Raw genomic sequence first — 143882 nt, 5'->3', positions numbered from 1 at the left:
CCCCGCTCCGCCGGCTAACATGGAGCGGTCGGTGCCGAGTCACCGCACTACGGGCACACGCGCCACCTACACCTGTTCATCGGGCTTCGAGTGAGTGGTCGCACCGGAAATACCACCGGAAACGGGGGGGAGTGTCACTCAGCCTCACTGAGTCTCGATTGGACTGACGGTTTCATCGGACGACGAATAACAAATTCACATAGTAACCAGTGAGATGACTTATAGGTATTATTCTCGCCACGTATGACTTCGAAGTTCGTTAAGTCCTGCGAGTTATCAATCACCGCGGATATCTAAACTTCCTGCAGCCTTTTCACGGCATTCGATTCCACTCCATGGTGTTGGCAGCGTCGTACTGGTATAGGTGCGAAGTTAGCATAAATAATATCGATATTTGGTAATGTTACCCCGACAGTATTACAAAGCGATCTTACGATTTTATCCTCGTTTAGTTCACTTCCGTTATTATTCCTACTCGTCACCCTTCTTCCTTGCATTATCCGTTATTCAAGGCCACTTCCCATAATTATTTTGCTTCTTTCTCTGGTCTTATCTTCCCTCGCTTACTTCTCCTCTTCTTTCTTTCCTTCCTTGTCATATTTGGCTCTGTTCAGCCATTCATTTGCATTATGTCATTCATTCATTCATTCATTCATTGTAAGATCCATTCCTTTTGGCTGCTGGCAGGTACCCTGACGGAAAGGCCTCCGAAGTGCTGACATGCGACCATGTGACCCGCACCTGGGGCAACGTGACCCAACTTTGCGAGCGCCCGCGCACCACCACCACTGTGAGTGGTGAACGCACCACTGCCAGCACCACAACGGCGGCACCACCGGTCACCACCGAGGAGCCGGAGCTCGACTACCTGACCGTGGTTACCGTCCCAGCCACGGCCGGTGAGTGCCCGACACAGGGGGCTATGAAACGTTTGAAATACACTTTTTAATATTGAAAGGCAACCGTTTAGTCTCATGAGATAACATGCTCGTGCATAGCACACTTTCCAGTCGCTTGCGCTATAATTGCGCTTTTGATGTATTGTGTTGCCGTAATGCCGTGTTAAAAGTTTTCAAACCACGATTGAACACAGAGCAACCCTTATATGTAAATCCCGTTTGTTTCAGGCCTGGTGATCTTTTTCTTCCTTCTGATCTGGTGCGTTTCCACGAAGGGGCCGATCTGCTCTCTGATCACAGACAAGGAGAAGAAGAAAAACTCCCAAATCCCTTAGATAAAACAGTACTTGTGTACAATAAACATTCAGGGAGAACGCAATCACAGCAACTGTGCAATAAAAACCGCGTTTCAACTTTTCAGCTTTAATCATATTACTGACAACTTCACTCTCACCTAGCTTTCTGTTTCTGTGACGGCTATAAATAGCGATGCTCTTGACGAGATGTTTGTTCAATGTTCACTAAACATTTTTTTTTTCTCTCGGCGCTATAACCTGTTGTGAAATAAACGTAGCTTTGACACTCACCGCATCGTTTTTAATGCTGATCTGAGGAGTGAGGACATGACATGGAAATGTAAACTCCCAGTCTAGTCACCATTACGAAAATATATAATCCATATAAATTTGTTATGTAAGCACCCGTCTGTTTAAGGACATCTGTGCAGACTTCCTGACTTCCCAAATGTCTTTTCCCGCAAGTGGGTTACGAGTCTATAATCAGCCTAATTTGTGGGAAATGTAGAACACTATCCCAACCACTTCACCAGTACCGCGCATTTACACCTTTCTAGAAACAATAACTCGGACCGGGTATCGGTGGTTCAGCCGTTTCTCGGGCCGACGCTGACCTCGCCTCCGTCGCCGGGCCTCTGGGCACTCTCAGACATCACGCGAGCCTGCAGACCGTCCGGGGTGCCCCCCGTTAGCTACCCCAGTGACTCAGTGGTCGAGTGTGACTCGCCGGGTGACCCACTCACACGCTGAGCGTCCCCAGTGCCCTCTACCGCCTCCGCGCAGCTCCCCACAGAGCTGCCGAGCTCCCCGCACAGCCGAGCTGCCGAGCCCCAGCCCTGTCGCGGCGCCACGCTGACTGCTCCCGCCGCCCCTGACCTAAATGGGCCTCCACCGGGCACCAATGGCGTGGCTGGTCTCAGACGGGCCGATACTCAGTCAGCCAGTCAGCAGAGACACTGCCGCCGCCCCGCCGTCCACTCAGTCAAGGCTGGTTGCCGCCGCCGGCGCCAGCCCCGCCTGGGGTGGTGCCAACTAGAGGTGGCAAAATGTGGACCCGAGGACCCGGTCCAAAGAACCAGTCTGTACCCATATGGGTCCAGACCGGTTCCTGGAAACTTTCTGACGGGTCCAACCGGGTCCTACCATAAACTATAGATCTTGCACACTACACATTATTGCAAAATATGAAGTGAATTAAATGAATGTTTCTTTGGACACAGTACTTAGCTCATGAGTATTCCCAATTGGAAATAGGCTGTTTTACATGATGCAACTAATGATACCTATAAGTAGTTTGCATTAATTGACTTTTGGAGAACGGGTCCAAATGGTTCCGATTCCAACTAAGACCGGGTCCGACTGGTTCCAGAAATGTCCAGCCGGGTCTGGTTCGAGTCTGGTTCCCAAAATTTTCATCTTTTGCCACCTCTAGTGCCAACGCCCCCTGGACCAGCGGCACCAGGGGGCGCTGCGTGGTGCCGCTACTGCTGCTGCGGCTGACTGGCCGCGTCGCCCGCTCGCGCTGACCAGAAGCTGTCGGGACTGGAGTAGCTCGATGGGGTATTTCCGGTTCTCAGTGAGCGGATGCTGGCTTGGTGCGCTCGACAGACCTTTGGGCTCGGCTATGGAACTGCCGGGCCCGCACCCCGCGCGTGCCTTGTAGACAGCCGTGCGCACGGGCTTCCGCAAAGAGCATGGGGAACTTCAACCTGAATTAGTCATGCTTCCGACCAACACATTGTATGCATAATGCGTGGTTTATGTTGGATGCATGATGCATTTCTTATGAGGCCATCTCAGAAACCTTGGAACTCCCGCTTGTTGACGAGCTAGTGAGACAAAAAGTGAGCAAATATGTGCATGACAAGAATTTGGCCGGGTCTATTTCCTTGTAAGTACCCACCCTAATTCAGTTATTACAAAAACAGTTGACGTTCTAATCCATGCGGCGCTAGGCCAGTGGTTTCCACCTTTGTTTTTTGTTTCAACAGGGAATCCTTCATATATTTTCTTAGGTAATGTTTTCCTTTTTAATTAATAGCGGCAATGATACCACTCAGGTCACAAAGGTCACTAATGTTAGCATTGGACACAGCGCAGTGAATCCTGGAGACTGAGATAGAGGTGCGTCGCGCGATGTCCGAGGCTCCTCCACTGAACTCAGAAGAACAAGAGGGATAGTCACAAATATTATCTGACTTCTCTGCGGGAACTGCTGTAAAAGAAAGCGAGTACCACTGGGTCAGAAGGGTATGTCGGAGTTTCCGTGTATAGGCGGGACGGGGAGATAAAACAGGCAGCCGGTACAGTCATGACACACAGTTAATCCTACTCGGGTGTCGCGTCCGTAAACGGTGACCGGTCTTAGTGGAGACTAGGCGGGAGTTTGACGCTGATGCGTGATATCCCACCTGCATCCTGAAAAAAACATCCCAACTTCATGGCTGTCACCTCTGTTCAACTAACGGACGCAGAACGCGAGCTCCCTGGCCATCGAATATAAAAATTTATTCGAGTGAAACACATTCTACCCTGGGAAACACATATCCTAAATATATTATATATTTCCCCTATTCAGAACAGATAACAATATTTTTGTGTATACCATTTACATTTTTTTCTTCAATATATAGCTTCTACCTTAATCAATGACATCTTAATGCTTAACCCGCGCACCGACGGGGGTCTGCGCCAACTTAGTACCGACGGGGGGGGGCGGATGACCGCCCCCCCCTGAGATCTCGAGAACGAAGCAAGATAGCGACAAGCGGTAAACGGCATCGGATACGCACGGTCAAGATCTACAATTTTTACTAAGGTCATTTTCAGGTCAGGTCAAAGATGACGTCACAGGGGTCGAAAAAGTCAAAATGGCGGCGCTAAATATGGAGAGAGTTTTTCTCGAATAACTTTCGAATTAGTCAAGATAGGAACAAACTAAGGGCATCATCGTGATCCTCTCGTCAATCCGCATCGAATGATATATATGTTGACCTCGAAAGGTCAAGGTCAAAGGTTGACCTCAGGTCACGTGACCTCGAGGTCATCATGTATATCATTCGATGCGTCTTGACGAGTTGAACACAATGAGACCATCCACGCGTCTGTATCTTGTTCCTGTACGGAGTTATTGGCCAAAAACCTTTGGTGACCTTTGATGACGTCACATGACCTCACAGCTGCCCAACAGCAAAACAGACCTCAAGGTAGTGAAGGTTGATGGTATATGAAGTCATGTATGGTATATGGGGCCATTCCGACCCGTTTTAGTGGTAAAAACAGGGAGTTGATTTTTCCCCCATTGACTTATAATGGGGAGGTCGCGAAATTGACCTGACCTTAGGTCACCGATATCAAAATTCCGAGATAAACAAATTGTAGCTACTAATGACCTAATAACATCCTGCGACTTTCAAAGGCCTCCGACATCTACTGTAGCTCTGGCACGGTGACAAAGTTGCAAAAAAGTGACTTGAGGTTGGGTCATTCAAAGTGACCTGGTGACCTGACCTTGAAAAGTAGGAGGTTCAAACTTGCACACCATGTGTAAAATTGATAAGGGAATAGTCATACCAAATTTCGCGGCGCTACGCGCCGCGGTTTTCCCGCTATTCGCGAAAAACCTCAGGGGGGGGGCGGATATCCGCCCCCCCCCCGTCGGTGCGCGGGTTAAGTATGCTCGTCCTCCATGACCTCATAAAAAGGTTGGAAAAAAATATGATAGGTATAGGCAGGATGAACTGATTTATGTAAGGCAAACAATCTATATGTTTGATATTTAACACATATGGGTAAATTATTCCATTGTTCGCCAACAGCGCATTTGCTTGTTTTCCCTTCCTTTATAACGTTTTGCATTAACCGGGACAATTAAAGGGACCCTCCCACCTTCAAAAAAGTTAATGAATTGGCATGAAAGTGATGTCCCTTGGTTCAGAAAGAGCGAAAACGAATATCTACCAAATTTCACCGAAAAATATTCACTGGTTTTCAAGATATTAGGCTTTTACTTTTGTTTACTTTTCGGGATTTCCGCTGTTCCTAGCGACTTTATTTGAAAGTGCGGCATTTGTTGCGCGCAAAGCAGCATATACCACCGCGTGCTACCAAACGTTTTAGTAAAAGATTTAAAATCGTTAGATCTCCGCTGACGTCACAAATTCTAAGGGGGCATACCAATGCATTAGCCCCTTAGAATCCGAAAACTGCAAGTTTGAAATTCGATATCTCCGAATTAAAGCATTTTTCGATGTTGTGAGTGCCCAAACCGGTATTTTCAGGCCATGGCCACCAATTTGGCTATCTCAACTCAAATCTAATGTTAAGGTGGGAGGGTCCCTTTAACGCAGATTCATAGCTGCGTTTAGGCTTGTCTCAACCGTGGGTCCATGGAAAGGGTACGAAATTGATTTTGGAACTGTGTTTTACCCATGAAGACATTGGCTGTCACGTACCATACCATGTGTTGGTGTGAGAAGAATGAAAACATTTCCGTATAGAAATCCACTTAAATATTTCCACTCGCGAGCGTTCCCAGATTATCCCAGGCCACCCGGTTGTCCGATCACGACGCCTTTGATTGCACTTCCTCGTCGCGGCGTTAACGGGAACTCGTGTTTCCTCAGTCCCTATCCTCTCCCTCTCCCTTCCACCCCGACCGTGACCTTCGAGCGCGAGAGAACTCGATCAGCGGGTCAGCGTGACAACAAACTCGTCACAGCGCCTTACATAACGCAACAATTACTCCGCGCGATGGCCTTTTTATAGTTCTGGGGCGCCCGCGGGGACAGCCGTTACGTAACCGGCAACAGGCGGGGATAGGGTTCAGCGGGTGCGCCCAGTGCGGAAGTAAGCACACACTGCGTGGGAGCTGCCCCGAGGCGCACGGGGGGCGGGCCAGAGTGACAACTCCATTTTCTGACCGGCACGCTTCTGAAATCTGAAGGCCCAAAGTTTGCCACCTCGCCACTTCGGAAGAAAGGGAAACTTGAGACACTTGTGTGCTTTCGTCATCGATGCATAACTTTGTATTCAGGTGTCGAATGAATCTATCGAGCATTGCATGTGATAAACCTGGCAAATGGTCCTTAAATATGTGTTCTTTCGCGTCAGAACAAAATGGGCTGAACCGGACCCGTAAGCATCGGAGGCAAACGAGCACATTGTATGTACAAGTAACTGAGTGTCACTGAGATCGCCCGCTTACACCTATTCGTGGCAGTCGCCGAGTCCCAGTTCCGCTGGGCTCCGTCGCCGGCGTCTGACCGATGGATTTACGGTGACGGAGCGCGGCCTCGTCCTCGCGGGGCCGGTGTTTAGGGTTTTACCCGCTCACCCGAACCCAATGGCGGCGTAATGGGAGCCAATAGCCGTGTACCGCTAATAATGGCACAATCAATCACAGAGGATTGTGGGATTCAATCAACTCGTCACCAAACCCCAGCCTTAACACACGTTCACGATCGAAGTTAAGTTGAAGGACTATGAGTGAAGCCAGTTCAATTGCTATCGGTGCACACTGCACAATTCACATTGTTGTAAGACGTATGAGTGTATTGTTTTGCATAGTGTTGTATCGTATTGCATAAAGAAGAGTTAATGGGGTTATTTCACAAGCGCCTTTGCTGAGCTCTACTCTCTAGACACTAGACAGTATAGACACAGAGGTGATGCACAGAATATGCAGAACAAACAAGCACGTCACTTCTGAACTTTTGCCGACCAATAAAAATCTTATTGATCTAAGTGCACCTCCTGGCGGCAACCTACATACAATGGAAGTTTCACAGAGGCCAGTTTTACAAACAGAAAAATAGCCGCCTGTCGGATTTTTTTGCTTAAAGACCGCTTCACATACGGAACGTAAACGCGATGGGCACGTAAGCGGACGGGGCTTTACCGTTTACGCTCCGTATGTGAAGCGGTCTTTAGGCAAAAATTTCCGACAGACGGCTATTTTGCTGTCGGTAAAACTGGCCTCTGAGTGCGTTTTGTTGATATGCGTTGATGTCTGTTGTTTCCTTATTTTTCCTGTCGGCACTGGTGCCTCGGCAGTTTGCTGGCATGTCCGAGGATGGCTTCGGGCCTTCCAACAAAAAAGTCTCGGTGGGACACTTGGAGTCGTATACTCGGGGTCAGCCAGGCGGAACAAACAGCGCCATCTCCTGCCATTATCCAGTGCGGTTACAGTTCGGAAGTGGGTGCGCGCGCGGCCCGGGCCACCCAGTGCTCGGCATGTCCGGCCGGCCCGCGCCTCGGCATGGGACATCGGGACCCTCCTCCCCACCCACCACCAAGGCCAGGGTCACACCGCGGCGGACCGCTCCAGAGCCGCTGTGACGTCACCAGGTCTGGTCACGAACCGGAAACTGCCCGGGGCGACGGGAGGGGGGGGGGGCGGGGGTCCGACTCCCACGCCGCTCCTTACCTATAGCCCGCCGCGCCGCAGAGTCGCCTGCGTTCGAGCGAGGTTCGCAGAGGCTGCGCTCTCGGGCACCGTGTCGAAGTTCCGAGCCTTTGTGTCCAAGGGCGCCGCTCCTGGGTTACGGTTGTCAATCGGAGGGGTTTTCCGGTACTGTTGTCCAGCTAGTAAACGGGTCAATGAGATGGCTTTTCCACAGTGTAAGGGGAGACCGCTGTTTCACCCTATGGTGACGTCATCGGTCTTGCCGCTAAAATGTGCCTATAGGTATACTCGTAACTCGAGCTGTTTAATGCGCTTTTCTGGGGCGCTGAAGCTCTAATAACTTCCAAGTTTTGCGCCGGTTTGTTTAAAATTGTCGACATTTAACCTGAAAATGGGCAAAATGTGGCCTTCGGTGACCTCTGGTGACCTGACCTTTGATCTGACCTTAAAGAGGTTGAATTAACTTCTTCATTATTATTGACGCTCTTTCGAACGCCGCTTACTGCGTATCGCTATGCGTCCGAGGATCTAGGTTAGAAGGGGTGTACACCCCCTCCCCCAGCAGGGCGTGGAAATCCAGGACCCCCAGCAGGCCCCAGGTTAAGGTGTAAGTCATCATCTAGTTAGCAAGAACACATGCACATAACAAGCAAAATGTGATCCATAGACCACATTCCCCAGTTTCATCCATACTCTAAATGGGACGCAAATCAGCGCTGTGGGTGTCTCCGTGAGAAAGAGTACAGGAAAGTTGGAACATTGATAATCTGTTACGTTTAAATAGGCTGGCAGAAGCGGCGTGTTTCTTACGGTTGATGCTCGCACAGTGACGCCGGACACGGAGCGCCAGGTCAGCCCGACTCTGAGTGCTGGAACTGGGCCATGACGATGATGTAGGTGACGATGGTGGAGGTGACACTGAGCATGGTGGAGCGGCGTGCCGAGAACAGGCCCAGGTCGCCGAGCGTCTCCAGGTCGCGCGAAACGGAGCGCAGCAGCAGCTGGCACGGCCCGGCCAGCCGCGGCTGCTGCCACTCCAGCTGCAGCAGCAGGTCGCGGCAGTCGCCCAGCCGGCTCAGCAGCTGCTGGCAGGTCTCACACAGGCCGGCCAGCGCGACCAGGGCGGCGGACAGCGGCAGCAACAGGCGCATCAGCGAGCCGGCCTCCAGGCTGGGCAGGTTGATGACCGTCAGGGCGAGGACGATCTCGACCAGGATGCCGTAGGACATGACCAGGACCAGCTCCGAGGTCATGTCAGAGGTCAGCCGGGTGAATATGTCAGATAGCCTTCTCTGCAGACGGCCGAGGCGGTGTAGGTAAGCGTCCTCGCAGCCGCTCGACGCCAACGCCTCCAACTCTCTGTTGATAGCCGAAAAGCCGGAATTTACCAGCAGGCCAACGAAAGCGAACTTCATCACCAGAAGCTCAAGAGCGAGAAAGTTATAGCCATACAGCACCGTTTCACCTAGCTTGTAGGCGCAAAGAAGTGCTGATTTCTCGCGGCACACGGGTGCAGCCGAGAGACCACCCTGAATCGCGTAAGTCGTCGTCAGCAGAAGAACCGCAGCCCACATGTACTCTCCGGCACGGTGTGCCCTTTTGCCCTTGTCGGCGACGGTCGGCAGCTTCTCGATGTCGGTGAGAGCTGAGAAGATATCGCGAAGTACCGCGTCGTACCGCCTTCGTCCCCAGAGGAAGCCGACGGTCAGCGCGAGCCACTGCAGCAGGTTCGGAGCCGCCACGTACCGGCTCTTGAACAGGGCCTGGAACAGCGGAGTGCCGGCCGTTCGGAGTGAGGTGAACACCTGCAGGGACAGGCGCAGCAGTCTGTAGGTCATACCCGTCTGCAGGGCGTACAGGAGGCCGGACCACAGGTGGCCGGGCCACCCGGGGAGCGCGCACAGGCCGGTCACCCTCAGCAGGGTGACGAAGGCGCGGCTCGGCAGCCGCTCACGGTGCGGGACGTCCTCGGAACCGTTGCGAGACATCTCCTCCTTCGGAACGTACTCAGCAGCGGGGAGAGAAACAGAGATCTGCATGGACTTCTGTATGCTGCTCATTCCATTGCCGCTTACTCACTGCTTCAAAAATGCGATGGTGGCCTTTTTCGGCTGGTCGGTTCAGCACCCTCGACCGTTTCTTTCTGACCGTGGCGGACGACTGTCGTAGAATCAGCAATGGCCTCACAGTTGGCATAGTACCCCACATTGGGGGGGGGGGGGGGGTAAAACAGAAAACACTGTCACTGGCGTGCCCGGTCGTCCAGTGTTTGCCGTCGACAGAGCATTCAGTGCCCGGCGAAAAGCCAGGCATCTGAAAGCGCTATCGATTTGTGTGCAACCACACCGCCATTGCCAAAATGTTTGCCCTCGCTTCACAGAGGCTGCGCACAGAGTATGCAGAGACTGTTCAATAATCAACAAAGACTTTCAGCATGTCGCCGGTGTTGACGACGATAAATAAGCTATTGTACGATGAGCATTCCATCGAAGATCAATTATAACAAATGCCTACATATAGGTATGTACAGTGGATCTTATTAGGATCTCCAGACGTAACTAGATGGCGTTGAGCCTTAGTCGAGTCCATGTCAAATTCAAGGAGAGGTCACTACCGAGCTGGGCCCGATTGGGAGGTGGGCGGGGAGGGGGGGGGGGTGGCGAGGTCACGGTGCGGGTGACCTGTCAAACAGCCCCGGCGCGGTGGGGCACTGCCGTAGGCAATGGCGCACTCCAGCGTTGTTCCATATCGCGGTGGTGGGCCGGGCGGCCGGTTAGCTTGGCAGCTTGGAAGGAAAGGATAATGAGGCATGGTTTTGCTGTGGCCGGTTCACCTATTGTTACTTATGATGCACCCAAAGTAATGCAAATGTGGCGTTGATAATGCAGCTGGCAATGGAATGCTAGCGAATGCTCCGAGCGCCTATAGCTATAAGGATTAAGATTATTTATGTCTCCTGAAATTTTCATTGAATATAATTCAAGCACTAAAAAGATCGTATTCGTTCGCCAGTTTTTCTGACCGGCTGGCGTTTCTTGCGTAGAGCGCCCTTGGGCAAATATTTAGGTATAACGCAGGTGATTTTTTTGCCGGTAAGACGCCTTTAGGGTCAAATCAAGCAGTGGCGGCGGAACACCTTCAATGAAGTGGGGGCACTGCCGACTTTTGGTCCCATTCTTTCCATGCAACGCCCATGGGCTAATGTTAAAATGCCAAAATCAAACGGGGGCACGGTGCCCCGATGCCCCCCCCCTCCCGTTCCGCCGCCACATGAAATCAAGTCACTAAGAGACGATGAGGAAAAGTGGACGAACGCTACATTTTTGTGCATGAAGTCTCGAGTTAAAAAAGCTAAAAGTTATTATATATACGTGTAAGCTAAAAAACAATAAGATCAGTTAATAAAAATACTTTGACCGGAAATTAACTTCTGTTTTGTCTGATCATGATTGCATATATGACCCCGGTCCAGCCTGGTTCAACTCGGGCCCAACCTGGTTCGGCTCCCCCTTTTTTAATATAAATTTGGCCGGAACCTTTTGGATGGAAGGAATCACAAGGACAGAGTCCCCGCTAAGCTGAGCTTATTAAGTGTTGACCCTGCCATCCACCCTCCGATCAAGCAATTCCTGGTCTATTGCAGACTATGGTTTTGAGGTTTAGTCTATGGCAAAATGGTCTATGGTTTCATTTAGAGTCCAAATTTTAACGTGCGCACATAGCCGCGCACGGCCGGTCCCGTCAGGCCCTCGACTTCGCCTTGCAGCGGCCTGCCACCAACCACAACCATACCCGTCAGGAGGCTAAAAAACGTCAAGCACACGTCGTGTTTCGAACCCGGACTTTTGCAACCGGGACGTGCGCCTTCACCACATGGCACATGGAGTCCAACGCTCTACCGACCGAGCTACCGGGACGGACATTTACCTTGGGGTTTCGCCTCGTGACATTAACCCGGTTTACATAGGGTTTGTTGCAAGCTTATATCTCCGTCCGTGATGTTGCAAATGATGCCAATGGTGCTGAACAATTTACAAAATGATCCCCTCTAAATATTTGAAGACCACTGCATCGAAATTATCGCCAAATTAACGAGCTAGAGCCTCGTCAAATATGCTATGTAAACCGGGTTATTGACAGACGTCAGACACTTTGGCCGAACTTTAGCCGAAACACTGAGCAAGCTGCGCAGGGCGATAGGTGCTCGTAGCGTTGAGGTTGGGTAACCTGTGAGCTGAACGCGATGTCGTGAGTTCGAGTCCCACTCCCGGGTCTGGTTTTATCTAGACACAACCAAAATATTTCCTTCTACTGCAACACAGCTAAGCAAGATGACATCTTTCCCCAATATCTTTGCCCAATATCCTCACCAAAAGTCAAAATTATCGCTTATAAACGTTTAGCTAAGTTACTTTTTTAGAATTTTTTTTTAGAAAATATTTTCTGTCATTTGACTGGAGCCATTTCAACTCTTTTTTTCTTTTCTGATTTTTTTTCGACCCGATAAAACCCATGCCAAAACTGAACGTGCCAAATGAAAAATATCTAACTCAAATAACAGTTTAGAAAAGCCTCATCATGCATCATGAAAAGCATCATGCAACCACGGAATACATGTATATAGTCTACGACATATATGTCTACTAGGGTGTTTCACATTTTCAAAGTGTCATATTGCGAGTCATATCGATGTTCCCCTCAAATGTCATCTGCTCACAAGTTTCTGTGTAAAATTTCACTTCATTCTGATGATGTTTAGAGGTCGCACATTTCTGCGACTTTTCATCTCTGATTTTGTTTCTGGCCGTAACATGAGTAGTCTTCCTGCGAACTGATTTGGTTGAGAAAGCCAGGCAGTGGCGGCGGAATAGGGGGTGCAGGGGGTGCAGCTGCACCCCCATCGAAAAACATGGGGGTGCAAACATATCTTTTTTGCACCCCCAAAATCCATACAAGGGGCCCGTCGCACCATCCAATACATTTTCTCCTGAAAACCAGTGATCGGGAAACGAACACTGATGTGGAATCATCCGGGGTGTCTACTTATTGTCAGGAGCGCCCCATGCTAGTCGGGGCCTCCACACTGGCTAGAAGTGTCCCGAGCCGCGTTTGGTGCTCCACACGGCATCTGAGGGCCCCCACGACGGCCTCAGAGGGCCCTTTTATGATGATCTCTGAGGGCTCCCACCTGAGGGCTTTGTCCCCTGGGGCCCTACAACGGCCACTAAGGGCCCTCGTGACGACCGCTGAGGGTCCCACAGAGACTCCAGGGGCCACGCTGGCCTCTGAGGGCCCCTATGACGGCCTCTGAGGGCCCTTACGATGATCTCTGTGGGCTCTCACGACGAACTCTGTCCCCTGGGGCCCTATAACGACCACTAAGGGCCCTCATGACGACCGCTGAGGGTCACACAGGACTCCAGGGGCCCCACTGACCCCTGAGGGTCTCTACGACGGTCTCTGAGGGCCCTCGTGACGGCCCTAGACCCAACTCAAGTCTGAGGGCCCATTTGGCTTCAGGCGGCCCAGCGACGGCCTCTGAGGGCCCCAACACAACCAGGCTGCGGGGGCTATGCTGGCATCTGAGGGCTCTGCAACGGTCTATTGAGGGCGGCAGGGCCCTAAAAACGATGGCCTGCGAGTCGTGGAACTCAACCGGAAGGCGCTGCCCAAGCGCACCAAGGAAGGATGTGCCCCATTCTCTGTGTAACGAGTTTTGGTGGGAAAAGTGTGCGACCCCTAAATATACTTAAATTTGGGTTTCAAGCGTATCAATCGATTCAGTTTTACGGGTAGAGTTGGGGCAAAGTCGATATGGCTGAGTTTTGAACCAACATTATTTTACCATAGTGTAATGAAACACCCTAATGTCTACGGAATATATAGTCTGTCGTATACTATATATTCCGTGATGCAACTATCGACTGAAAAGTTGCATGCTATGAATACGTCCTAGATTTCATTTATCATTGTTCAACATTTTGGCTGGAACTGACGCTGCCTCTGGCTTGCCCGTTTGTTTGAGATAGTGATTCCCTTCAGTCGCATTCTTGCCGGTTCCACATGAACAGGATGCCACCATACCGGAGTGAACGCGACCGCAACCATCATCCCCTCCCCTCAGCCTCGGCGCAGTGGCGGGCGGCCCTGGGCGGCCCACTCCCGGCGCTACGCACGCCCCATGCGGCGTGATACCGCCTCACTCCCCCTCCCTCCTTCCCCCACAATGACCGGTGACCTCACTTCCCTCGGGATTTGGACTCGCCCTACCCCGACCGTAGCGCCACGTGGTGGCTCTGGAGATCTTAAATAGACCCACTGTACATACACCGCTCGACGTTTGCTGTTTTTGGTCCTTCGGTCAAATAAATTTCAGAACAACTATGACGACTCGAGTGTCGTAGACATTTGTGCTCATATGCCTTTATCGGTCAAAGGAGCGCGGCCAGTGGGCATCGTGCATCATTTATGTTTATAAGATTATTTCATGAAGAAGTTGCCCGGGCGAGGGTGACCCGTCCCCGCTGCCGCGGGCACATCGGTCTGGATCTGCGCAGTCGGCGGCGCGCCCCGCCCCCAATCACTTCCGCTGGCCGTTATCAGAGCACCTGGCGACGCGCGGGTGGGACGGTCTATGATGACGCCCCGCCGCGAGGGCCGGCGATGACGTCTCAGACTCGAGATCGGAGTTCGAGGACAGAGCAGCGTTCACGGCCAAGGCCTGTCCCCGCTGTACATTCACCACTCCTGCTTCACATTTGCTGGTGATTTATGCTGAGAAGGTTGAACTGATCGTGACTCGATGCACAGAACCTGGGCGGATTTCTCAGCTCGAGCGTCTCTAATAAGCGGTAATGTTTGAGGAGGTGCCGGACGGAGCTGCATCCGGTGACGTCTCGGCAGGTAATAAATCGACAGACTATGAGTTATGAAACCAAACATGATCATGCTAGTGAGCAAAGCGTGACTCATATTGATCCCCGGGCGCACTAAGCATCAGCTGACTTGAATACTTATAGTCGGATCAAATTTATCTACGTTATGTAATTCCACCGGAACCCTAAAAATTATTCGTAAGAGTTATATTGCAAATATACCAAGCCCTTCCCTTTGTCTTATAATTGAGCGGATCACATCGTAAATTCATCGAGTTCCTACTATTAGAGGGATCATCCCTGGCATAAAACTGAAACACAATATTGAAGACTGAAGGGTCAGCGGGAACGAATCCCTGACAGCGGTTGTTATGAAATCTTGGATCACTTATTTCTCAGGCCTGCCGACTAGATATTCAAGTGGCTCATTTTTTTTTTTTTTTTTGCTTACTTTGGGCATATCATTTTTATTTAAGATTTTAAGAATATGTTCGGAAAGTGCACATGTAGGTATACAACAGTCAACAGCTATAACAACAGCTCATAACTATGCTCATTATTTTCTCGAAATTGGAACAGCTTAACTTTATTCCCACCCACGTCTACAACTAGGTATATTTTCACGCTTCATTCTTTCCTAACTGTTGTCTTATTTCAAAGCAATCTTATTGCGGCGACACCGGTCCCTGTTACTGACGCTGTTCTACGCACTGTTCACAAGAGCCTCAATGGCGGCCGGGTGGGGCTGGCACTGATTGCATGGGTTTCCCAGAGCGGTTCTGCACTAACCCAGTGTTCACCATTGACAGCATGGCGGCGAGTGAGAGGACGGGCCCCGGGAGCCCCGCGCTCCGCCGACGACGTGAGCGGAAACACGGATAAAAGCGCGGACAGTATTCATGGTGGGATGTTGCGAGAAACGTTAATAGTCCCCGTCATACTGACGTGCATGGGACTATATGTATATTGTATATAGGTACACACTACACACATTATAGGTACACATAGGTACACATTACAGAAAGGCTTCCTCCGTAAATGGAGGCGATTTCTGGCATGGTATATATGGACACATGCTTGAAAAGAACGCGCAAATGTGCATTCTCCTTTCTCATCATGCCTGCCACAACGCCTGTCATCAATCATATCAGCCTATCGACTCGTCAGTATTCCCAATCACCAGTTATCCAATAACCATGCCATACCAATAATTGTACGCTAGCGCTGCAGATTTAGTGTGGTCATTCATTGCAAATTCATTGTTGTATCAGTATGTAATCACTTTTCCACTTTCCAGACGGAGAACGCAAACAAACGGAAAAATTGCCTTTTCGACTCTATTTAGTATGTACTATAGCACAGACTTCTATATATATATATATATATATATATATATATATATATATATATATATATATATATATATATATATATATATATATATATATATATATATATATATATATATATATATATATATATATATATATATATATATATATATATATATATATATTATATATATATATATATATATATATATATATATATATATATATATATATATATATGTTACAGGGAGTATGAGAAATCAGTTAGTTTGCAAACTACCTAGGGAGTTTGCAAACTCCCTGAACGATCAGGTAGTTTGCAAACTCCCTAGGTAGTTTGCAAAGTACCTGGTCGGACAGGTAATTTGCAAACTCCCTAGGTAGTTTGCAAAGTCCCTAGTTAGTTTGCAAACTCCCTAGGGTTGTTGCAAACTACCTATAGGTAAAATGAAAAAACGACGAAACAACAGCCATATACGAGTACATATGTATGTAGATAAGACGCGATGAATTGGTTCATAGCTCAGAATGAAGCTTGGCAGCAATGGTGCATAACGAGACGATGTGGTGTTTTGATGACGCTCTTTCGCAGCTAACTATTTATTTTTGTCTTGCTCGCAAATATCACCTTACAGATTAATGTCTGCCTTTTTCTTCTAGTCGACAACAACATGCTACGTTGCCATCCATCTCCTACCCTCGGACGTCAGCGGCCTCTCCTCACCCGGTCTGGCGTCCATCTAAAAGCGGATGACGTCGCCATGTTCGGTGTCTTCCACGACTCGAGAGTTATTGCCGCTCAGCGCTTCCTCCCACTCCCGGAACCTCTGATCGAACAGTTCGTGAGACATCCCCACAGAACCACAGAGCAACCACAGAACAGAAATTGCGATCACTATGCTGCCTCTCCACACTCCGCTCAGCACTGATCCGCCTGCACTGAGCACCATTCACCAGCCGTGACCCGACAGCGCCTTTCATCCGTATCCCGCAGGCACACACTGACCTGACCTATCAAGCTCAGGGCAGTCAACTGCTGGCTACCAGGATCGGGTGGAAGCGGGGTGTTGGGTTGACTGGTAGGTACTATCATACATTTTCCGTTTTTTCGAAACTTAAAAAAACTTTTTTGATTTTAGGGTAATATATCCAATTTCATTTTTCATTTTTGGGGGTCAAAAATCAAAAATTTTAAAAATCCGAGATTGCAGATTTGTAGCCCTGTTGATTTCACACCTTTTATGTCTTGATCATTTTTCTTTATCTTCAAAGCTGTAGGTCTGACAGCTCTTCTCGCGAAGCACTTTTTTCGGTCGAAAATGGCAGAACATTACGTCATTCTGACGTCATTTATGGCCAACCTATCAAAGCCTCTGGAAAATTTTGGTTAAAATGTGTAAAATTGATGCCCGGAGAAGTCCTGAAAGTTTGATGGCGATAGCTGCAGTCGTTTAGGAGATATAGCGGCCCTGGTGGCGCAGTCGGTTAAAGGAAGGGTGCCACCTTTTGGACACAACGCAGTTTTTACAAGATTAGCCTCACATGAACCTAAAAACCGGCTTCACTTACCTATGCTCGAGACGGTCAGCATTGAATCCGCACGTGAAGTTATCATTTGCGAGTTTTGCTGCCAGCATTCGGGCAGGCAAAAATCTTCAGCACTATTTCCTCGTCGTGTTAAAGGAAGGGTGCCACCTTCCGAAATTTTTGTTCTATGAATCTATTTTACTTATTTGAATTTTTAGACGTGGTTAGCGCGTCCACAATATAGAAAAAACCGAAACATTGCATTTAATACATTGGCCAAAAAAAAAAGATCGTTGTTTATATCACCACTACAACTCAAGGTCGTTTGATGTGGCAGCTAGGACGGCTGGCATATCCTGTTGTCATGGCAACATATCATTCTGCCATTTGCATTGATGGCGCAACTGAGACAAAAAGATGAACAAATAAAAAGAAAGAAGATAACATGATTTGAACTAAAGGTTTCATCAAAAGAACATCAGAAAGAACATCAGAAAAGAACATCAAATAAGTCGAGTAAAGGTTTTTCCTTTACAATGCTTAAGAGATCTATGGAACCCTTCACCCTTCATGCAACTTACTAGAAAAACTACCCAATTAAAATTTTAAAACTTAAGTGTATACCATAAAGAAAAAATATACCCTTTCAAAATGATAAAACATGCTTCAAAAGTATAACTTTTATACATACCTTTGCTGATTTCATGTTTTATAAAATACCCTTAACCCGCGCCCTGCTGGGGGTCCTGGATTTCCACGCCCTGCTGGGGGGGGGGGGGTGTTTGAACACCCCCCCTTGTAACTCGGCTCCTGGGCCACGTAGCGATACGCGGAAGGCGGCGTTCGAAAGAGCGTCAAAAATAATGACGAAATCACTTCGGTCAATTTTTTGGTCAGGTCAAAGGTCAGGTCACCAGAGGTCATTGAAGGCAAAATTTCGCCGATTTCCAGGTCGAATGTCGAAAATTTTCAAGAAGCCAACGCATAACTCGGGAACCAATAGAGCTACAGCGCCGCGGAAAAGCGCATTCGATAGCCCTATTAACGCCCTTTCTGAGTAATTCTCTCAGATTTGAACTAACGTCAACGGTTTTGCCTGCAGGGGGCAAAAACTGCAAAAATAGCCGATTTTTTTCGAAAACAGTTTTTCTGCAATAACTTTTGACCCAAGCCTTGTACGAGCTTACTTTTACCGGCATCGTGTTCCTCTCGTTAAGACGCATCGAATGAACTATAACTTGACCTTGAAAGGTCAACTTGAAAATTTGACCTCAGGTCAAGGTCATGACCTGACCGGAAAAGGTCATGTTGCATATCAGTCGATCCGTATCGTCGAGCTGAACACATCTAAGGCGTTTTCATCGCTCTAGCATGCCTCTATCAAAATTTATTTGCGAAAAACTGTTAGATACCATTCGTGACCTAAGATGACCTCAGGGCATAAACAAGGGTCACGGACACCATTTTCAAGTTCAGTGTGTCTAAACCACATGTAATTCGGTGTTTGGGAGTGTTTATAATGTCTTTCATCCAAAAGAGGCGCATTTCAATTTTCTCCCATTGACTTATAATGGGGAGGTCGCAAAATTGACCTGACCTTAGGTCATCGATATCAAAATTCTGAGATATACATTTTGTACATGCTATTGCTCTTAGCAATCGCTGAAAGTTTCAAAGCGATCGGTCACTCGGTGTAGCTATGACAGACATTGAAAGTTTTTATGAGGTGAGGTCACTTCAAGTGACCTGGTGACCTGACCTTGAATGACCTTGGTCTGAAATTTTCACAACATGTGTAGAATTGATGTATGATAAGGTGTACCAAAAACGGCGGCGCTCCGCGCCGCCGTTTTTGAGATATTCGCGAAAAACCACAAGGGGGGGTGTTCAAACACCCCCCCCCCCAGCAGGGCGCGGGTTAACACGACGAGGAAATAGTGCTGAAGATTTTTGCCTGCCCAAATGCTGGCAGCAAAACTGGCAAATGATAACTTCACGTGCGGATTCAATGCTGACCGTCTCGAGCATAGGTAAGTGAAGCCGGTTTTTAGGTTCATGTGAGGCTAATCTTGTAAAAACTGCGTTGTGTCCAAAAGGTGGCACCCTTCCTTTAAGGGTATTTTATAAAACATGAAATCAGCAAAGGTATGTATAAAAGTTATACTTTTGAAGCATGTTTTATCATTTTGAAAGGGTATATTTTTTCTTTATGGTATACACTTAAGTTTTAAAATTTTAATTGGGAAGTTTTTCTAGTAAGTTGCATGAAGGGTGAAGGGTTCCATAGATCTCTTAAGCATTGTAAAGGAAAAACCTTTACTCGACTTATTTGATGTTCTTTAACTGTTGGCAAATATGGCCAACAGTTACCTACTTGGTTACCTACAACTTAGTTCAAATCATGTTATCTTCTTCCTTTTTATTTGTTCATCTTTTTGTCTCAGTTGCGCCATCAATGCAAATGGCAGAATGATATGTTGCCATGACAACAGGATATGCCAGCCGTCCTAGCTGCCACATCAAACGACCTTGAGTTGTAGTGGTGATCAGTGATGCCATCCACATTTTTGCTCCATCCCAAGATCTCGACCAGAATTTCCCAAGATTCTCGTCTCAAATCCCAAGACATCCCATCGAATATCCTTAGGAGTACCCCAAGTAAATCCATAGCTTATTTTGGACATATTAGTGTGTTTAGTATTCAACTTTCTCTTCTTCGGGTCCACCCTTGTCCTTATTGGCGTATTTACAGCAGCTAATGTACCTAGAGGCCGGGGGGAGGGGAGTTGGAGGGGGTCGATCGGACTCCTACAGCTGATCGGTTCCTGACCGAGTATAAGAGCTTCACGAAAAATGAAGATGCTGGCCTAGACAACATGAAGCCGATGGTATCTGATATTATGGTCAGGTCATTCGTCGACCGTCAATGGTGGGTCAAGGACTTAAAACACAGTCCGAATCTGTTAGAACTTCTTGGAAACGAAGTCTGTGGCATTTTGGATTTATTTCAAAATTTGTCTCGTGACACATTTGGAGAAGCTAGGGTCAGGTGAGGTCAGGCTGATTTTAAGTGTTTTCCACCACTGAGTTTTGAAATATGGGCTCCAAAACAAGCTCTTAAAAGCTTATGTGAATCCTGAAATCGAAAAGCCTATGCTGTGAATCTGCGCGTAAGCCAGTGCCCGCTGGGGCCCATGAATTTTCAAGCCGGCGATGGCGAGGGGGTCTAAACGAGGACCTAACTCGTCCCCTGGACTATATAGTTACAAGACGTCAGCAGTGTTGTGAAGGTCGCAATGTTACGCTTTGATTATTTTTGGTCCAGCAGAGCCCAGAGGTCAGGTGACCAGACACTTTTCCGAGGTCAAAGACAAATTGCCCTTATTTTGGTTCGCGGTCAACGGATAAGCCTCCATAGAGCAAAACCGTAAAATGAAACGCTTTGTGCGGGAGCCGCTTTCTGAAATGTTTTTTAGGCATAATGTTTGTAAAAGCTTTTCATAGCCACCCAACATCATGGACGCCGGTGAAACAGGGCGCCGGAGGGCATATTAGTCACGTGACATTTGTAGCTTCTCCCCCTTCGTGTGCCTTCTACAATCTACATGCTAAACGTCACGTGTAAATTTCACGAACCTTGATCAAATCGCCCCAGGCGCCCTGTTTTCACCGTCGTCCATCATGCCGCCAAACCACCCATCCCCGTTGATCGGTAGTTGCGGTAGTTGGAAATTAAACAAATGAGCGCCAGTTGCGAACAGCGACTGAAAGCTGCTACTATACCCATAACAAGTAATGGTACAAAAATAATCCTGCGATCTCGGGAAGATAATGCCGGCTAGAAACATCGCAAGCTTCGTCCGTTACTTCAATATGTTTGATTAACCGTCCGTAGTGCAAATCCATCCTAAATCTATTATCGACCAAGGAAAAAGCATTCGACAGCATGAGAAGACAAAGTGAAATCAGCTTCTGCCAGATCCCAAGATATGCAGTGCAACTCACAAGATCCCAATGTTAATGTATAAATCCCAAGATCTTGGGACAAATCCCAAGGAATGGCATCGCTGGTGGTGATATAAACAACGATCTTTCTTTTTGGCCAATGTATTAAATGCAATGTTTCGGTTTTTTGTATATTGTGGACGCGCTAACCACGTCTAAAAATTCAAATAAGTAAAATAGATTCATAGAACAAAAATTTCGGAAGGTGGCACCCTTCCTTTAAGGCGTCGACCCGCGGTGCGGGCGGTGCCGGGTTTCGGGTTCGATTCCCGGTTCCGCCCGTTCCGCGGGCGTCGTCCCCGGCTGTGTCACCAGGTGTGGGGTAGGCTCCCACTTCAGCCGTAGCCTGGGGGGTGGGGGGAACAAGGGCCAGGAGGAGGAGGAGCCCTCCTGTAATTGGGCCACAAGTGCCCGTTGGAGGGAGGCCTGAATAATAAAAAAATATTGACGGAAAAGGACAGGGGGCCGTTTCGGCCCCGCCCCCCCCCCCCCTACGGGGCGCGTGTTAGAAATCAGGATGTCATCTTTAGTCAACCCAACGCCCCGCTTCCACCCGATCCTGGTAGCCAGCAGTCGACTGCCCTGAGCTAGTCGACTGCCCTGAGCTTGACAGGTCAGGTCAGTGTGTGCCTGCGGGATACGGATGAAAGGCGCTGTCGGGTCACGGCTGGTGAACGGTGCTCAGTGCAGGCGGATCAGTGCTGAGCGGAGTGTGAAAAGACAGCATAGTGATCGCAGTTTCTGTTTTCTGGTTGCTCTGCGGTTCTGTGGGGATCTCTCACGAACTGTTCGATCAGAGGTTCCGGGAGTGGGAGGAAGCGCTGAGCGGCAGTAACTCTCGAGTCGTGGAAGACACCGAACATGGCGACGTCATCCGCTTTCTGATGGACGCCAGACCGGGTGAGGAGAGGCCGCTGACGTCCGAGGATAGGAGGTGGATGGCAACGTAGCATGTTGTTGTCGACTAGAAGAAAAAAGCAGACATTAAAATAGTAAGCTGCGAAAGAGCGTCATCAAAACACCACGTCTCATTATGCACCATTGCTGTCAAGCTTCATTCTGAGCTCTAAACCAATTCATCGCGTCTTATCTACATATGTACTCGTATATGGCTGTTGTTTCGTCGTTTTCGCATTTTACCTAGGTAGTTTGCAACAACCCTAGGGAGTTTGCAAACTAACTAGGGACTTTGCAAACTACCTAGGGAGTTTGCAAACTACCTGTTCGACCAGGTACTTTGCAAACTACCTAGGGAGTTTGCAAACTACCTGATCGTTCAGGGAGTTTGCAAACTCCCTAGGTAGTTTGCAAACTAACTGATTTCTCATACTCCCTGTAACATATATATATATATATATATATATATATATATATAGAAGTCTGTGACTATAGGGATTCCGATCCACTCTTTCTGCCTTATGGCTGCCTCCATTGCAGTGGTGGATGGTCCATAACCGAGGGCTGCTTTTGCTGCCTGGCTGCATGGTGACTGAAGAACGCGCTTCAAGTTTAAAAGATGGAATTTCCCAGGCAGCCGGTGAGAGGCTCAGATCATCGTGTTTATGAGCTTTTCACACATTTCGACTCCAGTTTTCCCTCTGTTATTACATTATATTAGGTACATGAAAGCAGATCCTGGTTGTGATGCTACACGTCGTTAGGAATCCGAAACAGCTGCCGGACCGGCAATCAAAATCGAACGAGGCCAATATAAAAAAGTCATATTTTTACATTGACCTATAATAAGTACTTATTATACTTATAAGTACTTATTATAGGTCAATGTATTTTTATCGCTTATAGACCGGTTAGGTGGAACTTGCGATTCATGCGTTTTGAGGAATGTGGTAACCAGTTGAAGGCGCCGTGTTTCTGCGTGCATATCAAAGCCCAAAGGAACCTCTACCAGGAATTCCCAGGTATTAAGGAAGCAAGTGTCCTGTTCTTACCGAAAGTTTGCAGATGTGACATTGCCCTGAAAGCCGTGCATAAGACGAGATTTGTGTGCGGCCTCAAAAGGCGCCGCAGCGGGGCCTCACACTGGCCAGTGGGTGCGAGACTGGGGGCTGATCCGTACCGTTAGTCAGAAACCCCTGCGCTGATCGCAACCGGACACCAAGTGGCGCGGGGACGAGCGGGTTGGGCCCTACTTACAGGCGCGGCTGGACAATGGACATTGCTGGAGGAATTAATGCCCGGCTCATATGGATGGGAGCACGGGAGCGGCGGCTGATTGACTCGCTCTTATGTTGCAAAGTGAATGTATTTGATGATAAATGGCACCTTTGAGTTTATCAAAATGCATATTTTTATGTTTGTTTCTCAGCCTTTTGTCCAAGAGTAACAAAGCCCAAAGCAAAACGTAGGCAAGCGTTTTCAGCGCCGAAACGGCTCGAACAAGGCTCTCATAATCAGCAATCAATCAGGCTAAAATAATTGCATGACTTAATTATCACATAGCTTTCTTGACAACATTTCGAAGATTAAAAAAAAATCAAAACAGAATTAAGTGCTGTACCGCGCGCGCGTATATGCTATACCCTCTTGCATTGAAAGGCAAAGGCCTAGCAGCCATTAAAGCTAACAAGCGTTGGTGACTGGGATTTAATATGAAAGTGCATAAAATTAAACTAGATGAAGAAAATGAACGAACCTAGATTCTATCCACAATCTGTACCTATTTAGGGTAGGTATGACAACTGACTACTGAGGAAGATGCAAGCAATAAATAAAAGCAGCTGATTTCAATAATACGACAAAAATGCATAAGATACCTTTACCTTGGAAAGGGGACGTGATGGCAGCATAATAATTTTGCAATTTGTTTTGCGACGATGTGCTTAAAAGCTATTTGCTATTCAGGCTATTAAAACTGCTACCACACTCACCATGTGGTATTCGGAACCGCTTTGGCTCGGTGATGGGGTGGAGCTGGGAATGAGTAGCTCCTTCCCCGAGGTGGGAACACCTTCGTCCAGTGAGACTGAGAGTTGGTCAATGGTCTGAGTCATATGACCTGCCCTCCCCGCTCGACCCGGCCCGGCCCGCCCGGCCCAGCCCGCCCGGCGGGTGGGTGCAGAGGACGGGGCGGCTGGCTGCGTCCCTTGGTCCGGGCGCCAGCCGCGGCGGCGATCAGTCTTCACCCAGTGGCTGTGCCGTTCAGAGTTGACCGCCACGCTCCGCTCCTGGTCGCCGTTCACGCGCCTCCCCGGGCCTTATAGGCCGAGCACGACACTCGCCTCTCTGCAGGACAGGAGCCGACACAGCTCGCAGCCGAGCTGGACTCGCATTGAAACGAGACGCAAACAACTGGACGATATAAGCGCGAGACACTCGGGATCACTCGCAAAAGAGTCATCATCAAAAGAGTCAGTAAGCTTTCAAGTAAAGATTATTATTGACATTTTCTTAAAAAGCCTAGTTAATTCATACCCCAAGCAAATCTACCAGCATCAGTCGTCTACCGACAACCTCCCGTGTTGTCGGTCTGCAACCGTCTTCCGTCTGCCCTCCGGACGTGAGTCGGGCGGTAGAATTCGACCAGAATACCAGCACACCGGCAGACATGGTGGCTCCAGAGAAAGTACGAAAAATCAAGAAGCTGATGGCCGCCGAACATCCCCTCCACGGTAAGTTGACAAACCGCTGATGTGCTGATCAACTGGTCCACTGAATAATCAGAAATCTGAATGCTGCCGCAGCTCATTGTCATTTTCTGCATGCCAAAGTGCTCGAGTACCTTCATGGACCTGCTCATAGTAATTTTACATTGTCAATGCATCCAACAAGAGTCTGCATGATAAAAGTCTATAAAGCTAATATTATGGTTTATGTTATCATGACATTTTGACCAGATACATTGCTGATATAAAGCCCACACTGAAAACTAAAATGATTCCGGGGGGGTGATATTAGGAGAATGGTCTAAAACGAAACCCCAATTATTCCCGTAATATACTTCAAGTAGCACCTTTTTGGCCTTAGATACCCCAATATCCCAACATTATTACCCTAATATGCCTGTTGGATGGCTACGTGGAATCAAAATGATTATGTGGTTATGCCTCCATTATTCTTACGAAATGCCTGGTGTATTCCCCCTGATTCTCCTCTATGCCCCTTTGATGCCCCTAGCATAGTTCGGATGCTCCGTCTAAACCCAATCTATGCTCCTTTGATGCTATCTATGTATATAGGGTGAATAGGTCAAAAACGCCCCCATTAAGCGCGAAACCTTCTGACACTCAACCCAACACAGATCACTCAAACCTTTGGGCACCATCATGTAGCTCATTCTTTTTACTACGCTTTGAGACCAAGAAAAGACACCTGCGTGTGGTATTTAACCCCCCAAAAAGGTTTTCGCATACCCTTACAAAAGGGCGTTTTGCCCCATACCCTGGGTAATACGCCCACACCCATGTGCAAAGCGCCCCCACCCCATCCATCAACAGAAAATGATAAACATGGCAGAACTTGACGTCATTCTGACGTCATTTGTGGTCAACCTATCATAGCCTTTGGAATAAAATTGTGTTGCAATGTGTAAAATGGATGCCCGGAGGAGTCCTGAAAGTTTGGTGACGATATCTGCAGTCGTTTAGGATATATCAGCAAAAAAGGACAGGGAGAGGCCTTTTCGGCACCCACCTACAGGGCGCTACCCTGCACTCTCACCACCGTGCAAAACGCCCCCCTTTCAGAAAACTGGGGGCGTCTTGCCCCATGCATCGAGTAGGCGTCTTTCCCCATCCACTCCATTTCCGGTCAACAAAATATTGACAAAAAACGCGCCACTAACGCCGCAGCATGATAAATTCAACAGAATGGCAATAAAACGCAGTTTTTAGTGATGTGCACAATAGCAAGTTTTGTGATATAAAGAGGGCATCAAAATCTTAGGAATCTTCTGTAAAAACAACAAAAACAACACCCAAAACCAACATCAGCACCTACCCACGCTGCTCCTCAAGACGCAGAACCGGAAATAGAGACCTACGTAAACAAGCAGCTGACTGTTCTGAAAGACAGGATAAAACACCTATCCGTCGATAAGAAATACGATTTTTTTAGGGGAGGCGTTTAACCCAGGGGTGCGTTTTCCCCACAGTTACCCTACCCCATTGATGCTCCTTTGATGCTTTCTATAAACCCCATTGATGCTCCTTTGATGCTCTCTATATACCCCATTGATGCTCCTTTGGTGCTCTCTACATACCCCATTGATGCTCTCTATATACCCCATTGATGCTGATTTGATGCTCTCTATACACCACATTGATGCTCCTTTGATGCTCTTTATATACCCCATTGATGCTTCGTTCCGCAGTGGCGGATCAAGGGATGGGCTCGCGGGGTCATGCTATTCCTCGTGAGATCCCCATGAGATACCTAGCGCACTGATTTCTTTACCCACACAAAGGTAAGAGACGCCATTTATGTAACCACCTTCGCCCTTCCTCTGAATTTCCTGGATCCGCCCATGCCATCGACGCTCAGCCACACCAACAGCAACCACGATACGCTTGTGTGTATAAGAAAAACGTACTGTATTGATTGGAAAGACAACTGTCTCTGCATTCATTTCAAAATCACAGCTTCCTAGTTGCCAAGAGACATTCAGTTTGTACTATCCATATTAACCCTCGCCCGCACATGCCATTTTCCCATCCTAGAACGCACATGGGGGGGGGGGGTGGTTGCCACCCCCCCCCCGCGCCATTTCGTTCCTGTTGGAGATAGAGCTTAGCAGTAAAGACCAAAAAGATTCTTTGGGAAGAGACGAATCCAATGATACCCAGTGTTACCTTCTCAGGTCAGTCATTGACCTTCCAGGTCAGGTCAAACTAAAAAATGTTGCTGTTTTGGGTCACCGTTGGATATCAAGTGCGCTGCTTATCAAATACCGATGACGATGCTGTTTTCTGGTGCCAAGCCAGCTAGAACGTCTTTGTCACACTATCTGACCAGAATTTTGCTGCTGAGGTCATTTCAGGTCAAGTTAGGTCAAGGTCAATTATATGTGTTTGTATGTCTGTGTGTGTCTGTGTGTATACTGATGTGTGCACCGATTGTTTTTGGGTCCATATCACATGAAATCATGATCTGAGAAGCTTTTACCAAAAATGCAGTCAAAAAAACTTCACAAAAAGTAAATTCAGCTTGCCTAAAACGCAATTATCTTAGATGACCTAGGTTGACCTTGACCCTGACCTGGACCCCTGTACATCGTCGAACAACATGTTCCATGATAGGTTGGAGGTAAGACTGGCAAAAAAGGCCGAAATCAGGGTGTCAAAAGCTCACAAGGCCCATGGCAAACGCAAGATGTTGAGAATTGGCCATTTGGGTCATGACATGACCTTAAAAACAAGGTCATATCTCCGAAACAAAAAATCACAGAAACTTGAAATTTTCAGTGGACATCAAGAAAGGATAGACGAGCAGCTATACGAAAAATCAGCCTTCTAGCTCTAAAAATGTTGAGTGCAGAGCAGAAAGACTGCCTGGGGGGGGGGGGTGGCAACCACCCCCCCCCCCCCATGTGCGGGCGAGGGTTAACCCGCGCACCGACGGGGGGGCGGATATCCGCCCCCCCCCCTGAGGTTTTTCGCAAATAGCGGGAAAACCGCGGCGCGTAGCGCCGCGAAATTTGGTATGACTATGCCCTTATCAATTTTACACATGGTGTGCAAGTTTGAACCTCCTACCTTTCAAGGTCAGGTCACCAGGTCACTTTGAATGACCCAACCTCAAGTCACTTTTTTGCAACTTTGTCACCGTGCCAGAGCTACAGTAGATGTCGGAGGCCTTTGAAAGTCGCAGGATGTTATTAGGTCATTAGTAGCTACAAGTTGTATATCTCGGAATTTTGATATCGGTGACCTAAGGTCAGGTCAATTTCGCGACCTCCCCATTATAAGTCAATGGGGGAAAAATCAACTCCCTGTTTTTACCACTAAAACGGGTCGGAATGGCCCCATATACCATACATGACTTCATATACGATCAACCTTCACTACCTTGAGGTCTGTTTTGCTGTTGGGCAGCTGTGAGGTCATGTGACGTCATCAAAGGTCACCAAAGGTTTTTGGCCAATAACTCCGTACAGGAACAAGATACAGACGCGTGGATGGTCTCATTGTGTTCAGCTCGTCAAGACGCATCGAATGATATACATGATGACCTCGAGGTCACGTGACCTGAGGTCAACCTTTGACCTTGACCTTTCGAGGTCAACATATATATCATTCGATGCGGATTGACGAGAGGATCACGATGATGCCCTTAGTTTGTTCCTATCTTGACTAATTCGAAAGTTATTCGAGAAAAACTCTCTCCATATTTAGCGCCGCCATTTTGACTTTTTCGACCCCTGTGACGTCATCTTTGACCTGACCTGAAAATGACCTTAGTAAAAATTGTAGATCTTGACCGTGCGTATCCGATGCCGTTTACCGCTTGTCGCTATCTTGCTTCGTTCTCGAGATCTCAGGGGGGGCGGTCATCCGCCCCCCCCCCCGTCGGTACTAAGTTGGCGCAGACCCCCGTCGGTGCGCGGGTTAAACATACGTCACGCACACGCCTCATATAACAAATGCCATATCACATGTTGAGATCCAGGCTGTAAAAAACACATGACACACGAGAAGCGCCGCTGGCTCTTCTACGATGACCGTTCCCTCTTACGAAGGAGTCGCAAAACAACCGGTGCCCCTTCAAATGGCGTGGTTTTTCCCACCTTTGCTTCACAACGAAAGTTGAGCGTGTGGCTCCTACGAGTTCCCCCTCCCTGACCTCAAGAAAGTCCGACAACGTAGCCCAGGGGCTGCCACAGGATGTCAACAGGCCCTGGCCCGTTGACCCCTTTCCCTGTGGGGCGGGCCATCACGTCCGTCTCCATCATCTCCGTCCATCACTCCGTCTCCACTCCGCCCCTGGGCTTACCTCACTGCGCGGACACACTATGCTGTCAGCACCGACAGATTTTTCAGCGCGTCCACCGTCGCTGTTGACTCTGTCGGCAGCCCCATGATGTCGTGGACGATGAACCACATCGTGGAGCGCGATGCACGGGACACTTTCTGGTTGAAGACGTAGTGGGCGATCCCGAAGAGAAGGAGTGCCTCTTCAAGGCACTGGGCGCTGGCCACCACTGTTTCTTCGACCACGATGTCGAAACTCGTCTCCCGTCATATATTTCATCGTCATATGAGTTCCTGCTAAGGATGGTACTCACCCTCAATAAGCCTCAATTCCAGCCTAAAAATGGCACCACTCGCAACCACACAGCACCCAACACCGCTCTTCACTGATCACCGGAAATGGCGGAGAAAAATGGCGGACCTTTGGCGCGTTCCTGATGCTTCCAACGAAGAATCATTGAGGAATAATATGGTTCTACTCGGGTGATATCAAGAGTATTTTGAAAGAATCAGGCAAAGGAAGCATAACAGAAGAATATGAAAGCATCTCAAGGGAATATGAGCCTCCCTGTGATTCCGTCAAGATACCCTCTGGGCAATGAAAGGGTATATTGCAAGAATAGATAGAGAATCATAAAGGCATAACTATCAGCGACTGGGGTATCAACAGCATCTTATACGCACGGAATCATGCAGAATCATTTGGGGTATTAATGGCATAATATGGTTCTCACAGGGTGATATCAAGAGCTTATTAAGAGAATCAATAATTCATGGAGGACGAGGGAATATCATGGGAATATGAAGCCAATAGCGATTCCATGAATATACCCCATAGGTATAATGAAGAGATCAAAAGGGAACAATTGGGGTATAGACTTCAATGATCAGGGCATCAGGAGATTCATTTTGGTTTTCAGTGCAGAAGATGCAATCTTCTGAAGGTTGTGTTTGTTTGGCCTGTACTATTATTGCGTGACTAAACACCATGTTACCTGTATGCCCAATGCGCGTCAATCTCAGGGTAGGCCAGAACTTCTTAAAGCTGGCAAAATCCCGCCGAAGGGTCACATTGCGACACCTGAACAGTCGCTAAGCGGCTCTGTTGTTCTGAGTCGGGATGATGTCGGGTGCATGACTGCAGATTTAGGTGGGAAAGACACGCATCGGAGCAGATCTAGCTGTGAGAACGAGCACAGCCTGTGCGGCAGATTACACGATGGGACACGCGGGCGTTGGGCCACCGGGTGGGATGAATTGCACGCTCGGCACGTGCGCCAGTTAGCCGCGATTTATGTGTAACGTCGCCGTCTCATGGCATGTCGCTGACACAACAGGTATCGTACCCGGTGGGGTAACACAATGACTGGCTATTGAGCTCGCCGGGGCTACCGGCACTTTTTGTCAGTTCATCCCATCGCCGAGGGCCGCATGGATCATTTTGTCATCGATAGGATGTGTCAAGCGTTATTGCATCAGTCATTACTCTTATCGCTAAACATAGGTAGGCGCTTAAAAGAATGCATGTCTGAGGCGTACGATGTTGCTTTGGAGAGGACCATCGCAACCAATTGTAACGTCTGTTTCGCTGTATACACTAGATTCGCAAAGTGGATAGGTACACATTACGCGCAACACGCTTCCTAGTAAGTTAGTCCATAAAGAATCGATAAAAAACGCAAAAATTATAGCTGTAGGTTCTACCAAGCATGACAAGGTCGTCTCCTGTCATGCACCATGGGCCTTGCCTGCTGCCTAATATGGCAAAAAATACGATACACAATACATGTTCAACTCTAACTGTTTTAGAATCAGCTGACTATCTATGGTCAATTAAAAATCTGTAGGCAAAAATCTCGCAGCGCATTGTTCATAGCCGGTGTGTGCGCTAATTCACTCGCTCATGTAAGCCTTACGCCTCCTGGAATAACCTATGCCGGACCATAAATGACTTTTGAAATATCTTCGTTCGATAAAAATGACAAGGACGTTACCGCGGACGGTCAAATCGTAACGTTCGTCCGCCACCCCAAACGGCATAGGTCACGTTCTTCGTTATGAAGAATAGCGTGACTTCAGCTCGTTTCACACGCGACAACCCGTTCAGTTAGGGTGTGCTTCGCCCCGGCTAAGTGTCACTTCATAAACTGTCCACGCAGGCAGCCCGCAAATGAGCCATTAAAACGGCTGAGTGTGAGCGAACAGCCAGGAAAACCGCGACAACAGGAAGAACTGCCGCAAAAATGGACGGGGATCAGAGTTAACAGCGCTACATGTTGCTCAATACTCGGGTGTGTCGTGTTTGATTTGACTAATGATTACGATAGAATCAGCGACAATTGTTGTCGGTGAAGTATAGTGTTTGATATGTATTCTATCCAAAGAAGATGTTTCATATGTTTCATCCTGGAAGTTTGAACATAGCACCATTGCTAGGTGAACCTGTCAATTCTCGATAAGCTACTCGACAACACTTCATTCTGTCGTCTGGTTCCTTATCAACGGTTGATCATCTTTTTTTCTGGTTCTTGGTCAGCTGGCCGTCATGTTTTCTTCCGGAGTTCTTGCATCGCCCTGATCGTGTGGTTCTCGATCAGCTGATCGCTCGACGCCCAGCATTCTTTCGCAGCTGGTTTAGCCGTCCGCCGGACTGCCGTTCTGTCGGATCCCTCGATGGACGTCAATGGGCGGCGTCCGGCTGTTGTGAGCCTCCAGGCACCGTGACCTTAACCGGCACGTCAGTTACTGGGCAGATGGCGACCTGGCGGGCTCCCTGGTTCGTAGGGACGGGCTAGGGCTTAGCTCACTGTCTCAGCTCGCGTGGCTCAGTTCACGGGCCTCCTCACTATTTGTCTTAGCTTAGAGCTGCAGCTCAGCAGACTCTCCTTATTTGCCGTGGTCGCTTGTTGAGGTTCACCGTTTAACATGAATTCAACATCAGAATGATGTTTGGCAAGTATCCTGAGCGCATTTTTTTTCATAGGTCACATTTCGATTTAAACCGTTAGACAGAGAGGGATTTGTTTATCGACTCTTAAACGTCCCACGTATTGTTGACGCACGTACCATTTCGGAACATCACAGCTCGAAGACAATAGCGCAACACCGCGCTGGCACAGCCGGAAAAGGGTGTCTGCTGAGCTGTCGTCCATCAATGGAGCGGTGAAAGGAGAACACCCGGCGAGGGGCCGCACGGCATTGCTCACCCTGACCGGTCATATCATTACCAAACTGATCTGAAGCAGCTGCAGCGGCAACCGGTGTGTCCCAACTCTTCATGACGCCCGTGGTGACTCCGTATGGCGCCGTGCCGTCACCTCACCTCTGGCCGACCCATTGACGACGTCAGGGGGTCGATGGTCACTGCGGTCACTGGGGACCGATCACCCCTCCGGTGACCGATCAGCCCCCCCCCCCTCCCGTCCCCCGGCGTGGCCTATATAGCGCGCTGTTTACGGCACTCCCAGACGGTGGCGCCGGCCGCCGCGGCACGGCAAATTGCCATCGGACCAATCAAGGACACGGCTCCGACCACAGGGGGCAGTGAGGCGAACAGCTCGCCGCCGGCACTGCCGCACGTTGGCGTGGGAACCCGCCGCTGGGAGGACGTCTGGGCGCTAGACTGGGCTGTTTTACGCTCTGAGTTGCAGAAAACGTGTCAGATAGATAGTTTGCTACTGACTACGTTGTGTGTTTTATGCAAAGCTGTAAAACTGAATCAAATTCTTAAAACAAACGTAAGGTAACGCGGCAGTCCTGATATACGAAGACATCAATGGTAATTGGCGATATTGCTGCTAATTAGGTGCCACTGCGCCGTAAATTTAGGCATATACTCACGTCTCACATATACCTTTTCATATGGCATGGGAATAATAAGATTACAACCTGGTAAATGTCATCAGTGTTACTACCGACATAATCGGTACCTAACGTTTCACAAAGGATAATGTGCAAAGGAGTTGTTCGATACACAATGAACGATTTTTATTAAATTGTACTAGTCATTGCGCATTGTTTCGGTGGATCAATTACCTACTTGTTTACAAGCTGATGTCATTTACGATACGATATCACTTCTTAGGAAAAGGAGCAAGCTTAGGTATATTACCATGGGAGTGTGCAATCTCAAAAGAAAAGACGTGACGCGACATCTACCCATACAAACAAGGCGACCAAATAAAAGAGTGGCATTTCGCAGTGTTAGCCCCAGCATGGGCATAAGAAACCGGATAGACTGCAATAAGCAATGAGTGGCGTAAGGCGTTGCTGGTGCACCTTCCAACGACGCCAGGAGGCCGCGATGTTGTTTTGTCCGCCGACCCGACCTGGCTGGCACGCCCGATGGCCCGCAGCTATTTTAAGGGCCGGCAGAGGTATCTGTACGTGGCGTGTCTGGCGTGAGGCGAGCCAAACGGTCCGCGTGTTACGCTGGCGGTCAGCTGCCGCGAGGGTCATCGTGCCCTCAGCAGTGTCAGCACATGGTCCCCACGTGTTCAATCAATCTTCATGTATTCATGCAGCGTTACTAAATTATCAGAGCGCCAGCAAATCTAATCAGTTTATCATTGTGAACGTGGATACAGTAAATGCTGCTTACAAAGTATCGCTCTGTAGGTACAGGTCTCGCGGGTTTTAGCGGTAGGTTTTGCACCTAGAACCTACAAAATTTAGTGTACTTAGGCTATATCTTCGTCGTCTTAAGCTTTTAAGTGTTGAAGATGCGATCGACTTGTTGGTCCACAAGCCGGCCATGATCGTGTAAAATGGCTTCATCGTAGATCGATTAGTTTCTGAGATTTACTGTATGCCTGGCCTATTCAAATACATTAGCCAGAGGGGTGTGGTAATAACTGGTGTAAGCAAATTGACCACGGTCAAAAATGCATTACCAGAATGCACTTAAGCGAACATTTTGGGATGGTCTCGTTCCTAAGTCGGCTAAGAGCTTCGGTCCAGAAAATAAATTTATCGTTGGCATACAGTAAAATACATACCAAACTCGGCCGGTGATAAATTTTCAAGACCTCAGTCCTTACTGATTTTTGAACTCGGCCTTCGGCCTCGTTCAAAAATCCAGTAAGGACCTCGGTCTTGAAAATTTATTTACACCGGCCTCGTTCAGTATTATATATAACCGGAAATGTGAAAGTGCAAAACCTACCGCTTAATCTCGCGAGAGTCGTACCTATTATCACGTAATTCGGCCTAGAATTGTTTGGGATAAACATGGGTGAGGCCCGGCGGGCCCAATAATTACCAAAAAATGAAACTCATAGCAATGGGAAACGATTCGCCGCAGCTCTTCGCACGAAATTTTCACATCCATGGGACTTGATATCAAATCGGGTAAAAAGTAAGCTCGACGCGAACAAATAGGTACCTATACTGCCAGGCCCTGTCAGTGTCTCATACATTACCGATGTTGGACGATTGTCCATCTTATATCAAGAGCAATAAAGCTACCCGATGACATACACGAATGTACCCAATATTTGTCTCAACCTTCGGTGACGACATACAAAAGAGCATCTGATCCATTCTGTCAATGTTTATTGTTTACATCCATCACCTCCACACATGGCCATCTGACCCATGAACCTGTGTTCTAACCCGTGTGCGTCCGTTGCAGGCTGCTGGCAGCTGCTGACCACGCAGAAGCCGTACAGCCTGTACCTGCTGGCCATCCTGCTAGCCACCTACCTGCTCTCGCAGATCAACCAGTACGTGATGGCCGTGGTGGCCCGGCCCATGGCGCAGGTGAGACGATGGCGCGGCAGCGGGAGACGTTGACGGTAAACAGGACTGATAGTTGATACACAAATTGCCATTGTAAACATACCTGATAGAGACTGAGATATGTGTTGTTACACTTACAAATTTTTGCTATCGGTGGTAGGATATAAAATGGCATGTAATTCACTGACATTGCAAACTGACGTTCACCCTCGTCCTTTCTTCCAGGAAATAAAATTTGGAGAACGGTCATGTTTCGTCAACGAGACGATTTGCAATGGTGCAAGGTAAGTTTGCCTATGGGCTATGGCTATAGTCCCTCAAAATATAAATACCTATTAACATTTCATTGGCCATTTATACGATTATCAAACTAAGAAATATCACAAGCGAACTATTTTAAACATTTACCTTGAAGGCACCCAACCCCTGTCGCTCATTTCGAATAACTCGCTATTTCCGTTCCAGCTGTGCGGCAAACGCCTCGCACCCCGCCTTTCCCATCTCCGTCGGCAACGAGTCGCTGGCGCAGGTGATGGAGGAGATGAACAACATCACCCTCCTCTCCTCCACCCGCTCCAACTCCAACTCCAGCTCCAGCGGCGCCGACTGTGAGCGGTGGGAGTACCGGCCGGCCGGCTACCAGTACACGGTCCTCATAGGACCGGCCTTCTTCCTCTTCTTCACTGCGACGGGCATCCCGCTGGGCATCCTGGCCGACGTCTACAGCAGGAAGGTGGGTCTACGGGGACGGCAATGGTGCTGTAAGGGAAGGAATGATTGAGTGGTTTCGGGGTCTAGCTACATTGAACCTTCTGTTAGATAGCGAATTCTTCCAGCACTTTTTTTGCACAGCTTAAATTGCGAGCAAAGCAAAACATGCCATCAGCCGTCGCTGTACAGCGTGTCTGTGCAATCCTGATAAAGACAGACCATCTCTGGCCCAATAATGCTCCATCTGATGCCGCTGATGACTGTCTCCGCGCGATGTCCACCTGGAAGATGTCACTCGTGTCCCGTATGGACCCTTATACTGTCCCATGTGGACCCGGTCACTGGTGCTCTGCGCCCCGTATGAACCGTGTCATCGATGCACCAGTGTTGCAGCTGTGACCTGTTTTGTGGTAGTCCTGAAGTAATGCAAAACAATGTAAAAGCCTTTAACCATCTCTCATCAAACTAAACGAATGAACAAATAGTCGGACAAACACACAAACCACCTGACTTGATCTGACCGGTGACCTGTGCACCCCCAGGCGATCCTGGGTGTGTGTCTGCTGCTGTGGTCAGCGTGCACGACCTGCACCGGCTTCGTGACCGGCTACTGGCAGCTGCTGCTTCTCAGGATCGGAGTGGCTGTCGGGTGAGTACGGAACGGCGCTCGAGCGAAACTCAGAACACTGCGAGACTCGTGAATCGTGATATAACTGAGGCAGGAGTTGCGCTTGAACGGATCCGTACCGATTTATGCGGTAACAAAATTTCGTATGACTCCCCAAACCATTACATTTCCATGATAATAAAACGGCCTTTTTTTCGTAGAGATATGACTACCGTATAATAGGTATTTACGACAACACGACACCTGGGCCCAATCTTACCGATGCCGTAAATAGGATTTGGCAGCACTGGCCGGAGTTGACGACACTGATATCAAAGATAGGTACCCTTTTTGTTTACACCCAGCTAATCTTGTCTAATGATTTTGGTAGCGTTAATGATTATGAATATTGCCTGAACGAATGAATAAGTGAATGTGGAATAGTTCTGAATGTTACCAAATGCCGTGAATGCGCATTCACGGCATTTGGTAAGATTGGGCCCAGGATTAAGAACAAATTCCATAGCAAATAAGCACATCATTACCTTATTCATTACCTTATTTGCATCCATAGCATTTGTCTGAAACTGGCACAACCAGTGAACCAACCGTATTTCGGCGATCATCATTGGGAATGTTCGAAAAAACCTCACTGGTCACAACATTATTCGATTCTCATTCAGTAAGCCACTAATCACAACCCTTACCAGGTGTTCTTTGGGCTGAAGTCCGGAGCCATGTAATCCGTGCATTTCTAAATGAGCCAAATTGCTGTGTCACTGTGCTTATCCCCGCTCATTGTTGCGCTGCACTATGAGCCACTCCTCTCTTCGCTGAATCACGAGCCCAAACCTTCACACACCGTGTGCCCCCCCAGTCCCCCCACCTATATCCACAGATCGAGGGTCGCTTCCCCATCCCCACCCTCACGGACCATGGAGTCGCTCCACTCTTACCAGCGCCTTCGTGAACCAGAACCCCTCCCCAGTCCCCCCACCCTCATAGACAATGCACCGCTGCCCCTCCCCACCCTCATAGACAATGCACCGCTGCCCCTCCCCACCCTCATAGACAATGCACCGCTGCCCCTCCCCACCCTCATAGACAATGCACCGCTGCCCCTCCCCACCCTCATAGACAATGCACCGCTGCCCCTCCCCACCCTCATAGACAATGCACCGCTGCCCCTCCCCACCCTCATAGACAATGCACCGCTACCCTCCCCACCCTCATAGACAATGCACCGCTGCCCCTCCCCACCCTCATAGACAATGCACCGCTGCCCCTCCCCACCCTCATAGACAATGCACCGCTGCCCCTCCCCACCCTCATAGACAATGCACCGCTACCCTCCCCACCCTCATAGACAATGCACCGCTGCCCCTCCCCACCCTCATAGACAATGCACCGCTGCCCCTCCCCACCCTCATAGACAATGCACCGCTGCCCCTCCCCACCCTCATAGACAATGCACCGCTACCCTCCCCACCCTCATAGACAATGCACCGTTACCCCTCCCCACCCTCATAGACAATGCACCGCTGCCCCTCCCCACCCTCATAGACAATGCACCGCTACCCTCCCCACCCTCATAGACAATGCACCGTCACCCCTCCCCACCCTCATAGACAATGCACCGCTGCCCCTCCCCACCCTCATAGACAATGCACCGCTGCCCCTCCCCACCCTCATAGACAATGCACCGCTGCCCCTCCCCACCCTCATAGACAATGCACCGCTACCCTCCCCACCCTCATAGACAATGCACCGCTACCCTCCCCACCCTCATAGACAATGCACCGCTGCCCCTCCCCACCCTCATAGACAATGCACCGCTGCCCCTCCCCACCCTCATAGACAATGCACCGCTACCCTCCCCACCCTCATAGACAATGCACCGTTACCCCTCCCCACCCTCATAGACAATGCACCGCTGCCCCTCCCCACCCTCATAGACAATGCACCGCTGCCCCTCCCCACCCTCATAGACAATGCACCGCTACCCTCCCCACCCTCATAGACAATGCACCGCTGCCCCTCCCCACCCTCATAGACAATGCACCGCTACCCTCCCCACCCTCATAGACAATGCACCGCTGCCCCTCCCCACCCTCATAGACAATGCACCGCTGCCCCTCCCCACCCTCATAGACAATGCACCGCTGCCCCTCCCCACCCTCATAGACAATGCACCGCTACCCTCCCCACCCTCATAGACAATGCACCGCTGCCCCTCCCCACCCTCATAGACAATGCACCGCTGCCCCTCCCCACCCTCATAGACAATGCACCGCTGCCCCTCCCCACCCTCATAGACAATGCACCGCTGCCCCTCCCCACCCTCATAGACAATGCACCGCTGCCCCTCCCCACCCTCATAGACAATGCACCGCTACCCTCCCCACCCTCATAGACAATGCACCGCTGCCCCTCCCCACCCTCATAGACAATGCACCGCTACCCTCCCCACCCTCATAGACAATGCACCGCTGCCCCTCCCCACCCTCATAGACAATGCACCGCTGCCCCTCCCCACCCTCATAGACAATGCACCGCTACCCTCCCCACCCTCATAGACAATGCACCGCTGCCCCTCCCCACCCTCATAGACAATGCACCGCTGCCCCTCCCCACCCTCATAGACAATGCACCGCTGCCCCTCCCCACCCTCATAGACAATGCACCGCTGCCCCTCCCCACCCTCATAGACAATGCACCACTATACCTTCCCCACCCTCAGATCGGGACCGCTCCCGTCCCCTCCCTCAGGGACTGGGGCCACTCCCCCCTCTCATTAGCACCCTCACGAACTTTCCTCCCCAGCAGCACCCCACGGACTGAGGCCGCTCCCCACCCTCTACGCCCCACGCCCCTACAACCCCACGGGCGGCTCCCACGCCGCGTTCGGTATAGGTGACCGGCCGCCGGGGCGGATGTTGGCGCGGTCGGCACACACAGAACAACTGACCCAGTTCCTGTAATTAACACAGCCGTGAGGTGTTTGCCGGCGCTCACAATACGGCACTGTGCACTGAGTGTGCAGTTGAACAGTCGCTGCAACTGCACATTTCGGGCGGCGGGGGTAACAGGGAGCATTGGCGAGGGTGGGGCGGTGTCGGTGCCACCAAACTCAGGGGAGCGGGAACAGATAAACAGGAGCGGTACCTACACCAGGGCGGTGTTGACTGTTGATAATGATAACAGGTAGTTATATTACGTGAGCGATGGCTGCTTGTTTTGACGGTCGATGTGTAAAGTAGGTTAAAGTAAACCGTTTACCCTCTTGTTATGTGTGATGACCGATGATCACATTATGTTTCATTGGTTCTGATCGTAAATGTGTTAGTACTGTCATATATTTTACTGAGTTTGTAATTTTCCTCATTATCAGATTTAAGGAGGACATTGTGTCAGATCACAAGCGTCCCAATCACCTTTTTTGTCAGTGCAGGCATATCAACCATCATAATGCTCATACCTAGTCCAGTTGAGACGTAACTCCAGTCTTCCACACCGTTTGGAGCAGATGGAACTATCAATTAAGTTTGCTCCGGTTTTGCTTGCATTCCGCAAAGCCCGGCGGTGCGGCGCCCTATTTATTCCTCCATCTAACGGGTCTGCCTCTCCTGTTTTCTCAGAGAGTCGGTGTGCGTGCCGCTGTGCACCAGTCTGATCGCCGACCACTTCAGCCAGCGAACACGAGGCGCCGCGCTAGGAGTGTTCAGTCTGGGCACCAACGCCGGCTACAGCCTGGCCTTCACCCTCGGAGACCTCATCACCAGGGCCAACTTCTACCAAATGGTCAGTCCGCGGCGGTGCACTTACAACCTTCAGTCAACACTGCAGCAACCCTCAGTCCATTCCGCAGTTAACCTTCAGTCCACACTGCAGCAACCTTCAGTCCAATCCAGACTGCAGCAACCCTCAGTCCACACTGCAGCGACCCTCAGTCCACTCCGCGGTAAACCTCGGATCACGTCTTGTAAGCCCGGCGCACAATAGTCACCTTCGATGTCGACACATTGCGATGTGATTTTATTTACGTTCTTTCAGTTTCATAAATAAAAATCAGGTCGCGCACTAATATAATGTAGATAAGTTTACCGCATATGAAAACGTACCAAGTATCAAATATCTAACGGCATTGTACACTCTAGAGTAACTAGATTCATGTATTTCGGTCCGCCAGTGCTCGCCGCATTTCCATCTCCCACCCACAATGCGGAAGTGCTCGCCTTTGTTATCGACTGACGGGCGCGCCCTGGGAACGGTTCAGCGTAGCCTTGAGGCCGCCACTTCCTCACACACTCCCCGACACCTGTCACCTGGCCGTCATCTCCCCTCCATCTCCCCTCCCCTGTCACATCTCCCCCGGCCGATATACAACTGCCTCCCGGTCCTGCCGCGACAAATCAGTCACCTGTCGAGCAACTGAGTAGTGAGTACTGTATATCAAAACGGCGCACCATAACCGCGACAGCTCACGGACGAATGTCCTCGCTGCCGCAGGGCTGGCGGTGGGCATTCATCCTCACCGGACTACCGGGCATCCTGCACAGCTTCATCATCAGCTTCACCGTCACCGAGCCGCCCAAGGTAGCCAAGAAGCGGCAGTTCTCCTCCAAGGCCTTCACCCGACACCGGCTGGGCACCAACGTGAAGCGCGTGCTGCAGCCGTTCGCCAGCGTGGGCCTCATCGCGCTGACGGCCGCCGCCGCGGTACGCACCACTGGTGAGTACTAATTGGTGAACGGAACCTGGGCTAGCACCACTGGTGAGTGCTGAGCAGTCCTGGTGGTGAGCGATCCCTAGGCTAACACCACTGGTGGATGGTAAACTGTCCCTGGGGCTAGCACCACGCTGACTTGTGTGTGAAACAGGTTGTTATTGCAGAGAACGCCAGCTCCATAGCGTAGCTGTAAATTGAGTACAGTGCTATAGAGCGGCGCAGATAGTTGAAGCAGGTAAATAGTCAGTGAAATTCGCGAATAACAATTATTGGACCCGTATTTGTTTGGTCGTCATAACTGAAGCCTACCATCTGCATGAACAAAGAAACCGGTAGCTCAAGACCGAATTTCTTCCAGATTCACGTGGGACATAATTAGAAGCCTCCGAAATTTCACGAGTCTTCTAATCCAGGATGAGTCACTTGACCGGCTCCATCCATCCGATTCATTATATAAGGGCTAGGTACTTGACTTGCACCCGTTATATAAGCGTTGTGTATAATCTTGCCCAGCGCAGGACAGACACTGCGGTCAGTTCACTCCAGACGACGGCGTTTCACAACGGAAAGCGCTGGTCGTAAAACGCACAACAGCCTGCTCGGCCGACACATGATATCGTCTGGTTTGTGGTAACGGCCTTGCCTTTGCTTAGCAGCGATTCTGAGACATCTCGATGTTTACGAGCTAACCCGTTTGGAGACCGACCCAGTGAACCGGCTAACGACTCACGAAACGTGTATCGTGTGTTGTCACCAGTGGTGAGGAATATGAATGCAGGTGTATGATACTTGCTCATAACCATGGTACGTAAATATTATAGAGATATGCATCCGTATGTGATCATACATTGTCTGTCCTCGCTAGCCACTTTGGCAGGGAAATGTGTCACCAGTGCTGGTTCTCAAATAGAATGCAGGAGCATTCATTTCGAGCCATGCAATAAAGGCAGTATTCAATTGCAAAACCGTATTAACTATTTGAAGCAACTATAAATGGGAAGCCTCCTACATCATACATAATTATGCGAGGAATAATTTTTCATGCAAAACTCATGCGAAGTTCTAATCGAAGCAATAATCAATATAAATAATTCATTTAATAAATATGCGATCACAGTTTCATAACAAAAGAAAACTGTTCTCGAGTAATATTAGCATAATGAACATGGGTAGATAAGTTGATAGTCCGATATATTCCGGACATCACTAAGGATAATCGGTCCGGCGCGGATGTAACATTTCCTGCGCCTCTGCCTGGTATTTTCCCGTTCACATCGACCGACCCGAGCGTGTCACAATTGTCCTCTGCGGGGGCCACTTTTCCCGACGGCTCGGGCCATGGAGGGCCAGTCAGGGACGTCTGAGCCAGAGACTCATCCTTCCCGAAACAAACCGGTTGATCGGTCTGCGTGACAGAGTGCCCCCGGCTCACTGCATTTGATGACAGAGGTCCCTCCGCGTTCGCCTGAGAACTTCCCGGGTCAATAGGTGTGCTTCTATCGCTTCCCATGGCGAGCAGACAAGGCTAGCTATATTTTACAGTAAATTGCTGCATATACATAGGCATCGTGTTTTTGGCGTTAGTGAACCGGTATCCAGTCGATATACGCAGTGACCTATAAAATTTAGTCTAGACTCAGTTCCGCTGACCACAGGGGACATAAATATCCAGTCATGCTGAACGTGTTGACCAGCGTGGCCTCCCCAGGGCCCGCTGTGTATTTAACAGCCTGACCAGTCGTGCGCTGGGTCGGCCCACCCCCTTATGCACACTGAAGTGATCTGAAGAAGGCTGGTGCTTCCTGTTCGCCTTGTAACATTTACAGTCATGCGACGAGTCATAGAAAGACGTCCTAGCACAACTCCATGCACCTTTTCTTCCGAGTAAACAGATTCGCTCAAGTTCTGTTAGTTTGGCCGGAAGACAAATAGGAAATCGTTTCATGTTTGAGGACGGTAACATGCATAAATTTGAACAGAGCGGCGGCCTTCATCCTTTGCAAGATGTTACCAGTCACCACTCTTCACGAACAATAAAAAAATCGACCGACTCGAAACTCTATAGCCGTTAAACCAGTCTTTTAATGTCATCCATCAAATCGTGAAAGCCTTACTTATCATTTCTGTGTTCAGTGCTGTTGCTCAGTGCTGTTGTTCGCTGTTGTTCAGTGGCCACTCCATGACCGAACTGAGAGTAGACCCTGAGCCCCATCACTTGGGTTCGCTCTCGCCCCGCAGAAATATTCCGTCTCACCCACGTCTCTGACCCTCCCCTCTCTGTGTGTGTTCTCAGTGGGCATAATGTGGGCGTACAACGTGCAGCTGTATTTCGAGGCGGCCGGCGAGTCGTCGGCTGACATCGCGCAGTGGCTCTCCTGGATCCCGCTGGCGGCCGGCTCGCTGGGCGCCGTGCTCGGCGGCGTGCTCAGCGACGTGCTCTACGTGCGGCGTGGCCTGGCCGGCCGCGTGCTGGTGCTGGTCGTCAGCCAGCTGGCCACGGCGCCGTGCGCGGCCGCGGCGCTCTACCTGCGGCCGCCGCAGGCCTACTACCTGCTCATACCCGTCTACATACTCGGTACGTACCGCTAGTCCCCTACTACCTGCTCATACCCGTCTACATACTCGGTACGTAATACCTGCTACCTGCTCATAACCGTCTACATACTCGGTACGTACCACCTGCTCATACCCGTCTACATACTCGGTACGTAGTACGTACCACCTGCTCATACCCGTCTACATACTCGGTACGTACCACCTGCTCATACCCGTCTACATACTCGGTACGTACCACCTGCTCATACCCGTCTACATACTCGGTACGTACCGCTAGTCCCCTACTACCTGCTCATACCCGTCTACATACTCGGTACGTCCCACCTGCTCATACCCGTCTACATACTCGGTACGTAGTACCTACTACCTGCTCATACCCGCCTACATACTCGGTACGTAATACCTGCTCATACCCGTCTACATACTCGGTACGTACCACCTGCTCATACCCGTCTACATACTCGGTACGTAATACCTACTCATACCAGTCTACATACTCGGTACGTAGTACACTCGGGGGCAGATTGATGTTCCACCACTCCCTACCCATCGGGCTCCCATGGCTCCCGCACTGGCTGCTGTCAGTGGCAGGACTGGCAGCACTGGCATTGGCAGGCAGTGCTGAGCAGTGCTGAGGGCAGGCAACACTGGCAGCAGCCACTGCTGATCCATGGGAGCCCGATGGGTAGGGAATGGTGGAACATCAATCTGCCCCCGAGTGTACCTGCTCATACCCGTCTACATACTCGGTACGTAGTAGAGCACTTCACGGATAGGCTTTTTAGGATCCGACCCGGCCCATATCCGGCAAGTCATATCCAGATCCGCCCATTATCCGCCTTTCTTTGAATATCAGAATCCGGCCCACCCATGGCCCGTATTGCAGCCAAACTTTCAAAAAATATCCGTAATAATCCGTTTCACCAATAACTGGTTTCACCCAAAACTGGACTAACAAATTCAATCTAAGGGACCAGACAGCCATACATCTCACAGACCATAATGGTTCCAAAAACCATGCTTATAAGCCTAAAACCACATGAAAATCACCACCTTGGTAAACTAGGTATCAATTTTCAACTTCAATGTTGAATGTTAAAATTTTGATCCGTTTTGATCCGGGTTCAACCTTCAATTCCCAAATCCGGCCCGCCCATATCCGTTCTTTTTTAACAAAATTAGAATCCAATCCTATCCGGTCCGCGGATTTATCCGTAGATAACGGATTTATCCGGCCCATGAAGTGCTCTAGTACGTAGTACCTACTACCTGCTCATACCCGTCTACATACTCGGTACGTACCACCTGCTCATACCCGTCTACATACTCCGTGGGTACCGCGCGGAGACTGTCGACGGTCTTGGGGTTCCAGGGTAGGGGACAAGATACCTCCATCAACTGGCATAGAACATCACAGGAGGTATAAGTTTATGGCTATCAAAACGCCCGTTCTGAATAAAACTCGAACTTCTCAGTTGCCGGTTGGCCTGAGTCACAACTGCTGTCACTGCTGTCACAACTCTGCACAGTAGCTGTTCTGTTGTTGTTCTAACACCCCTGACCTTCTGCTCCCTCCGCAGACGAAATGTTCATCAATCATTTCAGTGTGATGTTCGCCTCTAACGCCTCTGTTCCCTCCCCCAGGCGAGATGTTCATCTCAGTGTGATATTCGCCTCTAACACCCCTGTTCCCTCCCGCAGGCGAGATGTTCATCTCAGTGACGGCGTCGGTGGTGGTGGAGCTGGTGCCCGAGGACCTGCGTTCCTCCACGGTGGCTGTGTTCACCTTCATCACGACTAACGTCGGCGGCTCGCTGCAGCTGCTGCTGGGACCGATCGTCTCGGCGTTCCGCGCGTCCGGCGCCTCCTACGAACACGCCTTCCGCAGTGAGTGGCGGAGGGTCGAGGCGGGGCGGGCTGCGGGGGAGCCGGGAGTGGCAGGGGTGGGGTGGTGGGATGTAGACTTAGGTAGGTGTTAGAAGGTGGGAGAAAGGATAATTCAGCACGAGTGCTCTTTGGTTTGGTTTGACACTGGATTCCATCTGCGGCCGAGACTCTTATCCCCAATCTACATTTTCTACAATATAATCTTACCGCATTGCTTTGCATACATGGTTTTGACTGATTCATCCGACCTCCAGCCGACCTTCGAAAATTTTCCGATCCCAAACCCGAGGTCGCTGGGCCTTATCCGTTGGTAACGCAACAAACAATCAACCCTGAAAACGGGAATCAACTCGCAAAAAGGCGTGGGTCAGCACAGCTGTGACTTTCCGTGGCTCAAAATTTCCTTCCCAGAAGAAACCGTTGGCGCAGAGCTACGCGGATAAATGTTATCCAAGGAGGCTTTGTGCCCCAGCGGGTCTGAGGAAGTTGACCCAGTTCTGCAGACTAAACTCCTTTACCGAGGATCGTGTCTCAGGGATTCAGGGACATTCCGTTGTCTCCCGAGTCCCGTATCTCGTGCACAGCTGTTTCCCACTGACCTCCGCCCTGCGCCGTTCCAGTAGGCCTGTACCCTCACTGACGCCCCGCCCTGCGCCGTTCCAGTAGGCCTGTATCCTTACTGACGCGCCGCTGTGAATTCCAGTGGGCCTGTACCTGCTGTTCCCGGGCGGGTTCGCGCTGTGTGCCTGTACCCTCGTCCCTCACTGACGCTCCCCCGCCGTGTGCCGTTCCAGTGGGCCTGTACCTGCTGTTTCCGGGCGGGTTCGCGCTGTGTGCCTGTACCCTCGTCCCTCACTGACGCTCCACCACTGTGCCGTTCTGCAGTGGGCCTGTACCTGCTGTTCCCGGGCGGGTTCGCGCTGTGCGGCCTGCTGTTCGCCGTGGCGGCGCTGTGCGTGCCGCGCCGTCAACCGACCGTCACCCCGCGGGACGCACTGCGCCAGTACCAGAAGAACTCGACCGACACACTGTATGGCGAGGAGCCTCCGGTAGTGGTGCCCAGCGTGGCCTACGGGGACCGGCCCGTGGCCGGGCTGCACTCGGAGGCGTGAGGGGCCCGTGACCTGGCGGGTGTCTCCGTGACCGATGACCTGAGGTCACGGAGAAAGGAGAGAGGGAACGAGAGGAGGGCTCCCGTTGAGTTTCGATCATCCTCGACAATCAGTTATTGTCCTCGGTGGATCCGCCGAATCGGGAATGAACCAGACCAGAGAGACTGCCACGCGGAGATAACAGCTACGTTGAATGTTAGAGATAAGACATAAGCTAGTGACGCTAAATTTTTGATGCTGTTTCTCATTACCTTTAAATATAAGCCGATTCATAACGGTTCCGATACTGAAGCTTGCCGTCAGCATAACCAAACTGACAAGGCAACGGCTTTATGCATCCAAAAGAAATCAAGGACATTATGCATGGGGATAACAACGCCTAATCAATCTTTTCATTTTCACGGCTTTTCGTTACCTGGTTTCGGGTTTCTTGACTATGGGGAAAAGGGGGTTGTTGAGGACTATTGCGGCTTCTGGAAATGCTGCAAAATCATTTTGTTTTGTTGTGTTTAGTGAAAAGAGTTGGTGAAAGCTGTGTAGACATGTGTTCATTGTAGGGCTCTGGAAGCCATTTAGAAAATCATTCCACATAGTAAAACTTGATAGCTGCTGGTTGAAGGGCATAGACTCGTCACAGTTCGTGTTTTCGCTACATGTCTGTAGCCAGTGTACTTTTTGTAACTAATGATACGTTTAGGAAATGTCCTCACACTTGCATCTAGATGTTATCGGCTAGTTTTTGACTGGGTTATTCAATGACACTGACGGATAGGCGGTAAATTGATCGAACCGAACAAAGACAGATTATCTTGCTGCACGTATCATGTATCCTGGTCTGCCCTTCATACATTGACTGCTAACTTTATATTTCTTCGAAAGCGAAGCTCGATTGCGAGCATGCCCAATTATGAGATTTAGGTATCCAATATTACCCCAACAAATATTCCAGAAGTTAATGGCACAAGAACAAGAAAAAACACTTCGGTTCCATCAACTTGCCGCATTTCCGATGAGTATCTTACCCCATGTCAACACCTAGAAATGCCAGAGTAGCGGTGCAGGAAGGACACTGATGACGCCACACCCTTATTATGACGTCATACTGCACCTTCAGTGCCATCCGCTCTGGCGGTCTGTCAGAATCTCAGCAGTATTCTGTGGCGAATGTGATACCGTTGATATGTGGATAGCCGGCGCGGTGGAGCGATGTTCATGCCATTAATGTGAGCGAGAGGAGCGCGGCCGGCGGCGCGGAGGGGCGTTTACGGGGAGCCCCGTGCCGGCACGCGCTGTCGTAATCCCGACCTAGCGGGAGGGCTGTGTGTGAGATGTGTTACTGCGAGTACCCGCTGCACACGACACTAACGACGGTAGTGTGCCGTGTGCACACCTAGGTGTGGCGAGTGAGTTGTGTCTATTTGGATTATTTATTCGTCTATTTACAATACATATTTATGCCAATTCAGCAAAGACTTTCCTAGAACCAGAAAAAACATGTCAGTGTTGATTCCATGGCCCAATCTTATAAACGCCGTGAAATGGATATGGCAGCACTCTAAGGCTGGATATATAGTACGCAATCTTATAAAACTCTGTGAAATCGAAAACACGGCACGCTCTTTACGGTATTGGTAGCCGCTGGTTTTGGGGATACCGTAAACTGATTTTAACCGTGAGCAGCTGTGCACATCTCAAAACACCGACAATCATCAGCTGTTTGCGGTTTCAGCGGCGTCCATTTCACGCCAGAATTTGTGGCGTACTTTGACGAGCTTCTCAGACAGTTTAATTGATTTAAGATAAATTCCATGTTTTTATGATACAAGTATGCAATATTTTACATTATGATACTTCTAAGATTAAAACAACCTCCACATATTAACTCATGATTTACTATAATGATGCTTAATTATACAGACAACGATCAATTTCAAAATATGTATTTCCAGGAACTAAATGCACACTAAAACACATAAAAACGAGTGTTCATCGTTATATGGCTTTATTTTTCAAATAAAAAGGGGATTTTTAAGAGGATTTTAGCATTAGTAACCGTCTTAGATTTTCGGCAGCCACTGCATTATAGAATCGGTATGGGTCTTTAGCCTATTCTCACGTCTCACGTATGACACAAATAACGGGCACTTCATGGCTTCTGATTAGATATTTAAATTAATGATGATATACCTTAGTTTGTCAAAAGAATTATAAATGCCTACTCACTATTCGTATTTCCTCACTTTCTGTTTGGCACAGTCACTGATCAGTGATCAATCTGTTGTTTCTCTTCCTGCATCTCGATCTGACTTCTGAACCAAGTATTTTTCTTGATATAGCTTTGATATGTAGACTGGGTGCTTCAATCCTTTGATGAATTGCTTTTTAGCTTTAGGCTAGGTAATAGGTACCTATGCTTGAATAAGAAGGAAAATAAGCTGTAACTTGACCTAATTCAGTTCATGTACGTAATCTTCAAATTTTAGTAGCTTTATCTTCATGAAAACAAGAAGGAAAATAAGCTATATCTTGAATTGATCCAGGTAATGCACGTATCCTGATGCTCAAATTGTAGGAGCTTCATTGTCAACGGCATTACTTCAATTACTGAAAGAGTAGCCGAGCTATAATTAAATGATTATTTAAATAATTCTTTAACAAATTTATTGCAATGCCTTAACAGCAAATAAATGCAAATGATAAGTTGAAGAAACACTTTATTCACTCGATTTTCTGAGCGCGAGAATGCCCTCGCTGAAATTTATTTGGTCGGCAATCCACTTTTCAGGAGAATTCTTCAAGCATGTTAGTGTTTTCCATACTTTGCTATCACGTTTTCCATAAATAATTTGTTTATTACACATATGTGTGTCTCTAAAAGAAATAAATGCCCAATAAAAATTAAAACACATCATTTTTGCTGTTCGCAAACAGTGCGCATAATTTCCAATAACGACGGCGACAAGACATTGACCAATCACGTTGCGTGTTTCCTGCTGGCGTTGATTTGTACTGTGGGCAAAATGGCGTGAATAGAATTACCATACTATTCTCTTTATAAGATTGCGTGAATAGGGTGCCGTAAATAGAGTGGGGTGGAATGATAGTACGCCATTTGGTAGCACAACCTTTATAAGATTGGGCCCATGAGCCGAATCCCCACGTTATTCGCACTAATACACAGGAAATCCCATGACTCTTATTAAGAGTGAAGGAATGTTCCCATGCATCGCAGTAAAAAAAATATCCACACCAAAGAAGACCAAACTGTCCCAGCTTCGGTCTAAACGTTACTGATATGAAAATTTGGCATTTGCATATTCTATAAACGCGTTCCCCTTGTCTACTTTGTGTGTGTGACAATGATAGGCAAAACAGGTCCTTGAAGTGAAACGGACGTGCACATTACAGAAGAACTTGGTCAAGGAAACGTGTCTCAACGTTTACCAGGTAATCAGTTTATAGAGATTTGTTGCCTACCACTCATTCGATATGGTGTATTCGTTCGGAGGAAGCGTAAAACCGTGTTAACTGTAAAACACTCATATGTTTTGACGGATGGAGTGGATACACCAACGTTATAAAATCCATTTACAATCCACAGAATACCATTGTCAGCAGCCTGCCGATCAGATATATCACATCGTTTACTTCGTCAGCAGAATAATCAAACAGAAGCAAAGAAGGGTCTGTGTAGGTACATTTTATATCAAAATCAAATGCATTTACATACCGTCAGTTACCCAAAGAACGATGGCAAGTCACTGTGAGTTCAATCACATTTTACAATGGAATCAAAGTCTACAAAACACTTTAAAAAGTCGTGCGGTAGTGATGGCAGTGAAAACACTTCACTTATAATTGATGGCGATGTATGAGCAGGACCCAAACTACGTAACAAACAACTCGGCGGGACGCGGGTACGTACTCAAATGGCGATATAGACTTGGCAACGTAAATGCTGTGAGGAGCATCATTGACCAATGACCGGCGTCATGTTCACGCAAAAGGACTAACAAAAGTTACAACCAAATAGAATGGCGCCCATTTGTCCCCGATACAAAGTTACGCCAAATGCACAGCACGAAACAATAACTCGTTTAACACTTCAGTTATCAGGTACCACTAGCTTTTCAACAAGCTCGCTACATAACACTCACCACTGGCGCCGCCTTCCGTCCATTCTCCGAACCACAGCCTGCTCTGTTCACCAGTAGAAGGCGGCCTTTTCGCGGAGTGTGCGGACGCCGTGTGTGCGCCACTCGGCCGGCCGGATCCACAGCTCGCCGGCAGACTCCATACAGGACATGATGCAGGCGCCCTTCCAGCCGACCACCTCTGGGTCCTGCTCACGCGGCTCAGTCACCACCTCCATGTGCTCTGAGGGGGGGGGGGGGGCAGGAGCTCCGTCACCATCTGAGGTCGCATATGAATCGGCCACCGCACCCTGACCAAATCTGAGCAAGGACGAAAATTGGCCATTCACCAGGTCGGGACTGGTAGGGAATCTGTCCAACTCACCGGGTCGGAACTGGTAGGCAATCTGGACAGTCACCGGGTCGGAACTGGTAGGCAATCTGTCTACTCACCGGGTCGGAACTGGTAGGGAATCTGGCCACTCACCGGGTCTAAACTGGTAGGGAATCTGGCCACTCACCGGGCCTGAACTCGTAGGGTTTACCTGGCCACTCACCGGGTCGGAACTGGTAGGGAATCTGGCCACTAACCGAGTCGGAACTGGTAGGGAATCTGTCCACTCACCAGGTCGGAACTGGCAGGCAATCTGTCCACTCACCTGGTCTGAACTGGTAGGGTATCTGCAGGGAGAGCCTGCTGCGGAGCCAGGTGGCGAAGCCGGTGAACTTGGCGCCGCCGCCCACCACGATCACGCACGAGTAGAACTTGCGCTTCAGCTCGTCACTGCCTGTGGGTGACACAGGACAGAGGGCGCTGGTGAGGGCGGGATACGGGCCGGGATAGAGCCCATCTAGCAAATGCGGTCACCACAGGTAGCTCTGAGCGCAGTGACAGGATGCAATACCCAACATACTGTAAATTAAACAGCACCTCAGGTACAGCTGTACTCGTATCTCAGCGTAAAGATTGACAGCAGTCCCCTATAAACAAACGAGAACTCATAAAATGAAGCCCCTAAACCAATCCCCTGAGCAAGTAAACTCCTCAGTACATCCACCGCTATTGACACATCTTTCAAACTGCATGAAGATCTTACCACACTGATCCACGCTGTGCAGAATAGCCTGATCCAGGCTGAGCAGCTTGTCTATCTTGATCTGGCCCTTGCTGTCCTGTGATTGGCTGGGCTCTAAGGCATCGACCTCATCGTCGAGCTGTGATTGGTCCACCGACTCGCTTGCGGTGTCAGCCGTCTCCCGCTTTCTCTGTAATATAGGCGAGGGGCACGGTCAAACCATGACAGCAAGGCAGTTGGCTATAAAGATCATACACGCAGAGCCTCATAACAAAGCAAACAATGTCATCCAGAAAACACGACAAAGCAAATCAAATACCACTTATATCTTTTATTAATATCTGCATGAACTGGATCAATGACATCACTCAAGGGAACGTAAACTAAAAACATCGATTCGGACAAAGCCGACAAAATTATGGTATCCACCACATATTTATTCTCATTGAAGTTACTTGCACAAGGCACACTAGCACCCTATCAGAAACCCAGCACACCAATCCACACCATCCACCACTGTCGACCCCCTCCCCGGCAGCCACTCACCCCGGTCTCCCTGAGGTAGCCGGTGTCGAGCGGGTCATCCGAATCGCCCCGGTACGGGTCGTACAGCCACGACTGCTTCGGGCCGGTCAGCTGGAACAGCGACGCGTTGAAGTAGCTGTAGAACAAGGCGTCAGAGGGTCACAGGTCACCAAAGGTCGGGGCTGAGCCGGTAGAGGTCACGTCAGGTCAGAAATAGGAGCGCAGCTCGCTGTTGAAGGATCTCACCAGAGGATGGGAGACCACATGCAACATGGTGGACAGCGGACACTAGATGAGGAAGTGGAAGCGTGTTTTAGAATACAAAGTGAGTCAACGAATGGATGATGCTGCACACTGTAAGGTGCTCTGTGTAATTTTGAAATGATTCTTTGAATGTTTTCCCCATGTTAAAATGACACAGGCATTTACGTCTCACAACCAATCACGTCCTAACGTCGTTTATATAGTTCGACGGAGCAGAAATACGGCCGTCACCCCCGTCCACTGGTAAATGTCTCACTTCCCACGTACCTGAGCGGTGCAATGATGCACTCGTCCCCCAACTGCAGCGTGTACTGCAGGGACGGGTGGTGCGGCTTACTAACACGGAACGTGTGCTCCTGAGGGCCGCACGTGTCCTGAGGAAGTGGCAGGAGACACGGTTATCGTACAGCTGAACAAGTGATTCTGCGCGCGGCACGGGTCCTGAGAGGGTGCATAGGGGGAGACACGGTCATTTTACAGCGACGGCGGCCGTGTTCTTCAGGTGGCGCGAAATTGAATGGGATTCTGGCTCATGACACCAAGGATGTCATCATAAAGGAAGAACTCATGTGAGAATGATGTTGAGAAAATGAATGATTTTTATTTTCTATGAGGATGACGTTATATCATGATTTCCAGTCATACCACTATGACAATTATGTACCAGATATCTGGTAGCATACACCGGAGCAGCGTTTTCGGTCCACTGTCAGACGTTCTTACCAGGTCCACATGGCAGTAAGTCTCCTTCAGTTTGTGGAGCAGCAGCGCATCCAGCCGAGAGGCCGGGGAACACTGCTTGTACGGGAACGCGCTGCGGCGCAGCAGCCAGTAAAACACCTGCGTGACGTCACTGCCACCGTAGTCCAGGTGAATCTGTCGGTGTGAGATCAGCTGGTGACGTCATAATGATGTAGGAGACCAGTCAGAACAGGGCAACAGAAATAAACACAAACCAGTACAGACCGACAATAGCAGTGGTTTCAGGCGCCGATGTCATACGCTATGAGACAAGTGGGCGTAAATGAGACTGAAAACACCATTAGATCACCCACAGATATCTGGGGGCTGTCATTAGGGAATTGTTAACGCCTGGATAACTTAACAAAACAAAGCATGTGTAATTACTCTATTTAGAACGCAACTGAAAACCAAGTCATGATAGATAACATGGTTTCAGCTCTAAGCTTGAATCAAATGCGTGCGATGGGCAGCTCCACAGTTCATATGTTAATAAGCTACAGCCAGCCCAAAGTCATACATTGGTCGAATACGACACCCAGGTTTCGCACCATGAGAGAACCGGAGACAATTGCGCCCATGAATTTGATAGTAATGTTTGGTACCTGTCGAAGATTTTGCCGAGTGCCGAGAGCTATGAGTTGTGTTTTCTTTGCGTTAATTTTCATGCCATTTTTGCCAAACCAGTGAGCAAGTTGCGAAAGATTTCGCTCCAAAGAGCCAGTCAGGGCACCAATGTCTCCGGGCCTCCCACTCACGAGAACCTGAGTGTCGTCCGCGTACTGCACTATGCACGCGTCATCAGCATACAGCGGCAAGTCGTTGGCGTAGATGCTGTATAACAGCGGACCGAGCGCTGAACCCTGGTAGGTTCCGATCGGGTTCGGCAGAGGCGTCGACAGATCACATGAGCCTCGCTGGCTCCCTGTTACTACTTGCTGGTAGTGGTCGGCCAGGTAACTCTTAAACCAGCGAGTGTCTACGTTGTACAGCTCCAATTTTCTCAGTAGCCCATCATGAGGTACAACATCAAAGCACTTTGACAGATCTAAAAGGCACATAAGAGTGATCTCTTTCCGGTCCATGGCCTCAAACTGCGTGTTTTTTTCAAAACACTCAAACTAGTTAACAATAACTTATTTGGTGATGAGACGCACCACAGATTAAACTCGTTAACCCTCGCCGGCCGAGAGGGGGGGGGGAGGGGGGCGGGTGCCGCCCCCCCCCCATAGGGTTTTTTCGCGATAGCTCCGAACACGCTGGCGATAGAGAGCTGAAACTTGGCATACCTGACCTTTGATCCAAGCCGCATCTTTTGACACCAACCGCATTTTTGGGTCAGGTCAGGTCACTGACCTATGACGTCATAAGTGAACCTCTGCACGGTCTTCAGATGTCGCAACTTCGCAACGCCCTCACTGCCAGAGGAGATGTCACAGGGAAATGAAACTTGCAGGATCTAGTATCCATTATGAGTCTCACAACTTGTATATCTCGGATTTTTCCTAAAGGTCATATGAGGTCAGGTCATTTTCGTGACCTCACCATTATAAGTCAATGGGGAAAAATGAAAACTGGTATTCTGGCGCCGGGAACGATCTCCAACTATCTCAAGCACACAGAATCGTGATTTGATGCATTCCTTGCAAGGTTGGGTGCGTCACTTTTGCAATGTTGACCTTCCGTGACGTCATTTATGACGTCATCAAGGTCATATTAGTTTTTCGTCAATAACTCCCGATCAAATTGAGCTAGCGAGTCGAGAAAGCCACCAATGGACTCAGGAAGACCTGCCGAATCGAATGATATGCGACATGACCTCTTTCGACCAACTTCGTGACCTGGGGGTGCTGACCTGACCTTGACCTGAGGTCAACACCCTAAGTTGACCTGACCCGAACAAAAAGTATATCATTCGACGCGCCTGAGCGAGGCGAACACGATGCTGCCAAAATCGCGGCTCTGCGGCCGTTTTTTGCGAAGTTATTCACCAAAAACTGAACCGTACCCTGGGGCACTTGACCTGACCTCAGAGGTCACCGGTTGACCTAGGACCTTAATTTGTTTGTTTATTGGGGCTTTAGGGCGCGACGACAGCAAAGGTCATTTTGCGCCCATAACGTCGCACTAGTAAAACAAGTGTTTCAAAAGAAGAGACCTTCTAGATACCAAGACTAGAAGGTAAAAGACTTGATAAAAACGACAAGGTATGATAGAACAACGCAAGAGCGTCATAACAGTCAACTGACTAGACAAGTAGACTAGAGAGGATTTGGGTCAGGTCGAGTAAATCACTTGGAAGTTGACCGAACGGATAAAGGAGAAAATATTGCCGGATAAAACCCAGGGTGACTCATCACCCAGTAGGTGGCGGATAGTGGTACCAGGAGCAATGTAGCCAAGGTTGCGTGTCCGGTTCCGTTCAAAGAGTGGGCAAGATAAAAGAACGTGAGCGACGGTTAGAGGCACGGAACATGTGTTGCACAAAGGCTGCTCACCTCCTGAAAGGAGATAGCTGTGCGTCGCGTATGTGTGGCCAATACGGAGTCTGCACAGGACCACTTCCTGGAAACGATTGCCTTGCAGGCAAGACTGCCAAGGCTCTAGAGTTGGCTTCAACTCTCTCAGCTTGTTCCTTACACACAAATCCCACTCTGCCTGCCACTTTGAAAGCATGAAGGGTCGCACCAGCGGATAAAAATCCCGGGCAGGCAAAGGCAAGCGCCGAGTGCAGGGTGCTGCGGCGGCGCGTCTGACAGCAGCATCAGCAAGCTCATTGCCTTCAATGCCGACGTGACTGGGAATCCAGCAGAAACGGACTGATTTTCCAGATTGCTCCACCGACGTAAGCCGAGTTAAAATGTCCCGCACGATGGGGTCAACCGAGTTAAAAGTACGTAAGGCCAATAAGCTGCTAAGAGAATCAGATAAAATCAAGTAAAAGGGACTGCTAGAAACCTCGATGAAACACAAAGCCTTCTCTATAGCGACTAGCTCTGAAGAAAACACCGAGGCGGAAGGTGGCAGAGAAAACGAGCGGGTGTCACGACCAGCGACAAAAGAGCAGCCCGCTCCCTCGGTTGTCTTCGAGCCGTCTGTATAAACCGTGATAAAACCATCATAAGCGGCAATGTGCTCTAGGGCTCTGGCTCGCGCCTCAGCAGGCAACAAGTTGTCCTTCTTAACAGTCGATAGCGAGAGGTCTACTTGCGGATTGGCGTTTTTCCAGGGTGGAGGGGGCGTGTCCCAGGTGCGCCGAACGCCACGCAAGGATATGTTAGCAGCTGAAAAAAGACCTCCCATGCGTACTCCAAACGACGGTCGTACCCTCCCGTCAGATCGAGAAGCGTTACGTGACAAGACGTACGGGTACGTCGGATGCGTTGGGTATTGGCGAAGTTTCAAAGTGTAACGCATCCCCAGCATCTGGCGACGAAGAGCTAGAGGTGGCTCATTCGTTTCAGCCAGAAGGCTGCTCTTTGGAGAAGTGCGGAAAGCCCCGGTGGCAACGCGGAGCGCAGCGTGATGTACTGCGTCCAGGGACTTCTTGCTGGACTCACTGGCGGAATCGTAAACAAAACACGCATAGTCCAGCTTCGATCGGATGATCGACCGGTACAAGAGGAGTAGAGTTTTGCGATCCGCACCGTATGATGTGCGGGCAACACACTTTAAAACGTTCAGGGATTTAACCCGCGCACCGACGGGGGTCTGCGCCAACTTAGTACCGACGGGGGGGGGGGCGGATGACCGCCCCCCCTGAGATCTCGAGAACGAAGCGAGATAGCGACAAGCGGTAAACGGCATCGGATACGCACGGTCAAGATCTACAATTTTTACTAAGGTCATTTTCAGGTCAGGTCAAAGATGACGTCACAGGGGTCGAAAAAGTCAAAATGGCGGCGCTAAATATGGAGAGAGTTTTTCTCGAATAACTTTCGAATTAGACAAGATAGGAACAAACTAAGGGCATCATCGTGATCCTCTCGTCAATCCGCATCGAATGATATATATGTTGACCTCGAAAGGTCAAGGTCAAAGGTTGACCTCAGGTCACGTGACCTCGAGGTCATCATGTATATCATTCGATGCGTCTTGACGAGCTGAACACAATGAGACCATCCACGCGTCTGTATCTTGTTCCTGTACGGAGTTATTGGCCAAAAACCTTTGGTGACCTTTGATGACGTCACATGACCTCACAGCTGCCCAACAGCAAAACAGACCTCAAGGTAGTGAAGGTTGATCGTATATGAAGTCATGTATGGTATATGGGGCCATTCCGACCCGTTTTAGTGGTAAAAACAGGGAGTTGATTTTTCCCCCATTGACTTATAATGGGGAGGTCGCGAAATTGACCTGACCTTAGGTCACCGATATCAAAATTCCGAGATATACAAATTGTAGCTACTAATGACCTAATAACATCCTGCGACTTTCAAAGGCCTCCGACATCTACTGTAGCTCTGGCACGGTGACAAAGTTGCAAAAAAGTGACTTGAGGTTGGGTCATTCAAAGTGACCTGGTGACCTGACCTTGAAAGGTAGGAGGTTCAAACTTGCACACCATGTGTAAAATTGATAAGGGAATAGTCATACCAAATTTCGCGGCGCTACGCGCCGCGGTTTTCCCGCTATTCGCGAAAAACCTCAGGGGGGGGGGCGGATATCCGCCCCCCCCCGTCGGTGCGCGGGTTAAAACATCGTTCCCGAAGCGTTCTAAAATGCTCTCTAAACGTCAAACGTCCGTCAAACGTCACACCAAGAAACTTCGCCACCGGCTGCGTGGGGATCGTCTGTCCGTACAGACGGATACCCAATGTAGGGTCGGCGCAGCGGCGGCGACAGAAATGCATGGCAACAGTCTTCCTTGTTGAAAAGCGGAGACCATTGTCGCGGCTCCATCTCTCAAGCCTTCTGACTGCAAGCTGCAGTTGTCTGGCCATGTGCCGAGCGCTGGAAGCGGCGAACCAGATGGCGAAATCGTCAACAAAAAGCGATCTGCCGATAGAGACCGGGAGATCATCAGCGATATCGTTAATCGCCACTGCGAATAACGCCACGCTGAGCACCCCTCCCTGAGGGACTCCATTGTCTTGGATAAAACTGCTAGACAACTGGTTACCGACTCGGACTTTAAACCGACGACCCGATAAAAAGTTCTCGATAAAGAGGCCCATCCGGCCGCGTATGCCGTACTTATATACTTTGGAAAGTATGCTGTGTCGTAAGACTGTATCATAGGCCGCCTCAATATCAAAGAACAGTGCTCCAAGGTGCTTCTTTTCAGTAAAACAGGTGCGTATCTCGGTGTCAAGGGCTAAAATGTGGTCAACAGGGCTGCGGTGCTTTCTAAAACCGCACTGGGCGTTTGTAAAAACACCGTGATGTTCCAGAAACCAGCTAAGACGCACATTGACCATCTTCTCCATCAGCTTTGATAGTGATGATGTGAGAGAGATGGGCCGATAATGGAGAGGGTCATGTCCCGACTTGCCAGCCTTCAAGATAGGAATGATAATGGCTTCCCGCCAGGTCTCAGGGAAAGTGCCAGTCTCCCAAAGCGAATTGAAGGTTGCTAGCAGCGCCTCGAGGGCAACTGCTGGGAGATGACGGAGCATGTCGTTGTGGAAAGCATCCGGACCTTCTGAGACGCTGCGCAACGAGCTGATGGCAGACGTGAGCTCAGCCATAGAGAAAGGCTCGTTGTACATCAAACTTTCAGCTGTGCTGAAGTCCACGGCGGCTGGTGCAGTTCGGGAGGAAGACCCTCCTCGGCAGCGCTGATAGAGTGCACGGCCTATCGTCTCGGCGACGTCTAAAGGGTGAGATATATCCGTGTCATTCACTCTTAAAACCGGGAGCGGAACGGAGCTGAACCGGCCTTCAATGCGCCTCATGCGTGCCCATATCTGGGTCGTAGGGGTAAAACGGTTTAAGGAACTCACATAAGTGCGCCATGAAACAGCCTTTGCCTCTTTTAAAACGCGTCGGGCAAAAGCCCGCGCTTTCTTAAAAGCGATGAGGTTCTCAGTGGTGTCACTCCGGTCAAACTTTCTAAAAGCGCGTTTCCTGGCACGAATCGCGTCTCCGCATTCCTTGGTCCACCACGGAACAGGAGGACGACGAGGCTGGCTCGACGTCTTGGGTATGCACCCGTTTGCGGAGTCAATGAGTAGAGATGTAAAATCATCTGTGGACATCACAGAAGTGTCAGCTCTGGATAAAATCGAGGCCTCTACGGCGGCCTGGAATTCGCCCCAGTCGGCCTTCCGAGCATTCCACCTAGGTGGGCGGTTGCCTGACACTGGGGACTCCTGGTACTCCAACCACACTGGGAAATGGTCGCTCCCGAGTGGGTCGTCATGGACGGACCAGGTAAAAAGCTGAGCTAGCCGAGGACTGACTAAGCTCAGGTCCAGAGCCGATGTTTGACCGGAGGGCGTTGTAAAATGAGTGCGCTGTCCTGTATTTAAAATACACAGCGCCTCATCGCGGATAAAAGATTCTAAAAGCCGACCACGAGTGCCAGTCGTGTCGCAACCCCACGCCAAGCTATGGGCGTTAAAATCACCGACTACCAGGACTGGAGGTGGAAGCTCATCGACAAGTCGATGTAGCTCAACCACCGGGAGCGCTATACCTGGTGGAAGGTATAAAGAACAGACTGTCAGCTCCCGGTGGTTGAAATCAACTCTAGCGGCCACTGCCTGCAGAGGAGTCTGCAGCGAAATGTGGCGCGCAGGCACACTGTGGTGCACTGCCAAAAGTACACCTCCATGGGCAATGGTCAGGGTGTCTAAGTCTCTTCTAAAAACAGAGTAACCCTTGATGGCAAAGGTAACGTTTGGCGCTAGCTTGGTCTCCTGGAGACCTAAAACAAGGGGTGTGCGCCAACGGATAAGAGACTGTAGGTCCTGGTAGTTGGCCCGGAGGCCTCTACAGTTCCACTGTAGAATAAAAGGCGTGGTTAAAAGGGCGCAATAAGGGCGCGTATAACATGAGGCAAAGGCGCACACAGATACCTGACTGACCACAAAAAACACGGGTTTGCCTCGGCAGTTGTCCTTCGTATGACCAAAACGTTGACAGCGGAAACAACGCATGGGAGCCGGGACGTAAGGGCGCACACGAACCCTCACGTACCCCACGCGAACCTCGCTCGGCATGTCGGTGGAGTCAAAGGTTAAGATAATGTTATTCGTGGGGACCGTGCCTCTCCTCGCCAAGATGCGGTGTGCTGCTGTGACGCCAAAGTCGGCGAGGCCGTCTGCGATGTCGTCATTGCTCATGTCTCTGAGGTCAAAGCAGTTGATGACCCCTCTGCTCGAGTTCTTTGACCTGTGCGGCTCAACTGAGAGAGAGACAGAGACCAGTTTCCTGCCGGAGGCCCGTCCCTCGGTATACACAAATCGGGTGGCGCTTAAGGCTTTTGCAGCCTCCTCACTTTTCTCGAATTCGACTTCCAAAGCCCCATCGCGCATCCGATCGCAGCGGAGGATCTTGCCGAGGCGGTCGCAGCCGTCCTTCCGTTGGAAAGGGGACAGCGCACCCAGCTGTTTGTCACTGCTCCTGAGGATAAGGATCTTTGGGTTTCGAGGAACCTTCTCGTGCGACGTTCGCCCGCCGGCCGAGGCCAACGGGCGAGAATCGGCCGAAGCCGAGGGGTTGGATTGAGGGGAAGGGGGGTTGGTCCGGTCATCCATGTAAGTGTGCTTGGTCTCCGCCAGCTCGGCCGCCGACGCTCCGCAACGGCGCCGCTACAAGGCCTGGGACGGCCGAGCTGACTGTACGGGACTTGGCGGCACCTTCCGAGGGGGAGAGAGAGACTCACCACCCCCCACGGTCGGATACCGCCTCCTCCCTTGACGCCTCGCCGAGTCACCGCCAGGGGCAGCGACAGATCAGTCCCACCGACGGAGGACGAGCACAAGTGCCCGAACCCCGCCGGCGACACCTCTCCGACACCACCCCCGGCGGCATCACGACTGGGAATGGCTCCTCAAGTGCGGCGCCCCACTGAGTGTCCCGCCCTTACAGAACTCAGGGCCAAAGAGGCGTGTTGCCCAGCCACCGCGACTGGCTCCGCACGGTGGGGGGCTCAACCTCCAGGATCCCGTTGTCCTGGGGTACGGGTCGGCTCGCCTAGCCTAGTAAAACCGGCTGGTACCCGAGGGGACGCCACTCCCCTTACACTAGCCCAACTCGGCTGTGTTCCTGCGGGTGCAAAAAACAACGAAAAAAAGGGGGAAAGGAATCAGAAAGCTGTGATCGAACGAAACGCGGACACCCGGTGAGAAGCAAAGCAAAAGCAAACAAAGACCGCTCAAGAGAAACAAAACCACGGAAACCAAGAAAAGTCGGGCCGTACCATCTGTCCATCCAGTGATCAAAAGCAAATCGTAAGCAAGCATGGGTCAAGCTGGGGCCGAGGGGGCGCTACTCCCCTTGCTGGCCGAGGCCAGGGCCGCCGCGGGGCGAGGGCACAAGGAGCCCAGTCCAACAGCGACCCAGGCCACTGCCAACCCCCTGCGGGGCCAATCCAGCAGGCAATCCATCCGGCAACCAAAGCAAGTCCAGGTCAAACGCGCGTCAAGCTGGGGCCGAGGGGGCGCTACTCCCCTTACTGGCCGAAGTCACAGCCGCCGCAAAGCCGGGGCCAGATGACCTCGGCTAAGCAGCAGCTCTGACCACGGTCAGCCCCCTGCGGGGACCTAGGACCTTAAAATCGGGTACCAATCTCTGCGTCTCGTAACGGCGCACACGCTCGTTTTTTCCGCGACGCGCTAGCTCCACCAGGGGCGAAACGGCGAGGGGGGGGGTCGTACCCGCCCCCCCCCTCGGCCGGCGCGTATGTAGAAAACCAATAGGTCCGGCGAGGGTTAAGTCACCACATGCACTTACGAGGAAACACATAAAAACAGCAGCACATTAGTTAGGAGCATCATTTTACTACACTGGACAGCTGTCATAAAAACGTGAAAAAGAGTTGCGTATTTGGAGACCAGTCCCCAAAACGGCGGCGTAATTTGGGCGCGTTTCCCAGAAGCGTGTCCACCCCTAAGCGGGCCGATTCCGTTCCTGATGGGTTCCAGACGACCAGCGCTGCCGACGGAAGTTTGTGTCGACCTTTGGCCGCGCTGCCATGGTTTTAGGGCGTGGATTGAGGCCGAACGCCGCGGGCCACAGAAGACGGACCAAAACACGCAGACTCAAAACACAGAGAGGACACACAGAGCCACAGAAAGAAAACAGCCGATAGAGCTAATGAGGGCCCGCAGCATAGAAATACCGGACCTTTTAGGAAACGTACTAAAATGCAAACAACAGTAAGAAAAGCAACGCATGCTGATTCAGAGAACCACAAAAAAACGTACGAAATACGCGATACCGACTAAGGAAGACGTGAAAGTCATTGCACTATATTGGATCTGAACATAAACAAAATCTGGCACATATGCTCCATGTGTTACACAACCTAAAATGTCGTGCCTCAAACCGCGCAACCAAAGTTGGCCAATGGCACGATATGCGTTGCGTCATTTGGGGCGAAAGGTCATTATAAACTGCCATCGAGGAAGCATACTTACGACTGGCATTAAGAGGGCTTGAAGAATCTTACACTCATGCAAAGAATCAAAAAGTGATTTTGTCCCATGTGACGACTGGATAATTTCATCTGTCCCCAAGGAGCGGTTACAGCACCTAGTAAGGAGGAGACTATCAGACAGGGGTAAGCCGTCGAGTATTATAGCAGCTTTTTTCCTAATAAATTCCCAGTTCTCCCCGCCGCAACTGATTCGCACTTCCAAATGACACGCATCCATCAAAGGACATGTCTTCTACTGACCCATCCCGTCCTCATCTAACCCGCCACGCTCCTCTGCTGTCCCGCCCCGCCCCTCCGGCCTCCACTGACCCGCGTCTCTCGTATGGACATGCCGTCCGTCCACTGACCCGCGTCTCTCGTATGGACATGCCGTCCGTCCACTGACCCGCGTCTCTCGTATAGACATGCCGTCCGTCCACTGACCCGCGTCTCTCGTATGGACATGCCGTCCGTCCACTGACCCGCGTCTCTCGTATGGACATGCCGTCCGTCCACTGACCCGCGTCTCTCGTATAGACATGCCGTCCGTCCACTGACCCGCGTCTCTCGTATGGACATGCCGTCCTCCACTGACCCGCGTCTCTCGTATGGACATGCCGTCCTCTACTGAACCGCGTCTCTCGTATGGACATGCCGTCCGTCCACTGACCCGCGTCTCTCGTATGGACATGCCGTCCGTCCACTGACCCGCGTCTCCCGTATGGACATGCCGTCCTCCACGCAGGAGACGGACGTCTTCTGGTCTCCGACGTCCACCACACAGGCTGAGGGCACGCCCGAGCCGAACGCCGCTGCCACGTGGTCCTGAAACAATGGGTACGGAGAGGCGAGTGAGAGCGTGTGATATCCAAAAACCTGACGCTTCCTGACTACACAACAGAGGAAGTCAACCCACGCCAGCCGCATGTGGGAACCTCGTCCAACTCCAATATCACTCGGCTTCTAAGCTGGTCAGAAAAGTAAAAAAAAAAAAAACTGAAATGGCAGAAAATGTCATGGGCAGTGGGCACAGGATAAATCAAAATAAGCTGGCTAAGAAGCGTCATGAATGATCAATCATCGAGGCCTCACTAGTGGGGCCAATAGGAACCACAATCCTTAGCAGTTGTGCAATGAGCAAGCTGTGATGTAAATGAAACGCACAGGGGATCAGAACCTTGGGAGTTGGGCCTCGGCCGCTGGAGGAAATAAAGTACCATTCCTGCAACAACAAGCTAGCACGCCCAACAGTCTTTCAGGAAGGAGGACAAGCTACATGATGTCTGTATACAATACCAGATACCTTATCTGAGAGAGGGAAACACCGATACATGTATTGTGGCTCTGAGAGGGGAACACCGATACATGTTTTGTGGCTGTGTGTCGGAGTTCGCCGGACTGAGGGAATCCCAAGCATGAGCGGAAGCGAAAATGTGGTTTCTTCCATACATCAATGTAAATTTGTATGGGGCTTCATGGGCTACTTGCGCTACAAGTAAAATAAAAAAGATACCATGCAAAGAAATCGCGCCAATCGATGAGCCGAGATGAACCGAGATAGCCGAGATGAGGCTGCGTGTCTCGAGGTGAATGCAACTAAAACGTTAGTATGCGCGTCACCGATAAGTACCTCTACCCACACAGCGCACACTACACAGTACACGGAATACAGAACGTCCTTACATGACTCATGTTCACGAAAGATGTCAACGGGTTGACAGTTGACTTCACACAGTTATTAAATGGAAAAAAATCATGGATTATTTTAGTTATGCATTCATTCAGTGCAAAAGCCATCCGAACTTTGACCGATTCGACCTGCGGCTCTGTCTACCCATAAAATTTTGTTACAGCTCCGGCTCTCTTCGAGCAAAGGGTACCAGTTCCAACTCACGCTCCGCATACCCCAATGGCACGCATTTGTCCAAAATTCGCGAATCGAAATAGGAAATCCGAAATGTTTCTAGCTCAAATCATGGTTTCGCCGCATTGCTCTCCCAACGGCGCAATGTCGGCAGTGCCGTGACGTCACCCGATCTCGGTGCTCGGTGATGAGTCTGTCTCTGAGCGGCGCGGACGTGACTGCGCCGGAGAGCATAGTCGGGCGGGCGGCCGTCAGCGGGCGACCCTTGGCCGGCGGGGAGGGGGCGGGGACGGGGGCGGGGGCGGCGGCACGACCACACCGTGTCGGCGCCGCACCGGCAGCAGTCACCGTCGGCACCTCGGACCGGCACCTCGGACTGACAGCTCGGACCAGCAGCACGGACCAGCAGCCCAGAGCGGCACCTCGGACCGGCACCTCGGACCAGCAGCTCAGACCAGCAGCACGGACCAGCAGCACGGACCAGCAGCAGTCACCGGCGGGAGCTCGAACCGGCAGCAGTCACCGGTGGGCTCGGACCGGCAGCCGGTCCCGCGGCTACAGCACCAGCCGGAGTCGCAGCTGACCAGTCAGCAGCCGATCGGCAACAGGCCGCAAACATCACATCGAAACAAGGTAAGTACTTGGGCAGACCGGCGCATACCGGTGATAATAGTACGTTAGCGGAGTAATGCGGCGTTCATTTGCCGTTTTTCTGCATAACTCAAAAAGTGATCATTTTTGTCGTACTGACTTAAAAGTCACCGTCCAGCACAAGAAGAAGATCTATTCTGCTCTCCTCTACACCTTCCAGCCAACTAAACTCACAATCCCCCTCCTGGCACATCCACAGCTCGCAGACACACATCTCACATCATCACCAACCAATCGCGCTGTCATACGTCATATATCTCACATCATAACCAGCCAATCATGCTCCCATACGTCATGCCCGGCCCAGCTACTTGCAGGGTGTAACTCGGCCCTGCCGGCATCAGATGCCGGCGGCTATGACCAACGCTGGGTCACCGGTTCACAGCTCGACGCTGAAGCTGACTCACACTTATACGGCTCACATTCATCCTTGCGTCACGCTACATCACCCCCTGGTTCTGAAGAACCACATTACTCTACATGTTACATGTCATTCAATCAACGCATCAACTACATCCTCTGGCACACCATCGCCATATCTTTTCGGCTCTCTTCGAACACGCGTACCACGCCGCAGCGTCGCAGGCACGAACGTTTCACTCTCGTCTGCGGACACATCGGACCCGGTCGGTGGATCGGGGTCCGGGGACTGAGCGACGCTGGGCGGCCGCGTGTCCGACTCCGTCACATCACTCGGAGCTGGCGACACACACACGCCATCACACTCGCTGTCATCAGACCACTCCACCGTTGGCGCTCGCAGAGCCCCTGGCCTCGGACATTCAGGGACGGTCAACCGATGTCGGAGGTTTCGCACATGTCGTGGGACATTATCGACTTCGATTGTCTGGGCCGAAACGACGCCTGTCACAATACCCTCGTCTGACTTTACAAAACATCGGTCGCCCCGCCGCCGAACCCACACCTTGTCCCCTACCTGGTATACACCGGGTTTCTTCAGCGGCAGGGCGTCACCAGGCTCGTCTGAGGTTCTGCGGGGCGTCACGTCAACGTCTCGGCCAGGGTGTCGAAGCACCCCGTTGATTGGAGCTGTGGCCGGGTCACTGCCATCCTTCGGTGTCACGTTGTATCGATGGACTGCTTCAGCAACGGAGCAGGACTGCCGGGCCACCATCACTTTGATGGTACGATGATGGCGCTCGACGATGCCGTTCCCGCCGGGCTCGTAGGCAGCGCGGAACCGGATGGATACGTCCCAGCGAGCCGCGAACGCTAACATGACCCGGCCACGGAACTCTGTCGCATTGTCCGTGAGTATTTCCGCCGGGGCTCCACGCTCTAGAAACACGTTCTCCAGCTCACTCACAATCTCCAGAGCTCCTGCCCGGCGAAGCCGTCGCCATATGGCGTACCTCGACGGCCCGCAGTCCACCAGCGTCAGCAGCGGCGTATTTAGAAAATCGCGAAGGGGGGGCCAAGGGTTTGGAGGGCGCCACCTCACCCAAGGAGGGCGCCATACGGTCGCGAGATAAAAAATCGCTCAGTGGGGGGTTGGGGGGTTGGGGGGCGTTTTTTACCATGCCACCAGTTTTTTTTTTGCGTAACCTCGTATAGGTCGTGCTGCATTGATTTTGCATCGTGTGTATTCTTTATACTCCAGGTCACAAAAGGTCAAGTGTTCTTGAAATGCTGCGCCGAAGGCGCGCGAAATTTTTGAAAACAACCTTTTCCTCCGCTTTTTAGGCACGCCTTTTATACGATCACTGTTCAAAGCTCCTCTCGCTCTTTTACCAAATTTGAAGGTGTAAAAAATACCTAAGGTTTGGTCGGGCCGCTGCCACACAAACTGTACAGAAAGCTTGGCTCATGGGTGTCGATGTATAAAAGTTTATTGGCGGTGGCATATCTACGCACCAGATCACCGTATCGGATTGATACCGGAGCGCGAGATGCGTAAACATCATCCAAATTACCTCAGACCAGCCTTCATAGCCTTCTCACAGATGCATACAGTGTACCCACATAACCAGTTTCAATCACCGAAACTTCAGATGCCTGCTGTTGCGCCCGAACCTGTTGACAATACTTAATCGTAATCCATATAGATGCCATGATGCACGTAAAGTAGGATCAATCCGTTAAGACCAAAGACGTGTTTTATGCATCGTAGAGCGTAGATAGTTTTGGTAGGTATAGATACTTCATTCATTGTGCTGAATGCACGTTCATTTGTGGCAGTTTTCACAGGCAAGACATCAACTATGTGCAATAGAACGACTAAGTTGAAAAACATGCCAAAGGAGTAAATAAATGATAGGAGGGCAGCGATCAACGGATGTTGCCAATAGGTAGAAGGGCTGCGATCCACAGGAGGGCACTAATAGGTAGAAGAGCCCCGATCAACATCCCGAGTTTCGACAGTAGGGCACCGATAGGTAGGAAGTTGGCGAGCAGCAGGAGGGCGCCAATGGATAGAAGGGCAGCGATCAACAGGAGGGCACCAATAGGTAGGAGGGCGCCGATCAACAATCAACAGGAGGGCGCCACCAGGTAAGAGGGTGGCGAGGAACAGGAGAGCACCAATAGGAGGGTGGCGATCAACAAGAGGTCGCCAATAGGTGGGAGGGCGGTCATCAACTGGAAGTCGCCAATGAGCGGAAGGGTGACGATTAAAATGGGGGTGGCAATGGTGAGGAGGGCGCCTTTGCTCAAGAGGATGACACGAACAGGAGGGCGTCTGTGCGGAGGGCGCTGGTCAACAGGAAGGTGCCAGTGGATAGGAGGGCGGTGATCAACAGGAGGGTGCCAGTGGTTAGGAGGGCGGCGATCTACACGAGGGCGCCAATAGGAGAAGGGCCCCGATTAACATTCAACAGGAAGGACTAGGGAACCAATAGGTAGGAGGGCGGCACTGAACAAGAGGGTGCCAAAAGGGAGAAAGGCGGCCTTCAAAATTTCACATGAGGGCTCAATAGGTAGGAGAGCGCCAATAATTATGAGGACGCCGATCAGCAGAAGGGCGGCAATGTGTAGCAGGGTGGCGACCTACAGGAGGGCGCCTTCGGGTGAGAGGGCGCTTATTTACAGGACAGCGGCTTACATAGGCGACCACCGTTACGCTTAGAGAGCTACAGCCTACAAATGTGGTTGGAGGGCGCCCGAGGGAGCCCTCCAACCGTATTTGGAGGGCGTATTTGGAATGGGCGTCCTCCGAGGGCGCCCTCCATCCGTATTTTCCCTGTAAACACATTCGCGATTGGAGGGCGCCCTCCAGTCGCGATTGTTTTTCGATTCGATTATATCACAATTGCATTTGCGATTGGAGGGCGCCTTCGGCGCCCTCCAATCGCAAAGGGCGCCTTCGGCGCCCAAGGGGGGGGGGGGCCATGGCCCAGTGGCCCCCCCCCTGCCTACGCCCCTGAGCGTCAGGTATGGGTGGCCGTGCACGTGGGTGACATCCATGGCCAGGCGATCCCACGTGCGTTCTGTTCCGAGTGACCCACCGGGCCAGCGCTCCGGCGCCGGGTCAATCGAGGCACACGTCTGGCATCGTCTGACCACGTCTCGCACAGCTGGTTTTGACACCCGCCTCACCCCCAGCTCACGTCGGGCGTACCACAACGTTCTCCTCACTCCTTGGTGACCGATGTTTTCGTGGATGGTGCGGATGTCACTCGCTGAGGCACTTGTGATGGCAGCGACAGCCACCGGTTGTGCTTTGGACGAATCAGTGGTTGGCTGGTCGGCAGTCTGCAGCCAGGCGTTGGGCACCCGCGTCACCTCATCAGCACGGTTGACCGCTGACGCGACCAGCTCGATAGTGACCTCCAGTTCGTACTCGATGACGAGCTGACAGAAAACAGCCACGCGCCGTCGGATAAGCATTTCGGACTGCGCCTTGGTTCGCAGCCTTGCCTTACCCGACAGCGCGTCACTCAGCCAGCGGTGCACCGTCACCGAGTCTGTCCGGAGCGTCAGGCGACGGAAGCCCCATGCTACCGCCAGGTTGACACCGTTGAGAGCGGCATCCAGTTCTGAGATATTGATGTGCACGTCCCTCTCCGATTCGGCACGCAGCCAGGACGCGTCCTCGATGATGGCGCCCGTGTCAGGGTCAGTGAGCACGACACCGCGGGCGATGGAGCTGGCGTCGGTCCACACCACGACGCTCGTCCCTGTCACACACCACTGGCCGCGTGCCGGGTCACATGCTCGAAACCGCCGTGACACCTCATCCACCTCACGTTGTAGTTCCTCGCTGACGATCGGAGTGTCCCAGTCCGGGCTGAGGCGGTTGGCAGTCCGCTTCATCCATGCAGCGGCCGGCCGCAGCCAGCCTGCGACCGGCACATGAGATGTCAGCTGGCCGGCCCACGCGAAGACAGATCGCCGCGTTAGCACGGGTGGAGCCTGCGTTGGTGACTCCCCGTCCCTACTCCACTGGAGTGCCGGCCCGTCGCTCTCGGCGACACGAAGGCCCAGCATACGTGCACCGGTCGCGACCCGCTCCGGCGGCTTGCATGTGAGCCCGAATCGAGCGAAGTGCTCGGCAACCTCATCAGCCGAGACCACCGCTTCGTTGACCAGCAGATCATCGGCGTAAGGCAGCACTGCCTCTGCCAACCCGGGGCTCTGTGCGAGCACCTTCCTGACCACAGCCTTCATGATCAGAGGCGCGATACTGAGCCCAAAGCCGACCCTGGTCAGGCAGTACCGCCGCCCTTGCACGATGACTGTCTGGTACGGCCACAGGGCCGGGTCCACACGAAGCTGAAGAAAAGCTTTCTTCAGATCCAGGACAGCGACCCGGCGTCCGTGACGTCGCCACCTTCGCAGCTCTTCCACGCAGACGTCAGCGTCGGCTGTGTGACGTGTCAGGTGTTGATTGAGTTCCCGATAATCTAACACCGGCCGCACCTTGTCCTTCGCTGCCTGAGTAACCACCATCAACGGGATCAATCCCTGTGCGGGACCGTACATCGTCTCATCGTATTCGCGCAGCCAGCCCTCACTAATCCACAGCGCCAGCTCTGCATCGAATTTTTCACGCGCACAACTCGGCACACCGTACTGAGCTATCGAGTTTCCAAGCGGGGGCGGAGCCACGCCACCGGCCCATTTCCAACGGACTGTCCACACATCATCGAACACAGCCGTGAAGTCAGTCTCGTCAATCCTTAGCTCCGGCTCCGTGTCGACCGCTCGACACACCTCCCGCTCCGGCGGGACCTCACGCTGCACCACAGCAGCCGTGTCGACCGCACGACACACCTCCCGCTCCGGCGAGGCCTCACGCTGCACCACAGTAGCCGTGTCGACCGCTCGACACACCTCCCGCTCCGGCGGGACCTCACGCTGCACCACAGCAGCCGTGTCAACCGCTCGACACACCTCCCGCTCCGGCGGGGCCTCACGCTGCACCACAGCAGCCGTGTCGACCGCTCGACACACCTCCCGCTCCGGCGGGACCTCACACTGCACCACAGCAGCCGTGTCGACCGCACGACACACCTCCCGCTCCGGCGGGGCCTCACGCTGCACCACAGCAGCCGTGTCGACGCTCGCAACTGGGTTGTCGCTCGCAGGGCGTCAATGCCGGTCATGCCCAGCAACACGTCTACGCCCAGCAACCGGGCCGGTACGACGACCGCCCGCACACTCACTGTCGCCCCGCGCACTCCAAGGCTGACCACAGCCCGCCCACAGCACAGCACCGGGCTGTCGTTGACAGCGACCAAGCTGGCGTCACTCCGCTCCCAGCAGGACACCATGCCCTTCCACACCACTGTCTCGCTGCACCCTGTGTCGACGAGTGCTCGGCACTTGCGCCCATTTACATTGATGTCGATGATGGGGGCTCTTGGGTCACTGCGGCAGCTGGCGACGGCGGAGCCCGTGGCGCTGATGTAGCGCCGTCGCCGTGCCCGTTTGGGCAGAGCCGGGCGATGTGGCCTACCTGGTTACAGGTCCAACACCGCAGTGGTGGACGGCGACCCGTCCCTCTGGCTCCCCGCTGCTGCTGTACATATGATGGCGGCGGCTGGACGACAGCCACCGATGCAGTCGCTCTCTCCCTGGCCGCCATCGCCAACGTTGACCTAGCGACGGCGACGGCTCGCTCCAAGGAGAGAGTTTCATCTCCAGCACTGTTACGTACTGTTAGCCGCACCTCCGGCGGCAGACCTTGCAGGAAGTGCGTCGTCATCACTTCGTTGGACACTGAACCTATGAGGGATATCAGCCGCTTGACTGATCCCAGGTAGGCATCCACAGACTCGCCCGGTTGTAGACGTCGGTGATACAGCTCATACATAGCCGCGTCGGGTCCCAATGCAAATGCACGATGCAGTTTTTGGCGGACGATTGCAGCATCCCGCTGCTCGGTGGAGGAGAGGGTGGCCCACACCTCGTACGCCTGGTCCCTCAGGCGTGTGGGTATGACAGCGGCCAGTGACACACGACGCAGGGCACACAGCTGTGTCGCCTGCTCCAGCCATCTGACGACGTCACCGCTGCCGTCGAACTCCGGTATTGCCCGCAGATCGAATGCAGGCGCAGGAACCTCTGGTTCCATGGTATTGGTACCAGCTACCGGTGCACCACTGCCCTCTTCTACGTCAGACATAATCACAACACTTAGTCGAGAAGGCCGAAATAGCTTGTCGTACTGACTTAAAAGTCACCGTCCAGCACAAGAAGAAGATCTATTCTGCTCTCCTCTACACCTTCCAGCCAACTAAACTCACAATCCCCCTCCTGGCACATCCACAGCTCGCAGACACACATCTCACATCATCACCAACCAATCGCGCTGTCATACGTCATATATCTCACATCATAACCAGCCAATCATGCTCCCATACGTCATGCCCGGCCCAGCTACTTGCAGGGTGTAACTCGGCCCTGCCGGCATCAGATGCCGGCGGCTATGACCAACGCTGGGTCACCGGTTCACAGCTCGACGCTGAAGCTGACTCACACTTATACGGCTCACATTCATCCTTGCGTCACGCTACAATTTTCTTCTCATTAATGATTGTGAATTGCGATTTTGTGTCACAAATCAACGAAATCTTTCTATGTCTAGGTACAACCGTACTAGCTAATTCACAGTTTTACGATTTTTTAGTAACTGTAAATTAATTAAAACTGTATCATAAAACTGATCGACAATCAATAAACAACGATGATTATAGTTATACCTATGCCATTCAATTACACTTAATTTTCAATCACGCATTCTTTCATACCTCAATCAATTTGATCGAAGATCAATTTAAAGTGAAGTTGAAGAAAGAATATATAATAATAAATCGTAACTAATCAATATTGATATTAATATAAGGAAATTCGTTTCCGAGCCCCGGCCCATCGAAGCGGTAACGCTTCTGATAAATTTTGAAAGCTTGACATTCAAAACTCCTGCTTAGTTCAAACCTCGTTTATCGTTCGATTATGGAATCAAACCATAGTCATTGCCTTTTCCCCCAAATTTAGCCACTGCCGCCAGTTATACCTATGCTCTACAAAATTGGAAACAGCTTGGAGTTGATCGACGCTGTGTTCTCATCGCTGTCTCATTGGTCCTCAAGGCCGACAATAGATAAAATGGATAGGGCACCAGAACCTTGGTTTCCCCAGCGCCCGCTGTGGCAATGTCCCTGTTAATTTTACCAGAAGACAGATCTCCATAACTCGGTGGAGGAGCATCCCTAGGAGTGGGTATATAGGGGCTTTAGTCCCACAGAAAACATTAGATAGGCCGACTTTTCTGGTCAAAATAGTAATCCAATCACAAACTACGATACTCGTTCGTTTTCTTCAGCTTTTATTTTCTTCCACCAGTGCAATCCGTGCTGCATATTGCGTTTTTCACGCCGTTTGAAAACGTCTCCGGCCCCCTGATGACGTCAGCAGACACCAGCGGTCCATGCAGAGTTCAACACATACGCCGGCGTGCCAGACACCGCCCCGAATAAACTGTTTTGCTTACGCCGCAGACGCATGGTTTTCTGAGCAGCTCTTTGGACTGGTTCAAAGTCCCAGCACGGTCTGGACCGATCGGTACTGCTGTTATAAACAAGCGAGGTCCTAAGGCACACCAATAAGTGTCCAGAGGATGGACGGTGCCGTCATTACATTAACACACAGTGAATGAATGGGTCGAACAAAATGCACTGCTGGCTGTTTAACCATGATAATCGGGCTATTTGGACTGAAAACTCTTGGAATGTCAGTTAAGCCCCCCCCCCCCCCACGTGACGTGCGGGAGTCACGCCCCGTTCATACCAAGGCCACACAGAATACGCAGTTCTCATGTCTGGATCCGGTCAAACTGAGTGCATTTCAAGTTCGATCCGTATCTTTTTCACCCAGACGATAAAAACATACAACGCCCATTCAATGGCGCCACAGCTGTGCCGCTTAAACGGTTCCACATGAATTTATTTGTATTAAATTTATTATTTTCATAAAATTGAATTATTTCTAGATCAGCTAGTCTGCCATGGGCCTAATCTTACCAATGCCGTAAATAGGATTTCGCAGCACTGGCCGGAGTTTACGGCACTGATATCAATGATGTCATTTTTATTTACATCCAGCTTATCCTGTCCAGTGATTTTGGTAGCGTTAATGATAATTAATGTTGCCTAAACGAATGAATAAGCGAATGTAGAATAGTTCTGAATGTTACCAAATGCCATGAATGCGCATTCACGGCATTTGGTAAGATTGGGTCCTGGTTGTGCGCATATTCTTGATAAGCTACATGTTTCATTAGCTCCTTCGCCAAAGTCCTGAGACAGCACTTCCTGTTATCCCTGGAAACCAAAGAACATAGGCGGCGGAACGGGGAGGGCACCGGGGCACAGTGCCCCCCTTTGATTTTAGCATTTTAACATTAGCCCTATGGTCGTTGCATGGAAAGAATGGGACCAAAAGTCGGCAGTGCCCCCCCCCCCTTAATTGAAGGTGTTCCGCCGCTAATGCCAAATAGGCACGCAGAGATATACAATGACTAGAGTCAGAAAAAAGTCAGATACTTTTTCTGATGCGGAGCCGCTTCACCCTATCATCTCAAACCAGACATGGCAGATCTATTTGTAAAGACCTGTCCGCGCTGATCGTTTCCAACCAGGGACAAGGCCGTCGGTCTGTCGGCAAGTCCCTACAACTGACCCTAGAAACTGTGCCGGCCTTACTCCCTCTGCATGGCTTCGAGGACGTCTGCAAAATCGCCAAGGGCAAACACGCACCAAAAACGTTTATAATCACGCTAATCAAGCGAGCTAAATGCGTTTTGGGTCAAGTTCCACATGCAGCCTGGCACCACGGCCCCGAGGATATCGGTCGGCAATCTGACAAACACTCGGATTGTGCAGCTCCAGGCACCCGTGCCACTAGTTCTAGGATCAGCTGAACCTGTTCCTGTTTTTCAGCCGACTGAGAAGTCCGGCGGAGCGGTGATGACGTCATCACAGGCCCACTGTGCAGTGTGGGCACTGATGATCTGCACAGTCTTCGGCGCCCCCATCGTCCAAGGTAAGTTCCCATATAGTTACATGACGTCAATGGAAAGTCACGGACGGTGATTGTACCATTATGGCTTGAGGCCGTATGTGGATAAGGAGAACCCGTGCCCCGTGTGCATTAATTAAAACATAGGTACCGTACCCCTAAGTCCTAGAGTCGTTAAGTTTTAATCGCGACGTTCGCGAGGCAGGGGGAATTCCTTCACTTCGTGACTATTGATCTCACTGCAGCAGTCAGCTGTCCGAATGCGGCCGCATAGTGCTAGCACAATCCACACAAGTGACAAGAGCGAAGATCCCTTGCTAACCCCTCGGTCCCTGCCGTGGAAGTGGAGAGCGTCCCTCCGAGTTCCGACTCTGCCACAGAGGCGGAGATCTTCCCTCTGGCGCTGCCACAGGGGCGGAGGACCCCTCGCTGACTGCCGTAGAGGTGGAGGACCCTCACTAACTCTGCCCCTGAGGCTGAGGACCCCCACTGACCCTGTCGCCTGTCCGCAGACGAGCAGGATGCGGTGGACCGGCTGGTGGAGCAGTTCGCCCCGCTGCTCCTGCTCCATCCGCAGGAGCGCTGGATGCCAGACGACGTGGACACGTTCCTGCGGCACGTGCACGTGCAGACGGACAGTGAGACGATCGTGCCGCTGGTGAACGGCACGCTGCCCGTGGGGCCGGACACGGCGGACCACTACATTATCGCCGAGCTGCCAACGGGTGAGTGCAAGGGAAGGACGGACGCGAAGGGGAGGGAGCGCCGTCCGAATGATGTTTTACTCTGTTCGGAGCAAGCAAGCTGAACCATCAAATAAGCTCACCTCGATTGTCAAAGCAAACCAAACCGAACCATGGAGAGAACTCATAGAAACCCAGCTGTGCTGCAGTCGGCACTGCAGCCGGTTGTGACTACCAGTGGCTCTGGGAATCCCGTGAGCAGTTCATGGACATATAGTGGGTGGTCATAAACTGGTTTATGTAGTCGAGAGTAGAGGTGCATTAGTAACGGCCGAGTTCCTACCAGCCCTCCGGATAGTCACGACTACCAGTCACGAGGGGTTTCCCACTGAACCTGTTATGGTCAGAGAGAAATGAAGCGAGCCGATACGAGTGAAGGACATAAAAATGGAATATTTAAATGACTATACCAGCCTTCTAGCAAGTCGATGTTACGTCAATCTCAGTCGTGATGTCAATGTCAGTGGTTGTCGATGACAGGGTCTGACAAACAGCACACAACAACTCCATAGAAATTTAATCGTCAGACCACTGCCAACAAGCTCACACCGCTTCCCATCCCTTCCATAGCGTTCCTCTGTACCGCCCAAGGTCACCCAACCACTGCCACGTGTCCCAGCACCCAAAACGAGAACTCTCACAACACCTCACAAACGCACATGTCCGTCACGAAGTGTAGTGCGGCGCGTCCGGCGACAATGAACCGACAATGAACTGATTGATGCGGTCAGCGTGCTCCACACGTGTATGGGGTACGCTCGAGCGAGCTTCCAGTGACCTTGTTCACGACACATCAGTGTTGAACAATGGTTGCCTGGGTGCGTGACCCTGCTGCAAGCCCGGGACCAGCGGACCCGGGTCAGGGTTACTACAACATTGCGGTGGAACGTGATACCCGTGCAGTGTGCAGTGAGCTGAGCTGCTGATCAAACGAGGTTCATGTAAGCAGATACCCGTGTCTTTTACCACAGGGAACGCCGGGTGACCCAGTTCAACTTCATAAGTAGCACACACAGGTGCTCCCAAAAAGAGAATACCTTTCATTTCATACTCTTGACAGCATTCACTTAACCGCGGCCGTAACTCATCCTTCATTCTTTGTATCTTCTTCATCACACTCCTGTCTCTTTAGCCTCATAGAACCCCTCCCCTGCCCTCCCGCAGGTGTGGGCTCTCCGGCAGTGACCCACCAGCCGTTCCTGGCCGGTATATAACCCCTCCCTTGCCCTCCCGCAGGTGTGGGCTCTCCGTCGGTGACCCACCAGCCGTTCCTGGCCGGCACCGCGCCGGAGAACGCGCCCGTCTACGTCACGGTGACGCGGTGTGACGCGCTGAGCACCAACCGACTGGAGCCGGCCGGCCGGGCGTCGCCCTCGTTCCACGCCACCTACTGGACCTTCCACCCGTTCAACGAGGGCAAGTACGCCCTGGGACAGATGCGCGGAAACCATGTCGGCGACTGGGAGCACGTCAGCATCAGAGTTCAGGTGAGACGCGGGAGCCCTCAGAGTGCAGCCAATTCTTATCGAGACCGGCGCCAGCTTCTGCTCCATAGTCAACATATCAGTTTTCAGCTTTGGGTTCAGTCGATCAGCTACTTGTCCTCTCTTATCCATGCATTGGAAATAATATCAGAGATTATATCCTCATTTTTTTTCCGCAGCCAGCTGCAGCTGGTTGCCAACTTCCCATCTCTCTGGCCCAGCCCTGCGCGTCAATTCTCTCCCCATATCTCCCTATCTGACCGCTACCCCGCGCATCCCCCCCCCCCCAGGAGGGTGAGCTGCAGGAGGTGTTTGTCTCCTCCCACGAGTTCGGCGCCTACTACACCTACCACCAGGAGAGCGACACGTTCAACTTTACCTCCCACGTGTCCAACAGCTTCCTCTTCAGCCCGCAGTACCCGCCCAACGTGAGTGTCCCTCTGCGCCCCGGGAGGCGCTTTTAGCGAGGCTATGGTAGTTCAAATGCAAGGCAAACCCTTGACCGAACCGTCAACAGTGTGACCATATAAAAAATGTCACAGACACCAGTGTAGACACTAATGACCTTTCATATATGTCATACCTCTCGTGTCCCGTGACCAAATGTGACCGTTCCGCACGCCATTTGCGCTGAACTGACGTGTCCCTCACCTTTGCCTTTCCGACAGCTGGAGCTGAATGGAACCCACCCGGTCCTCTATGTGGCGCGTGGCTCACACGGTCTCTGGCCCACACCCGGTGAGTGATCAGAGGGAGGCGTAGCAATGGGAGAGGCATTGCATTCGGAGGACAGGGGAAATATGGTAATATGATCTGTGAATTAGTTCTCCCACCATCGCACTTAGAAGAGTTGATCACCAGACGATCAGCTAATCTTAACTCTGGGAACATGCCATGCTCATATTTGATTGCCTTCCTCAGTCTAAAGGTCGGTAAGTTTCGTTCGTCTCCCTAACGAGCCCTTATTCTCTCCACCGCAGCCGAGCACCAGTACAACAAGGTGGCGCAGCTAGTGGACGTCACGGCCGACGGTGGCGCCGCCTGGCACACGTGGCGCCGCCTGGTGTCGCTGGGCCGCACGCCGCCCCACTGGCTGCAGTACGCCGGCCGCTGGGGTAACCCGGCCGACTGCGGCCACTTCGTGGAGGCCTCCTGCCAGCTGTCGCACGGGCCGCTGGGCGTGGCGGGCCGGCCGGCCGACTTCCACTGCGCCGGCCGGCCCGACCGGCGGCCCTGGTGGAGGCGGCTGTTCGGTCGCCGACGGAGGAGGGACGCGGGGCGGCCCGAGCAGCTCAGCTGAGCGGCGGCTGGGGTCGTACCCGGGGTCCAGGACTGAGGGGCCGCTGGGGTCGGACTCTGGGCCCAGGACTGAGCGGCGGCTGGGGTCGTACCCGGGGTCCAGGACTGAGGGGCTGCTGGGGTCGGACTCTGGGCCCAGGACTGAGCGGCGGCTGGGGTCGTACCCGGGGTCCAGGACTGAGGGGCCGCTGGGGTCGGACTCTGGGCCCAGGACTGAGCGGCGGCTGAGGAAGAGGCTGAGGGTCTGACAGGGCCATCAAATCCGGCGAGACTATTACCGCAGGGCGGCATAGAAATACGATGACAGGGTCTCAACACTTGTGATAGGTATGCGAGGCTGTAACGCTGGAGCTGGATTGACAGTCACAAACTTGTGCTCGATGCCACATGGTATATCGTCCGCCACATGTATCCCAGTAGCTTTGAGACGCTACAAACAAAGGCTATCAAGTATCAAATGTCAGCTTTGCAGTGGTAAAATGCCGGCGATCGGCGATTCGTTAGATGACCAGATGGGCATCGTGTTAGTGATCCGAGTGTGAGTGTTCGACATTTTTAGCTTACGCACTGCTGCTGCTGGGACTGTGAGTAAGCCTAGCTTTAGTTATGCTGTACGCATCCATGGAACCTTCCCTGGGTTCGGTAATGCGGGTCCTTAGAGAATAAGTTGAACTATAGGATATCCTCGATGAAAATACGAGACATTTTGAAAGCCACCAAAACACACATTTGTGATCAATTGTTGGTAAAGCGACATCAATCAGTCTTGTATTGCTGACATCACTTCAATGCTAGACGTCGGTGCAGTGTTTATTGTTCTTCATGCTCGTGTCATACTTTTACGCCGAAAGCCGAATGAGTGGATAGCTCGAGCACTGCCCCACTGTGCAATGCAAACGATGAGAATTGCACCACGAACAGATAAAGGTGTATGCTTGAGTGTATGATCGAAACGCGAAAATATATTGTACTTTCCCGTGTGCGCATTGCACTCCACGGATGTGTGCCCATTGTATGACAAAATAAAAATATGCCACAAACTTGGTTCTGCGTTGAAAATGAGCGAGGACAGGAAAACAAAGAAAAATGAATGGAAATGGCATCGTGAACTACACTCCAAGAGCACGACAAAACAATTCAATATTCATTATAATCACGTTTTAGAGAATGGCATACTTTTCCTTGGCTAAGAATTCAAGCGAAAAATAACGATTTTAACTTTTTTTGTAAAGCCGAGGCATACCATGACTCAAAAGTCAAAAGTGATCAATGATCAGAGAGTGAAAGCGGTGCCCCTCCCCTTCATTGAGCTATGATCTGATGATTCCACTAACACATCCATTAAGTAAATATTTACATCGGCCGTGCTGAGTTTCGCGCGGCACGCATGCCACTGCTGTCGGATATCGCCCCCGCACGTCACTCCAACCCTGGCTCGAGCCATCACGTGCTCCATAAACAATGTATCGGGTGTCACCACCGGCCGGCCGGCCGTTGGACACCACACCCCGCCCCCGTGATCGGTTCGGTCATTGGTCAAGGATCATGGAGATGGGAGACTTAATGGCGACTGGCCAAAAATGATATGGCTTTGAATTACATCAGTTTTAAAATACCGAGGTGTGCCATTGAATTCAAGGTAAATACACATGTTCACGTTCATATTCATGTTCATGTTCAATGTTCATGTTATCCGATGAACATGAATACATTCTCACATTCATTCATTCATTCATTCATTCATTCATTCATTCATTCATTCATTCATTCATTCATTCATTCATTCATTCATTCATCCATTCATTCATTCAGCCATGCCGACGTCAATCATTTCCCACCTCGCCCGTGCAACTCACCTGAATCAGGAAGAAGGAGGCGAATCCGAGCCCGTTGACCAGCAGCTCCACCATGGCCTTTACCGCGGCACGGTTGTACACGCATGGTATAATCAGCACGGCCCGGTACGTCTGTCGAAATGGCAGGCGTTGGTGATACAAAATGGCAGCATATTAGCCAGCGAGGCAGCATATTACTCAGCTTCTTGGGTCTCGTCAGCTTCGACAGACAAGAAATACTTCAACAATCTTTTTAAGTGTTACTAAATCTACGACCATTATGGCCATTTATTCTTGCAAGCACGACAAAACAGCCGCCATCACTGACGGCACTTATCGTGAACAACCACATTCGTAAGAGAGCATTACAATCAACATCCATCTACCCCGATTTACCAGACGCGCCCGCCCGCTGACTGTCATCCCACCTCGAGCGCGGCGCGTTGGATGCCCAGCAGCCGCTCGATGCAGTGCAGCCAGATGGTATACAGGTCGGCCATCACGGCCGTCAGGGAGCCGCCCGGGCCAGGGTGCACGTTCAGTCGGCCCCGCCGCACCGGAAAGTGAATGTTGTACGGACCGCTCGGGTCCAGCGTTAGAGCCTGACGGCAGAGCGAGAGGGCAGAAAGGTCATTGACATATTAGGTCGTTGACACAAAAAAAGCAAATAAAATGGTAAACTTAGCTAAATAATTGAATCCTAGGCATCGTCTGAGAGAGAAAAATCGTCATTGAATATGAAGTCGCATTCCGTAAGCAAAAATATTGCTGAATATCATACCTAACGTAGACGGCATAGTCTTACTAGTTGGCACATATCAGTCTGCGCAGTGCGCAGCCAACAGATATTACGTCGACCCAAGGACAGTCAACCACCCCCCTACCTGATCGCCGACGACGTAGTCCGCGCCGCCGGGGGTCCACTCAGGCACACGGTCCTCAGTTTTCACCGGCTGTGAGTTCTTGTTGAAGCTGGCAACCATTTGGGGAGGAGCTGCGAACCTGGTGGAGCAAAAACCCAGTATGAGTCAGCTGTAAAATAGAGGAGACTTACTGCTGAAGATGACAAGATGCGTAATAGTTAGCACCCGATATCCCCCAGGTAGATAATAGAGTTCCGATCCTGATAAAAAACGCACACCCTCTGAACACCGGACTCTGGAGCATTAAACACGAAAGACAACAGTAGGGTGCGAGTGTTGCCCTCACAAGTCAAGTCTGTCTCTCCTCTCGTTACCGCAGGTGACTCACCTGGCCGATCCATCTGACTTAAGGCACGACTGCAGGGTATGTGACACGCTCAGTCGCGTCTCCTCCAGCTCCATCGTCTGCTGGCGAGTCTAGGGACACAAAGAGAGGCGAAGAAAGGTTAGAGACGGACGGCGAGCCGCATCGCCACACTGCCTGATCAAACGGGGCTGGTGGGCAACTGGTGTGATAGGAATGTCAATGGTGAAAAGGAATGCCATAGTAGACATATGGATAGAACGAAAGGTTTTGCAACTGGCCACCTTTAGCCTATCTGTCCGACGCAGTACGCTTCCTACAATCACTTCTACCAGCTTCAGCCTTCACCTCCGCTCTCTACTGCGAGTCTCACCAGTTTGACGTCAGGTGGCAGCACTGGGTCCTGGTACGCCAGCCCGCCGGGTTTGCGGCGCCGCGCGATCACGTGCGGCAGCACCGCCGGGTTCACGTCCGTGGCGCGGCCGATACGCAGGAAATATGAGCCGGGCTCGATCACCAGAATACGGTCACTGATCACGGAGGTCTGGGGAATAGCGGCAGGGCTGGATTAATCACTGGGGTGTGGGCACTGAACGCAAGACTATGTAGAGTACAGACCAGCCAGGGGCACCTCAATCAGATTACAAGATAGGCATGGTTATTAGTTGCTGACCACTGTGCTCCAGAGGAACACCAGCTGGATCAGCATTGTCACCAGAACGTGCATACATCCTAGCCAATGGACCCAGGCTGGTCACTGCCCACTGACTGACCAGGAGTTTTTAATGTCTAAAAAAAAATCAGTCACAGGTCACAGCACATTGTCAATGCAAGTTGTTTACACTAACTGAAATAAAAATCATGTTTACTTAAGCAGCCACAAAAAAAAATTGAATGTGAAAAATAGTTTCCACTTGGCAAGTGTGCCAGACTGGCACAAAGCTTCCCTCTCATCCTCTACATCAACAATACCTGTCAGTTGTCACACCACCAGTTGTACTCACCTCTGCTGATGTGTCAGTGCCCATTATCAGGTCACCAACTGTAGTTTTTAGCCTGGAAAATAAGGAAGAACTATAAATGCCAGAAGAGATCATTTATAGCAGTACCTAAGAAATAAATGCTGCTTACCAGCTAGAGCAAAAAGATTACCCAATGAAACAAATCCATGATGATGGGGACTGAGGAATGGGGAATAGGGGATAATTCTATGATTTCTACTAATGAGTAAATGGATATTGGAGTAATATCTATTATATTTTTGGCACCCATAACAATAAGCTCAAGTCTCAGTCTCAAGCTCACTCTCAAGGACATGGTCACTCTTCCTGAGTGCAGACCATGGTCCTGTTCTCAGGAAGACAAGGGTCTAAACTCAAAGTCTTAACTGGTTTGGTATTTTGTTTCTTTGTTTAGAAGGATAGGCCCTTGGCTTTCAGTCTTACAAGACTTTCTGCGCCAGAAGAATGATAGTAAGTAGGGGGAGACATTGGTCTGGACAGTCACCCTGGTGTGGCATAGGTTGACTGTTGAGCCCATTGCAATGGACTGGGACTGGCCAATCAGCCCCAACAATAGTCATTGGTTTGGTCACCCCACCACGATAGGCCTGCAGCGGCTCCCGATGAACTACCCAACCCAGATCAGATGAAGGTAGTCGTCCTGCCTAGAACAGGGACTTCAGGGTGAGGAAGAGGATTTGATTGTCCTCAGGATTTTGAGTGATGGATGGCGGTCTGAGCCTGTCCTGTCATGCCAATTCAAATCCCAAGACAAGAAGCACAAACCTTCATCCTTATCCTAAGCTTGGGTTTATAAATAATGTGATATCCAACCCACAGAATAAGAAGACTATCCAAACCCACTCACGCAAATTGCAGATTGAAATCTAAATTGAAATGAAAAGCAAAGCATTCGTGGACGCTATGTGCACGGACGAGTGAGCAGGTTGTATGGGAAAATGCAGGGGCGTCGCCGACGGGGGGGTCGGGGGGGTCGTGACCCCCCACTCTTGAAAACTGGGGGTGTCGACCCCCCCACTTTTTGCGATGCTGAGTACCTATGCTTTTTTAGCTTTTATGTCAGTGAAGCAGGCGTCAGCAACACTAACAAATACATCAGATTCAAAATCGCTTCAAGAGCTCCCTAAAGCCAATTAGCCAATTACCTAAAGGTCAATTAGCTGTGGGCGGGGAACACCAGCACAACAATGTTTTTAAGTAGCCCCCATCCTAGTACCTTTTTATCCCTCAAAGGATTGGACGCACCAAAACTGCCCCGAGCGTTCGTCTGATCGTTTTACAAAAATGGTCGCAGTCGATTCGTCGGATCCAGGGGCGTCGCCACGGATTTTTGAGTGGGGGGGTCGGGTTTCTAGTCTTCACCCGATGGGTAGGGGTGTTTTTTTTGCCACACTTCCCAGTTTTGTGCGTGCGTATGTGTGTGTGTGCGTGTGTAACAAATCGGCGCGCAGCGCCGCCAAATTTGGTATAACCTATTAGGTAGGTATACCTACCCTACCTACATCACTTGCGTAAAAATTATCACTGGTCACTTAAGGTCAGGTCGCCATGCCAAGTTCAGTTATACGGTATACCTCTATAAAAACTTTCCCCTCTCGCCATTCTTGTAGCTTTTCTCCCATAACTTCGAAATTTGGTACACTGTATTCAGTACCAAATTTACCAAAAACCCCCACCTAATGTATGGGGTTATACGTGTCAGCAATTCATGATTCTAACTGAGGATTTACAGCTATGATCTGAAGGCAGGTCAAATATGTGACCTCATCATTAGAAAATAATGGGTGGAGACTTCCATTTCGCGTCTAGCTAGACGCGTCTAAGTCTTAGACGCGTCTAGCTGGACGGCCGCTGCCTCTATCTGGCGACGGCTAAATTTAGACGCGTCTAGCTTGGAAGTCTCCGTCCAACAGTTAGACGCCAAGCTAGATGCCAACTTGGACGTCTGCTCAGTTAGACGCCAGTTGGACGCCAGTGGAAGTCTCCACCCAATGAGAAATTAGAAAAAGCACGAATGCCTCCTGCTTTGAAAAAGTTCGTCAGAAACACAAAATATCTTTGGAGCCATGACAAATCAGCTCATCATTGCCAGGGACAGGGTGCAACTTATGGCGAGTGATGACTCGAAAGGTCCTTAGTGGAAATGTCCATCGATGGCCACCAGCATTTTTTCTACAACTTTTGACGAAGACGCGGTAGAGCGATGACAGCACCTGGGTCCTGGAAGGTTGTTCACTGTTCAGCTCAACAACACGGATCCATTCATATGCAGCAGGAGGTCCTTTTTCGATCAGGACATAACGTTGACCTGAGGTCGTTTTAACGTTAATTCTGAATGGTCAAATTTTAACTCATGTGACGCGTCTTAAAGAGATCAAGACGTTGGTGACAAGACAACATATGTACATACCATACAAATTCACGGAATCGAAAGTTATTGCAAAGCAGATGTTTCGGCAGAATCTGTCCAGTTAGCTGTTTGCCTTCTTACATGGGCCAAACATAGACCTGAGATGAAATCTAACGCGAAGCGAGCGAAAGAGCGTTAAAAGAGCTGTAGAATAGTTTTCTGCTTCACTGTAGCCATTCTATTGGTGGTTTCCCAGTCGCTAACGCATAACGTATACTAAACTAACGCTGAGGCATGCTTTCGACCCCTGATCGAAATACAGGTTTGCGGAAAAAAGAGCATGCTGCCCGTGACGAGAGAAAGCCGATGATACCCATTTACAAGTTTTCGGGTCATCTCAGGACTCAGGTCATCGCCAATAAGTAGAGAAACTCGGGACCTGCTAGAACTTAACGAATGTAAGTTGTGATGGTTTTTCGAGGTTCTGATTACGAATGTTATCTTAGTTTTGAACGAAAATGATGACTCCATGCATTTGGGGTAGATCAGGTCAGGTCAGATCGACCAGTACCTAATAGTGGATGACCACCACCGATTGCTTCCTAGCATGTTATATGAATAAGCAACACAACTACTTCTTAAATGCTCAGATGGGCGCTAAGTTCAAAATCAGCTCCAAAAACTACCCTATCAATTAAAAGCACGTTATGAAAAAGTGAACTAAGGCCATCTTTATTTGAATCAGGGATATCGATTTATTTTAAGTAGGTGATTAACATGTGCACTGTACAGCTAGTTGTGACGGTAGCCATGGGGCTGAGGCTAGTATGTAGTTTTGTAGTTAGGTACTGATCCGACGAATCGACTGCGACCATTTTTGTAAAACGATCAGACGAACGCTCGGGGCAGTTTTGGTGCGTCCAATCCTTTGAGGGATAAAAAGGTACTAGGATGGGGGCTACTTAAAAACATTGTTGTGCTGGTGTTCCCCGCCCACAGCTAATTGACCTTTAGGTAATTGGCTAATTGGCTTTAGGGAGCTCTTGAAGCGATTTTGAATCTGATGTATTTGTTAGTGTTGCTGACGCCTGCTTCACTGACATAAAAGCTAAAAAAGCATAGGTACTCAGCATCGCAAAAAGTGGGGGGGGGGGGTCGACACCCCCAGTTTTCAAGAGTGGGGGGGTCACGACCCCCCCGACCCCCCCGTCGGCGACGCCCCTGGTCGGATCAGTACCTAACTACAAAACTACATACTAGCCTCAGCCCCATGGCTACCGTCACAACTAGCTGTACAGTGCACATGTTAATCACCTACTTAAAATAAATCGATATCCCTGATTCAAATAAAGATGGCCTTAGTTCACTTTTTCATAACGTGCTTTTAATTGATAGGGTAGTTTTTGGAGCTGATTTTGAACTTAGCGCCCATCTGAGCATTTAAGAAGTAGTTGCGTTGCTTATTCATATAACATGCTAGGAAGCAATCGGTGGTGGTCATCCACTATTAGGTACTGGTCGATCTGACCTGACCTGATCTACCCCAAATGCATGGAGTCATCATCTTCGTTCAAAACTAAGATAACATTCGTAATCAGAACCTCGAAAAACCATCACAACTTACATTCGTTAAGTTCTAGCAGGTCCCGAGTTTCTCTACTTATTGGCGATGACCTGAGTCCTGAGATGACCCGAAAACTTGTAAATGGGTATCATCGGCTTTCTCTCGTCACGGGCAGCATGCTCTTTTTTCCGCAAACCTGTATTTCGATCAGGGGTCGAAAGCATGCCTCAGCGTTAGTTTAGTATACGTTATGCGTTAGCGACTGGGAAACCACCAATAGAATGGCTACAGTGAAGCAGAAAACTATTCGACAGCTCTTTTAACGCTCTTTCGCTCGCTTCGCGTTAGATTTCATCTCAGGTCTATGTTTGGCCCATGTAAGAAGGCAAACAGCTAACTGGACAGATTCTGCCGAAACATCTGCTTTGCAATAACTTTCGATTCCGTGAATTTGTATGGTATGTACATATGTTGTCTTGTCACCAACGTCTTGATCTCTTTGAGACGCGTCACATGAGTTAAAATTTGACCATTCAGAATTAACGTTAAAACGACCTCAGGTCAACGTTATGTCCTGATCGAAAAAGGACCTCCTGCTGCATATGAATGGATCCGTGTTGTTGAGCTGAACAGTGAACAACCTTCCAGGACCCAGGTGCTGTCATCGCTCTACCGCGTCTTCGTCAAAAGTTGTAGAAAAAATGCTGGTGGCCATCGATGGACATTTCCACTAAGGACCTTTCGAGTCATCACTCGCCATAAGTTGCACCCTGTCCCTGGCAATGATGAGCTGATTTGTCATGGCTCCAAAGATATTTTGTGTTTCTGACGAACTTTTTCAAAGCAGGAGGCATTCGTGCTTTTTCTAATTTCTCATTGGGTGGAGACTTCCACTGGCGTCCAACTGGCGTCTAACTGAGCAGACGTCCAAGTTGGCATCTAGCTTGGCGTCTAACTGTTGGACGGAGACTTCCAAGCTAGACGCGTCTAAATTTAGCCGTCGCCAGATAGAGGCAGCGGCCGTCCAGCTAGACGCGTCTAAGACTTAGACGCGTCTAGCTAGACGCGAAATGGAAGTCTCCACCCATTATTTTCTAATGATGAGGTCACATATTTGACCTGCCTTCAGATCATAGCTGTAAATCCTCAGTTAGAATCATGAATTGCTGACACGTATAACCCCATACATTAGGTGGGGGTTTTTGGTAAATTTGGTACTGAATACAGTGTACCAAATTTCGAAGTTATGGGAGAAAAGCTACAAGAATGGCGAGAGGGGAAAGTTTTTATGTAGGTATACCGTATAACTGAACTTGGCATGGCGACCTGACCTTAAGTGACCAGTGATAATTTTTACGCAAGTGATGTAGGTAGGGTAGGTATACCTACCTAATAGGTTATACCAAATTTGGCGGCGCTGCGCGCCGATTTGTTACACACGCACACACACACATACGCACGCACAAAACTGGGAAGTGTGGCAAAAAAACACCCCTACCCATCGGGTGAAGACTAGAAACCCGACCCCCCCACTCAAAAATCCGTGGCGACGCCCCTGGGAAAATGTCCCGAAAGGTTTCAATCTTTTTGTTCTTTTCAACAGAAAAACAATACCCATAAGAGCGCTTTTCGTATGCTTTAGATTCAAGCGCTGATTTTGAAGTTGTTGCGCCAGATATGAAACATCAAGAACTCCAAATAAAATTATAGTGCTACAGCTCCTGCGCATAAGCTACAAACAAGTAAATAGTACCACCTGTTCTAAAATTGAATTGACAAATGCGTGAGGAGCAGTTGCCTAGAAACTAGTTGCTTTTCAACATGGTTGCTAGGCAACAGTGAAAGCCGAAAGTTTTACATCGGTAAAGCTTGCTTGTTGAACAGTTCAAGGCATAAGGCGTGTTGGTTCCTCACGTGTGTCGATTCAGATTGAAGTCAAACCCCGCGTTCGATGTCTCTCGGACGACGAAGATTCTACGTCGTCCGGCCAATCCCGTCCAAGGTCAGCGGGGGCTCGGCTGCGGTTCTGGAACGTGATTGGCCGGACGGCGTAGAATCTTCGCCGTCCGAGAGACATCGAACGCGGGGAAAGTTTCGGTATTTATAGTGTTTTTATATTGATATACCTTGGTGTTTATGTGCGTTGGTGGTGTTGTATGAAAAATTATTAGGGCTTTTAATAATAGTAATTCCCTTTATTTCGTTCTATCCTTGAAACAAGCTTTTGTTTCTGTGGTGTTGAAGTTCGTTTTGACAGAGGTGATATTGATATGGATGTTGAGAATGTGGCATTAAGAATATATTTCACATTCATTAACAATTCGCCTATCACTATTTAATAATAATAGTTTTATAATAGTTATATATAATAGTTTTATAATAGTTTGAGCAGGGTACCTCGTTATTGAATGACTAAGATAAGAATCATGGATTAGTTGAGGTTACTTTGTCAAGGACTCAAGACTTAACCCGCGCCCCAGTGGCAGTCTCAGCCAACTTCGCCCTAGTGGGGGGGGGGGGGGGGCATATGTTACCACTTACCACCCACCTCTAACTCAAAGACTAAGAGGGGTAGAAAGACGCGGTAAAAAGCAGTCGATAGCTCTCGATGAGTACGTTTGAAAGTATTTCAGTCATTTTTCATCTTAGAGCAATATTGGGGTCACGAGAGGTCATCTAAGGTCAAACTTTGTGAATTGTCATTATATTTTTCAGAAAACATGCCATTATCTCAGGAACTATGATAGCAGAAAAACGCTTGGAAAAGCAATCAATAGCTTTTGAACTCTTCTTTTGATAAGGATATCATCAAAAATGACCTCAGGTCAGTGGTTTAGCCTCCAGAGGGCAAAAACTCCAAAAATAGCTGCTTTTACGAAGTGTTTTTCGCCAATAACTTTTGACTAAAAAACGCCACGACATTTCAATTGCCAGAATTGTGTTCCTCTCGCCGAGACGCGTCGAATGAACTATAATTAATAACTTCCAAACAGCTTGACATATCGACGCCAAACTTTCAGCACCTTCGCCTGCATCAATTTGACACCTTGTGTCAAAATTTTAACTTCGTATCTATCATAGGTCGGCCGTAAATGACGTCAGAGTGACGTCATGTTCGGCCGATTTCGACGCAAATCATTGAACCACGGCATTCGCTCCCAAGAGCTCAATTTTTAAGCTAGATCCAATTTCTTTGCATGAAAGGACTCAGAATAGACTGCGCTATCCAACTGCCATCTCGGATTTTCAAAATTTTGAAAATTTTGAAAATTATATATCATAAAATTCAACATTTTGTATCTTTATATTTATTTCGAAAACTTTTTGACTTTTCAACAACAAAAAAAACGGAATATACCTATGTGATCGGTCACGGTCACTCAGTGTAGCTATGGCAGACATTGAAACTTTTTATCACAGGGTACTTCAAGGGCTAGAGGTGAGGTCAATTCAAGTGACCTGGTGACCTGACCTTGATTGACTTTGGTCTGAAATTGTTACAACATGTGTAGAATTGATGTATGATAAGGTGTGCCAAAAACGGCATTCGCGAAAAAAAAAACAGGGGTTGTTCAAACACCCCCCAGCTAGTAGGTTAATGAAACCACTCACTACATGAGGGTGTAGTTTTCCTGGGTGTAAAATTCACCTTTCTGGAAAATGCTACCAAGCTCAATGAAATTGCTTGCTGGATGCTGTAGCTGGTGTGGAGTGCAGATTTGTCTGGAGTGCAGTACAGATTTACTCCAATTTAGGTGCAGTGCAGACTGCAGATATTGTGTGGAGTGCTGCTGATGTGGGTGCTATCATGGTGCTTAGATACTACTTGCTGTGCGGAACTGCTGAGCTCACTGGCGGTATCATAGGCCTCTACTAAACCTAACTAATAACCTGCATATAGGTATTCCTTTTCAGTCCAATGAGCCCAGGCATCAATTGATTAAAGAATGGGGGAATTTAAGAAAACCTTGGTGAAACAATACCCAAGACAAGGAACAGGATTAACTCCTGATAACATCTATTGGAAAAACTTCAAGGTAAGCTTTACCAGCAAATGAGTCACTGTGGTTTGCTTACAAGGAAATTTCATTATAACATGAATTATGTTGATCTCATGTGTGAAGGACTCGAGGCATTGTTCAAAAAGTGTTCAGGGTAAGTTTTTTGCAGTGATTTTATGCATCATCCTGCATCTTGCATCATAAACTATGGAACACTATACTATATGCAAGCATCCCTGTAGGTATGTTGTGTTTTGTCATGCCACCCAGTGGTAACCCCATGCCTCTTTCCAGTTTCCAATCACAGTTCAGGAGTTCGGCTGTGCTGATTTCGTCCATTTCTCGTCGGATGGGGACTATTTTGCCGTGACTGCATCAGCACGGGTAAGTAAAAGTGTTGTTAAACCGCATTAAAAGGACATTTGGTCCATCAGCTTTACTAATGGGCACATAGTGGCCCTGAAGTCAACACATATGTTTGAACTTGATCAACTAATACACTGTCAGTGACTCTGTATTCCCATCAAGTTCATTGTTCATAGCTCTCATGTGAACGTTCATAAGCTATTTACGTACCAAACCTTTTCAGGTCAAGGTTTACACATGCATCAACAATGAGATATCTAAGGGGCTGAGCAAGTTTTCCAAGACTGCGTTCGGCGGACGATTCCGGAAGGATGGCCGTCTGCTCTGTGCCGGCAGTGAAGACACGAACGTTCGAGTGTTCGATGTTAACAACAAACATCTACTACGGGAGTTCAAAGGACACGACAGGTACCAACATTTCAACATGAATTTACAAATTAGCTGACTTTAGATGTTCTTTTCAGTTCCACGTCATTTATAACATCACTGTGACTTTGTATAACCGTAAAAAGAGAATGGTATAATTACGGTCGACGTATTGTCTAGGAATTACTCTCGCCCGTCGAACCTGCGTCAGTTCGTCTCACAATCCTCCCGCTCCCCCCTCTCCATGCAGGCCGGTGCACCGGTGCGACTTCACCGCTGACGGGTTCCGAGTGGCCAGCTTCTCCGACGACCGCACCGTGGCGCTGTGGGATGTCGGCGGCGAGGCGCGCCTGCACGCGCTGGAGGGACACACCGACTATGTTCGCGCGGGCGCGTGCAGCCCGGCCTCGGCCGACGTGGTAGTCTCTGGCGGCTACGACCACGCCGTGCGCGTGTGGGACGCGCGCACAGGCACCTGCACGGAGAAGATGGACCACGGCGGTCCGGTGGAGGCCGTGCTGGTGCTGCCCACCGGCGGGTTGGTGGTGTCGGCAGGTGGGTCTCTGTGGCGACAGGGGGCGCGCGGTTCGAGCGATGGGTGGGGTGAGCATAGGAGGGAACGTCGGGTGTGTGAAAACTGAAAATGGGTTCCATGAATGGTTGGCTGAGTGCTGTCCTCTCAGCCTTGGGACGACGCTGTTTGTGGAGAAATTGGTTTACTTTGCGACTACAGGCATTGAAAACGTCAATTCCTTGTCGACGTCGCCAGTCTCATGTCTGCTCTTTCACCGGTGCACAGCACTTCATATCTCGCTGTCAGAAGACTTCTTGAACGCCCTCACCTCAGGTCTGACTTGCCCCACCTTGCCCCCGCTGCTCTGCAGGCGGCACTGAGGTGCGTGTCTGGGACCTGCTGGCCGGTGGTCGACTGCTGACCCGGCTGTGTCATCACACCAAGACGGTCACCTGCCTGACGGTGTGCTCAGAGGGACGCCGCCTCGTCACCGGGTCACTGGACAGGCGGCTGAAAATCATCGACACGGCCTCCTATCAGCCGGTGCACACGCTAGAGTACCCCTCGCCCATACTCAGCGTCGGTATAGCGGTGAGTCATGAAGTCGTGGTTATTGGGTTGTTGGATACACGTGTTATTCGCGGACTTTGAAATGACATGACTCGAAGCCAAGTGCTAAGCTTGATAGGTCTATGACGGACTGGAGCATTGACAAAAGGTTAGCTGCATGAAAAGGCAACACATGTATTAACTAAATGCTAATTTGCTACATCTGAGCTAATTTGCTACTAAAATGTTTTACTTCTCCACATCTGACAGATTCGGTGAGCGCATTGGTATCTAAATTCCCTATTTGCACTGTTATCGGCTACCATGACTTACCATGTCCGTATCACCACAACGAACCCGTTTGTTCTTACCCCACCAGCCGGACGACTCGAAGATTGTGGTGGGGATGTCGGACGGTCTAGTCTCCATCCAGGACCGAAAACCGGAGCCGGAGGGGGAGACAGCCGAGCGTCGGCCGGCACGGCGGGCCTTCCGACACAAGACGGACACGGTCAGCCAGCCGGTGCGATCGGAAGAGGACGAGAAGGTGAGAGCGGTGGGGAGAGAGGCAGAGGGTGGGGACTGCGGAATGGGGTGGGACATGGAGCGGTACTTGGGTTCAGACGATGGATAGCTAGCTGTTCTAATTATGCATGCTGAGCGTTGTACGGTTTTAAATTGTATTACTGCGATCACACCGATGAGAGTGTGCATGGATCCGTAGGCTACCATGGATTTTTTCCTTTGCCTCTGCGTCTATCTAGGCACAGTGTCACCTCTCCACCCGCCTGACCTGACCCGACCTGACCCGGCAGGCGTCGGCGGCGCCGATCCGTCAGCAGCTGGACAACTACGACCGCCACCTGCGGCGCTTCGAGTTCTCGCGCGCCCTCGACGCCGTCATGGAGCGCCAGGTGACGCGCAAGCAGCCCGAGCGCGCCGTGGCCGTGATGCAGGAGCTGCTGCGGCGCGGTGCGCTCTCGGCGGCTGTGGCCGGTCGGCCCGCCCTCTCCGTCCGCAAACTGTGCACCTTTGTCGGTAAGCACCTGTCGCAGCCGCGCTTCTCGCTGACGCTGCTGGACGCCGCCGAGGTGATAGTCGAGGCGTACAGTGACCGCGTGGGCCGCGGTGACCCCGACCTGGACCTGGCGCTCGACGGGCTCCGCGCGGCCGTGGAGAAACACTCAGAGTACCTGGAGAGCCTGTACGCGCTGCAGGGCGGTCTGGATATGCTGCTGGCGGCCGCCGCCGCTGGAGACGGGAAGAAACTGGCCGAGACGCCGGCGGTAGAGAGCTCCGAGAAGATGGAGGTGGAGGCCGTCACGGCAAGTTGACGGGGGTGTGGCGACTGGTGGGGACAGATGGCGGGGAGGGTTGTAGGTGGTTTTGAGGTGGGGACGGGGATAGGAGGGGTTGTTACATGACGCCAGACAGACTGTGGTATGGTTGATATTTGAGAAGTGTGAGTGATTGAAATCTGTATAGCTGAGACGTGTGTGACTGCCGACTACGACAGGTATTTGACGTGTATTTGTATGATATCTAAACGAACACAGATTGAACGGCGTTTGCATGGATGAACAACGGGAAGTGTTGGTCATGTTTTCATTGTCTGCCATCAGCTCCTGCCTGCGTCATTTCAAGCTCAATTCGTTGGAGAACCGATTCAATAAAATGAAAGACGATCGATAAAGTGGTATGTGCAAGGAGAACCAAGTTCATGAACACTAAGATCGGATGACCGGAGGCTGGTCAAATTCTGCGAGATTTATTAGTAGTGGCTGGTTTCCCGAGCACTGAATGCATCTCCTTATGATTACGAGCGAGCGAGCGCAGCGAGCGAAGTGAGTCTTTTTACGGAGCGAGCGAAGCGAGCGTAGTCTTTACTTAGATTAACGGAAATTTCTGAGTATGAGCGGCCGGCCGGCCGGCCGGCCGTGGTCACGCTTTTGCGAGGCTTATATCTCAGCAACCACTTGACCGATTTACACGCGGTAATTTTTGTAGGGTAGCTTCATTCATTCTACCAAGTATTGGACTATTCCCGATGCATGTGGGTGACCCCTTATGCACGTGCCACGTGCAAAACGAAGAGGTGTCAGTTTTGTAATTGTTGCAATATCTCGGTAACTACTTGGCCGATTGCGCTGAAAGTTGGCATGTAGGTAGGCACCCACTAGGCACTGCATATACATGTGCCAGAGTTGGGGTGCTGCTGCACGTGCGCACGTGCAGGGGTCGTTTCCAGATCTCGGGAACGGCTGGACCGATTGCGCTCAAATTTGGTACACGGTTAGGGACCGGTTAGTAGGGTGCCGTGCACAAGTCAGTTGGGACCCATTTTGCACGTGCGCACGTGCAGGGTGCCGCTTCCAGATCTCGAGAACGGCTGGGCCGATTGTGCCCAAATTTGGCACATCGCTAGAGACCAGTTAGTAGGGTGCCGTGCACAAGTCAGTTGGAGGTACCCCCTCGCAATTTCGCACGTGCAAGGCCCACCCTCTCGCTCGCTCCGTCAGTCGCCCCAAAAGGCGTTATACTGGTCAATATAACGGAAAAATCTCAGTATGAGCGGCCCGGCCCGGCTCGGCCCGGCCTGTAACGCTTTTGAGAGGCTTATATCTCAGCAACCGCTGGACCGATTGGCCTGCGGTCTTTTTTGTTGGGTAGCCCCATCCCTTCTACCCCGTAATTGACTACTTTTGATACATCTCAGTGACCGTCGTGGCACGTGCCACGTGAAAAGTCAAGGGTGTTCAAGCTGTTTTGCAAAAGTAGTGATTTTGAGAGGCTCATATCTCAGCAGCCGCTTGGGCGATTGACTTGCGGTAATTTTTGTAGGGTAGCAGCATCCCTTCTACCCAAAATAGGATACTCTCGATGTATGTGGGTCACCCCCAGTGCACGTGCAAAATACAACAATAAGAGGTGCCAAATGTGTTCCCATTTCAGTAACTCGGTAATTACTGGGGCGATTTCGCTGAAACTTGACATACAGGTAGGCACCCACCAGGCAATGCATTCCCATGTGTTGCGGTTAGGGTGCTACTGCACGTGCGCACGTGCAGGGGGCGTTTCCAGATCTCGAGAACGGCTGGGCCGATTGCGCTCAAATTTGGTACACGGTTGGCGACCAGTTAGTAGGGTGCCGTGCAAAAGTCATTTTAGACCCCGTTTGCACGTGCGCACGTGCATAATGCCGCTTCCAGATCTCAGGAACGGCTGGGCCGATTGCGTTCAAATTTGGCACACCGCTAGCGACCGGTTAGAAGGGTGCTTTGCACAAGCCCGTTGGAAGCACCCTCTCGCCCTTCGGCACGTGCAGGGCTCACTATCTCGCTCGCTCGTTCTTCGCCCAAAAGGCGTTTTACTGGTTATATTTACACTGATATTTACACGTGTTACCTACTTGCGACGACTATAATCCGTTATGTATGGTCACTTTTCGGATTATTCTCTGGGATAATAATATCTAACTCACAAGTCCATATATTTCGGATGATATTGCTCACCCTTGGTCACTGGACAAAATAAAAACAATTACATGTGATACAACAATTACAAATACAACAATTACACATGTAATTGTTTTTATTTTGTCCAGTGACCAAGGGTGAGCAATATCATCCGAAATATATGGACTTGTGAGTTAGATATTATTATCCCAGAGAATAATCCGAAAAGTGACCATACATAACTAATTTCCTGGGAAAAATGACTTTAAAACAACATACGACTATAATCCGATCACGTTCGATTGTTTGTCTTCGGTCTTTATGCCTACATGCGTCCGATAACGATTCCCAGTTATTTCATTGTACGATAGCATGTAAACCTTCATATGTATGTATTTTATTATCTGGATACTTAGGTATGAATTTTGAGTACACGTCAGATTGGTGTCGTTACTCGCGAAAGGCCCATTAGAACACAAATCGGCTATTGCCATGACATGCACTTTATGCTCCAGGAATCGAATTTGGTACTCGAAGCCGTCACGCTTTCATGGTAGCAGCTTATCCTCCCGGGACTTCTTTATGAAAATTGGTGCCGATTTTCTCAGAGGGATACGCGGGATTAGCTGCAGTTAGGCTATCGTTCCATCCCGATTCCCAACCACCGTTCCGTGCCTGAGAAAACTTGGGCCTCGAGCAAGACAATGATACTTATTCCGAGCTTCAGTGAAAGTACTATAGATCGCAGGGAGCCGGCTCTTACCTCATCACATTCACGAATGCTCGGATTCAGTTAAGCTCCCTAGCCATTTTGGGACATGTTGATGCGTCCTTTGAACCGTTGAGCTGTTGATCTCTTGAGGACAATGTTGGCGCACAACGCATTTGTTTCTCATCAGTAGATGAATGACACAATTGATTTTCCGGTTGGTCTTCAGGTGTCTTATCAGGAATGTTGTGCACCAATTTATTCACCGCTCTCATGACTTACCTAAACGCTTCCCCTTCCCCTTCTGATGTCCTCTGCTCATGACATTGAAGGGGGATCCTCTTCTACGATTCTTCTCTTCGAACAAAGGCAAACAAACAACATTGAACTTGCTAAACAAGCAAGTACAAATAGCTTTCAATGCATATATCTGTATACAAGGTCAGCTCCTGATCAGTAGATGCTATTGCGCAGATCGAGATTATGGGCTCCTTGACCCTTGTGCTCCGGGCTTCGAGGAAAGCTCAATGTCACAGGGAGGAGCTCGTATTTATTTCCATCGATTGTGCGAGTCCCGTAACTCTATTTGCCGTGTGAGCAGCAGCGCATGTCATGATCACTGTTCGTGACGAGGATCACCAGTCATCACGGTATCGCTCAACCCCCATTTAACCGACAGTGGTCTGGGATACCTCGCATCGCACAATGTCTACAATAGCATCCAGTTTCTAATCTGTCCCAAAAATGTCCTTTATTGACGGCGCGCGACAGCTCTGTCTCTGCGTGAGGTCACTGACCCCGTCCTGCCGCCGCCGTGTGGGCGGCCTGTTACCAGGAGGTCCGGGGGGGGGGGGACTCCAATTTGTACCTCTCTGTCCTCCGCCCCAGGCCGCCGCCGGCGGTCGCCCCAGCTTATCGGTCGCCAATCGGGGTTTTTACTCCGATTGATCCCTGTCATTAATCCTGGCGCTCGTCGCCGCGGCGCCTCGATGACTCGGCCTGGCATGCTCGCCACTTGCTCGTGTTAGAACTGCGAGGTGACGGTGTTTGGAATTTGATAATAGATGCGTGAGGTCGGTGGATCCATTGCGTTAGATGTGTTGCTCTTTTCGGTCTAATATGTCAACCCGTTCCGGATCTTGAGATGGGAGCATAGGAGGACATATACTGATTTCAACGCTGGCTGTCGGCTGATATGCCGTTCATTTAATTTATCTTCTTTACTCATGATATCAGATTTCGGGTGTCTCGAGTACGGTAAGGCTGTTCTTTGTTTTGCTATCAATGTGCTCAGTCGTCATGCTTTTCATCTAATCAGGCTGTCTGGTCCACTGTCTTATCCACTGTCTTATTCAGCCGCTGTCCGCCTCAGAGTCCACTAGTTACGGAGCGAGCGAAGCGAGCGTAGTCTTTCCTTAGATTAACGGAAATTTCTGAGTATGAGCGGCCGGCCGGCCGGCCGGCCGTGGTCACGATTCTGCGACGCTTATATCTCAGCAACCACTTAACCGATTTACACGCGGTAATTTTTGTAGGGTAGCTTCATTCCTTCTACCAAGTATTGGACTATTCCCGAAGCATGTGGGTGACCCCTTATGCACGTGCCACGTGCAAAACGAAGAGGTGTCCGTTTTGTAATTGTTGCAATATCTCGGTAACTACTTGGCCGATTGCGCTGAAAGTTGGCATGTAGGTAGGCACCCACTAGGCACTGCATATCCATGTGCCAGAGTTGGGATGCTGCTGCACGTGCGCACGTGCAGGGGTCGTTTCCAGATCTCGAGAACGGCTGGACCGATGGCGCTCAAATTTGGTACACGGTTAGGGACCAGTTAGTAGGGTGCCGTGCACAAGTCAGTTGGGACCCATTTTGCACGTGCGCACGTGCAGGGTGCCGCTTCCAGATCTCGAGAACGGCTGGGCCGATTGCGCCCAAATTTGGCACATCGCTAGAGACCGGTTAGTAGGGTGCCGTGCACAAGTCAGCTGGAGGTACCCCTCGAAATTTCGCACGTGCAAGGCCCACCCTCTCGCTCGCTCCGTTAGTTGCCCCAAAAGGCGTTATACTGGTTCAAATGTCTCCTGTTGCGCCTGGCTCAGCTGTCGCTGGTTCAGTTGACTCCTAATGGGCGGAACCAACCTTCAATATTCAGCTGTCTCCGGCATGAGGTGCTTGGTGCTCGTTGTGACTGTGTAAGTGTGCTACGAGCCTATATCTCACGGCTCAAGTGGGTTGGCCTCGGCCTTGACTGTCAGGCCGACACTCGATGTCTGGGCAGGTGCAGAAGCACCCTGTATCGCGGCAGATGACCGCTCCTCTCTGTCACGATCCCCGCTCTGCGGTCGTCATTGTGCATGTCGACAGCACCTAATGGCAACTTATTGAGCTCTAAACCAGCCGTAACATTAACCGGCCCGGCTCGATCGAAAACAAAACCTCGGCGCCAGTGACTGGCAAGGTGACTCAGGTGCTACAGCAGGCAATGATGAGGCGCGCATGATCATAGGAGTAAAAACCGGCCGCGTCGCCGTCCGGCTGGCCCGGTGGGTCATGTTTCCCACGTCTGCTGGTGGTGCGGGAAGTTATGTAAGTGACGGCTGGCAATTACGCGTGACCGGGAACACGTGACCGATTGCTGATAGAGGCGCGCCAGACATGGTGCACTCATGTGACCTTGCGTGAACTCCGCCGAATGGAAAGTGGTCAAGACGTTTCAAGCAATTTTTCATTACTGTCAATAGTTTCCACCGTTTATCGACATTTCCTTCACTTAGAAATTTATAAACTACTGAAAGTCACAAATAATGATCACTGTGTGGACTGTGAAAGGATTACCTGTGATCTGCTATATCTCTCACGGAGAGTCGCCTGTGGCATTTCCTGTCTGACGGCGCCACACCCACGGCTAAATCAATTACACGGGCACCATCTGCATCAGCCGTCTGTCGACGTTCTGCCGACTGCGGATAAATCATCGGGGGCCGGCTCCGGCGCCGCAGCCCGATACGTTCGAGCTATGGTACCGAGAGAGGCACTAAATATGTCTTTGGCGATCGGTATCTGCCGTCTTCTCCTTCGTCCGGGGCCTCGCGGTGCCCCTCCCAAGGCTATCGGTGTCTGTCAGAGGCGGCTGACGCTGATTTCAATACCATGAGAACCATGAGGTGGTGTCAAACAGGTACAGCCCTCTGCAAACTGCGTGGTAGGTATTCTTTTTTTCGACAAAAACGAGAATAATGCGAATACTATGCTATCGGTCATTCGCAAATCGTAACAGGAAGGCACGCGAGACTCCGCACCTTAGATTGGCATCATCACCGTATTCATTTTCCTTCTAGCTCGGCAACAAAATCCAAAAGTTTATATTTGCCCCCAAAACAAACCTTCGCATTTTGTTGTCACACAAGGCGTATACTTTGTTTAGTGATACACCTAATCGAAGGAGTGGAGCATGGCGCATCTATTTGCAGTGAGTTCCGACCGACTGATAGCATAGCCTCTGAGTTATTATCGGTTTTGTCGAAAAAAGAATACCTACCACGCAGTCTGCTGAGGGCTGTACATTGATAAATACTGTAACAGGATCTCAGCTTTCAACCAGCAAGGTTGGTATCGATCTACTTCTATTATCTACTACTTATATTGTTAATAAAAATATTTTACAACTCCAAAACCGTTGATATATTGACAAAACCCGTGGTAAAAACGGGTTGATATATTGACAGTGGTAAAAAACTGGAACTGTTCGACGATTTATTTACATACCTATTTTATTTGATAACGCACTTATTGCGATTGCAAACTCGATTTTCTACAAACCAGCTAATCTGGAGACACAAAAACTTGGAGGGCTGTTTTAGATAGGCATGCTTTTGTCCAGTTTCGTTGTTCGATCTTCTTTCAATGAGTTTCCTGAACGACGAACATGTTTTTCCAAGTTCTTGTTCTGAAGATGCCCGTGCTGTTGATATTGATTGCCCCTCATTAATCCGTCTAGTTCGCCACGCTATTACGCCTGCACGCGATACAAGTCAGCCTCCGTTAGCTGTTTTTCGCGCTGCCGCAGTCTCGGGTTATTGCCTGTCTCTCCGTCGCATTCTCCAGGTTAGCGACTAGGTCGCTGTTGCAGTCTCCCGTTCAGGCTGACGTGTAAACGCCGTCGCCGGTTAGATGTTGACTCTTCGTCGCAGTCTCCGTAGGCTAGATACCAACTCCTTATCGCAGTTTCCGGATGAACGGCAAAGTTCATCGCTTACGTTCGTGGAGGCTCACTCAGTGATTTTTGATGATGTGTATTGTTAAGTGAGATCGATTTTACCACCGGCCTCTTTGACTGGGGCCGGTCGGCCGGCCGGGCGTGCGGGGCGCCGGCCCTACAAGTCGACGGCTCGCACGTCCGGCCGGTGGATAGGGGGCGCCGCCCGCGATACCCCTTCGCCGGGCGGCGCGGGCGGTGGCTGATGGCCCGCCGCGTTTCTTTAGTCCATGAAAGGACACCGGGGCGGCTTGGCCAGGCGGGCCACACCACATCACGTGGTGGTGGCGAGCTATATTTTTATAATTCGGCCGCCGCCCAGTCAAAATGCAGTTGAAATGTGGCGTCCGATTTGTGTATATTGCCAACACTGTATGCCAGCGTGTACGCTCGCCAAATATTACTCGCACGTTGTGGGGGTTTTGAAAGCCCTATTGTGTCGGTGTATATCATGTATATCAGGTGTTTGCGGGTTTAAACGTCTCAACCTGGAGCGCTCGTAAGCATAGACGGGAAACCGGCTGTTTCGTGTCAGAAGCCATGACAGAGACTGTCCTTGTTGGGCGTGAGAGCCCTCGATTATTATTTACTTGTGTCATATTTGTATGGTTTGTCAATAAACGTTTGAAAAAAGGGGGACGCGCGCCCGCGATAACAAAAAAAAAGAGATCGATTTTACCTGTTTCGCTCTGATTGTAACCTAAATATAAGGTACTTCCTATCATTCTGTCTTGCTCTACATCATTCCTTTGCAGTCTCGTCCACCCCACCCCACCCAGTCCTGCTTGATCCTTCCCATTTCATCGTAGTCCTGTCCGTACCATCCCATCCCATCTCATCCCATCCCATCCCATTCCATCCCATCCCATCCCATCTGATCCCATCGTTTCCGGCGCCGTGCCGGTCGGGTGCAGCAGCACTGAGTTTTGATGTGTCCGACCTTGTCGGCTCGCTCCGGATGTTCGAGGACACGTGGTGGCCGCTCCATGACGGGCCGCGGAGGAGCGGCATTAGCCCCGGCTCGGTACGGATCGCTGACGCCGTTTGACCCAGTTATGACCGGAACACGCACTGATGGAGCGTCTCAGAGTCGGCGGCCGTCACAGGCCGGTGGTGAGCCACTGGAGTGGATCGGTACCGTATGGCAACCAGCGCTATTGTGGAGTTTTGACGGGTTTTCAAGCGTGCGATTGTTTACTGTGTTGAAACGGAAGTGTGAACTGATAAAAGTGTGCACTTGTAAAACAGGACAAGAATGAAGAAAGTAAAGAAGCAAGATTGGGGCTTTGTGCTCAAAGATATGCCGTAGCCTCGTGTTGTGCTCCTAATAGCAGCAGTGCGTAACGGGATAACGCAAACCTTCGTGCGCGAAAGGCGTGTCATTGCATTGCTTGGCACTTACATATGCAAAACACCACTGAAATTGGATACCTGCTGTAGCTCGTTGTGGGCATGTAAAATGGAATGGAACGTTTTACCACCAATCTTCTACCCTTAATTGATCATATATATCATAACTCGGTTATATTTTATGGCCGTTCAAGATTTATAGGCGTCCTTAAAGGTCACTGCGTAGAGATCCAACCGGTCTGAACACACGACAAGTGCACGGGTAATACGTCAGCGGCAACGACTTCGGCTTCTCTAGATGTCGAGTTCGACAAGCTGCTACCACAGCACATCAGCACCAGCCAATTAATAAATGATATACCGGTGCATAAATTCATATCAGTCCGGCTCATTTACGAAATCCGCGATGACGCGGGTGCGAGGAGGATTAATCAAACACTATATATCGCCACTTTGTCACTGGAGGGGCAGTTTTGCTCATTAACCTGCCGCTGAGCCTTCCAGGCTCATCCGTCACTGTCTGTGCTCGGAGAGTTAATAATTTCTTCCCGGTGAGTTGATCATTCCTCCAGGTAAGTTTTGCACGTCGTGGTCGCTGATCAGATCTCAGCTGGGAGCTACCGAGCTGCCGGAAGTGCTCACAGCGGGAAAGTTTCGCAGCTCCTGTGTCCCATCAGCAGTGGTCTGCATCTCTTGTGTCTCAGTAGGAGGCCTCTGCAGCTTCTGAACCCCGACAGAAGTGCTCCTGTGCCCCAGCAGTAGTACTCCACAGCTCCTGTGTGCGCGCAGAAGAGCTCCACACCTCACTCCTGTGTCCTAGTAGACGATCTCTGTTGCTTTTGTGTGCGGGAAGGAGCTGAGGCCATCGTCGGCAGAGGTTCGAACTATAATCATTTAACAGCTACCAATTCGGATCAGCGCTAGCTCCTGATTCGGATCAGCACTCCCTTGATAGTGATGAATGGGTAAGAGCTGCCGACCAAAAGGCATGTAGCTTTCAGAGAGGCTTTACGATGACCTCTGCCGAGCGCTGCAGTGAAATTTACGGGCGCTTCATCAGCAATTTGCATGTAAAACCGCCGATTTCGCCAATGCCGTGTGTAGGGTGGAGCCACGGGCCTGGGTGGGGCGGCATTACACCGCGCGCGCTCCAATGGAACTGGGCTGAGCAGAGAGCTCATGGGCCGTGTCCAGCGCCTCCTGGGATTAGCCCATACGTCTTCACAAGTGGTTCTGTATCGCGCTTTATATTCCAAGGACAACCGTTCTATTAGCATTTCTATTGCAGCCTGAAAGAGCGGTGTTTCGGCAATGTCCGTCAATGAATCGTGTGCTAGTGTGCTTCTCGAATGTTTTGAATTTAAATGCAGCTAAATCAAGACAATTTTGCGGGTTCAAACAGTCACCTAGGTGGTTGCATGTGATATGCATTATGTTTTCATTGTCATCCAAATGTCAGATAAATGCGCCCCCATGAGGTGTCCATCACTCTGATCATGGGCATCATGCTGTGCGGTGTATTCAGGTGCGGCTAGCGCCGTTGTAACTCGCGGCTCTTCCGTGCACCCTCCATAGTGTGTGAAATATGGGTTGGCCCATATTTATATACACTGTGGGTTGGCCGAGGTAGTCGCAATGCATGTTTCATGCAAAGTATGAGAGCTGTTTTCTGAGTAACAGTAAGGTGAGGATAACCAAAAGATGCAAAACACCAGCACTCCCTCATTGCTCTTTTATGGGAAGTGGGAACTTCGCTCTCGGTAAATGTGTACGAACTACGAACGAGTAGTGATGGCATTTGTTCGCCTTTTATTTCTTTTTGTAGGATGCTGAAATGTCAGCATGTTATGCGAAATTATTTGTGAAAGTCTGATTTTTAGAGCTGCATGTCCCTGGCTCTGTCCATACGTCGTCATTTGTTTTATCGATTCATAATCTAACACGATATTTCACCGACACAACCAAAAGACAGGATAATAGTGCAATGCCCTTATTATTATAGCGTTTCGGCGATAAGACTGCGTAAGCTTCATCGATGACATACTTCTGATATGACGATTATGAACTGACCAATGGCCCACCCAACCGAAAGACAAACCGGCGCAGAGCTGCTGCATACGGCCGCCTACGCTGCCGGCGGTCACGCCACGCCTGTGAAGATGATCGACTGTTCCTGCTTCGTTATACAACACGATAAGTCCTAGACTTTGTGCTACCACTCCATGCTTTGCAGCTGATGTAAATGGAACTCGGTGTAGCCTCACAGTCGATAAAAATGAAATTCGATGGAGCCAACACACACACGATATGCATGGTTAAAACGTAGCGGCACACTTCCTCCAACGTCCAGTCGCAAATGGCACTGTCACCGGGCACGTATTTCCGAGTCGGCACCACACAAAGCGATGACGCACTCCATCTCACCGTCACCGACAGCCACTTCTGATGACGACCTTGATGACGCGGGATGGCGGCGATGACGCTGATGCCACCCGGCGGGTCCGGCGAGGTCTGACGGCAGCGTATGTCGGCCGGTCGCGGCAGCCGTCCCCACCGGCTGTCTCACAGCCTCAGGAAGTGCGCGAGCGCCTCCTCAAGTAGCCGCCGGTCGACGCTGCTGTCGGCGGCGTACTTGACCCCGCGCACCGTGCCGCCGCCATGCACCACACCGTACTCGCCGACGATGAAGCCCGCCTCGAGCGTCTCCTGGTGCACGATGGTGGCCTGCGCGCGGCCGGCGTCGCCGCCGATGCGGCGCGCCTGCGGCCGCTCTGTCGCTGACGGCGGTACGGGGATGAACGGGTGGCGGTAGGGCTGCGGGGAGGGCGTCGGTGCGGACGGGATGAACGGATGCTGGTACGGACGGCTGGTGGTGCTCGGTGCGGTGGGGATGAACGGCGGCCTGTAGGGCTTCTCGGTCGTGGAGGGCGGTGTGGGGATGAAGGGAGGCTTGTAGGGCTTTTCCGTGGTGCTGGGAGGAGTCGGAATGAACGGATGCTTGTACGGTTTCTCAGTGGTGGTGGGCGGACTGGGGATGAAGGGGTGCCGGTACGGCCTCTCGCTGGTGGTCGGCGGGCTCGGGATAAACGGGTGGCGGTAGCCGGTCTCGGCCTGTTCGCGGCGCTCCAGTTCCTCCAATTGCCGGCGCACCTGCTCGGCCAGCCGGTCGCCGAGGCTGGGCGTGTTGCTGCGCCGCCCGCCGCCCGTCAGCGACACCCGGCGTCGGTACGGTCGGCGCACGATCGGCGGCACAAAGAACTCGGGCGTTTCGCGCGGCTCGTCCAGGTTGGCGGCCCGCAGCTGGTAGGCGAGCACCTTGTCGCTGCTGGAACCCTGCTGCTCGAACGGTGCCGTCGACTGCTGGAAGCCGCCCGCTGCCTGGTGCTCCAGGTCGATCTCGTTCACTTCCGAGTGGCCCTGGCGTACCTCGTTCAGCTGATCGTGAAACGTGTCGCCCGAGGCCGGCTTGGATCGGGTGTACGGCTGCTTCTTGTTTGCGGATGGCGAGGCTGTGCTGGGTGGCTTTAGTGTGGATGAAGATGTCGTTGTTGGCGATGGCGTTGATGTGGTGGTCGATGAAGTTGTGGTTGATGAAGGCGAAGCTGTGGTTGATGACAGAGCGATGGTTGAACTCGATGAAGTGCGAGTCTGCGAACTTTCCGTAGTTGTTAAATCAGCCGACGTCGTAGCGTATTCTACTTCCTCAAGATATATTCTAGAATCATCAAGAGAATGCTCTGAAACTGGATGAGAGTGTGCGCTTTTCTGCTCTTCGCGCTGCTCTTTGGGCGTTGGACTGGTGGTAGCCGCTGTCGGGACGGTTGTGTGCGAAGTTCTTATCGTGGAACTCGTCAAATCTGGCCTACCAGTCGACTCCGACTCCAACTCAGGCTCCAAGTCATACTCTGCGCTCGCACTGGGCTCTGTTGATCTCACGGTGACGCTACTAACAGCCTGCTCCTCTGTGGTCGAACTCCGAGTCGCCCGGGTCGGCGCGGCGTCCGTGGCAGCGGCGCTGGACTCTGTCGGAGCGACAGCTGCAGCCTGCCTGACCTCCGCCGTGCTGACGTCCGCTTCATCGGGAGGCAGGTCGTCGTACTCGTACACGTAGTAGTAGTCGTAGTCGCCGGTCTCGCCGTACTGGCGTGGCTCCCGGGAGTCGCCGGACGGGGGCGGCCGCTCCGGCGCCGCGCTGGCGGCCGGCGTGGCGGGCACGCCGCCCAAACGATCGGCTATCATCTGATGCAGCACGCGGCCGGGGGCGGGGGCGGGGGCGGCACGGGCCAACGGAGCGCCCGTGCCGCCGCCCAGCAGAACCGCTAACAGCACACAGACCTGCGAACACAGGAAAACGCACACGGTTACAAAACGGGAAGGAAAGCGTTGAACCACTCGATGCCAATGTAGTCAACTGATAACCACGTTGATTTTTTTGTGAGGGTCCTGTGATTCATCTGTCAGATCTCAGACCACGTGGGGCGTCCTTGTGAATAGAGGCCGGTCTCAGGCTGGAAGGTGACGTAGTATGTGCGAGGCATGCATACTTTTCTGTGCGTATCGTTGCCAGAAATTCATACAAAGTCGGAAGCTTAGGCTTGACACGACTGCTGTTTACTTTGCTATTAGGTGAAATGTTCGAATAAAGCGACACGAAATTGCTTTCACAATAATCTGAGGCCCATAAAAGGTGAGCACCTGTTCGTATAAAACCGTTCATTAGTGTAATGAATACAATTAATGAGGTGTCTGAGCTTAACTGTTGGGGTGAAACAAAGCCAAACGATGATGCAGACTGACAGTTTCTCATTAACAGCGTGAAATATGGCTGTGGTGCCGAGATGGCTGGGTGCTCTATGGTTAATAGGAGTACACGAGCAGCATGGTTACCGATGTAAGGAGCCAGGTAAGCTCACATTAACCAAATAAATTAAAACAGATGATGAATACTCTGAGCTTCATCGGAGCATGAAGAAGCCAAGGACATACTGCACTGTTCTTCCCGGCAGAATATGATAATCTTGTCATACCAGGGCGGCGAGCCACCAATGGTGGCGTTTTGCTTGCTATGGGCTATTACAGGCCTTGGAAGGGCCAATAGCTGTAATTATCCAAACTCATCTGGAGAACATGACAGCAGCATGGCCTCATTACCGTGATTTATGGTTATCGTGTTAGCTTGAATTAACGGTTCTTATCTGCGGTTACTCTTGCAAATAGCTACTTTAAATCTATGGCATTCAGCAGGGCATTAAGTAAGAGAACTTCTAGGCATTTTTAGCTTTAGCTAACTTGTATTTTTGGTCTCATGCCATGGTGATATTTATTATTGTTATGAGCAAACATGATAGACGATTATTTGCATACTTAAAGACGTTCCTAAAAGTCTGGGACAGCGTTTAGAATGCCTATCTTGTGGCTTACATGTTCCATGTAATTTCTTGCAATTGTTGTACAATGCTCGATGCCTATCAATGAACAAGTTATGTTGAACAATATGTCCACATTTCAGTTTAGCATAACTCAGCCAATGAATCATTTTGTTTGAAGCTGATGAAATAACCGCGTTTCATCACGTTTTCCTTCCTGTACTATGTAAGTAGTTTCATATAATTAGCCTTTTATATCAGTCGTGTTTATAAATTACGCATTAAGGGTTATAGAAATGTTAATTAAAAGTAATTAAGACACTGAATGGCATCTAATCATCATAACTCTTCATCCCAGCATTTTGGTTTTTAAAGGTCAGGAACTAACATTTGAAAAAGAAAAAAGTGCATGGGTCTCCTCCTCATCATAGTATGTATACCTGCATTTGCCCCCTGCGTTGCTCTCATTTGCTGCTATAAACCGCGGCGCGGTCGTGGACTCGACGCCGCGAATGTTACGAGTCCTATCGGGCCATGATCGGCCTGTAACTGTCACCGTGAACGCCCATCTCCTCACCAAGATTACTTTACTTATACTCCTCCCTACCATTCATAAACGGCAGAGCCGCGCCGCCCCACCGGACCCGTTCACCCGCCGCGGTGTGCAGCGCGGCAAGGCCAGGACGCCCCCGGCTCGCCATCGATCAGATCGATCGGACGCCGCCGTGTCCGTTTTTATTTAATTGAACCAACTCTTGCCTGTTCGTGTCGCGGGTCGTTAGGTGGTGAGGATGAACAGCAATACTGTGATGTAGGATGAGCAGACACGCGCCGGGTTTTGCCTCGTGGAAGGGATGCGGCTGGGAGCGCTTCGACGAAGTCAGGGCACGTGGCAACAGCTCGTGCAGAGCGGAATGTTGTTGGCTACCCAAGGCCACCAATGGCTTTATTGTGAACCAAAAGTGATTGCAAGTTCATTGTTGGCGAGTTTATGATCTAGGGTGGCGGTCATGCAAAATGATTTGATGTCGGCTTGTCGGACAGTGCTTATACGCAGACAATGGAGAATTGTGAGGCTGCGGTTGGATATTCAAAAGTCTTGTACTTTCGAAATTCCTCAGGTGCTGACCGACGCCCATACCTATTTGCCTTGCATTGTAAAGGCATAATCAACATTGCTGTCATGAAGCTATGCCATTTATAGAAGCGTTTGCATTAACGTTTCTATCATTGCCGAACAAGAAAAAAGACTAGCAACGGCGTCCACAGACATTTTGACCTGTCACGAGAGCAATATTCCTACTGCCTACATGCCTCCTTTTTATATAACGCATTTTATCATTACCTACGTTCCGTACCAGGCGTACCAGCCATATTTTATGTTTCCATTTATTAGTTGTTGTTGTTTTTTTTGGTGATGGGCAAAATTTTATTGAGTGCGACAATAAAGAATTTGGGTACCTGAGACAATAGGCATGTGCAAAACTAAATGCATCAAATAGCAAATGACTCAACCTTGGTAAAGTAAAAATTGACATAAGCGCTACCTAATAAGCTGTTAAAACGGGCTGGTTGGTCCAGGTTGGTCCTTATTTCCATGTGCCATTCTTGCATTGGCATTTAGCGCTTCTATACCTAGGGTGCGTCAAAAGTTTTGATGCCTTTCAAACCGTCCCCTCCTTTCATAAAGATAATGCAACAGATTCATTTCAACGGTCAGCCTATGCTCCATGAAGCTGGACACCGCGTGAGGCACCAGCAGGTATGCTAGGCACAAAGTTCTGGAGATGCTGAGGGCTGACGTTTGCCCAGGCCTACCTGAACGCCTTTTCGAGCTGTCCCGGGTCGCTGGGTGGCTCAGTCTTGTCAAGCTCCTGCTGCACGACTCTTTGAGATAATGTGATTAGATTTAGGGTAGACCTGTTCCGTAGCCATGTGCCCTTCGCCAAGATATCGGATAGATGCTCTTAGTGGCACCAACTCTTAGTTCTGGCAGACCGATGGGCAGGAGCAGCGTCCTGCATGAAAAGGCTCGCTGACCTGTTTTCCGTTAATTTTGCTCCTAGCCTCCTACACGAGTTTTGTGGGTTTTGAATACGAGTTTGCCCCTCCAATACCGACGGACAATTGTCCCAGACACCGGATGATTTCATTAATTGCCTTTTAGCCACCCTTTTTGCAGAGTGCTCGGATTTCCCAGGTGATTTTGTAATGACGATATTGGTGGCGGTTGAAATGTGGAAGAGCCGCCATGATTGGGGTCTACATTTGACGCTCTCCTTCTTCTTTAATCTTTAACTTCTTCCTCCAGCGCTTAAATGGTAAGAACTGGTAATCTTAAGTGTCAGGCAGTGTCTTTCTGTGTGTTGCCAGCTTAAAAGGTGCTAATTGCGCGATTACGCACCTCCGAGTCCGAACCGTAAAGTTAGACCCCTATGTCTAGGCAGTACTTCATGCGCCGATCACTGGGTAAACAATAGCCCAGGCTAGTCACCCTCTGGGTCAAGGTTCATCTCCGTCTCAGGGAAGGATGCAGGAATGCAAGGACGCTCTCAGGGCCCAATATTTGGGAGCATCTTGGAAATATACTAAGTTATCTCGGATAGATGAAACTGGTATCAAAACTTTTTTGACGCACCCTCCTATAGTGAAGTCATAAATGTGCGCCTCAAAAATAATTGTCCATTTACACGACATTTATCTGTTGTCGCCAAGCCTGAGCACCAAATACAATTCCTATTGAAGAAAAAGACGTATTTCTCTGTTAAAAACCCGCAATGCGTCATCGACAAAGCCTCTGGACTCCTCATTAATGCCCGCCGTCTCATTTAACAACGAAGGCAGACCTCCTGCGCACGATGGCTTGCCGTATAGGGCTAACTACTGTCAATTAGGCCCAGGAGTGCGCCTTGCTCTGCCATAATTATCCTAACTGCGCCTTATCAAGATTGAATCGTTGTGGAACTAATAGTTAAATTGACTATGGATATAATCTTTGAAGCTGGTTGTCACACATTTCATTTCAGCGAACCGAGAAGCTGTCAGGCCGTTGATCATAGACAAGTCTTGTGTTACCCACCAACCATACGCTGCAGTACGGCCATCACTGTATTCGGACACGTTAATGCATGAGCCCCTTGATTAGTTTCTTTAAATGAATAAAGCAGATGAATGAGCAATGACCACAGAGTTCCATGCACTGATCAATATCTGATCAAGAGAGCTTTGAAGTATTTAACCCGGCCGGGCCCGGGGGGTAATCCCAACCACCGCAGCCCGGGGGGGGGGCGTTTTTCGCCCCCCCCCCTGTCTAACTCCGTAAATAAGGGAGCTACGGAAACGAAAGCGATACCAAACGAAAGGTTCTGACGAGACGATTCTAATGCACCCAAAATTTTTGACGTCAGGTCAATTTTCAAGGTCAGAGGTCAAGGTCAAAGGCCAAAACCGGCACATGTGTAGTGATCTCAAAGTAAGCATTCTAGAGGACGGCAGGCTGCATCAAACCGGCAAAATTGGGTGTCAAACGAAAGAAGAGAATCTGAGGATTCTGAAAATGTGCTCCAAATTAAAGGTCAAGGTCAAGGTCACGCTCAAAATTGACCTCAAACTTGGCACTTTTTCGCACATCTTGCGTGCTAACTTCCAAGATGTTTTGAAATGTTTTGAGGCTTACCAGTTCCCTATTTGTGGTTCATCTTACGATACAAGGCTGCTCAAAGGTCAAGGTCACAGAAGAGTATCCCTGCTAGAGGCTATTTCACTGATTCAAGTAAGTAATAATAAATAAGACAATTTTGCCATCCGGAAGCTCTAAATGAAGGCTTAGAGGAAAATAGATGCCAGATTCGTGATCAGCGGGTACAAATCCATCATAAACGACCTTTCATGTGTCAAGGTCAACCAGAGGTCATTCGAGGTCACATGAGGTCAACATGAAACTTGACCTTTTCCGAACAAAATATATATATATCATTCGACGCGGCTTGACAAGGCGAATGCGATGGTACCACTGCCGTAGCTCTAGGACCATTTTTGTCGAAGTTATTTGCGAAAAACTAAAACCACATTTCGGGGTCGTTGACCTGACCTCTGACCTCAGGTCACCGAAACTATTTTTCTATTTTTCTCTAGGTCAAAGGCTACACAGCCGTGTTCGTAATTTGTCTTTATCTCTAAAACTCTTGCCGTGCAGGGGTCTAGAAAAATGGACCTTGTGACGTCATCAAGGGGGCTAGGTCCAAATTTTTTACTTCAGAAGATGTCAAATTGATGGGAGAAAAGGTACTGAAAGTTTCGCCTTCCTATCCCTAAGCGTTCGTGAGTTATCGCAAATATTCGCCGGGGGGGGGGGCGAAAAACGCCCCCCCGGGCCCGCGAGGGTTAAGCCCGGGTGAAGGACTGTCGATTAAGACGGTGGCCGTGTTGCTATATGTTTATCCTTAGCTACCTGGAACACCACTATTTAATCTACGATATTTATGAGGACGCGACTTAATTACAGCCCACTCCTTTGGAGCAGCTCATAATTATAAAACAAGTATCGGGTCATTATTTGATCGAACTGTCGGCAATTGATGGGATTGATCAGGGAACACGTGTTCGAAATTTACTGTGCAATTCCATTTAAATTTACTGCATGAATTTAGGCCTCATTATCAGATAAAACCTGCACCACGGTAATTTCGACAGATTCATCCTTTCCACTGGGACAAGAAACCGTCACTTGACGTAGATTTTAACATTGCAGTGAACCAATTACGAGACGAGCACCATCAGCGGCATGTGCTCAGCGCAGAGCACACCCGGCCGTGGCCGACGGAAGCCGGTGGTCGTCTGGCGAGGTCGCGGGTGCGCTACCCCATTGTCTGATCGCGGAGGGATCCGCGGCCCCCTCTGCAGCGGCGCTCAGCCAACTCGGAGAGGTGCGCTGCAGCGTTCTTCACTGGGCGTGGTCCGGCCTTGGGATTCGCCGGGTCAAGGTCCCCGCCGAGGCCGCTCCGCATCCGGGGATGGCCGAGGTATGCAGTGGGTAAAAAAGATGGCCGGACGGGCGCAATATCAAGAAATACTGCTGCACATGTGGCGAATGATACAAAAATAGCCGAGTGGAGAACCAGGGAGGAGCAGGCTCGTGCCATTTCGACTACTCATCCCGTTTAATTGCAGAGGCGTGAGTCGCAATCTCCTTGTGGTAGTTGGACACGGATGTGCTCCGAGTTTGGTGTTTACGCTGTCGCCAGCAGTGTAAAACAATACGTTTCCCGCTAACGTTTAGCTGTGCAGCTCTCCGCAGCAGCGATTCATCACCAGACCGTACTGTAATTTCGGGAGGTTAGCCGCGTCTGATTGCTTGTTATGTGGCAGTGATTTAGACATATCTGTAAATCTTCTTCGAGTGTTGCCTACTAGTGCTTTACCTGTCAATATGACGCTTATTGTATAGCAATTTAGCAGATAATGTGTGACAAACGAGGTAGTTGCGTCAAATATAGTGCGCAATTTATTACGGAAAACTCTAATAAATCACAAAGTTGTTTCCCGTCAATAAACAACATGTAGTGACTAGTGAGGCACACTTGTCTTCGCTCAACAGGAACGTACAGCAAGTATGCTACGACTATATGCCTAAGATAAATAAGTTGCGCTTATGGATATTATTAAAGACGTTTTTATATTTAAAGTCAATAATTTACTGTACTTTGGAGACAATGTGCTCTTTCTTCTATCGCATAACAAATAACGAAGGAAAAGGGAACAATTTCGCACTTAACGACACCCCTTTAACTCCAGACGGATTAGTGACAGGAAGATCTCACGATCTTCTCGAACCGGCACGAGACCGATCATCCCAAGACAGATTGCCGGGGCAAACGGCCTCCTCACGACTGAGAGAACTGGTCATGTCTCACTCGCCGACACAGTCGTCGCCTTGAACCTGCCAGACTTAAGGGTGCGCGCGGTTCCCAGACCTCCCTCTCTGCTCCTGCCTTCGGCATTTTCAGCTGAGCCGTGGCACCGAGAGAGCCCCTAGAGGGCCGTGACGATCCCACGTCGGCCCCTCCCCGCCCTCCCCAGCCTCCCCCGCCCTCCCCCGTGCCCCGCGGCGAACCTTTGTTCGGTCGTGCGCCGCCGAGAGATGTCGTTTTTGTCCAGGTCGGCTCCATATCAAAGCATACAAAATCTTATCATACAATCATCAAAACATACAAAATCGTAACATACAACGCGCAAAACCTACAAAACAGGCCGGGTAGGGGACAGTCAAAACATACAAAAGTGCAGCATACAAAATCGTGTCATACAAAATCGCAAGGTACAAAATCGTTTCACACAAAAAGGCAGTGGAAAATTAATGGCATTAATCAAAGTACGCATCATACAAAACCATTTCATATAAATTTACATCATTTCGTCGTCCTTGAGATGTCAATTTTCAGTTGGATCAAAACCTACAATCTCAACTGCGCTTCAAGCGACATCTTTGTTAGAAGTTTGTGTAGTTACGAAATATTCCACTAGATGCCTCCTCTGTCAAAGCACAGCCAAGCTTTGCACGGCCAGCGTTTTTTGCTTGTTTATACAGTGAGCGCCGGTCTCGGAGCGACTGGTGATAGCGTCCCGGTGGCGCCGTCGTCCCCCTCCCTCAGACTGGGCAAGGTCTCCCCTCCCTCGGCAGACGGCGCGGCCCCAGAGGAAACGGCCAAGGCCGTGCCTGACTTACATCCCCGCTCTCTGCGGGCCGGAGAACGAAGTTGCGCTTGGTACATTGAGCAGCATTCTGCTCATTTTGACCATAGCTGCCGGAACATGATTCGTAAATTAAATTGAAAACTGCAAAAGAAATTTAACTGACTTAACCCTCGCCCGTATAGGGGGGGGGGGTCGAACGGACCCCCAACCCCATGGTTTTTCGCGAATAACTCGCGTAAAAAGCGATTGATCGCGATGAAACTTTCAGTACTGTCGAGTCAATCAATTGTACACTTACCCTTAACCCTATTCCTGGCGGGGGGGGGGCCTCAGGAGCCCCCCCTGAGGTTTTTTGGTTATATCTCCCAAACGCGTTGAGCTAGGAAGCTCAAATTTTCTGACTTTTCCTAAAAGGCTTCTACGCAACATGTCTGAAAATTTTGAGTTGATCTGACCTCAGGTCAGGTCATCAGAGGCGGTTTGGTGACGCTACCTCAGAAAAGTTTGCAATCACGCCAGAGCTAGAGTTTTTGACCGATCAATTTCTTCTCTTCAGGGTTTAGTTAGGGTACCAGTATGTGCAATTTGTATATCTCGGAATTTTGATATCGGTGACCTAAGGTCAGGTCAATTTCGCGACCTCCCCATTATAAGTCAATGGGGGAGAAATCAACTCCCTGTTTTTACCACTAAAACGGGTCGGAATGGCCCCATATACCATACATGGCTTCATATACGATCAACCTTCACTACCTTGAGGTCTGTTTTGCTGTTGGGCAGCTGTGAGGTCATGTGACGTCATCAAAGGTCACCAAAGGTTTTTGGCCAATAACTCCGTACAGGAACAAGATACAGACGCGTGGATGGTCTCATTGTGTTCAGCTCGTCAAGACGCATCGAATGATATACATGATGACCTCGAGGTCACGTGACCTGAGGTCAACCTTTGACCTTGACCTTTCGAGGTCAACATATATATCATTCGATGCGGATTGACGAGAGGATCACGATGATGCCCTTAGTTTGTTCCTATCTTGACTAATTCGAAAGTTATTCGAGAAAAACTCTCTCCATATCTAGTGCCGCCATTTTGACTTTTTCGACCCCTGTGACGTCATCTTTGACCTGACCTGAAAATGACCTTAGTAAAAATTGTAGATCTTGGCCGTGCGTATCCGATGCCGTTTACCGCTTGTCGCTATCTTGCTTCGTTCTCGAGATCTCAGGGGGGGGGCCGAATCGGCCCCCCGCCAGTTTCTTGTCCCGGCGGAGCCCGCCAGGAATAGGGTTAAAAGTTCATGACCCTGTCCCAAATGAACCTTGACCTGTGGCCTATTTTTCGAGACCATGTTTGGCCGGAATCGCGATTCGGCGTATGTCGGCTCGTATTAGCCGCGCGTTTGCAGTATTTTTGCGGTTTCAAGCGTTCAAACATGTGATATGATGTTGGTCCCAGGCATTATGGTGGATGTCAAGGTTACCTGAAGGTCAGGTCAGATCATTGACCTTTGATGACCTAGGTTCACTTCTTCGAGTTTTACATGTTTCTAGGCTACTTTGTGGAGCTGATTTCGAATTAACCCGCGCCCTGGTGGGGTCTGTTTATAACGCGACCTGGTGGGGGGGGGGCTATTTTTTGCCCCCCCTCGTATCTCCGAAACTACTGGACGGATCCGAAAAATTCAAACGGCGTTCGAAAGGCCTGTCAAATTTGTTGGGGGAAACCAAATTTTATTGACCTCGGGGTCACCGATGACGTCACAGGTCAGGTCAAAGATGAAATGTTTCACCGTTCACGGGTCTTCTAGGGAATGCGCTATAACACCGAGGAAAACGCATTTTGTCGGGAATCAGCGATAGGGCGTCAGTTGCCTAGTAGATATGTTGCTGTTAGAGGTCACTGGTCATACCAGGTCAGGTCACAGGTCAGGTCACCAAAGGTCACCAAGGGTCACCACATGAACCCAACTTTACTAAGGTTATGCGATGCATGTTTTATGGCCAGTTTTTCATTTCCAACTCAATGGTGTTGGTTATAAGACCATCAGGTACGGTTTAGGTTACTTTCTGGTGGAGGTCAGGTCAAGGTCAGGTCAAAAAAGGTCAAATTTCAAAGTTGATATTTTTGCATAAAATGGGTCTTGATTCGATGCAGCTCGTCACGGGGAGTCTAATGGTGATCTTTGTTTTGCGCTACGAGGTCTAGAATTGCTGAAAATCGAGTTTGAAAATTTGACGTCATCAATTTTGAACAGTTTTTTCGCTATAACTTGGCCAAAAAAAGAGGTATCGATCTCAAATTTGGTATGTAGATAGAAGGCGGTAAGGACTATCACATATATTCCGGTTTTTTTCGAAATACAAAAAACTTTTTGGATTTTTTGGCTATTATATTCAAAAAATCTATTTTTTGATTTTTTGGGGTCAAAATCCAAAAATTTCAAAAATCCGAGATAGCAGTTTTGTAGCCCTGTCCATTCTACAGCTTTTATGTTTGTATCATTTTTCTGTATTTGCAAAGCTATAGGCCTGACAGCTCTTCCCGCGAAACCCTTTTTTGGGTCGAAAACGGCAGAACATGACGTCACTCTGACGTCATTTCCGGCCAGCCTATCATAGCCTTTGGAAAAATTTTTGGTCACAATGTGTAAAATTGATGTCCGGGAGGGTACTGAAAGTTTGGTGACGATCGGCGCAGTGGTTCTGGAGATATATCGAAAAGTCTGGAGGGGAGCAAAAAATAGCCCCCCCCCACCAGGGCGCGGGTTAAGCAACCATTTGAGCATTTACGAAGTTGTTTTGGTGTCTTTGTAACATGTTACGAAGCTGTTAGTAACGGCTGACACGTACTATGAATACCTGGCAGGACGTCTACTGATTGGCCTGACCTGACCTGACCTGGCCTAAATGCATTAAGACATCATCTGTGATCAAAACTAACACGATATTCGTGATCAGCACCCCGAAAAAACCCTCATCAACCTCACTTTACGATGTTCTAACAGGTCCCGATTTTCCAGACTTGTGGGTCATTGACCTGACCTGGAAAGTCAACCAATGACCTAGGACCTTAAATTTTTTCTCGAAGCTCTAGCTCGATCAGGGGCCAAACGGCAAGGGGGGGGGGCGGTCCAACGGACCCGCCCCCCACCCCTATACGTTTGAGGCTGGCAAAACACCAATACGGGCGAGGGTTAACCCGGCAGTTGTTGGAGTATTTCGCCACACACCACTTGCTGGGTGGGGGTGGGGGGGGGGGTAAACTTTCCCAGCCCATAGCTCGAGAACCCATAGCCCATAGCCCATAGCTCGAGGCGCAGCGAAACGGGCGAGGCTGCAAACAAAATAACGCTACGAGAGCCGAGAGGCTTCTGTTGAGTACCTTCAAGTGGAGTTTCGAGGTCACAGGTCGGTTCAAGATTATTTTAAATACCTGACATTAGGCTTTTAATAGCATGGACTTTAACCCGCGCCCCGCTGGGGGTCCTGGATTTCCACGCCCTGCTGGGGGGGGGGGGGGTGTTTGAACACCCCCCCCTTGTAACTCGGCTCCTGGGCCACGTAGCGATACGCGGAAAGCGGCGTTCGAAAGAGCGTCAAAAATAATGACGAAATCACTTCGGTCAATTTTTTGGTCAGGTCAAAGGTCAGGTCACCAGAGGTCATTGAAGGCAAAATTTCGCCGATATCCAGGTCGAATGTCGAAAATTTCCAAGAAGCCAACGCATAACCCGAGAACCAATAGAGCTACAGCGCCGCGGAAAAGCGCATTCGATAGCCCTATTAAAGCCCCTTCTGAGTAATTCTCTCAGATTTGACCTAACGTCAACGGTTTTGCCTGCAGGGGGCAAAAACTGCAAAAATAGCCGATTTTTTTCGGAAACAGTTTTTCTGCAATAACTTTTGACCCACGCCTTGTACGAGGTTACTTTTACCGGCATTGTGTTCCTCTTGTCAAGACGCATCGAATGAACTATAAGTTGACCTTGAAAGGTCAACTTGAAAATTTGACCTCAGGTCAAGGTCATGACCTGACCGGAAAGGGTCATGTTGCATATCAGTCGATCCGTATCGTCGAGCTGAACACATCTAAGGCGTTTTCATCGCTCTAGCATGCCTCTATCAAAAGTTATTTGCGAAAAACTGTTAGATACCATTCGTGACCTAAGATGACCTCAGGGCATAAACAAGGGTCACAAACACCATTTTCATGTTCAGTGTGTCTGAACCACTTGTAATTCGGTGTTTGGGAGTGTTTATAATGTCTTTTGTCCAAAAGAGGCGCATTTCAATTTTCTCCCGTTGACTTACCTATAATGGGGAGGTCGCAAAATTGACCTGACCTTAGGTCATCGATATCAAAATTCTGAGACATACATTTTGTACATGCTATTGCTCTTAGCAATCGCTGAAAGTTTCAAAGCGATCGGTCACTCGGTGTAGCTATGACAGACATTGAAACTTTTTATGAGGTGAGGTCACTTCAAGTGACCTGGTGACCTGACCTCGAATGACCTTGGTCTGAAATTTTAACAACCTGTGTAGAATTGATATATGATAAGGTGTACCAAAAACGGCGGCGCTCCGCGCCGCCGTTTTTGAGATATTCGCGAAAAACCACAAGGGGGGGGGGTGTTCAAACACCCCCCCCCCAGCAGGGCGCGGGTTAAACCTCGAACTGGGCGTCTCTCGTAACAAACTATGTCTCCAACGGACCCCCCCCCCCCCCATATACGTTCGCGGCTGGCAAAACACCAGTACGGGCGAGGATTAAGGACTTGTGTGTTTGTATGCTCTTTGAAACCCCTTCCGTGACCGCGTTTTCAGCCGCTAGCATATAATTGAGGGGGGGGGGAATTCTGTTGGATCCCCAATCGTTCAGTCCCTAACCGAACTATAGCTTCGCGAAAACATGAACGTCCTGCCGTAACTAAAGGAAGCCGATGATACCCGATTTTAAGATCGCCGGTCATTAGTTGGCATTTCAATTCGGGTAAATGACTGAAAAGTCAGGGAAATCGTGGCCTATTTTAACTTTTTAAAATTAGGTTGTTAGTGAGTTTTTCGGGGTTCTGATTTCGAATTTCGTGCTAGTTTTGATCAAAGATGAGGTATCCGTGCATTTTGGGTAGGTGGGGTCAGGTCAGCTCAACCATTAGGCGTCACCGCCGACATCCAAATGGGTGTTTACCGCCACCAACAGCTTAGTTACACATAAAGATATGATGTGGACTGTGAAATTTGTTAATGCAATAAGTGAATGAGAGCTTCACTTCACAAGAAATCGTTCGGGTCGGAGCTTTCAAATTGTAATTACAAAACTTCGTCAGCGAGTCGTAATCGGGTTCACGGGGTATCGGTCGCAAAATATGTAGCATAGACACTAAAACTATTTCTTACAATGCACAATGGGACCGGAGCGAGAATTAGCGCGACATCGGTACTTTTTCGTGTTTCGTGCCCGCTTTTCACATGAAAGGGATGATAGAGTCATACAAATGGTAGTCCGTGTACTTTCGAAGCAATTCCTGATAAATTTAATTAAATATTCATTAGTCATTTAATTAATTAATTAATTAATTAATCAGTTGACCTGCGTTGACCTTGACTCGGTTCGGTCATGTGATAAGATGGCATCACCTGCCAGGTCAAGTCATGACGGAACCGGAAATTCCCATAAGCAAATAATGTAGCCACCAAAACCATGATAGGAATCTCAGATAGCCTGATGGACTATATAACAAATAAAGTGAGGGTCAGAAAAGTGTATCAGACACTCCGATAGCAGGTAGGGATATTTCCGGACAAAACTTAAATATAGTTGGCACTTGGCAGCCTTGTTCGACTCCTAGGAGGATCTGTCGATCTGTTACTCTCAGCTTCCGGCCGGCTCGTGGTAACCGCGCACGGCCAGCGCCGGCGACCTGAAGTAAAAACAAAAAATGCCCCTCATTTTCGATGTAGCAGGCTGAAGCAGCTAAATTATACGTTTTCTGAAAGGCAATTGATCGGTAAAGACCATATTGATAAAAGAAGAGCGCAACCTAGCGGGACGTTTCATATCGGCATTCTAGAATGTTTATAACAGTAAAATTAACTCACAATTTTAAAAGCACCTACAAACTTAACATTTGAAGCGTATTTATATATTCCGTTATATGTTTTTCTTTCCATCGTGAAGCCCATGGTCTAAACATTTCTTGTTTCATGGTCTAAAGGTTAGACCCCGAAAATATTGATAAAGCCGTCGAATATACATTTTCTCTTACCTACATTACCTGTTACTTTTCTCCGTACGAAAACGGGTCTACGATGCTTGTCACAGAACTTTGTATTTGGGCTGATGTGGCGCGGACGCTATACACCATGGACGAAAAATATTTGCAGATTTGTGGTCCATGGAATTGGACATTTCTGAACTTATACGTGGAACAGTCTAACTCAGTTTGGGAAAGGGCGGCAAATCCACCAATGTCGCGCTAATTCCGGCCGCGGTCCCATCGTGCAATCTTTTTAAAGTTCAACCCTCACTGTAAACATCCTGTTGAACACATTTACAATGTTTGCTAGGTTAACCACTCAAAAACTGGTTGGTTCACATATGATTTAACCCTCGCCCGTATTGGTGTTTTGCCAGCGTCTAACGTATCGTGCGTTGTTACTAACGTCACGATTTATATTTGACCTGAGGTCAAATCTAACAACAACACTCGGAAAGGCCTTTGAAAGAGCTATTGAATGCGCTTTTCTGTGGCGCTGTAGCTCTATTGGTTCCCGAGTTATGCGTTGAGTGTTTGGGAAAATGTTGAAATATGCAACATTTTACCTTTGATGATCTCTGGTGACGTGACCTTTGACCCAGGAGCCGAGTTAGACGGGGACGTGAAAACGCCTCCCCCCCGCACGACACGGAAAACTTAGGCCACCAGCACGGCGCGGGTTAAGTTCGACCCTCGATGTAAACAACACAGCACGATATTTGCTAGCTGAATTACTGAGAAAACTGGTTAGCGCACATTGTATTGAAGATATTTATATTTTCTAAATGTGTTTTAACCCGCGCCCCGCTGGGGGTCCTGGATTTCCACGCCCTGCTGGGGGGGGGGGTTGAACATCCACTTCTAACTCGACTCCTGGGCCACGTAGCGATTCGCGGAAGGCGGCGTTCGAAAGAGCGCCGAAAATAATAACGAAATCACTTCGGTCACTTTTTTGGTTAGGCTAAAGGTCAGGTCACCAGTGGTCAAAGGCAAAATTTCGCCGATTTTCAGGTCAAATGTCGACAGTTTCCAAGAAGCCAACGCATAACTCGGGAACCGATATAGCTACAGCGCCGCAGAAAAGCGACTTCGATAGCCCTATTAACGCCCTTTCTGAATAATTCTCTCAGATTTGACCTAGCGCCAACGGTTTTGCCTGCAGGGGGCAAAAACTGCCAAAATAACCGATTTTTTTGAAAGTGTTTCTGCAATAACCTTTGACTCAAGCCTTGCACGAGCTTACTTTTACCAACATGACCTGACCGGAAAGGGTCATGTTGCATATCAGTCGATCCGTATCGTCGAGCTGAACACATCCAAGGCGTTTTCATCGCTCTAGCATGCCTCTATCAAAAGGTATTCGCGAAAAACTGTTAGATACTATTCGTGACCTGAGATGACCTCAGGGACATAAACAGGGGTCTCGGATACTATTTTCATGTTCAATGTGTCTTAGTTTCTTGTAATTCAGTGTTTGGGAGTGTTTATAATGGCTTTGGTCCAAAAGAGGCGCTTTTCAATTTTCTCCCATTGACTTATAATGGGGAGGTCGCAAAATTGACCTGACCTTTGGTCATCGATATCAAAACTCTGAGATATGCAGAGTTTATCTCAGTATAGTTTACAGCACAGAGCGCCGCCGTTTTTGGCACACCTTATGATACATCAATTCTACACATGTTTTAAAATTTTCAGACCAAGGTCATTTAAGGTCAGGTCACCAGGTCACTTGAAGTGACCTCACCTCATGCAAAGTTTCAATGTCCGCCATAGCTACACCAAGTGACCGATCGCTTCGAAAGTTTCAACGATTGCTAAGAGCAATAGTATGTACAAAATGTATTATAAGGTGTGCCAAAAACGGCGGCGCTCCGCGCTGCCGTTTTTGAGATATTTGTGAAAAAACACAGGTGTGTGTGTGTGTGTATGTGTTCAAACACCCCCCCCCCCAGCAGGGCGCGGGTTAAACACCGATGATGTACCGTTATGTTAAACGCCATGCAATTGACTAACCGGCGCCGGGCCGGTGCTCGGCGCCACCTGCACTGGGGGAGGGGGTGTTTGAAGTTTGAACACCCCCCTTCTCACTCGGCTCCTGGGCCACGTAGCGACACGCCGTAGACGGCGTTCGAAAGAACGGCAGAAGTAATGAAGAAATTATATCGGCCACATTTTAGGTCAGCTCAAAGGTCAGGTCAACAGAGGTCACCAAAGGTAAAATTTCGCCACTTTCCAGGTCAAACTTCGATAATTTCGACAAACCGGCGCATAGATTAGGAACGGTTTAGCGTGCAAGGGCCAAAAAAAAAACTGCCAGAATAGGTAGATGGTTTTTGAGGGGGACTGTTTTTCTGCAATACCTTTTGACTCAAAATATGCACGAGCTTACTTTCAGCAGCATCGTGCTCCTCTCGTCAAGGCGACGCATCGAAAGAACTATAAGTTGACCTCAAAAGTTCAACTTGAAAAATTTACTTTAGGTCAAGGTCATGACCTCAGGTCAATGTCATGACCTGACCAGAAAAGGTCATGCTGCATCAGTCGATCCGTATTGTCGAGCCAAACACATACATATAAGTTTTTTCATCGCTCTAGCATGTCTCTGTCAAAAGTTATTTGCGAAAAACTGTAGGATACCATTCGTGACCTGAGATGACCTCAGGGACATAAAGAGGGGTCACGGGTACCATTTTCCGGTTCAGTTTGTCATGCCTACTTGTAATTCGATGTTTGAAAGTGATTAGAATGACGTTCGGCCAAAAGAGGCGCCTTTCAATTTTCTCCCATTGACTTATAATGGAGAGGTCGCAAAATTGAACTGACCTTAGGTCACCGATATCGAAGTTCCGAGAGATACATTTTGTGTATCATTATTATAATTATTGTATACATTATGTGTATTGTGTATACTGTTGTTTTATCAGTTGCTCAAAGTTTCAAAGTGATCAGTCACTCGGTGTAGCTGTGACAGGCATTGAAACTTTTCATGTAGTAAGGTCACTTGACGTGATATGGTGACCTGACCTTGGATGACTTTGGTCTGAAGTTTTCACAGAAGGTGTAGAAAAGATGTATGATAAGATGTGCAAAACAAGGCGGCACTCTGAGTCGCCGTTTTTTAGATATTCGCGAGAAACCGGAGGGGTTGTTTAAACAGTCCCCCCGCAGTGCGTGGGTAGGGGTATGTGATCAAGGATGAAGGTGTTACATACCTATGCACGTTTGCCTCATTTACCTACATATGCACACCCGCCAATATAATAGATTCCTCACGGTCTTGATGCCCGCTTCTCCTCGTCGCCTGCTCGGCACCGGTCCACGCGGCACCCGCAGCGTCGATAGTCAGCCGGTGCAGCGTTCAGAGGTATCGTGTTCCCTCCTGCTCGGAACCATTCCCCTCGGCACCCTCCGACCGCCCGCAGCGTCGATAGCCGGCCGGTGCAGCGTCCAGAGGTATCGTGTTTCTAAGGGACTTAGTGGCATTCCACTCTATTTCCTGGTGGCTTCCAAAAAACCACTGCCACAGCACCATTACCCCATCTGGTGGCTGACTTGTTAAATATCAATTCACCCGGCGTCAACCAGAGGCATTTTGTACCTTCCGATTTTAGACGATGCGATTTTGTATGATACGATCATCTCGTTTTGTAGGTTGCAATTTTGTATGATACGCGTTTGTTTGATCTGCCATTGTACGTTCCAATTTTGTACGTTCTGATCATTGTTTGATTTGCCATTGTACGCTTTACCCATTGGACGGTAAACTTTTGTACGTTGGGATTTTGTACGCTGCGCTTTTGTACGTTTGGGCTGTCCCCTACCTGGCCTGTTTTGTAGGTTTTGCGCGTTGTATGTTGCGATTTTGTATGTTTTGAGGATTGTACGCTGCGCTTTTGTATGCTTTGATAGCCACCCAGGTCACGTTTACGGCCTTCACTAAGGCGCCGATTTAGTGGGGAGCGTCCACCGCCTGTCCCAACCCAGGACCATTTACCACCTATCTGGAAACAGTCACTGAGAAATTGAGTTGTTCTGGTTTATTTTGTCCTGTAATTGTCCAATTATGGTGCAAGTAATAGGAATGTGGCCTTGAAGGAAATATTTTTCTGAACTATGTACTCCATCTTCCTCTGTAGTTGCGAGCTTTTATTTTCTTTCGGAACCATGAAAGCGTTTCAATGTTATGCTGAAGTGAGTGCGTTGAGCGTCTGTATGCGAAACTCCTGACAGCATGCAAGGCAAGATGATGCTAGTCCGTCATTTGCTCCACATAAAGATAGCATCACATGCGCAGTTTTTGTGAAGCTGCTTGCATAACTTACTGGGAATGATCCCAGCGAGATTCAAAAACGAGCTGCGGCACGAAGTTTCAAGGCAGCCCTCCTCGTCACAAGTGAATATTTCACCAACAATATTGTAGTAGTTAGTTTTTCTGTTCTGCAGGCATTGCCTGTTAGCATGCCCGTCTGTTCTGCACTTGCTATCTGCTCCCTGTTCGTTGGTCTGCCTGTCTGTCTATTTGTATGAGTGCCCGTCCATCTGTCTGTGGGTCCGTTCGTTGGTCGTCCGTCAGTCTGCCTGTCCGCCGTGCAAGGATGCGCCTCTGTTGGTCCTGAGAGCTCACCACCCGCTGTGGTGGGCCGCCAGCGAGCCAGGGTCGGTGGGACGGGCGGCCCTTCCCCCGCCCGGGGCGGCGCGCTGCGCGGTCCCTCACCCGCCGCCTCCGCCGTTGCGGCGCCGGATCCCGGGTCCCGGGTCCGGGGTCCGTCTGACGACGGGCGCGGGGCGTGGTCGGACGGTGCTACCCGCCTCCTCCTGCCTCCCCTCGCCTCCTCCCGTCACTGACCACCGCCAGTCTCCGGTCAGGGGTCATCGCTCGTCAGACGGGGAACTGAGGCACGGACCGGCGTCACCGGATGGCGACAGACGGGTGCCGCGACTCGGACTGAGAGCCCCGCGCGGGACCGAACCGGTCGGACGGAGGGAATTTCGGTGAATTGGACAAGGTCGTGGCGTTCGATGTCCGATTATCGGACGAGTAATGGCCTATCGCAGCCTGGACTGTTACGGGGAGAGGGGCGGCGTGCATCTCTGACGCGGGGCGCTGAAACGGCTGCGCCGGCTTATCAAAGCAACTAGCAATTGGGTAGGTTATATGTAGGCTAATATGATGACAAGGAAAATTCCTGCCAGTGAGTATTGTTTGAGTTATGATAGTTATCGAAAAACTGAGCATGTGCCCTTCAATATGCGATGATGAACCTATTTTATGCGATAATCGAACTTCAAATGATGTGTTTAAGAATCCATAATGCATTTTTGTTTTACATTTGACCTGAATTATGTAAAGGAGCAAGCAAGACCGCATAATTCAAAGAAGTCGTAAATTGAGAACCTGGCTGTTGTAAAAATCCCTTTTGTGTAACACGTTTTGTCTCTAAAATTATCTGAATATCATGTCAGACTTCCGCATTCCACGCTTTCAATGTGCAGCAAATTCAGAGCAATATTAACGGCAAAATCTTGCTGTTGAATTGTCAGCTCGATTGCCCCAAAACGGCCTAAACCCGCATAGTGAATACATGTGTAGGTAGGTAAAGTTTATGAGCACATCTATTGCAAGTGCGAACCCCTATCAAAGCGGGTCCTGCACAAATCCAACATGTCACACCAAGATGTCTGGAAAACATCTGGGATGATTAATCAATGGTGAGCAGGTTAGAGCTCTACCGACCCGGCTGTTTTCATGCGTCGCACGATTTGATACCGGCTCATCGGCAGATTCAAGGTGACCTGCGCTTTATATAGCATCAGAAGGCCGCTGAGATATCACTGTATCAAAGACTGACCGTCATTATCAACTTATTGTTGGTTATTATCGTACGTTGTGAAGACGACCGAAAGGTTTGATGATGTGCGATGAATACCCATCAGAGCGTGCTCGTGATTAGAGTTCGAGCCATCTTCGAGTCAAGGTCTGAGGGGCATGGTCTGATGATACCGGCTAATGGTTCTCCGATATTCGCTCTTACGATCGGCCGGCCAATACCTTCACCAGCCACCCCTACTTAGCTGTGAGCTCATAGGACACTAATGATGCCATGATCGAAGCCTAAGTGCGGTGTCTGTGCCTTTTTACTACCGCGTTCAATTTTCTTTCCACTAAAATGTTCTTGTTAGCACCCCATAATTACACAGTGTTACAAATTTTACGTCATGACAGATGGCTTTGCCCGGCTGTCTGCGACTCGCCGGGTTAAGCCAGGTCTCTGCTATCGCGATGTGACGGCCCCATTAGCATTCAGCGCCCGTCTCACCGGCGGGCGCCGCGCCAGTCGCCGTGGGCGGCGTCGCGTCGCGTCGTGGCTGCCCTCACGACCGTCGGCGGACCCTCACTAATGACACGGGACACGGATCGTGACCGGCACTGGTCAGCTCCGTCCGCTGCAGGGGAGGGGGATCTAACAGACCGGCCGGGCCGTCCCGCGTCCTGCCGGTTACGGTAGCCCAGGGACACCGGACCACTCCTGGGTCGAGCCCAGGGGGATGACAGCTCAACTCTGCCGTGACCTCACGCTGGTTACCCTCCCCAGAGTCATCGGTCAACCGGCTTCACAGGGACAGGTCACGTGCCCCAGCCAGTCCACGTGTACCAAAGTCACGTGTCCCATCGCTAACGCCTCCTGCTTTGTATGCCAGTCAGGGAGGTGTTATTAGAAGCATAACTGAACGATTCGGCAGATATTATTCTCAGAATGACGCTTAAGGTTAAAATGGCTTGGCCTTATCACTGTGAAAATAGATATGCATGGTTCTACGAGCCGAAGCGCTTCAAAGACCGCGCTCTTTAAAATGATCGGTGTTCGGCACACGTGCATTAACCCGCGCGGGGCTGGGGGGGGGGGGTAAATTTTACCCCCCTCGCGAATTTTTGCAATATCTCAAAAACGGCGGCGCGCAGCACCGCCAAACTTTCAGTACCTTTTCTTACATCAATTTGACACGTTTCCTGAAAATTTGAGCGAAATCCGTTGGAAATTTTTTGAGAAATTGACGTTTTAGTGACGTCATGTTCGCCATTTTCGCCTCAAAACGGCAAAATTTCAAACGCCGCTAACATCTTAATTTTTAAAGAAATCAAGACGTAACAAAAAAGGTTATACGTAATTCTACTTTGTCTATCAAATGGCTATCTCGGTTTTTGAAAATTTTGGATTTTTGCCCAAATTTTTCCAAAAAACTGACTTTTTTGGGAAAACAACTATAAAATCCAAAATTTTGAGTGTATCGAAAAAACCGGAATATATGTCAGAGAAGTGGTCTATGTGCACCTACATACCAATTTTTAGAAGAATCGGTTCAAAAATGTGGGAGTTATTAAACATTTTATGACGTCACGACACACAACAAATTTGAAAAATGATTTTTTTGGAAGTTCTAGACCTCGTACGGAAACAAAAATAGCACCATTCGATTCGCCGTGAAATACTGCATCAGATAGACACCTTTTTAGGCCTTAACAACCAACTTCAAAATTTGACCTCACTTGACCTGACCTTGACCTGACCTCGACCTGAAATTCATCCAGAGGTGGTCCATATCACTTATTGAGTGTGCCTATTGAATTCTATGATTAAAATGACCCATAAAACATGTGTCGCACATGCCCTTTTCTATATTTTGTTTTTGGTGACCTGACCTGACCTGACCTGACCTTGACCTTGACCTTTGAATGATATTGTATGCAACGAATATTGTCTTGGTAGCCTAAGGACACGTTTTGGGCAATCAGTCTCAGTCGATGACTCCATTCTTCGGCAACTACGGTGCAAGGCCGATACGGTAGAAACTTACAATTTGTACCCTTGACCTGACCTTGACCTTGACCTCAAAATTTAAATTAAGTACATGTTTTTAATTGTTCGTGATGAGAGCTTTCGATTGGCGTTTGAATTTTCCAAATCGGACCATTAGTTCGGGAGATAACAGGGGGGGGGGGTAAAATTTACACCCCCCAGCCCCGCGCGTTCGGCTGGAGACCCCAGCCCCGCGCGGGTTAAAAGGACCCTCGGCCAGTCTGATCTCCAAAAAGGTTAATGAATTGGCATAAAAGTGATGTCCCGTGATTCAGAAAGATCAAAAATGAATATCTACCAAATTTCTCCGAAAAATTTGCACTGGTTTTCAAAATATTTAACTCTAGCTTTTGCTTACCTACTTTTTGGGACTTCCGCTGACGTCATTTGGGAGCAATAATTTGGAATACCTAAAAGTAAAGCGCGGCAATTGTTGTGCACAAAGCAGCATATATAGTACCAGCCACGTTTCACCGAGTACCGACTGTTAAAATACAAGATTTAAAAATCATTAGATCTGCACTGACGTTACTAATTCTAAAGGGGCATTCACATGGATTAGCCACTTACATGCTACTTATACAGCATATTATACAGTAGCACAATCAAGGTAGTACAGCCGTGCTCAAATGAAACAATCAAATGTTACCTACCTGTGCTGAATTCAATATGAACGACTCCAATCAAGTCACACGAGAAACCACTAACCGCAGCAGCACAGGCCATCAGGAAAACCTGACCGTCAAACCCCCATAAAAAGCAGAGCTGGTTGGGGTTGATCCATTGATATGACGTCCCTCAATGCGCTCTCCGCCCCTAGATCCATGCTAGATCCATCATTTAGCTCCGGTGCCTTGGCTACCCGCATGAGAAAGTCCTTCGCCGAATTCCGATAGTAAACTCTCCACGGGGTGCAGGGGAGTTCACTGCTGGGCATCTCTCTCACGGCCGGGCGGGGAACCCAAGGCAACAGCTCCTCACGGCAGTCACTTCAGACTGACAGTGCTGCAGTGGGGCGGGCAGCTAGATTCTGCCGCTACCAAACGTCAGGGATGCAATTTGAAACCGTGATAGCGAAGGAGTTGTGAAGTTGATAACGCGGCGCAGTGGTAAAATGATAATTATATAAGTTACCGGCGACAATAGATATACTCTGGTATCGAGTAAGCTCGGCAAGTTTGGCTAGTTTTCAGTTTCTTACCATGAACTCACCGAGACCAATGTCAGTCAAAAAAAAAGTCAGTCAAAATCTGTTTTGTCGGATGGTTACGCCGATGTTGTTGATGATGTTGAGCGTGCCAATCTACTGAATCGTACGTACATTCGCGGCAAAGTTTATCGACCCAGGTGTGGATGAACTGCCGGATGCCCAAGTGTACCATTTGCCACCGTTGACTATAGGTTATGCTGTGAGGTGGACGCGGTTAAGACGATCCTGCGTGACGTCACGGTGAACAAGGCATGTGGTCCTGACGGCATCAGTGCCAGGATCATTCACGAGTGCGCTGATGAGCTCGCGGTACCGCTAACCATACTGTTCAACGCGTCACTGTCACAGGGCACATTTCCGAGACTGTGGAAGCGGGCAAATGTGGTTCCAATTCACAAAAAAGGTAGTGTTAAAGACCCCCAAAACTACCGGTCAGTTTCGCTCATGCCACTGTTCGGAAAAGTATTCGAGGAAGTGGTCGTGGACCAGCTACTTTCTCACGTCGGTCCCACAATGTCAGAATGCCAGCATGGGTTCGTCCCACGGCGGTCCTGCGCGTCAAACCTGGCAACCCTACTTAAAACAGCGTGGGACTCTATCTCGGCCGGAACTCAAACTGACTGTATCTATACCGATTTTACGGCTGCATTTCAAAGTGTTAACCACTCGCTGCTGGTACACAAACTTCGCAATTCTTATCATATTTCTGGAAAGACATACCAGTGGCTTGCCTCATACCTACACGATCGGCAGCAGCGGGTCATAGTCAACGGAAAGGTGTCCGACTGGACCCGTGTCACTTCCGGGACACCGGAGGGCGGACTGTTATCCCCACTGCTATTCGCTATATTTATTAACGATCTTCCGGACCAAATCAGATCTCCGTGTCTCATGTTCGCAGACGACGTCAAAATTTATAGGAAAATTCACAGCACAGCCGATGCAGACCTCCTGCAGGAGGATCTGGAAAGGCTGTGCAAATGGTCCCAGCTTTGGAAACTTAAACTTAACCCAAACAAATGTAAGTCTTTTCGGATGACACTCAAAAAGTTCCCTATTTTAAGAAGCTATTTCATCGGAAACACTGCCCTCGAGCATGTGGACACCATCAGGGACCTCGGTGTCATCCTAGATCAAAAACTTACCTTTTCCTCCCACATTGAAAGCACCGTCAAGAAAGCGAACCGGGCACTTGGGCTTCTGATTCGGACTTTTCAAAAGCCTAAAACTGGCCGTCAAATTAATGTATCGTCCATACGGGTCGCGTACTACGCACATGTTCGATCAATTCTCGAGTACGGTAGTGTTGTTTGGTCGGGGGCATCAAAAACAAACACAGACAGACTCAAGAGAGTTCAACACAAATTTTTGATCTGGCTGAACCGATGCTCTCCCCCGGCCACAGCCTCTCAAAGTTTGGACTACACTGCCCTGCTTCGGCACTTTCGGATGTGTGCCCTGTCTTCTCGAAGGGTGCAGCATGACATTTTATTCATCCGCAATGTTTTTAAAGGGAGGATCGATTCGGCTTTTCTTTTACGGAGTTTTTGTATATCTGTACAGGGACCCGCAGTTGCTACTGTACAGCGACCCTGAGTAAATTGTCCCAGCACCCTCACAGGGAACAACGATAAGCTGTCAGAGGGTACTCACAGGAAACCTCAGCTGCTCTTGTACAGGGACCAGCAGTCGATATCAATGTTATCGGTTGTTACTGGACAGGACAGACGGTTAGACTTGGGGTTCGTGTACAGTAGCAACTGCGGGTCCCCGTACCTGTTAGGTTAGGTCGCCAACTATCGCTATTTCAAGTGCCATATGCACGTGTGTGTACAGTCAGAGATGGTCTGTTTACGAGGGTACCACGTCTGATCAATGAATATTTTAGGGCCTCGCCGACATCTGATATGTTTTTCGATGGTTTTAGCACATTCAGGAGATGTGTCGTTGACTATGTGAGAAGCCGCTAAATGTGCAGCTGCTCTTCGTGATTTTAATGATTTTGTCATTGTGTTGTGTTGTATTATTATAGGTAGGACTTCAACTTTAAATGGGGTGTCCCCGTCGACGATGAATTAAATAAACTAAACTAAACTAAACTAAAAAAATATTTTCTTTATTATATGTCTTACTAAGAACCTCAGGTTCTGAAGCAGGTCGATTAATGCTGCATTCCAAAATAATGCGGTTCAATAATTACCGCCTAATGACGTCTATTTACAAGACACCCTCCAGGTTTCTCCCCTGAGGCGGTGCGCGGCTGCACCTCCGTCTGAGCCCCGTTCGGTCAGTCCCGAGTCCCGACCGGCGGGGATGTCGGGACGGGACAGCTGACCTTGGGCGGCCGGGAGGGCGCGGTCGGGCGGCGGCCGCATCCTCCCCTGACTCCCGCCGCACGGGTCGGAGAGGTGCTGTAAACTGTATCGCCGTGTCCATCACCGCCCCCGACCCGTCCTCTGACCAAGGTAATTTACTGCCCACAGAGGCAGACCGGAACGGATCTATCGGCTAATTTGCATAATTCTGAAAAGGCGAGAAGCATCTTCAGATGAAGTCATGCGAGAATGATAGCTTAATTAGCTAATCCGCCTCACAGCATATTCCGCTGGGCTAGCCAAAACGGATCACAGGGAAGCAGTAAAAACTGCACAGGGAGGGAGTCATGACAAATTTGGATATCATATACGACTTGCTAAACGACTGCGCTGAAACTGAAACCGATAGTGAACGTTTGGTAGAGCGCCTGAGGCAGCCGATAAATACGTACAACCACATTGAGCGGGTCAATAAATTCGGCTGGCGACAGGCGCTGGTCAGCAGCGACTACCATGGCGGCAGGGCGTCGGCACCTGAAATATCGGCACTGCAGGGAGGAGGGAACGAGCGAGGTGTCGTTTATGGAGTAAGGTGACTCCAAATACAGCCCAGGCCCGGGGCAGATCCAGTCGAGGATTTACGGGCGCGGCCCTGCCTCTGCTGTGTGTGGTCCATCAGCCCCCAGCCAAATGTAAAATCAACGGCTATGGCTGAGTTGTTATGCACTGAATCTTCCATTCCAGTCTGGCACGAGCCGCGGGAGAGTGAGACCCACAATGCTGCTTATCTGGTCTTGACGACCAGCTCATGCAGATCATGTTCTCACCTCATTCATAAAACTGAACACAGGAAGTGGCATACAATAAAAATAATAAATCTAATTACACATCGCTACACATTTGAATAGAAGTAACCTTGATCGGCCGTCTGGAAGGTTCTTCTCTTGGCTTTGCGTAAGAAACCATTCACGATATTGTGCCGTTTACCAAGTAATTTTGCCTTATGTACTTTGAATAGCAGCAATTTACTGAGACACACCATGGCCATTGTTTGTAATTTCTCGGTGATAGGCACAGATAAAATGCTAATGGGCCATAATTAAAAAAGCCCATCTCATAAGACACGCTGGGAAAAAGGACATTTAAAGTAATTTGCCGACATTACGGCAGTAAGTGCTCTAGGTACTCCATTCAAACGCAAAGCTGGTAAACCAGCTTTGCTTTGTCTGAAAAATAATTTCCTGAAACGATCATTACTATGCTTGTAAATGTCATCTACAAGCAGCAGGGTTACCTAAGATGCCATCAAGCTTATCCCTTGATCTGCGTTTACCAACGTGCTCCGTGGAGACTAGCTCAGCCGTTTCTAGCCGTCTTCCTAATCACAAAATACACTCGCGTTTTCACACATTCTTCAGAGCGCGAATATCCTGATCGTTATGATCTCCGTCAGCTACTCCTGCTGTGCGATCCACCTGGGTCGCATAGTTGGGGCATAAATCATCCATCACGCGGATCCGGGAATGTCGGGCTGCTTTGACCCGGCCCGTGCGCCCTGTGAATACAGACTGGGCTCGCATTCCGTCCGACGCTCGTCCCTCACCCCGTGTCAGTCGGCAGTCAGTGCGCCGGTGACACTTGACGACACATTGCCGCTGCGCCATTAGCGCCGCCGCCGCCGCCGCAGGCAAGGTCGACCGACGCCCGCCGTGCTGACTGGGCCGTGGCCGGGGGGAGGGGAGGTTCTCCTCTCCTCCTCCCTCCGCCACCGGTACCAGCCGTACCCCGGTCACTGACCAGAGCCGCTCGGTGGCCGGCCAACGGGCAACGCTGGGCGTGCCGCTCTGAAGGTCGTCCGGCGCCGCCCCAGGGCAGATTCCCCGCCCGAGGCGCAGTGGCCGGCCGACCGACGCGCAGCCGAGACGGCTTTGTTTCGACTGTTTTTAGTCGTCTCTCCGCAGGTACGTGGCCCCATTCGCATGGGAACGTCTGGCATTTGTTCTTTATGACGGACGCAGTCATCTGGGTAATCTAATTTGTAAGGTTAGAGCGGCTTCTGTCATACGTAAAATCGACTGCCGGCCCTGACGTCTTTGTTGACCGTGACAGTTTCCTTATCCCGCCAGTGGCACGCGAGACGAGATACCCCACTCGCGAGCTCGGTAGGAGGGAGCGTCGCCGCCCTGCCCGGAGGCTGTTTACGCGCTCTCAGAGGTCACGGGTCAGAGGTCGGTGTCGTGTGTGCCGCAGTCCTGATTAGCAAGTCACGGTGCACACGGGAACAGAGCAGGGCGGGGCCGAACCGGCCCTGTTCCCCAGCGGTGAAAGAGCGCGTGGGCGCTTCATAATTCAGGCAGTTCGGTCGTAGTCGCTGTCGGCTGTCGGGGCTTCTGGAGGGAAATGGACTGGCTAACTAGCCAACGGCTCCTTTGAGGATCCTGACCTTGGCTCACACCGAGGTGTGTGAAAAGTTAATAGGTCTGTGACGCTGATCTGATTGATTTCATCTGGATTTGACGGACGTGCTAAGAGAAGATAAAGTCCAGTTATCGAATTCACAAGTAATATAAACTTTTGACAGAGTCAGACTAATCCAAGATATTAGATAGATATGTGACTCGTCATCGCAGGTTTATGGATACACTTTGCATTGATATTCAGTTAAACATTTTTCTCTAGAGTTTCTATAGTTAAAGCTTGTGAATTTTAGCATGCCGATTTGTCGTGCTGTAGTCCTGGATATTGAGCCAACATGTGGGCATGTGGGTAAATGTGTGAGGACTGGGGATGTAGACGGCACTTGTCTCTCCCATTTCAGTGTAATGTGTCTCGCTTCAGCTTATTCAGCTTGAGAGTAGATACTGAGGACAAAGGGTACATGCTTACCTATAGACTATAGATGAAAACATATTTAGGTAAGGTTTCGTATCAGAAATAAATCTAATTAGAGTCAATTTTCAACATTTCACATTAATTGTTGGCTCAGTCATAGCGAATGTAGTGCAAAGATGTGCACCGGTAAGTTTAAACATATTTCAGTGTGGTTGCGTCGTTTGTTCTTTGTTTGGTTTCTCGACTTTAGTCTCTATTCTTCTCTATTGGCTATAGTTTTATTGCGGTAAAGGCTATGGCAAGGGCAAAGAACATCAGCGCGATTATAACTGCTGCTGATTGATGAATCTCGCGCATTGCGTCCTACAAGCTGTGCGCTTAATCCAAATGCTGAAGTTTCACCCTTTCCGTCCATGTGCCCGACCTTGGCGGAGGCCATCTGGCGCCGGGTCGGCTCCCGATTTCCTCATCTGGCACATCCCCGATTCCGTGGCCTTTTGTCGCACTCAGCTTGCGGATGATGAGTTGGCACCAATCACGTGAGAAGAAGGAGGCGATTGAATAATGGCGCCATTACAGAGCCATTACCCAGTGCGGGCGTGTCGCATCAGGCAGGTAACGAACGAACTGAGGCCCGCACAAAAAGCCATTACAGTTTGTGCTCGGCGTTCCTGTGCGATGACCGAAGCGCTCCCGGCGACCTTCGAGGACGCCGAGATGGCTCTGAATGCCCGACTCTGCCATGGGTGTAATGAACTGGAGCACATCTTTGGATCTCGACGACACAAAGCACGTGATGAGCATTGTGTCGGATAACAGCCTTTATCACAGCCGCGCGGTACTATATAATACTGAACGAGGCCGGTGTAAATAAATTTTCAAGACCGAGGTCCTTACTGGATTTTTGAACGAGGCCGAAGGCCGAGTTCAAAAATCAGTAAGGACTGAGGTCTTGAAAATTTATCACCGGCCGAGTTTGGTATGTATTTTACTGTATGCCAACGATAAATTTATTTTCTGGACCGAAGCTCTTAGCCGACTTAGGAACGAGACCATCCCAAAATGTTGGCTTAAGTGCATTCTGGTAATACATTTTTGACCGTGGTCAATTTGCTTACACCAGTTATTACCACACCCCTCTGGCTAATGTATTTGAATAGGCCAGGCATACAGTAATTTTAAAAAGACGTCGTAGCGTTGTCTTGGCCGTTGAGCATTTTAAATCCACTGTTCAAGCAAACCATATTGCCATATAATAGCGCAGAAAAGTTTGCTTTCCGGGTCATAATTAGTTTTGCTTTGTAATTCATAGGCTTGACGCTTTCACGTCGTGAATCGCCGCATTATAATGAGCAAGATCCCGTTGCTAATAACACGGTGATGTGCGGCCACCCGTCGGCGATAGCTCAGTTGATGACGTTAATGTTCGGCACTCAGAGATTGTGGCTGCTGTTCAGCTGATAATTTCAAATAAAAATAGCTAGAATAAGCTAACGGACATGCTTATTGCCCAGGGTATCTTATTGCCTATCGTAATTACGTAATATAAATGTGTCATACGTTATGTTATGCTTGCACGTGCATTATGGATATTGTTTTACACTTGCAGTTTTATATCGAAATCTGATAGGGCTCTGATTTCATTGCTCGCTTAACAACTGTTGAACCATCAAACGGTAATATAGCATCCCTGGCAGAAGTTGTTTTGCTGTCACAATATTCCATAAAATGTCCACTGCGTGGGTGAGCAATCAGCCAGGGTACCGTGTCTGTAACCTAATACATTGCTCAGACTGGTATCTACACAATAACCCTATATTGAGTCAGCGAAACTGGTTACTGGAGGCGGCAGTTTGTCACATCGGCTATCCCGTCAAACGAGCATTACAGCTCACCGTTCCAGATCGGATCAGCACCACACCATGATAAATGACTTGCTAAACTGTGACAAATGTCATCGGTAGGAAGCAGCGTCAGCCTGCAGCCGCCTGCAGCCGTCGGAAAGTGAGACGTATGGTTGGCGTGCCGTCTGGCAGTCGCCTATCAAATCGTCAGCTGTCTTCAATGATTCTAACGTAATCATGATTAACCAATGCGCGTGGACATTGCAGACTGATCGTTCTTTGTCTGATCGTGACCCAATTCCGAACAGCTGATATTCGGCGCCGACTCGCCGCGGCGTTTCAGCTGTTACATGACGGGCGAGACAGCGATGCAGTAACAAAAAATGCCACACTCAGACTGGTCAGACTCAACAGACGTCTGAGAAAACGACAGAGACCGCTCCCATGATGCAGAGGGAGTCGCTCAGTCGAACTACCTCAAGAGCTAGATCATCGATATCCAGATATGGAGCCGTAGATTAGCATCAACATCACAAAGGTCTTTAAGTAGAACGCCAAGTCCGAGAATCAGGAGTTTTTTTGCCGGATGTCTGTTCCTCTTCCTGGTCTTTGTTGACCCTGCTAAGTAGCCGGGTCGAGGTCGATGAAATTGAAAGGCGACCAAGACTAGAGGGGATGATAAGTGAGACATACGAGTAAGACTTGTTGTTCGCTAATGCGTAAACGTTTAGCCTTGCAGTTGCAACACTTCTCAGCAGCCTGGAACAGCAAAAACTACAAAGCTTTAGAACATATTGAAAGATATGTTCTACTCCTTTAAGTGCTTAAACGTATGCGTTACGTTACGCTACAGTGCCAAGCATTCCACTTCTGAGGAATTAGACAAAACTCCACTCTTCTGCCGTTTGTTCCCAATAGCCTGGTAAGTTTACGCTGCTCAAAGGACATATAGTTAGGGAGCAATGACCCGTGAAGAGTCATTTCAGAGAACTATGTGCTTGCTTCTTACGCGGTACGCCTGTCTTCTCTCATCCATCTAGCATATGAGCTCCGTGACGGGATATATTATGATGTGCGTAATTGATAGAATGTTTACATTATAGTGAGCCTATAGGCTCACTGTGCCTACTGTCCTTGTGCCTACTGTCCTATCTATTCAGGCAGTTTCTTTGGTCACCGGAGTTGGCATGACATGACAAGGCATGACAGGGTCGTTGACTCGTTAAGCACAAAAAATAATAAGCCTTAGTAGTTATTTGCGCATCAATTACACGCACTACGGCAGTACATATAAGCGCCACCGATACATCTGAGCTTCCAAGTCGAACTCGTGGCTAAACCGTTTCAGAAACGACGACTGGTTGTGCTAGCCACGTGTGAGCTGACACTGACCGTGGGAACCATCGCGACCTTGACCTGAGCGGTCACGTGACCGGGACTGACCTGTGCCGGAGTCATGTCGGGGCGCGGCGCGCGCTGGGCTGGGCTGGGCTCACAGACGACCGGCTCCGGCTCAACTGGCGACGGCCGGCACCTCAGCCGGCGACCACACCCGACATACTGGAGCGGGGAGCCGCGGCCCTCGCCCCGCGCCGCCCCGGTCCGCCGTGACGTCAGATAGGCCCGTGACGTCACCGGCGTGCCATGACCGGTCCTCCACTTTGAGCTGGACCCGAGAGGGAAGTTAGTTCGGTAGTGGGTTTATTTGAACATTCAGGTGTGTGATACGGTGTGAAAACTCACCGCTATCCTGGCTTGAGAGGCTAATGCCATGGAAGACTCATCACATAGGATAGGGCATAAATAATACACTTGATAATTATGGTACCCGAAAGCCTGTCCCGTAGCTCAGTTGGTACTGGGTGGGTTGTAGGCTTCTTTGGGTTAGGCTCTTGCGGTCATTTAACCACTGCATAGCCAGGAGAATGATAGGAATTAGGGCGAGACATTGGTTTGGGCGGGCACCCTAGTGAGTCACCGGGGCTGAGCCCGTCCAAACGGACAGGCCGTCCAGCCCCCCAAATACTTAGGTATAGGTAGGGGAGAGTGGGGCAAAGTAACCACCCAAACGCTTCTTACGATACCGACGCTTGATTTTCAAAATTTAAACTTGGAAATATTCTTTCTATAACAATGTGATCCCTATTAAATTGCCTTTCATTTCAACTGCGTTTCATTTCCAAAGGCGTTCACATAGCTAGAGGAGATATTGGCAAAACCTTAAATCTGTGCATTTTGGCCACTTTGCCCCATACCTACCCTGGCGCAAAACGGCCACCGGCGACTTCTAAAATCCCGATATGAGAAGCAGAATAGTTGCCTCATGTACGTACGAATAGGGCATTTGATGGTGACATGGGATGGCTGTTTAATTTGTTATCTTCTCCTCTGCAGGTTAACATAGAATGGACATTTATGGAACATTTAACTCATAACTGCATAATTTGGTAACTCATGTAACCGAAAAATGGCTGTGATGAATGCATGACGACACATTTCAATATCTGACAATAACGTTTAATGTCCAGATGGAAAAAGCGTATAAGGCCAATAAGGGCTGGCCACTTTGTCCCGTCCACTTCGCCCCGAGCATACCATCCGTCATCCGAGACAGAAATATTCCACCTTAGCTATTAGCGGAGAAAATAGCTTTAAAATTGGTAAAGCACATCTACGATAACCACACAAAGCATGAACGACACCGCTTAAATACAATTCCAAACGGCTATGGAATAACACAAAAGTCAAAAACGTAAAAATGGCTAGTAGCCTGGCAAGAAATGCCCCGGGTGGCCGCTATAGGTATAGCGATTGGCCAGAAGGCGGAAACCCCGGTGTGGCTCATTCGTACGACCGCGAAGAGAAGCATAATTGGTGACCATAAATCGGAGCTGACGCCAGCTGTGGAGGGCTAAAACGATGGGTGGCCGCTTTGCCCCGGGTGGCCGCTTTGCCCCACTCTCACCTACTCACTGCTTGCACCGGGCACCCGGCTACGGGTGTGCTCCGATGGGAGCTGTCCGCATGGGAGAAAGTTGCCCGTCCAGCCCGGAGCAGGGGTTTGAGGCGTGGAGGAGTAGGATTTAAATGTCCTGAGCATGGAAGTGACGGGACGGTGATTGGCCTTCGTAGCAGCTTGGTAGAGCGGTGGATTTTCGTTGGTAAGAGCCCGAGCTTGAGTCTCTCCGGCGTTCGGTATATATGAAACTCCTGATGAGGATAGTCCGCGGTTGGTGGGAACAGCCGTAGCCAGTTGGGGTCAATTGATTGGTCAGGCCGTGCCCGGCTTTGATGGGCGCGTTGGCGTCTAAATTAGCCCACTACCTGGAATTGCGCGATGGGGTGGTGGGAGACGAGTGTGCAAGTCCTTTGGCCTTTACCATTGTATAATCAGCGGTCCACCTGTGTGCAATCAGCGGTCGCTAAAACTTGAATCACTAAAAGAGTCAATCGCTTAACTTGATAATCACAGAAAATGTTTCTTTTAATTTAGCGAAGTTAGAAAAATAGCCTAGCTCAAATGATGTCCGCTCAAATGACGCTCATTCAGGTGTCGCAGAACCGTCCAAACACGTACTCCCGCGGTTTGCAGCTGGGTGTCATTCGACTCAGCTTATGTTTGTGATATGGATCGATATGACGCTCTTTTACGCAGGTATCATAGGCGTAGGAACGTTTTCGAAAGTGGGGGGGCCAGGGTTCCAGAGGTCCAAAACCTAACCTACCCCCAAAATCCGATTTCTCCTCGGATTTCGGCCACTTTGTTTTCGCAAACATGCTCAGAGGTTAAAAAAAATCGAGGCAAAACAAAAACAAAATTGGTTAAAATTTCAGGGAGTCTCCCGTCCATAAACTCAAACTGATGGACGCGTTCCCCTGTCCTCCGCAGCCGTTGGCACCCATGCAAATTCCAGAGGCATCCAGCAACTTTTTCATTACGAGCAAGCGTGAAACGTGCAAAGCGAGTCTTTTCAATATACCTATAAAAATCAGCATGAACGGCCCAGCTAGGCTCAGCCAGGCCTATAACGTTTTTAAGAGGTTTTATATCAGCGACCACCGCAACTGGGCTGATTGACTATCACTTATCAGAGGCCGGTGTGGGACTTTTAGACGGTCTGGGCCTTCAGAGACCAGTTTAACCCTCCACGGCCCGGTCCTATAGGTTTTCTACATACGCGCTGGCCGAGGGGGCGGGGGGCGGGTACGACCCCCCTCGCCGTTTCGCCCCAGGTGGAGCTAGCGCGTCGCGGTAAAACGAACGTGTGCGCCGTTACGAGACGCAGAGATCGATACCCGATTTTATGGTCCTATGTCAACCGGTGACCTCTGACACCGTTCCGTGCTTCTATCCTCAGGATACTGAAATCCTTCTCCTCCACACCGCAACCCCCTCCGGGCTGGACAGGCAACTTTATCTCATGCGGGCTGCTCCCTTGGAGCGGCACTGCTGCTCCCGAGGGAGCGCACCCCGTAGCCGGGTGCAGTGAGTGCCTTGGGGCTGGGTGGCCTGTCCTCTGGACGGGCTCAGCCCCGGCGACTCACTAGGGTGCCTGCCTAGACCAATGTCTCCCCCTATATCCTATCATCCTTCCGGCTCTGAAATGGTCTCATTGGACCGAAAGGGCCTAACCCAACAAAACAAACAAAAACCGGTGACCTCTGAGGTCAGGTCAAGTGCCTCAAGGCACGGTTCCGTTTTTGGTGAATAACTTCGCAAAAAATGGCCGCAGAGCCGCGATTTTGCCAGCATCGTGTTCGCCTCTCTCAGGCGCGTCGACTGATATACTTTTTGTTTGGGTGAGGTAAACTTAGGGTGTTGACCTCGGGTCACGGTCAGGTCGGCGTCCCCAGGTCACGAAATTGGTCGAAGGAGGTCATGTCGCATATCATTCGATTCGGCAGGTCTTCTTGAGTCCATAGGTGGCTTTCCCGACTCGCTAGCTCAATTTGATCGGTACCTAGTTATTGACGAAAGACTAATAAGACCCTTTATAACTTCATAAATGACGTCGCGCAAGGTCAACATTGCAAAAGTGACGCATCGAACCTTGCAAGGAGTGCATGAAATCACGATTCGGTGTGCTTGAGATAGTTGGAGATCGATCGTTCCCGGCGCCAGAAAAAAGTTTTCAGTTTATTCCCATTGACTTATACCTAATGGTGAGGTCACGAAAATGACCTGACCTCATATGAACTTTAGGAAAAATCCGAGATATACATTATACAAGTTGAGAGACTCCTATTGGATACTAGGTCCTCCAAGGTTCATTTCCCTGTGAAATCTCCTCTGGCAGTGAGGGCGTTGCGAAGTTGCGACATCTGAAGACCGTGCAGAGGTTCACTTATGACCACATGGGTCAGTGACATGATCTGACCCGAAAATGCGGTTGGTGTCAAAAGATCCCGTTTGATTCAAAGGTCAGGTATGCCAAGCTTCAGCTCTCTATCGCCGCCGTGTTCGGAGCTATCGCGAAAAAAAAAACTATGGAGGGGCGGCTGGGCCCTTGAGGCCGGTTTAGGGGCCCTCAAATGAGGTCAATGTGGGTTCTCAGCGGTCAATGTGGGCGCTTGACCGCCACTGAAGGGCCCTCCGAGATCAGTGTAGGACCCTCAAAGACTGGTTTGGGAGCTGTTAATAGCTAGCGTGGGATTCTTGAGTCTCGTGACAATCGAATAAGGGCCAGAGCCCCATACGCCCATGGGGGCCCATTGGTTGTTTGGGGGGGCCAAATGAGATGATGGCCCCCTGATTAGCCTTTGGAGGGGGGAAGGGCATGGCCCTGATCCCCCTCTGCGACCGCCACTGCACTGAAAGTGGAAGGGGGAGGGGCAGAAACAGACATTGCTGGCCCCCAGCCTGTTTGAACCGAGGCTGAGGCACGGTCACCCTGGCCCCCAGCTAGTACGCCTTTGACGAACTATGCCGACCCCAAGCAGATAAGGTCAAGCGTTGGTCGTTTGTATACGCATTCTCCTGCACCGTGCTAGTATTGTCTTAGTATTGCCTATACTTTTTTAGTGCTCGCTGTTCCGCGCCTCGTATTCAACAAAATGCTGTCACCAGGACTCACAGTCTTGTCTCTGATATGGTTTCCTTCATTGAGTGAAGGAAATTGCGGTCAATAACGCTGTAGAAACAAAAAGGAATCCCCATTAAAGGGCAAGCTGAATAGTTGTCAAGTTACCGGGTGGTAGGTTAGGTACAGACAGACACTTAAGTCAGCAAAAAGTGGGGGGGCCAGTTAACATTGCTGGCCCCCCCACCTCCGAAAGTGGGGGGGCCATGGCCCCCCCGGCCCCCCCTGTTCCTACGCCTATGGCAGGTATGCTCATTCCACGACATTCACAAAGTAAACAATATATATATATATATATATATATATATATATATATATATATATAAACAAAATATATGTGAACAATGAATGATAGCGTATGCTTCCCTAATACCCTCCAATCATAGCCTTGCTTCCAGCTCCCACTTCCCATGTTGTAAATAGTACGAACGGCAGCGGATAAAATACCTTTGTAATTGACGAGTATATGGTAGCAATATGGCAGTATTTCTGGCCAGTGAAAACGACGCTACTGAGTCAAAATATGTCTAAGCGCTCCAAATTTCATTTTGATTTGTAATTTGTATTGATGTTGATGTAGGTTATAGGTAGGCGTCAAATGTTTTGATTTGAATGAATTGCTGTTGATAATTGATATCGTGATTCCGTATGGTTCATACAATTATTTTGTAAAAGGATAAATAAGGCGTTGACATTATACTTTCTACCTATCCCTAGCTCTAGCCTCTAGCGCTTACTATTTGATATTTCGGCTTTTCACAAGGCATTGTTTCGTTACCTAGTTAAGTTTTTTTTCGAATTCAATCAATAAATATTTTATGCTTGTAGCTTTTGTGGTTGAGTTCCAAATCAAAATTCAAGTTCAAGAATATTATTGCATTTTTGCACACATAACACAAATTGAAATAGCAGCTGGTTGTAAACAAATAGTATATTAACAAAAATGAATTCACATTAGTTTTACTCTTATGCTGATTCTGGGCAGTAAAAGACAGTAATCTGAGGCCAGTTTTACCGACAGAAAAATAGACGCCTGCTGGAATTTTTTGCCTTAAGACTGTTTCACACACAGAGCGGAAAAGGCAATACCTTATCTGCTTGCGTGCCCATCGCGTATATGCTCTGTTTGTGAAGCGGTCTTAAGGTGAAAAATTCCAGCAGGCGGCTATTTTTCTCTTGATAAAACTGGACTCTGGTTCAGAATTCAAGACAATCCTGTGCCTCTAGATCCATTCACCTATACCTGATTTCAAATCCAGGCTAGGAAGAAGAAATTTCCTAAACTATTGGTGCTGTTTGTCCCTGGATTCGGGAATAGTGCAGAACAGTGTAACAGAATAGCATGATTGAGAGTGTCAGTATTTACTTGGTCAGAATCCTGATTCCATCACACTCTCATGCTGTCAAA

General features: G+C 49.8%; 5 protein-coding genes across 8 annotated transcripts in view; 3 read left to right on the top strand and 2 right to left on the bottom strand.

Annotated features, from left to right (window-relative positions):
- Window positions 1-1485, top strand: part of LOC122388858 — a 7479-nt gene extending 5994 nt beyond the window's left edge. The window contains exons 7-9 of the mRNA XM_043380341.1: window positions 1-90; window positions 688-899; window positions 1128-1485. The exon at window positions 1-90 is cut by the window's left edge and continues 22 nt beyond it. Of these exons, the coding sequence (XP_043236276.1) occupies window positions 1-90; window positions 688-899; window positions 1128-1234 (409 nt within the window). The 3' untranslated portion in view covers window positions 1235-1485. The remainder of the gene's footprint in view (window positions 91-687; window positions 900-1127) is intronic.
- Window positions 1486-24466: 22981 nt separating this feature from the next.
- LOC122388851 (MFS-type efflux pump MSMEG_3705-like) lies at window positions 24467-48070 on the top strand. Its single transcript, XM_043380327.1, has 10 exons — window positions 24467-24968; window positions 34897-35024; window positions 35229-35287; window positions 35469-35736; window positions 36257-36363; window positions 39960-40122; window positions 40831-41053; window positions 43344-43625; window positions 45308-45493; window positions 46379-48070. The coding sequence occupies exons 1-10, from the start codon at window positions 24905-24907 to the stop codon at window positions 46603-46605; spliced, it is 1707 nt and encodes a 568-aa protein (XP_043236262.1). The 5' UTR covers window positions 24467-24904; the 3' UTR covers window positions 46606-48070.
- A 2220-nt stretch (window positions 48071-50290) lies between these two features.
- On the bottom strand, window positions 50291-84537 carry LOC122388847 (actin-related protein 8-like). The gene is made up of 14 exons (XM_043380314.1): window positions 83755-84537; window positions 82521-82572; window positions 81890-82060; window positions 81541-81629; window positions 81174-81291; window positions 80718-80891; window positions 80311-80421; window positions 63642-63758; window positions 53327-53479; window positions 52871-52977; window positions 52361-52475; window positions 51836-52004; window positions 51398-51526; window positions 50291-50982 (listed from the first exon to the last, which is right to left on the bottom strand). Exons 2-14 carry the CDS (start codon window positions 82542-82544, stop codon window positions 50810-50812), a joined length of 1650 nt encoding a protein of 549 aa, XP_043236249.1. The 5' UTR covers window positions 82545-82572; window positions 83755-84537; the 3' UTR covers window positions 50291-50809.
- A 4020-nt stretch (window positions 84538-88557) lies between these two features.
- On the top strand, window positions 88558-93937 carry LOC122388831 (U3 small nucleolar RNA-associated protein 15 homolog). Of its 4 annotated transcripts, none has more exons than XM_043380282.1 (8): window positions 88558-88590; window positions 90354-90489; window positions 90748-90837; window positions 91043-91227; window positions 91436-91740; window positions 92070-92290; window positions 92628-92795; window positions 93064-93937. In XM_043380282.1, the coding sequence occupies exons 2-8, from the start codon at window positions 90400-90402 to the stop codon at window positions 93580-93582; spliced, it is 1578 nt and encodes a 525-aa protein (XP_043236217.1). In that variant the 5' UTR covers window positions 88558-88590; window positions 90354-90399; the 3' UTR covers window positions 93583-93937. The 4 variants fall into 4 exon arrangements, with proteins under 4 accessions (XP_043236217.1, XP_043236227.1, XP_043236208.1 ...); XM_043380292.1 differs by having other exon boundaries at window positions 88582-88711; XM_043380273.1 differs by lacking the exon at window positions 88558-88590 and adding an exon at window positions 88624-88711 and having other exon boundaries at window positions 90368-90489.
- Window positions 93938-103992: 10055 nt separating this feature from the next.
- LOC122388827 (flocculation protein FLO11-like) lies at window positions 103993-137952 on the bottom strand. The gene is made up of 2 exons (XM_043380259.1): window positions 137838-137952; window positions 103993-106353 (listed from the first exon to the last, which is right to left on the bottom strand). The coding sequence occupies exons 1-2, from the start codon at window positions 137850-137852 to the stop codon at window positions 104581-104583; spliced, it is 1788 nt and encodes a 595-aa protein (XP_043236194.1). The 5' UTR covers window positions 137853-137952; the 3' UTR covers window positions 103993-104580.
- Window positions 137953-143882: the final 5930 nt, after the last annotated feature.

This window comes from Amphibalanus amphitrite, unplaced genomic scaffold, assembly GCF_019059575.1.
Source record: "Amphibalanus amphitrite isolate SeventyFive unplaced genomic scaffold, NRLGWU_Aamphi_draft 000018F_arrow, whole genome shotgun sequence".
In the NCBI taxonomy this organism is placed as follows: Eukaryota; Metazoa; Arthropoda; class Thecostraca; order Balanomorpha; family Balanidae; genus Amphibalanus; species Amphibalanus amphitrite.
Note: the sequence above shows the minus strand (reverse complement) of the source record. Positions and strands in the feature narration are given on the sequence as shown.

What these genes read in the sequence shown, in the direction of transcription:
- LOC122388851 (XM_043380327.1), top strand. Translation starts at nt 24,905, where the DNA reads ATGGTGGCTCCAGAGAAAGTACGAAAAATCAAGAAGCTGATGGCCGCC. An exon ending in CGCCGAACATCCCCTCCACG is followed by an intron (nt 24,969 to 34,896) that starts GTAAGTTGACAA and finishes CGTCCGTTGCAG; the next exon opens with GCTGCTGGCAGCTGCTGACC. An exon ending in CGCCGCGGTACGCACCACTG is followed by an intron (nt 41,054 to 43,343) that starts GTGAGTACTAAT and finishes GTGTGTTCTCAG; the next exon opens with TGGGCATAATGTGGGCGTAC.
- LOC122388847 (XM_043380314.1), bottom strand. Translation starts at nt 82,544, where the DNA reads ATGGGCACTGACACATCAGCAGAG. An exon ending in GCACTGACACATCAGCAGAG is followed by an intron (nt 82,061 to 82,520) that starts GTGAGTACAACT and finishes GCTATTCCCCAG; the next exon opens with ACCTCCGTGATCAGTGACCG. An exon ending in CTTACTGCCATGTGGACCTG is followed by an intron (nt 52,978 to 53,326) that starts GTAAGAACGTCT and finishes CCACTTCCTCAG; the next exon opens with GACACGTGCGGCCCTCAGGA.
- LOC122388831 (XM_043380282.1), top strand. Translation starts at nt 90,400, where the DNA reads ATGGGGGAATTTAAGAAAACCTTGGTGAAACAATACCCAAGACAAGGA. An exon ending in TCTATTGGAAAAACTTCAAG is followed by an intron (nt 90,490 to 90,747) that starts GTAAGCTTTACC and finishes GCCTCTTTCCAG; the next exon opens with TTTCCAATCACAGTTCAGGA. An exon ending in CCGTGACTGCATCAGCACGG is followed by an intron (nt 90,838 to 91,042) that starts GTAAGTAAAAGT and finishes AAACCTTTTCAG; the next exon opens with GTCAAGGTTTACACATGCAT.